Source organism: Centrocercus urophasianus, unplaced genomic scaffold, assembly GCF_019232065.1.
Source record: "Centrocercus urophasianus isolate 14NV4802_14NV808 unplaced genomic scaffold, USGS_Curo_1.0 seq_11, whole genome shotgun sequence".
NCBI classification, from domain to species: Eukaryota; Metazoa; Chordata; class Aves; order Galliformes; family Phasianidae; genus Centrocercus; species Centrocercus urophasianus.
In genome coordinates, this window is record NW_024884253.1 from 16,069,640 (window position 1) to 16,213,818 (window position 144,179).

The following is a 144,179-nucleotide window of genomic DNA, read 5'->3' on the forward strand; positions in this document are numbered from 1 at the left end:
TCTCCTATCACTCCTCTCCTTCCAGATCTGCAGCTGAAAGCCCCATGCTGTGCTAGGGAGTCACTGTGCTCAGTTCTGGGGTGTGCAGGGGGCATGGGTTGGTTGACATCAGCTCCATAGCATTAGACAACAGCATGGCTTTCCATGTCTGCTTCTATCAACAGGCCATGAATTCATGATAAATTTATCCCCTCTCTGATCCTATAAATAGGCTCAGGTTCTCTGTGAAATAAGGGGATTCTTTTGATTCTCTCCTTCCCTCTCTTTTCCATTTCGACCTTTCATTCACGATGTAGGAGTATCTGCCACCCTCCAAAGCAGCTGCCGTTTGCTAAGGCTGTGCTGCCTCTCTGGGGCCAGTCAGGAGAGAGTACTAGAGAACAAAGCTGCACCAGCTTCTTGGGGAGTTCTGTTCCTGGAAATGCAGCCCAAACTCCACTAAAGCCATTTAGCCCTTCTGCTGTCCCATTTCTTCACTTCATTCCCTTAAGGTTTCAAGCTCGGTACTGCCCACTCTATTCGGTTCAAATGACACCTCAGAAGCATGGGCTAATAATGCACACACATCTCTTCAAGTCTGGGATTTCATCAAAAAGGATTCATCTGTTATTTGACATGGATTTAACATCCTCTAATTTAAAAAAAAAAAAAAAAATCAAATTATGCAGCTGTCTCATCAATATTCTTGTTTGAAGGTTACATACAAAAGACTGCAAACAGCTTTGAGGATCAGAATAAAAGATACCAATTCAGTTTTCCCACTGTTCTACTGCACTGTGCATAGGGCTTGCAAGAGGCCTCTGACAGACTACAGTGTGTTTGGGGGTCTCTAATTGGGGCATCTCACCTCTGGTGGGTCCTGACTCCAGCATGTGCTAAGAGCAAACTCAAAGGGACCAGGAATTGTGCAGAGGTCTGAGCAGAGAATGGGGAAACTACAGGCCCCCCCCCCCGGGGGGCTTCCTGTTACTGTTCACCAACCAAACGCCAAGGAACAGTTTTAAGGAAATACAGTTGATGTTCTCTTTTCGGATTTCAGTAAAGCTTTCAATACTCATAGCATGTTTCTCACAGTATACTTCTGGACATAACATCCAGCACACAGGTAAACAAAAACATAATGTGATGGGTGAGCAATTGGCTTACAAGTCATGCCCAAAAGGACTGTACTAAATGAAATTACATCAGACTGACAGCCAGTCACTAGTTGGGTTCCTCAGGGCTCCATCTTAGGGCCAGTACTCTTTGATGTTTTCCAAGTGATTTGGATGTAGGACTAGGTGTTTTGAGCAAGTTCACTGATGATATTAAATTAGGAGGAGTTGCTGACTTCATCAAGGGTGAAGAGGCCTTGTAGAGACAAATTAGAGAACTGGACAATCACCAACCACATGATGACAAGAGCAAATGCTGGATTCTGCAGCTGAAAAGGGACAACCCCAACTACACATATAGGCTAGGGGGATGAAACAATGTAGAGCGGCTTCACTTAAAGAGATTCAAAAGTCTTGGTCAATAGCAAGTTGATCGTGAGTTTTCAATGCACCCAGGCACAGAGGAAGGCCAATTGTATCCTAGGGCACATCAAGTACTGAATTGCAAGAAGTCAAGGGAAAAGATTGTCCTGTTCTCTACTGCACTGGTGCAGCCTCACCTTGAGTACTGTGAGCAGTTTTGGGCACTACAGTAGAAAAAAGAGACATAAAGCTATTAAAGAGTGTCCAAAGGAGAGCTATGAAGATGGTGAAGAGTATAGAATGGAAGACTATGAGGAGTGGCTCAGGTCACTTGCTATGTTCAGCCCGGGGAAGATGCTGAAGGGAAGCCTCATGGCAGCCTACAGTTCCTCACAGGAAATAGAGAGGTGTGCTGAGCTCTGCTCTCTGGTGACAGTGACAGAGCCCAAAGGGAAAGGTATGGAGCTGCATCAGGGGAGTATCATCAGGCTGGGTATCAAGGAAGGTTCTTCACCAGAGCAGAACACTGGAACACGTTCCCCAGCACAGTGGTCATGGCACCAAGCTGTGGAGTTCAAGAAGCGTTTAAACAACACTGAAAAATATAACCTGATTTTTGGGTGATCCTGTGTGGAGCCAGGAGTTGGACTCCTTGATCTTTATCGGTCCCTTCTAACTCAGGATATTCTGTGATTTCATGATAACTGTCTTAGCCTGCCATCTGGGATTAGGAAACAGATCTTACAAAATGAGAAGTATTTAGACAAAATAGTGCATAATCTCACCTTTTAAATTAGAGTGTTTCTAATATTTTTAGATGTGAAAGAAAAAAGAAACAGCCACTATCACAGTAGTATAGTTTTGCTGCTTTTATAAATGCTTTTATAAATTCCCTGACTTCAGAAAATGACAAACAGAAATAAGAAAAATTAAACAATAGACATAGGAAAGATGGCATTGCATTCTTGCATATATAAAACATCCAAGTGGAAAACCACATATGACAACAAATGCAGAAGATTTTATGGATTTTAAACAAGCCAGGTTTATGAGATCCCTGCTCCCCTGGTTGTATATCACTGGCAACTTCCACATGTACTGTCACCTCCAGCACCGCTCTTACTAAGAGAAGCACCCCACGTCACCCACCAAAGCTCACCAGGGAGTTCTTTGCCACACTGTAAAAATTTACTTTTTTTCCTGGCACAATTCATTTACTCAATCACATCTGGAGGAACACAGCTCACCCGGCCATCATGCTGTCAGGACAAACTCCTAACAGAAGGCATGGTGCATAACCCACCAGTCCAAGCAATTGAGGACAGTGCAAGAGTCAACAAGGCCAGCCTTTGTAACCCAGTAGGTCTGTGCAACTGAAAAACACAGAGTGAAAAAGCAGAGTAGGTACAGTGCTGCTGCTGATAGAGTTGTTCAGTTTGAGAAGTGCATCACCTGAGAACTGCTGCAAAAGTGCACTGGAATGCTGACTGATTGACCAGAAGAGCATGGAAAAGAATGAAGGAAAATACTGTCAAATCCCAAAAACAAACTTGATTGTGCAGAAGGTGGTGCATTCTGAGAGTACAGAGATGGCTGCAGTACACAACTGGGCAAACCCATACAGCAAAAGTCCACTTGAGATTTTTCATGCTATACACATATGCTTTAAAGTAATACATAAAATGCAACATTAGTCCTGCTACAGAAAGTCCTTGACCTATGAATCACCAGAGGCTGAGAAAATAGCTTGCAAGCATGCCACTGCATACTTGACCCTGTCCTTATATTTTTTTTGTACACCCGCTGTTGGCAAGTAGCAGATGGATGCTGCATCACACAGGCTTTTAGCCCTGGCTCATACAGCCTTTTATTGGCTCAAGTGTCTACGTGATAATGATAATAAATATAAGTTTGAAAATAAAAAAGAAATAAATTATTTAGACCCAACGTTTCAAAAGGGTGTTTGACAGCACAGTATCATTTTTACACTTGTTTCATATTGGAGGCTTTCTGCAGCACGGCATCTTCGTTTGCACCCTTTTCCTATTTTTTTTTTTTTTTTTTTTTTTTTTTTTTTTTTTTAATAAGAAAAGTAAGTTGCTCTGAAGGTAATGCTTGCTATTTATTCTCATGGAAACTATAGAAGACACGAAAAGCAACAACGCTACTCAGTAGAGCAAACTCTTAGCTACAAAGTGCTATTGTTAAGCATAATCATTACAGCTACCCAATTCAAGCAGATGAGTTGATCAAGACACCCTTCATTTGTACAGTCAGTATGCACTCAGCACAGTTAGAATGGTACTTTACAGGTGTGTACTTTACAGGTGTTACAGGCAGAAAAAATATCATGGTAGCAAAGAGATAATGAAGGAAGAAATGCTAACCTGTATCCAAGGATCTAGGCTTGCAGTATAAAACTCCAAAAAAGAGGGATCTCCAGAAAGAGATCCTTCCCCAGTCCAAGTCAGCCCTTAAATGGGGTCTAGGAGAGGTGCAGCCAGGCTTCATCCCTTCTGGTCACACAGGTGAATTGCCTTCACCTGTGCTCCCACAGCTGACTCAGTCCTTGCCTCAGGTGATCAACCAATGGTTCAGGCTGTGACTCAACAGCTACCACACACTATCTCATGGTGTGATGGCCATCTGGAATGTGGTTTGTCTTTCATGTCATGGTTGCCACTGCTGAAATACACCACTCAGAACCTCAGTGCACTCATATCCAGTGTTTGGTCTCCATAAATGATCAGCAAGCACCAATGAATGTCAATGGACGCCACTTTTCCCAAATGGAGAAATTCAACTCCAACTTTGCTTCATATGCGCTTTCACATCAGACTTTATTTTTTCAGACTGCCCCTCTGCTGCCATCTGTCACATGGCAACATCACGTAATGGAGTTGTGGTGGGAATTCCTCTATTGCTGCACTACCTATATCCACCTGACATCATGGACCAATATAATAAAATGCGAGGCGTTAATTTAGGAGCAGCCTGTGTATATGTTGATTTTTTGGTATTTGTACTCATATCTGAGAGTAACAGCTTTTTGAAATAAACATATCAGAGGCTGTTTCAAAATGGAGTGAAATGAACACACGTTATAAGTTGTTATGTGTTTTCATGAATATGAACACCTCTGCCAAGTTTAACAGAACTATCTGATGATAGGTCATAATTACAAGACAAACTTAACTGCTTCATAAAAAAAAAGTGGAAAAAATGAAATGCAAGTAACAGGGGACATCGGAAGAGAAAAAGAAAACCAAGTGACCTTGTACCACTCAATGGCAATGAACAGAAGATGCTGTTAAGTTTCATTCCACTAAAAAGACAGCTTGCCAGTGGAATGGTTGACACAGGGGACAAGTATGGAAGATCTCAGCTTTGAAGAAGGACACAGGAGATGAAGAGGACCAAAGCTGCACTGAAAGAGAAGGTGAGATGTGCCGGGAGGCCATCTCTGGAGCCAAGGCTGATGGGCACAGGAGGAAGAAGCACATCCCTCTCATCAGTATCCTGGGCAGCAACAATACCTGCACAGTCTGAGAGCAGTGAGTGGGAAGAGCCTGAAGAGGGGTATGTTATTCTGCTAACATCCACTGGCATTCAGCTGGGAGCCAGGCACGCTCTGGCAGAATCTCAGCTGCCCCACAGCCCTTACCTAAACAATCTTTTTTTTTTTTTTTTTTTTGTTCAAACTATCTGCAAGCATCTGAAGAAACAACAGATGAGTAACAGCCAAAGTGAATTAGTTAAGAATAAATTACGTCAAGACAATATAAAATCCTTTGTGACAGAGTGACAGGCCTGGTGGGCAATACAGAAACAGCTGAAGTCATATATTTTGATTTTAGTACTTCTTTTGACACTGTACTGACAGCTCATCCTCAAAGCAAACCAGGGACATGACTGAAACAGAAGTACCCTGACTGACTGCAAAACCAGTTACAAAATCATATCAGGAGGACAGTTATCAATGGTTCATTACAAAGCACGGCAGCATACATTTTCCTCAGGGATCTGCCCCAGGTTTGGCAAGCAGATTCATGAGCAGCCTGAATGAAGAAATAAGGAATACCTTATTAACGTGCAGACAGCTGAGCTGAATGGAGCTCTTAACACCTGAGATAATGCTTAGAATTCAAAAGAATTCTAATGGGTTTTATCATCTCAGTATAATAGGATGATTTTCTGAAAAGAATAGATGAAAATTACTGAAGGAATAAGGATGCTTACAGTATGAGGAAGAAATCATTAAGAAGCAGTTCTGCAGTAAAAGATTTGGATTACTGTGAAACACAAGCTAACGCCACTCTCATATGGAGAGGAAAAAATGCCCAGTGGTTTCTGTAGAGACTAAAGTGCAAAGTAATTGCTGAGCTCACAGGGGCTGGGCTGGAGGAGAACATCCAGGTTTGGATGTCACTTAAGAGCTGATTCAATTAAAGCAGTACAGAAAGCGTGAAAGGGTGACTGCAAAACATGGCCTTCAAGAAAAAGTTTGCACAAAATGCAAAATACAAGTGTTAAGCCTGAAGAAGATGATCAAGATGTAGGCTTCTCTGAAAGTAATGCCTCCTGTTTATATCCATGGAAACTACAACAGATACAAAGAGCACAATAACAGTTTGATTGATCAAATTCTCAGCTACGAAAAATTATTCTTAACATAGTTATCACCTCTAGCTATGCATTTTTGCCAGCGATGAACAAAAGCCTGCACACAAACTTGTAAAAATCTGCACCAGTGCAGGTGACCCACTGTTGCCACTGCTGAAACACACTGCTGTCCATGATATGGCATTATTATATGATATATTTGGAAAAGGAGATAATCAAAACACATGTGCATGGCGTTAGGAAGGTAGCTGACATGTTCATTACATTGACAAAACCCCACGCCTCCAGATGTGCTTTGCACAGCCCAGTGGGACACGGCGTACACTGCTGCCCATGGGGTCACTGCTTCCATTCTTATCTAACAGCCATACCAAAAGCAGCAGAATAAGATGCCATCTGCACCACTAGTTCATGCCTTTACCATTACCACAAGCACAATGATTTTCACCAAGAACCACAACCTTAAGGTAGATGTAAAGAAAGATTTAATTGCCTCCTATGCAAACTTCCTTCATTTAGTTTCTTTGCTGTACGGAAGAAAATGAATTCAGGCTTAGTTAATGAATGTAGATATCAAATGATGTCAGACTCTTTAATCTAAAAGCATTTTGTGAATGCGAAAAATTCCAAGTATGACTTCATACTGAAAATATAGACAATTTTTTTTTTTTTTTTAAAGTCCTATTAAGAACTGAATAGTGGCTTCTGACAAAGAGCGGGGAAAGCTTATAAGAGCTTTAATAAAAGTAGAAATAAGTGATCATGAAAAAGAGTCTGAGAAATGTGAAACATACAGAGACTGAGAGCAGCATCAGTGAAGCACTGCAGCATGAATACAGAGAGATAAAATCACTTTTTCTATGTCTACAGAATGTGAGTCTCTAATTATAGAAGCAAGGAATTGCCAGCATCCTTCCTGATGCTATTCATTGCCTGTCACTGAAAGTGGACCATGCCAATGGATATTTCTACCCTACAAAGTGCTAATTGCTTCTCAACCCCCCAGTGTTCTTATCTTAGGTTAAAACCAACTTCATTCCTGAACTAATGTTTCTTAGACTTGGAAGTAGACAGAAGACGAAATTCTACCAAAACTGCAGGATATTGTTCACATTAGAAAAAACGTGAATACCTCACAGGAATTTGGACCACCACATATATCCAGATGAAGAAATGAGGAGTTAAAAAATATTAAGAGTTAAGCTACAGAACTAGAAATGGTCATTTCCATACAAAAGTTTCCATAGTTCTGGTTCTTATAGTTGGTGCACATTTTAACACTCTTCAATCTGAATGAAGTTGAGTCATGAAACACACCTGTCAGTGACTTCTTGTAATTTGTTGAACCTTTTAATAAAATTTATTTATGAGAGATTGCATCAGTTTTAACCTTGAAAACAGCAAAGAAATCCCTGCCCACTTCAAGAACTATGCCATCACTGCACAGTGCCTCCTAAGTTACAGGAAGCTGGCAAATAGAAGCACTATTAAAACTGTACATTTCAGTGAAGTCATTAAAAAACTGACATCATTTTATGGATCATGCAAAAGCACCTGTAAAAAATACTGTGGTTTTCAAGGCCAGCTTAGGCCATGGGAGAAACTATGATTTAGGCTACCTTTAGAAAGCAAACGAACTAAAATAATAATAGTCAGACCATGTAAAGTGCTTTCCAGTTTTTTCTTACAGCTTGATAGTAGGATCAATCGGAAAATAATAAAACACTACTGAAAAGGTAGGACCATAAGCGTGAAGTTTGAACTGGATTTTTTACTAGTAACGGCAATACTTGATCCGCTTTCAGAACTGGAACTTCATCTTGTATCCTTTAGATATATGTTCCTGATTTACTCTGTGCCACAAAATTGAGAAATTCTGCAGTACGTGGGAGAAGATAAAGAAGGGAGGCCTGAAAATGAATGGAATTATTTTGCTATGTGATGCAAAAGGTGACCCAAATCCTGTAACTTTTGGTGGGATTAGACTGTGTAGCTAGTGCTGTGTGGATAATTTTGACTGATGACAAACTACGAAACAATTTTAATGCGATACAATGAAAAGACGCATTCCAATATACAATATTTGGGACTAAAAATAAACCAATATACAAACTTTTGGAGAATATCAATATAAAACTCTTGAGATTTTGTACTGTTGTTGAAGCACTGCTAAAATTGAATATTCACGGAGATTCCCAGTTGGCAAAAATGAAGGGTTGTTTTAAAAAAAAAAAAGTTTAACTCAGCTCTGAAACCAAAACTGTTGGTAGAGTTTTCTGACAGCGTATAAAGATAAAACCCCCCATGTTATCAGGCTCCAGCTACAGCCAGTTTCATCCGCTGCAGTGGAGAAAGGAGTTTCTCGCAGGAGGTGGAGCTCAGGTTACGGAAAATGAATGTTTGAAAAAGCCCTGGAATATCTGATGAGAAATTGCACCAGGGGCCCTAAGCCAAGAATATGTGATCCCAGATCAGATGTCAGCCTTGTTTTTCTTAGACAAGCATCCAAAACTTAGTTCCTTTTGGCAAGAGAACATCAGAAGCTGCTGTATTTGACACATGTACCCCACCGCTGATGTTTCCAGTACATACAACCTCATCAGTTCAGAGGTGTCAACAGAAATCCATTTACAGAGTTATAAAAGTTATAAGGTACTAGGTGTGCAGTAAACACTAATCCCATGTTTGCTGCTTTGCTGCAAATAGCAGACATATTACACCATAGCTTTTCTAAGTAAAATGTAAAAAAATGAGTCAGCATCTTATACCAGTTCAGAGGAGCCAAATGGAATTTAAATCACCATGAAAACTAAATTCTGAAATAAGAGCATGGTTTCTAAACATTATAAAATAGGATTAGGAAGCAGATCTGATATTCAGATCCATTTTCCTTATAAAATAAGTTCCTAAAACTTCTCTAGTTGTCAAGTATTTGTACAAACTGAGTATTGGATAATGATTATTGTAGCTAGATGACTGTGAGCCTTCTTCATGGGTGTACCATTTAAAAACAATGATGATAGGAAGATGTAAGTCATCTCTTCCTGGTGTTACTTTTACAGTGAAACTAGTATAATGGTTTGGCACAGCTTGTGGTATTTGCTTACAGTAGGCTTGAGCAGGCTATATTTCATTCTGTCCCAAGTTCCCTTTTGAGTCAAGGCTCAAAGTCTGTTTCTTTTAACTCTACTGATACCATAAAAAATAACACTGGGTGTTACTTGAGTATTGTTTATGCAGATTTTTTTTAAAGTCATGTACCAACAGTGATATAATTTCAATACAGGACTGAGGCCAGATCCTTCAAACCACCAGTGCATAACTGTTGGTACAGTTGATGGCAATCCTTCTTGCAACAGGCTCATATATTTATAGGCTGTTGTGCTGACGCGGATTAAAACTGTTTCCTCGAAGAGACAAGACTAATGCATCCAGTGAGCTGAATAGGTGTTTTTTGCTGCTATAAGCTCTCAATGCAAGCATTAGGCAATAAGGACACTCTCTCATTTATTTATAAAATAGCTATATTAAATACATCCAAGAGAATGACAAAGATTGAGAGGCATGAGGAGTAAGAAAAAAAGAATCCATACATTACTATATTTGCAAAGGAAAAATGAACAGTTTTGAAACTAACAAGTTGATTCTGCACTGAGTCTGCCTCAAAGCAGTAAGAAGACTCAGTGGTCACTCGAGGCCCAGAGGGACACTGCAAAGTACAAGAAAATCAGGAAACTAAATAGGCAATTTTTAATAATGTTTTTACTAAGAAGAATTTTGAATTTCTGATATTGATATCACCAGTGGGTGCACAAGGGTTGTACTTATGTGAGTTACTGTCATTATCTAGAAGAACTCCTCCTTAAATGATGTTCAAAGTTAAGCCTGGTAGGAAGTGAAGGGCAGAATCTAACTTTGCAGCTCTTCTGGTCTTTATGGATACAGGAGGACCACAGGACTGAATCATATTTGACAATCACATAGCCTGCTCCGTTAGTCTTCCCCAAAATGAAGTTGGCCATGTGCCTGCCCTGCTGCTGGAGATGCTGGAAGCCAGCTGTGCCAGATGTGCCCAGGGGCACTGCACCCTGGCAGGGACTCGCCCCTGTTCTCCTGCAGGGAACAGGACATTAAATCAGCTCAAACAGGCCTCCACTCCCATCCCTTCTACAGACCCTTTCTGTGCCAGCTTATTACAGCTTTACAGTTCAGCTCATTTTTCCAGATAGTGGAAGCAAAGAGGACCAGGACTTGGTTTCTTCTGGTTTATCTTGTCTGTGTTTAGAGAAAATGCAAATACAATCACAAGCGTATATCATAAAGTGAGCAGATAAAATGCAAAATCTCTTGATGTTTTCAAGCTACAGTAAGAATCACAGCTCTACAAACACACATCTTTCCTTGGAAGTGGAGCACTGTATTTCTGCCCTTCAGATATTTACTCAGATTCTCAGAAACTTTCTAAGCCTTGTATCAAAGCAGTGTCATCGCTGTTTACTGACAGTTGTGGAAAGTATATTACCATTGTACGAAAGCAGATGCCTCAATTAAAAAGTGGCATTTGACTTTGAAGTGTCACAGATAGAACAATAATCTCACTGAAGGGAAATGTGAGAATGGTAACAATCCAATGCATACACATTGGGGATATTGTTGAGCAGAAATGAATCCCTCAGGAGCCACGCACCTGAGCCACAAACACACTTCTCCAATATCTCTATTCCACTAATGTAAAAGCTGCCAAGGGCTACCGCAATCTGTTTGATTGTGTAAAGAATTTACTCACAAACTGGTATCACAGCAATCTTTATGACATAGTGGGCATTAAGCTTTATCATTTACTATTATTAATACCACAGTTGTTTATACTGGACAAGCATTTCATGTCCCTGGTTCAAGACCACATTGCAATAGATAGAGGGGAAAAAAAAAAAGATCCAAAGGCCTTGTCCCTGCTCACAGGCAGCAGCTCAAACTCTAAATCTGCCTTGGAAATGCCTTTGAGGAGGCCACTGTTGGGTAAGAGCATCAGTAACAACAGAAAGGAAAAAGACAGATCAATTATAGTATGATCTTTGGATTTACACATCATATAATGGGCTTGACAGAACATCAAGATACAAAAAGATATAAAATATATATTCATTGGATAAATAAATAAAAAAGAGCTCATCACATTTCTGTTTCTTCTCTGGTGCTAGCGATGCTTTCATGAATTAATATATATATGAATATCCATACATACATTTTTACTTGTTTTAACAGGACCTCAGTACTGAACAAACTCTTGCATATCTCTAATTTTATTCTTAAAGCAATCCCCAGAAGGGCTAATCTACTACATAATGTGATAATTAAGATATAAGTTTTCATAAGGTTCTTACTTTTTAAATTTCATTTAGAGTATTGTTTATGTTTTTGCCATATAGAAGTACACTATCAAGACAGAAAGCCTCAGTTTTGACCATTCTTCAGCACTGTTACCTGTGAAATGTGGTTAAAATCCAATTCAGCTACTCCAAGCTCAAATTATAAGGCTCTGCTGACACAGTTTCAGCTATTCCCTTAAGTTGAACAGACACTGACATTGATAACACAACACCATTTTTGTTGTATTTCCTTATTTAAGAGGCACTTCAGATGGATTTGTGCTTCACACAGAGGGCATGAGAAATGACATTATTTTGGCCAGCAGCGCCTTGGATCACATCTGTGCCCCCGACAGCCTTTTCCCCATTACCTTACTGGCTGCCCTGCAGGGACTAGCACTGATAATTCCTCCTACACCATGTCTCTTGGCTACAGCACATGCAGCGCTTTTAGGCTCACACACAGGAGCCTATGGGGAACTTCCAGACATCACCTCTTTCTGTCATGACACTCTCTCATTTTGCCTTTTGATACTATGTAAGCATTCTGACGAATTGATTAAATTTGTCCTAGCTCCAATCATTACATTTTGCCAGAAGCATGTACCAATTGGTTTGATTCAAAGCAGAGAGCTCATAATAACCACGTTAGATTCCAGGTCAGTGAGAGTTTATTCTCTTAAATGTATTGAATGCCATCAACCAATTTCATGCTCATTTACAGACTTTTCTCTGCAAAAGTGTACTTCACTTCCTGGGAACATTTCTGATACGCAAGTATTGCTGCATCCTTTGTCTTTCCCACACTGAAGAGCATTTGAAATCAGAATCCCCTCTATTCACAGGATAAGAATAGAATAAAGTAGCTCAGAAATAAATCTCCTCATAAGAATAGAGAGACACAAATAGGTGTGGAAGGTGAATAAGCAAACACTTTTCAGAGCCCCTATTTTGGGGTAAAAAAACAAGTGCTGTATTCATCAAGAGATACTAGTCTAAAAATAAAACTAAATACATCAACTGTTCCTCTCCAAGTGATGATTCAGTCCAAATTTCCAAACAAATGTTTTTTTCTGTCCACTCCACCCTACAAATGCAATACAGTCTGTAAACGTGCATCAGGTATTGAGGTTGCCCTGAGAGGTTGTGGAGTCTCTTTCTCTGGAGATATTCAAAACCTGTCTGGATGTGATCCTGGGCAATGTGCTCTAGGTGATTATGCCTGAAGCTGGGGAGGTGGGAGGACTAGATGATCCCAAGTCGTCCCTTCCAACCTCAACCATTCCATAATTCTACTATTCTTGAAAATGGAATTTCTCCATTGATTTCTCTATTGATTTTCTCAATAACTCTAGGAGATGCAGCATTCAGAAATAGTTAATACTGCTTATTTTCTCACTTATTCTGAGTTCATATTAAAAATATCTCTGTCTGATCCACCATATTTGTATCCTTCAGTTAAAGTGATGGCTGGCTGATATCCACTGAGCCAAGACAGCGCAGTGCAGAACACTTGTTGCAAAGCAAAATAGCTTTTGAAATTAAACACAAAGGAATCACAATGTACATGGCCATCTCAGAACAATCAATCTTTCTTGAGAACTTGTATTTTAGCAGCATTGCACCAAGCTCACAAACAGTTGGGGCTGTTGCTTATACCAGGGCTCATCCAACTGAAATAGCCTCACGCCATCACCTCTTTCAGGACCTCGCTACTGCCTTATCACAAGCTCCACTGCAATTCTTTAGAGAGTTTAAATCATATGAAAAAGCCATATGATATAGGAAGTACAGAGACTCAGCTGTTACAACATGGCTGCTCCTAGACGATGACACTGGATCGAGCCACATCTTAACAGAGGTTGTCAAAAGGCATGTTCTGCTACACAAATTAGATAATATCCTGAAACACTGGTTTCAAGGTTTTTTGTTTTGTTTTGTTTTTATGATGTTTATACTATATTTCAAGAGCAGATCCAAATTGCATCTTAGCCCATATTTCCCAAGCTGTTTGGATGCAGAGCTGAGTAGTGAATTTGGCAGAGCTCTGAGAGCCCCTGGGGAAAGCAGTTCAGCCCAGCCAGCCCTTGAGCTTGGCTCCTTCTCACACATGGTCCTCCTCTCACCTTGCTCCTCAGTGCAACACACAGACCTGCTGCTGGCCATGACTCTGCCCCTGAATAATGCATACAATTTCACACAGTAACTTCAGATGCCTGAAGTCATACAAGTCAACTCAAGTCACTGCCAGGTACATGGGCTGCTACACAAACATCTGAGGGCGTGCAGTTGCTTCCTGGCTTGTGTAACACAGAGTAATACTGACACTGATCTGCATGGTGCAAACAGATCATCCAGTTCTTATCAGAAGTCAGATTAAATAAATGTCTTGCAGAAAATCACATCTCCCTTGAACTTTTCCCGACTGGAAACAAACACCCTGTTCCAGCAGAGTGTTCACTGAGTGTTCACTGGCACCATGTGCACAGGCAAGATCACTCCCCTCCTTCAGCTCAGCATTCCATTCTCAGGCATTCCTGCCTTTAACCACAGCCAGGGTTGAAGAATTCACATTGAGACATTTAAGTATTTGGCTCCAATGTTGGTTGTTTTTTTTTTTTTTTTTGTAATTGCTTTCCAAAACATTTTCCTATCCTGCTGGCAGAGCTTTTAACTTCGTCACAGATGATTTTTTTAAATCGTTACTATTCACTCTATGTAATGATGCTTTTGACAAGATGTACTTCCCACAAAGATATTCTGATAGCTTCTAGTCATATTCCTAACCTCTGACCTGTGTTGCCACAGTCTCAAATGAATTATTCTCCTATTTTGCCTGACTGACGTGAACTTACAGCTCCCTTTTGCACTTTTCTATATATTATAATGCTACTCCGTTCTCTCATCTTTCTCTCATCTCCAGTATTTCTTACAGATAATGAAAGAATTTTTCAGGTAATTCTCAGAAGACCCTGAAGTGTAAATTAAGACACTGTTTAGCTCCATTTGGTGTTCTTTTTAGCATCTGGGAAATGTTTGAGGTCCACATGAATGGAAAATCAGGATCAACGTACCTAATAAGCAAAGCCAGAGGCTGTTACTAAGACTGGAGAATTTGGTCTTATTCAAATAAGGTTAGACAGAATATAGACATATTTATTTCTGAAACAGAAAAAGCATCCATTTTGCACCATCCAACAAAACTAAAAAATTGTAAAAAACAGATTCATAAATATTAAATACAAATAGATTAAATGAGCATTCATTTGCTTATATTTTGTTTTCTTCTCTTTTTATACTTACCTTGTTGTTTTACAATGATTTTCCATCTACAAGCTGTGCAAAAGCATTTTGATTCTGATGTTTTAAATGTAATTTATTTGTAATCTTCTAATACTTCCACTTCTGATTTCCTCACTGTTTCTGTTTATCCTAACCTCTACTGACATACTGATACACATTACATCAAATGAACAATCTTGTATGCTTAGCAACACTTTCATTGTGTTTCTCACCGATAAACTAAACACTTGGTTAGAAAGCAAACATTTAAATAAGATCACCAAGTCAATTACATTTACTATTCACAATGCGCTGGCTCTGTGTGCTTTCACAATCTTCCCCACATTTGCCCATTTCCAAACTTGGAAAACCTAATTTCAGCATCATTCTCATCTTTCAGGTGGGGAAAAAAGGTCAAAGCACCACAGGCCTCAGCTAGTAAACTAAAGATGCTCTGTATGTCACAGACAGAGCACGGTCAGCTCTCTGACTGCATTAATGGAATAGTTCAGGATCTGCCCTCTGCCCTGCTCACTGTTTCCCTTGACCTCAGAGGGGATGTGATTCAAGAACAAAATCTGGACTTGGTCCTGAAGCAGTATGAGCTACTGCCTTCATATTTTTGACCAAAAGGCCAGAGCAAACTCAGAGGAAAAATGCAGCCCACTGGAATGTGTTTAAATAAATGTAGGTGTCATGGAGTTACCCCTAAGATCTATCTGTGTCCGTGACAGGGGGACAGCAGGCCCACAGGCCACTAGGCATGAAAACTTTGAGATTCTGTGATGCAAAGTAACTTGGCAACAAAACAAGACGGACTAGAAGATTTCAGAGGTCTTTTTCAGCCTTAATGATTCTAGGATTCTATGAAAAACACCTAAGATTGCAACAAATTTGTTTCTGCATCCTGAATGTCAGTGCTGTCAGTTGTATAAAAACATGAAGCTGCCCTGGTCTGAGCAACAAGCAGACCTGGTCTGGAACCAGCTTCCAATAGACAATAATTTGATGGCCGGAGCATAACATTTCCCATAAAGCCAAATTGTACAAGAACTCAACACTCCCAAATAACCACAGCCCATAACCAAAATGGCCCATTCCTTCAGCCACCTGAGGAGAAAGCAGCCTCTGTTTCCCTACAAGGCCTGCCTTCTCCCTCTCCAAAATTAAAATAAATGAAGAGTGGAAACCTTCCTGCTGAAGCTGAGCTTCTGCACAGAGAAGAAGGGAAATTCATGGGTTTGAAGCGGCGAAGTGTAAGGCTGTGCCACAGGGATGGTCTCTGATGAGTCCTGGTCTCTGCAGGCAGCACAGATAAACTCCTTGTGTTGGTGGATGGGAAGTACACACTGCTGAGCTCCACATAATTCCCAGAATGTCTCGGGCTTGATCTTCTGCAGTGCCCAATTCTGAGCAGAGGAGACCTTTTGTGTACTGACTTTCTCTGCTGCTGTTATTCTGAAATGCCAAAAGCAAAAACATCACACTACAAGAAATCAGACTGGAAGCCAGCATCTGCAGATGTCCAGAGTCCAGGCATCACCAGGTGGGACAAATAATCCCACAAAAACAAATCATAGAATCATAGAATCGTGAATGTTAGAAAGACCACTAAGATCTTCTAGTCTAACCACCAATCCATCACACCATGCCAACTAAACACATCCCCCAGTGCCACAACTACTACTCTTTTATTGAACAGCTCCATGGATAGTGATCTTGGGCAGCCTGTTCCCATACCTAGCCAAATGTCACTGAAAGATTTGTAAAAACTTCAGGTGAAGTTTTTATCTTCATATGTGTGGAAGCATCAATGCCCCAAAGTTCCTTTATGTGTGCTATGGAAAAGAATAACTGCTGCCTGATAACAGCTGGAAGGACATTATTCTCTACCGGGACAACTCCTGGCACGCAGCTGGATCACAAAGAGGCCTCAGGGGGTGGCACACTGTATTTTCCCTTGAGATGTCTTCCTGCAGAGCACTCATGTGAGTGCAGATGCGAGCAGCAAGGCCTGGAAAAGGACTGCCCAGGTCTTGATCCCCTAGTAGGAAAGCAAAAGGCCTGACCAAGAGCTCTGGCTCAGTGCCCAGCCTTCCCTGGCAGCTCCTACAGCGTGGGTACTTTGCTGAGTTTGCAGCCAGACACAGCCTCCTCTGGGGATGGTGCTGCTCAGGAGGATTACACTGACACTGTGTTCTGTGGGTTTTCTGAGGCCTGTAGGAATTTATAACATTTTCCCTTTCAACAGCAAACACAGTTTGAGTCAGAGTTGCAAATAAATCAGAAAAATCAGCTAATAACCTGAGCGAATCAGCTCAGGTAATATTGCAGGACTGGAAGTACATCAAAGAGGAGACTAAGAGTGATGCCCTACAGTCTTTTCTGGTATGTGTTCCTCCCAGTTCTAATAATTAACTACTGCACAGAAATAGTATTTTAATAAGCTGAACACTGAACGAATTCCTCAGTATTTATTATATGTACACAGACTGTTAAGGAAAAAAAAAAAGTGCTCGAACGTTAATGATCGTTCTGTGATTTATGATAGGGCCAGAAATCTGTATGCAAAAAGGAGAGGAGATCAAAGGGAATCGCATCCCATTTTGCCTCCTGAGGCAGCTCGGGGACTTCACTTCTCACATCCCTCTCAGTAAGGAAAAAATTTGAGCTGCAAATAGAAGAAAATAAAGCAGGCTTAAGCAATCGAACCGTCAACTGTAGAGGAGTTACTATGGCAATGCTGCACAGCCTCTCAGCTCCTCCACCGCAGGCCCAGCAGCGCTCTTCCACGTGCCACGTGCAGTGGCAGGAGCCACGTGCCCAGGTGCCCTGCTTTCTGCTGAACAGAACAGCAAATGTGGGGGATTAAAAGATGTGATTTGCAATTTTCCATTCTCCATGGAAACAGTCTTGGAGTATTAGGGGAACGTCTGGAGTACAGCTCCTGTTCTGCGCCTCTGGAAAGTATACCCCACTGCTTAGAAGACATTTTATAGGCACACAACATTGCTGCTACAGGGATTTAAGCACTTCTGAAAATAGAACCATCTCACTTTGAATTACAGATGCCCTGACACTGCCCAGAGACGATGGTATCACTTTTTTGGCAGAGCATAGCTTCAAACTCTCCGTAAGTAATGGATCTAATCCTAGCACCAGGTTAATCAATTAGCAATTTTAACTCTGTACATCAAACAATTGGTGTGACAACCTTCGCTGGTGTCAACCTTCCTCTCTGAGGACTAGAGGAACACACATCACCTTTCCTATTGGCAACAGTACGCGTGCTTGGTGCTGCACAGAAAGCACACTTTTGCTCCTAGTTCTTTTTGAGGCAGCATTTAACATTTGTTCGAACAGCAACCACAAGATCACAAAAGATACTGGAGTCCTTTGCACACAGCAGACAGACATATGAAGGACATCTCTGCCCCAAAATACCTCTGCTGACAGCAGATCTCCTGCAGTTCACCAGGCGCTGTAAGGAGACATCAGAGTGGAGCCCCACAATAACTCCGTGTTGAGTTTACCTCTGTTTTTGTGGACAAGGCGTCCTCTACGCCAGCAGTCCTGCTAACACGCCCATGGCTTTTAGCCAGTGCTTTCGCCAGACGGGGTTAGCACACGTGTGTTGGCTGGTGTAGGGTCAGCCCCAGTTGTCCCGGTGAGACAATACAGTCGTTAAATATACTACGCAACGTACTGTCTGAGGATAAAGTGAGTTTTCGCATCGCTACACGTTCCGTAAAAAAGCTGTCACCGAATAACAAGCGGCAGAAAACCTCTGCCACGCTGCGCTATTTATACAGCCGAGCATTCATCACGCCCGCCCTAACAACATCTGCCTCCGTTACGTCTCAGCTCCGGCGCCTCAGCGTGAAATCCATAAAACTGCAAATAAAGTCAACGCGCTACAATCCCCGCAGGCTTCAGCGGGCGGCGGCGGCTGCTCGAGGCGGCCGTGTCGCGCACCTGAAGCACGGGGCAGCGCCGGAGCCGTCCAGAGCCGCTGCCGATCCCCGCGCTCAGCGCCCCAGGGCGGGCGGGCGGCGGCACCACGTGTCGGGGCGGGGAGCGGCGGGGCCGGGCCGGGCTCTGCCACCCGCAGCGCAGCGGCCGCCGCAGCAGCAGCCGCTGAACGCGTCCCTCTCGCCCATGCCAGGTGCCCGTGCCGGACTGCGCCGTGACTGAGCACCATGGGGCCCATGCGGGAAAGCGGCAAGGTGAGAGCCGGGCGGGAGAAGGCTGCGGCGGAGCACGGGCGGCGGGAGGCGGCGAGACCGGTGGGCTGCGGGGGAAAGGCGGGCTGCGGGACTGGGGGCTGCGAGGTCGGGGAAATTCGGGCTGAGGGAGGAGCGGGACTGCGGGACCGGGTTTGGAGCGAGGCTGCGGAACCGAGGTTAGAGCGGGGCTGCGAGGCGGTGGCCCAGGGGGTGAGGCGGGATCCGGAGTGCCGCAGGGGGCGGGCGGGGGCTCGGGCTGGGCCCGCGGGATCCACCGCCGCCGCCTTGGGGCGCCCCACGCTGCAGCCGCCGCTTCCTCTCCCTTCTCCCGCTGCGCGGCGGCCGCGGGCGGCAGAGCCGAGCCGGGCCAAGCCCGCGCCCCCCCGGGGGGCGGAGGCCGCCTCCTGCCCGCCTCCGCGGGCGGCGGAGGGCGCGTCCGAGGGGCGGCGGGCGGGAACGGGCGCTGACGGTCGGGGGGCTTCCTTCCTTCCTTCCTTTTTTCCCGAGGAGGAGCAGAAGGCGCACCCGGAGAAGGAGGTGTCCCGCAGCCGCATCCCCCGCCTCGTCCTCCGGCCGCAGCCGCCGCAGCAGCGCAAGGTGTCGCCCGCCTCCGAGTCGCCCTTTTCGGAGGAGGAGAGCCGGGAGTTCAACCCGCTCAGCTCCTCCGGGGGCTCCGCCAGGACCATCAGCAGCAACAGCTTCTGCTCAGGTACCTGCCGGCCCTACGTTAGCGCAGCCCCCGATTCCCCTTGCAGTTAGATCTGCTCTTCTTCGTGTCCATAAGTGACACCAGATGTTTCCATTTCGAGTTCTAAGGGCTTAGCTCTCCGCTGCTAAGAAGCTGGCGGTTTGATTGCTATGGAACAGTTTCTTAAATAGAAAGATTTTCCTTAAAACCCACAGCATCTGCGTGAGGAACTGTGGAAAGCCCATGAGCCAGAGCCTGCAAGGTGGGGCGGTGGCTGTTGAAGCTGTGGGTTAGATATCTCAACTCATTTGTCTTTGTGACATTGACCTCCACGCTTGAGTCGAAGCACAGCGTGCAGGTGGTGTGTTCCTGTTCCGTGGAAGTTACCTTTGGGTGTTTGAAGGCTCACCCTGTCCCCAGACACCGTGCAGTCTGCCCTGAGCTGGGCATTGGGTCGTGGAGTGGGGAGAATCACTGCAGACCACAATGTCTACTTTCCAGACCCAGTGTGTGTCAGGGACTGCTCAGTGTTGAACTTCTGGCATTTGTGGAGTTCAGCACTAAGTCCCCATCCAGCAGTGAGTCACTCGGATGCTCAGTAGCTGTGAGTAATCCCCCAGCTCAGCAGAATGCTTCATCCCATAGGAAATTATGCACATGGGCTGTGAGGGTCAGATCACAGAGCCCTTGGCACTGTATGCATGTGGTGGTTTTAAAGATAATTTGGTGACTCAAAGTTTGTTTTTATTAGCTGGTATTTTGGAAACATTCTCTATCTCACTAAAACTCCGACTTGCAATGAGTGTTTTGTAATATTCCATTTCAGAGCAAGTTCCTCAACTTTCCTTTTCTTTCTTCATTAAGTATTTAAGTTACTGAGCTCAGTCAGAAATAGTCATGTTTATAATTTTCTTCACTAATTTGCTGTTTCTCTCAAGAATCAGTACTTTAGCAGTGTATACAAGCAGTGAATTTCCCTAGATGAGGAACACAGCATCTGTGCCCGATTCCAGTCTTTCCCTCTCAGCCTGGATAGATTTTGCAATCCAAGCTCAGCAGTGATCTGTTGGTTATTGTTTGCGAAACAATGCAGGTCGTTAAACAAACAACTGCTTCGATCTGAGGAGCATGAAGCATTTTTCCCACACCATGTGCGTCCCTCCCTCTTACCTGTTGGGGTTTGCCTGCTTCCTCATAAGGATCCAAGAAGTAAAATCATTTGAAGCTTTTTACAGATGCATTAATTTTTTATGATCTCTCATAAATGGTTGGGTTTTTTCTTTTTTTCTTCCACCTCCCCTCCCCCCCTCCCCAATCATTTGGTTTTGCGTCCTGCTCTTCAGTCCTACTCAGCATGGTGCTGCCAAAGCTGTCCCACCATGCTGTATTGGCTATTTCTTGACTGCCCATAGCAGCTCTGTGCTTGCTGTGGAAGTCAGACTGTTCACATAGGCATTGAGTAGTGTGATGCTGCTGCCTTAATCTTCCTCTCAAGCTCAACTGAAAATACTTTTATTTCTTCTATTCATCTTTCCTTCTTTAAATGCTGCCTTGATTTAGCTTGGCTTACCTGATTTCCTCATTCTCTGAGGCCCCTTTGCTACCTTTCACTGAGAGACCTTCTGTATTGCCACACACCCATTGTAGGCTGAGCATCTCCAGCAGCAGCGGGCTCTCCAGCCAGCCCTCTCTATCTTCACTGGAGGGTGGCGTGCAGAAAGTGGATTTAAAATTAGTGGCAATCCACTTGGAGCAGAAAAGGAGAGCAGATGGAAAGTGTGATGAATGACAGTGTGATGGCAGTGTGTAAAGCTCCTGAGCATTTGGATAAATGTATTTTCTGTAAGTTCTGTAGTGATCATTAAACTCAAAAGTTTCTTGGTAAGCAGTGGGGATTGTACAATTTCTTTCCTTTTGAACCTTCTGAAAAGTTGGTATCTACCTTTCTTATTATTGATACCCAACCGATTATGATGGGTAGATTTCTTTTTCCCACCAGAAGATCCAATTTTTTTTTTTTTCCTCAGCCCAAGTAAATATGTGTTTCCTGTCCGATTCCCTAGAGAGAATCCCCTAGAGGATTTGATTCCTTTCTGGCATTGTCCATTTCCTTGTGTGCTTATATTGGTCTCTATGCATAAGTGAATGCTTGGATTTCTGTCTCTAACTCAGAGCAGCAGTATCTTCTGGATATCATTAAAGATGCTTTAGGAAGGCAAAGGACAGGAAGATAAGTTTCTTTGGGTACTGTCATGGTGTGAGTATGGTGGCAACAGCGAAAAGTACTACTCAGCGATCAGCAAAAGATGCTTCATTCTCTTCCATGTAGTTACTTATGAAGAAGTTGTTAGTTCTGGCTAAGGTAAGCTTTAAATCTGCATGATCAGCTCCTCCTTGTCCTGTAGGACTGCATCAGATGCTCAGTTGTTTGTATTGGTCGAGTTTCTACAGTTGACTTTGTGTCCGTTTCGCTTTGTTAGACTGCATGAACCACAGTGGGGCTGTCAACCCGTTTTTCCTGCAGTATTCCTGATAAAATATCTTTTTAGCATACCTTGTTTGTATGAAAACTGAAGTGGATGCTCTGAACGTGGTCTGGGAAGCTGAGTCTTTGTGTCAGTACTCACCACATACAATCCCTCTGTAACATCTTAGCACATCTGGGGTCGTCTTTGTCATCTGATATGAGAGCACTGCTCTACCCTCAACCTCTGCTCTCCTTCGGCTTGGATGTCAGCCACAGAACTCATATGTCAAGTGATGAAAAAACACTCTCCCAGCAGCATCGTCTGGCTGGCCTGCTGCTGAGCATTCACAATCTCATGAGTGTTTCCCTCATGAGTATCTCCTGGTATTGAACCTGCTACGCACCCTCATTTTGTTACAGAGGAGTGCATTTTAGCACCACAAACGTGATTCATTTGTCTTTGGCTAAGGAGCTGCACTGAGGAGGAAGGAGGCTCCCTCCAGCAATTGCAGATGCAATGTTTGCCTTATGAGAAATAGGATACGGGGGGTGGGGTGTTACGCTTTTATTGTGTGTACACATCTTTTTGATACCAGCTAATTGCGTGTTGGATTGAAGGCTGCCTGGAATTGCCCAGATCAATAGTGGTCTGTTTAGCTTTGAATTGTAAAAGAAAGTTCATTAGAACACTGCTTTTTTTTTTTCTTTTTTTTTTTTTTTTCTTTCCCTATTTTCCGCCTATGAATAGCTTAGATTTTGAATTTCTTACTGCGAGGAGGAATGCTACCTTTTTATAGGCTCTCAGCCTTCTCCTCAGCCTGTGTCCAGAAGCCAGCTGGCCGAGTTTCTGCAGGTAGGGGAGCTTTGCAAGAAGCACTTGTGCATTTAACCATCAGTTCAGCAGCAGACTTAATGAGACAGACAAGCTGTTTTATTCCAGTAGCAAAATGTTCCACTTTTTGTAGTCTTGTCTACAGATCTCCTTTTTAACTAGAGTGTGCAGTACTACAGGCTGTTGAAAGACAGCAGTATCTCTGTACATGAGTGATTGTGATTCTCTCCCCCAGAGTGTTCAAAAAATATGGGTTTGTTTGTTTTTTTCCTTTCAAGTTTCCAGTCTTTATTTCTTAACTTTTTTTTTTCGTGGTATGTAGATCTTCTTTTAAAAACATGTTCCTTAAGTCCGTAGCGCAATAAATGTGGTGATATGGCTGCACTGTAGTTTCTGGGGTGTAACATGGCAGCAGCAGGAAGTTCAGTCCCACGGTTGCCTGCTCAGTGTCTGCCATGCATGGTCCACTGAAGCTTTGAGACTGTGTGCCAATTGGACAAGCTGCTGAGGGATGGAAGGGCTGAGTTCATAGTGCATATACCAAAAAAAGAGTGCGAGCTCCCAACAGCCATATTAAAATAGTGTGGATGCACTACCCCTCACCACAGTTTGCAGGAGAGGGGAGTTTGTAAAGGTCTGTTAATCTGTGTTACTGGACAAAATGCTGCACCTTCTGTCACCTTCATAAATCATATCTTTGCTACACAGCTTTGGAGTGGGCTGTGCCACAAATCAGCCAGCTCTGGAGGCTCCAACACTGAAGTGTATGTACTTAAATTCCTATTTCTGAATAGGAAAAGATTAGATGAAAATGAGTTTGCAGTGTTTTAACAAGTCAACAAGATTAAGCCTAGGGCAGTAGTATAAACTACTAAAATAATTACCCTACTATTGATGTGTGTGTATATATATATGTATACAATTACTCTTTGTGTATGTAAGTTTATGTATACAGATATTATTGTGGAAACAGTGAGCTGTTCCGTTCTTCTGTGTTGTTTTAAGAAGAAATACTCTGTTTCAATAGTTCCTTCTTGGCTCTTTTTTTTTTTTTTTCTCACAGTTACTGAATTGTACACTTAAAAGTTCTCAAAAGCCTGATTCTGAAAGCTCACCCCTCTTTCCAGCCCTCCTGCTGGAAGCTGCACTTTTGCTCAGTGCTTTTGCCATTTTTTCAAATTTCTGAAGTAGAGCTGTTCCCCTGGGAATGTGATTGCAGCACTCAGTAAGGCAGTTTAGCAATCACTCTGATATTAATTTTCCAAAAACATTGAAACAAAGTCTACTTCTAAAAGCACACTCATGGCCTTTGCATAAAGGCGATGCTGGTGACATGCTTCCTTTTTTCCCTGCTGTTTCCCTGGAGAATTTCCTGCTGGGCCAACGTGCATGCAATAATTTATTATTGCTTCATGCTGTTATCCACCATTTCTGTTTCTGTGCAGCAGAAATGTGTTCCAAACATGGAAGTGAGGAAAGTGCCTAGGTACTAAGAAGCACAGCCTGCCTTTTCCTCTGTGCTTGGCCTTTCTGCATCCCTTTCAACTTCAGTCTCTGCTGCTTCTTACTACATAACTATTCCTTTGTGTCTATACCACACAACAACATCTGGAAGCCAAAATATTTGACCTTTTGAATGTTTGTTGTTACCTTTTTATGTATCTGTCAGCACTTTGCAACCTGACCCAGATCCTACTGAAGTCAGCAGAAGCATTCCCATTGTCTCTGGGACTTTTTGGACTGTGTCCTGAGAACACTTAGTGCTGGTCCCTTTCTAGTAGCATTTGTTACAGTCTGCTGTGTCCTGTGATGACTGTAAAGGCTAAAATCTAGGCTTGTACTGTATGTTTTTTTCACTACCAATATGTAGTCTAGTACTCTTGCTTTAAAGTATTTTTTCCTGCAATTTTGTATTGAGTTGAAAAGTGTCATGCCTATTGAAGAACATCACAGCTTGCAGAGGAAATTAAACGTTTATTTAATCATAAGTTTTTGATTATAACAAATAATAATGATAATTGATAGTAATAAATAATGGAATCACAATGCTTTAAAGGAAATTCTCACATGATAATTGTACATTTAAGAGGTTGATATCTGTCCTTAACATCTTGGATCAGTGTTTTGATGTATAGATCAGCAAATACAATCAGTAGGTTCTATGGTGATGCTAAATGCCAGTCTGAGATAGAACAATTAAAAGAAAAGAAAAAAAAAAAAAAAGTACACATACTACAGCAACAGATAGACTCTGTGTTGTGTGACTCTTGTGGTTTCCAAGCAGCATTAGAAGGTGAACCTTAGGAGGTGATATTCAAGCTACAAGGCTCACAGCTGTCAGCCATGGAGATAGAGCAGTATGGGAAACAAGGAATATAACACTTACACCATTTGATGAACAGTTAGAATTTTAGTTGTGGTCTGTTTTATATGTTTTCTATACAAAAGTGGTACTTTCAAAACTGGGTAGAATATTTACCGCTTCTTCCCTTGCTGCACAATGGAATTAAACACACTCAGAAAATTATCTGTATGCATGTACATTTCACATTATGTGGATATGACATCCATAGCATTAGTTGCATTTGATGTAATCAAATAGCAGCAGTGGTTCCACTGCCAACAGTTGGCATCAGAACAGGTCAGAGAGTTCTGGAAAAGTTCCTTAAAAACGAATGAATTTTTTTTTTTCCCTCTCTCTTTTAAGACTCTGTGCTTTTCTCTACTTCAGTTAAAACTTTTCTTTAAAAATTTCAGGTAGATTTTCAGTCCTTTAGTGCATTAAACACATTGCCCAAATGTTTTCTGTGGTATGATATCAAAACTCAGAGGCTGTGCTATTCCCGATCACAGCATTCTCCTAGTAACAGCAGTCTTTTTATTGATATTTTGCTAGCAGGCCTTTATGCTTTTGTTGTCTAATAGCAGTACCATTAGCTGTGCTATAAATTTAATTACAAAGCTAGTAAACTGCAATTATATAGCCCTTTTTCAGATGGTTTCCCAGAATTCACATCAGTCCTACTTATTAATGAAGTGTTCAAAAATAATGAAGACTAGCAAAGGCATCGTTCGCTGCCAAAGTTGATTAAAATTTGTTGCCTTAGAGTAACAGCTATTGTCAGTCAGATGTCATTAGCTGATATCTGTAGAGACATGTTTATGGGAAATACTGCCTGGTGAAAGATTCCTAGGCTTTAGGAAGGGATAAACCTGTCTTCTTTGACCGTCCTCTCCCCTCTTCTGCAGAGAGTAAGCCTGTCACACTTTCACCATGCTGTGAGTGAGCAGAGGCACTTCTTGCTGAATGCAGTGAGCAGTCTGCATGCTGAACTTTAAGCAGTGCCTGGTCAGACTCTTGGCATGACAAATGCAAGCTGGTAAAGAACGGGTTTGGGGGAGTTTGTACACTCATGGTAGGAACAGAGAAAAGGAATTGGAGATGTGTATTCTTTGATATTACCTATGGGATTAGTTTTTGCAGGTATAACATTAAAATAGCTTGGAAGATGGATTGGGGGGGGGGGGGGGGAAGATGGTCCCCAGCTGTGGAATCAAGAAGTAAACTCCTGAGTATGTAGTTTGTCCAACTTCTTTTTTGAGGAAGGACCATTGCCAGTACTACATCACATCAGCCATGGCTTTGTCTGCCCGAACCTTGAGACATTTCAAGGACAAGAGTCTGTGTAACCTTCCTGCGTGCCCTAAGGGAGTGGTGAGCTGCTAGCCTGCCTCACTGCAGCCAAAATGGAGCAGAGTTAATTCAAGTTCTGCCTGCAGAGACATGGGGATTAAATGTGGAATTAATTTGCTTAGCAGGATTTCATATAAGTAGGCCTTGTCAGATAAACCTCTTCTCTTTTTTGGACAGGGCTGTAGTTTTGGTTGCTCTTCTACTGTCCTTTAGAGCAGGGTAGAAATTAAACACCACCCCAGTAGGTTGTAAAAATCTAGAATGAATTTGGCGTTGATCAGATGGGCCAAAACTAGTAGCATGAATTTTAGCATTTAGCATTTAATTATTTTAGTAAAGTAATTGAATGTTTTTGTCTGCAGTCTGTAATTTTGTAAAATTGTTCTGGTTTGCAGGTGACAAATTGTTAGTAGCAAATGTCTAATCATCCAGAGTGTGTGAAGGAGCCTGTTAGAATGGCTGTGGTAAGAATGAAAAGCTATAGCACAGACAGGAACCTAGGAGAATACGTTTGCTTTAAGCTGTGCTCCTTGAATTATGCAGAAGTGGGAGCTGGTTTCCTTCCTTTTAAAGCCTCGTATTGTGGGTGTGAGTATACTCCACCTCTGTCTTTATAGGTACACTTTCATTTATACTGTTACAATTCATCCCTTTCCTTTGGTTCTCAGTGTTATCTAGTTTTTCCAGAATGATATTGTCAGTTTCCTGTTGATAATGTTTCCTAGTGGAGGAGTGAGCCCTTACACCCACTGGTGTAACTGCCCAAGTCAGCATGGTGGTTGATGTAGTCAATGGAGAAGGCAGGTCCTCTAGGCAATGATATGGCTTGTATTCTCTGGAGAAGTCTAAATACAGCTGACTTAGCCTCTAGAGAAGCCTATTTCTCTCTGTTTACTATAGAAAGAGCATTAGCAAATGGATCTTAGGTGATGCATTCTTTGGTGTCTGCCAGCAACTTTTATTAATTCATAAAGACTCACACATTCCAAGATCAGAAGAACACCAAAGCAACTCTTAGGGATTTAAAACTGTGGGCAGACCAGCAGAATGAGAGACTATCCTGAAAAATTGTGAGATGGTCTTGATGGTTCACTGCCAATAACCAACTCATGGTGCATCATCCTTACAGGGATGTACGGAAAGGGAGAAGTCAGGATGTAGTCTCAGTATGCTAAGTGAGTTAAAGTTCATTAGAATCCTGTGTTTAGTTCTGGAATCCACATCTCTTTGGAGAAGAACAGAGTGCAAAGTTTGAGCACTGATCAGAGGAATCTTGAGAGAAGATGAAAATGTGACAGTAGAAAAGAGGTCAGATAGGGGACAGGCAGTGTAGACTTGTAAAAACGCAGAACTAAATCTGACAGCTAGGAATGAAAGTAGAAATAAGTGAGTGTTTCTACAGGAAGAGCATAATTAATTATCTAGATGGATTAAATAAGGGGGTTGGATATGTAGTATTTCTTGAAGACTTGAGGGAATGACAATATTTTTCTTAAGAAGGTTCTAAAACAAATTGCAGTGGAAACTGTAAAGCTTCTGAGCTCAGAGGATCAGAGAATGATATCATGTGTGGTCTTAAAGTCTGTGAGAGCACTTTTTTTGTCAGTTGTTAAGAGTATTATCACCTTAACACATTTGTCTTTAGTATTTGAAAGTTTGTCAGTGCATGCAAACATCAGAGTATACCAAGCAATTTCTGAGAATGTTTGAGAAAACGTCATCCCATGCTTGGCTTTGGAACTTGGCCAGCGTATCTGAGCTGGGAGAGGGGTTAGGCACAGCATTTTAGTGATGAAATCCAGCTGAAGCTTGAAGGGAAGAGCTGCTTCCAGAACACTCTTGAGAGACCACTCTGAAAAAAAGACACCATGGGTGTAGCAAGGAAAGCAATGAAAGTCACGTGTTACTTAAGTGCTTTCCCTCTGTTTGCTTGTAAATAATACAGGCAAGATAAATAGACTTTCACAGCAGTTTTTGCCAGCTTTCTCTCTGCTATCCTGGTACTCTTGCCTGCAAACATAAATCAAGTGTGTTCCTTAGAAGTTGTACCTGAAATCCTTTTTGGGTAAAACTTAAGAAGTTATAAGGTGCTCCATAGACCTTGCTGAAAACTGTATTCTCACTGTGTCTTCAGCAGAAGGTAAATTCCATTCTGGCTCACTCACTCCTACTTCCCCATAGCCAGCTTTGAAAACAGATTCCTTACCTTGGTCAAATACTGGACAGTCTGGCATTTTTCACCTTCTCTGTCAGAGCTGCAGCAGAGTTTTGGACAGATATTGGGAAGATCTCAGTCCCACACTGCCTCCTTTGTATTGCTGAAGGCTTCTCTAGCGAGAAGAAATGAAGGTAAGTGCAGGGGATCTGCCTTGCACTGGGCATGTGGATGGCACCTTGGGGTTCTCCAGGATTCTCCTTGTAGCAAAGCAGCGAGGTGCAGATTGGTGCACAGCACAACCTCACTTGCCCACGATGATGATCTCCTGTGTCTCACTTGCAGCTGTTCTTTTTGTGATAGCAAACATTTTGATTCCTTAAAAGGCATCGTAAAAAGCTGACACAGAAGTCTGTCACAGTATTGAAAATTTTGGGAAATTTATGATTTTGTGTTCATTCTTCTAGCTGGTATCTTATAGAAGGATAAAAGTTATTCATGCGGTAAAAACAAGCTGTCAGAAGAATGGAAGTTCAATAAAATAATTCATTTACATCAGCTGGAGTTGGAGTGCTCACCTGGTTATCAGTGGGTCTAAAGGTCATGAGTGGTGTGCACAGAGATCTATTGTTCCTTATGCCAGGCTCATTTGTTCATTTAATAAATGCCCTGTTGGAGCAAGCACAGTAGTCCTTAAGCATAAGTTAAGGTTATGTAGATTATGTGGGGTAATCTGATCGTACAATGTGATGTGTTACAAGAGGCAGTGGTAGGAGGGCTTGAAATTAAAATGCTTATTCTCGCATGCTTTCTTTAGCTACTGTTTCCCTATCTCAGAAATGTGTTTACTTGTTTGTTTTTTAATGCCCTAATTCTTAATGCTGCAGCTTAGCTATTTCATCATTACAAGGTTCTGTCGGTTCTTGAGGTTCTCCAGATGGAATCCCCATAGCTCAATGAAGTCTCCCATGTAAAACACTTCAGTAAGGTTTGCAAAATTACATTGGTTTTGTTGATGGAGATATGGAGTAACTAGTTTATTTTTCAGTTGTCTTCTTTAGTCTTTTTTTTTTTTTTTTTTTTTAAACACAGAGTTCTGAAAATAATGCTACATAAAGAAACATAAAGAAAGAGCAAAGGTTGTGAAAAAAATTAAACTGCATGAATATACACTTCTTCATAAGAGTATTTGATTATAAATGTTGGTGAGCTTCTAAAGAGAAGATTGCTTATATACAATTCCAGAGCTTTCTCAGCCATGCTGATTCACACCGCTGTCAGTAAGATTCGTTCAGCATGAAGAAGAGACTCTGAACCCTTGAGAAAAGGAAATAGGCACTGATCTGGCAGAAAGCTGCCTCCTCTCTTCTCTGTGTCGTTATATTGTGATGTTGATATGATTGGAAAGGATAAAAGGAAAAGAATGGTAGAGTAACCATACACAGGGAAAGCTTTTGCACATGGAAGGATGCAGGTATTACGCTGTACTGAGGATTAATGGTTAACAATTGCAAGGCTTCTCTTTGCTAGGGAGGGAGCCATGGGAAGATTAGCCAGTTCAGGGTGTCCTTCTCATAAACATACAGTTGTGTACTGACTGAACAGTCTGCCCATGCAGAATTGGGCTTGGCCTCTGTTATGAACAGGATGGAAGTGGTGGGTACAATATGGTCATGCAGATTACTTGGTTCAGCTGCAGGTACTTGAGTTTCGTATTAGGTAAAGGTAATGCACTGGGAACAGAGAGCAATTGCATAAGTAAGATGGCAGTTTTCATTCTGTCCAGGGAAAGAACAAACAATTACATTTCTCCTGGAGAGAATATTGAAGGGTTCCCAGAGTCAGGATAGTGTGTTTGGTTTTGTTGCCTTTCTATAAAGCCACTGTGACTTTTACAAGAGAAATGATTATTCAAGAGGGGTTTAGATGAAGGAGGTGAGAGGAGTGGTATGTGGGTTTTGTCTCAACTCTGACTTTCTACTTTGCATGTAATTGTTAAGAGCTGGAGTGTTTATATTCCTGGAGATCAGAAATGCTGCTCTCTTCCAAGCAGTGGTTACCGGTGTTTGCAGTACAAGTGTTCCCTCAGTAGAATTCTGCTTTAACAAAAGCAGTCCATATGTAATGTGTATGTAATGTGCCCTTTTTCAGAAAGAGGTAACACACATCCACTTGTTAAAAATGGAAAAGCTCTGCAATCAGTCACTTTAAAAGAAAAAATAATCCTGGGAAACCTTTAGAAATTGCAGATAAATGAAAATCTTGGCTTTGTGTTTGTAGATTATGTTTAAATCTAGATAGTTCTGTCGGTAGATAGTTCTCTTGTTCACATAGGCACATGAGACATGTATCCCTTGCTCATTTCTATCCACTACAGATAAAGTGACATGATCCAATCTCGTGCCTTGTGCACATTTGTCAATGCCATAGCATCCGCTAACATCGCTAATTCAAAAGAGCTTTTATTCAGTACGAATTGTTGTTGTGTAGCCCCCAATTTTACCTTTGTTAGACATACGAAACAAGCACTCATCATTTCAGCCCACCATAAGGTGTTGGAAACTTAATCACAAATGGGAGAAAATAGTAGGTACTTGCCAGGTTTCAGAGCCAAATCGAGATGTGTCCTGTAAGACTGTAAATAGTTGTAGCCTATATATATATGTATGTATAGGCTACATATAATATATGTATATTCTGCTAACTTCTGTACTTACTAGTTAGTTTGATGTTTTCCCTTTTCAGATGACACTGGCTGTCCTAGTAGCCAGTCAGTATCTCCAGTTAAGACTCCTTCTGATGCTGGACACAGCCCAATCAGTTTTTGCACCGGTAGTGATGGAGACTTCTCCAGGAAGAAATTCAGTGCAGGAAAAATGAATGAAGGAAACTCACAGCTGGCTCGGTATAAGAAGGATACAAAGACAAGCCTTGTAAAGCCCGGTGAGTATAACATAGTTCCTTTCGTTTAAGTAATTACACTCTCTAATTGACAATTACATCTACAGGTGTCCAGATGCTTTGTATTGTGCTGCCTGTGATACAGCTAATGTTGATAGTAAATAAAAAAGATAATTAGGGTCTTTCTATGGAACCACCTGCAAGGTTTGAAAACACTGCAAGTATTAGCTTGGAAATGTAATTAATTGATGTCTTCACTTTCTTTTATGAGGCTGGGTGGTGATGTCAAATAACAACTGAAATGTATTTTATCCTATTTCATGGTAATTGTGCACATAGTTCACTGGCCAAAGATAAATTAATCTTGCTATCAGAACAACAAATTGTAGTCCTCTAGTGTTAGATTGATGGTTAGACCCTGCCTAAAGTTTATGCCATCAGGCTGCAGTAGCTCTTGGGATACAGCATGTCACATCAAGGCAGGATAATGGGTAGAGTGCATACACGAGTTATGCAGATGTAACTGCATGGTGCATTGTCTGAATGAAGAGCTTGTCTCCCATTGCCTCAAGCTAATGGGCCACCTTGGACCACCAATTAAATCAGCACCTGCTTGTCATGCATCCAAGACTAAATGTCCTGGTGTGTCATGGGCTGCTGTAGTTTTAATGAGTAGACATAACATGTATCTGTGAATCACATACAGATAGCTCTTGATTGCAGATTGTCGGGATATTTCTGCCTTTAGCTCTTGATTACAAATGGCCAGGATATTTTCACAGTTATTTAATTAATCTGGGAGACAGGGTGTTTTGACTCTGTGCAGAGCCAGCTGCAGAACTGACATGGTTTATGAGCTCAGATACTTCATGGCTATATTGTTTCCAGAGTTACTTTACCTCTAGAAGCATTTTAGACATTTTCATGAGGAGTCATCTCAGATTTTCCAGAGCTATATTTCTGAGGTCAGAAATAGCAGAGAATCAGTTACAAAAACTCTTCACTGGCTTGAAAGATCTGATTAAGTCTGACTTACCGCTATCCTTGCAAAGTTTTTCGAATCATTTCATAGCTTCTGTATTACTTGTGTGTTCTCAGTCTCTCATTAGTTTGCATAATGATGCTAGATTATATATATATATATATATATATATTTTTTTTAAGATTTGTTTCTTATTTCATTAAAATCAAGGAACTTGATGCAGGTAGAATGTGGAGAATATTGTAAACATCAGTCAAATCTGCAAACATGGCTCTCAAAACCATTTTGTAGATGCTTGCAGACATAGCTTAAGAAAATGCATATAAAGAAGTTTTGAAGTTTATTCTATGAAGAGTCCTCTGCACATGGACAAATTATGCATGAGTTTCAGTAAATGACTTCACTGTTTTCAATTGTTAAATGGCAATGGTAATTTAATACACTTTTCCATTAGTTGTCAGTAGTAGCCTTCATTTTGCTTGATGGACAGAGGAAAAGGATCTGGGGGAGTTAGTGGACAGTCAGCTGAACATGAGCCTGCACTGTGCCCAGGTGTCTGAGAATGCTGGCTTGTATCAGAAATAGTGTAGCCAACAGGAGCAGGGAAGTGATCATCCCTCTATACTTGGCATTTGTGGGGCTGCACCTCATGTGCTGTGCTCAGTTTTAGGCTCCTTACTACAAGAAAGAGGTTGAGGCACTGGAGCATTTCCAGAGAAGGGCAACAGTGCTGATGAGGGGACTGGAGCACGAGTCTTGTGAAGAGTGGATGAAGGAACTGGGATTGTTTAGTCTGGAGGTGAGGAAGCTCAGGGGAGACTGTATTGCTCTCTACAACTCCCAGAAGGGAAGTTGTAGTGAGATGGGGATCAGCCTCTTCTCCTAGGTGGCTAGCAATAGGACAAGAGATGATGGCCTTAAGTTGCATCAGTGGAGGCTCTGGTTGGATTTTAGGAAATGTCTCTTCTATGTAGTGAGTGGTGAGGCATTGGAACAGGCTGCCCTGGGTGGTGGTGGAGTCAACGTTCTGGAGGTTTTCAAGAAAACAATAGGTGTTTGTGAATATGAGTGATATGAACTACAGTGATCACAGGCATAGGTTGGTGGTTGAACTAGATGATCTTAGAGGTCTTTCCAACGTTAATGATTTTGCGGTTCTGTGATTTCAGATCTTTCAACTGATTTAGTCTAGGTATTTAACAATATTTACTTTTCAGACAGTTCCGTTCCAATATTAGGCTTATCATAGAAACATAGAATCATCTAGGTTGGAGAAGACCAAGATCGTGAAGTCCAACCATCGGTGTGACCTGCTAAGCACTATCACTAAACTGTATCCCCTAGTGCTGCTTCACACGTCACTTAGATACCTCCTGGGATGGGGAGTACATCACTTGCCTGAGCAGTGTGTTTCAATGCTTGACCACTCTCCCCACGAATAAATTCTGCCAAATGTCCAGTCTAAACCCACCCAGGGCAGCTTGAGACCGTTTGCTTGCATCTTGTCACCTGAGAAAAGAGACCAGCACTCTCCTTGCTAGTCTTCTTTCAGGCACTTGTAGAGAGCAAGGAGGTCTCTCCTTTCAGCCTTCTTTTTTACAGACCAACCACAATTCCCTCAGTCACTCCTTGTAAGTCACATTTTCCTCTGCTTTCTCCTACTTTATTGCTCTTCTCTGCACACACATTCATGTTTGTCTGTACCTCTACTCTCACTACATTTTTTGAGTTACCTGAGCAGTTTCAGTTAAATTTTTGTAATAGTAGAAACATCAGTAACGTTGTACAAATGTCAGTTGAAAGGCTAAAAGGGCAAAAGCAACCTGAGTAGAGTTTTAATTCACTTAGGGTGAAAAAATAAAAAGGATTCAAAATCAACTTGTTTCATTAGTGTACTGCTTATTTGACTGCTTTTAATGTTATTTTGGGGTAAGACAGACATACAATGATCCTCATCCATTCATTTGTGGCTTTAACTTGTTGTCTTTGTAGCTTTCTCTTAAAATGTGGTTTGTTCATACAGGTAGAGTAGGCATCAGTGCTTCTGTGCTCATTAACCTGTAAGTTTGGAAACTGGTCTCTAGAGCTCCAGATTGTTGCTCCTGGGATCCATCAAAACTCTTCAGGCAGGAAATGGTTCCCATTGCTGTCTCTTGGTTTCAAGTGGATCTAGTCCATTCCCTTGACATTTTTGTGCATGAATTTCTGGTGACGTGGAAGATATGGCCCTTGTACATTGACAAGAAGGCATTGTCTTATAGCAAAACTTGCAGGGAGCAACAGGGGAATAGTAGAAAGGAAATGGATGTGGGAGGAGAGTAGCAGCAGTATATCCTTGTTGTACATACAGTTCTATACACAGCTGGATCCCTTGGATTTCAGTGCAAAAAGAGTTGTGCATAATATCTTTATCTCTACCATGAGTCCTTTCTGATTTATGAAAATAATCTCTATGCAGTTATTTATCTAGAAAGCCTTGTGATAATGACTGCGTAGCAGTAATGACTGCACAGCAGGAGCCAGATGTAAGATACAAAAATCCAGTCTACCTATAACTTTTATGGACTGTGTCCTGTGCTACATTTTTTGTGTGAGCACTTCAGTGTACACCTTCAAAATGCATATTGTTTTGCAGAAAATTTATTGTTTTCCAGGGTTGTCTTCTTGGAACATGCTGAATTTCAGAAGTAACACTCACACAAATATTTAGATAATTCAGGAAATGTCAGAGTGGGATAGCACTGCGAATGAACCCTTGGGACTTTTTTAGGCTGTTCCCAAACTCCAGTGCTTTTCTTTTATGCTAGCAGTATCACTTAATCTCTCTTTTCTACGTTTCAAATTATGAAATATGACATCGGTTTCTTTTCTCTAACAGCCTAAGAATCTCAGTCATACTCTCTTCTTGAAGTATTATCAAACAAGATTTGGATGTTCGTCATAATTTATGTTGTTTGCATAATGAACCATACTTAATCCTGGATTACATTATCGCTACATCTTGCTAACCTTTGGAAGATTTATAAGCATACAAATGTTATGCATCTGTTGATAATAGTTGATAATGTTTTTACTGTGCATTAGATGTAAACCACAGCAGTATTATAGGTAAATTTAGCTTAAAATCTGTGGCTGTTTCCCAGGAAGGAATGGAGAAGACAGTTACATTAGGGAAGATACTTACAGTCCTTTCCAGGATTGTGTTAGAAGCCTTTTAATTTCAAAATTTCAGAACTTATTCCCTCTTTGGGGGTGTGATTTGTTTTTGCAGTAGTAAAAGCAACAGAAAATGCACTACAGGAAACTGCTCTGCAGTAAGACTCAGTAAGTCTAATTAACACTAGTCCTAATTCTGCGTCACGATATTGTGCTGTATCCTGCAGCTTCTGTAAGTAAATAAACAGCAGCATGGACATTTCTAAGTATTCGCCCTCCTGTGCTGCTGCTTCTTTGGAGGATCCATCCTGAATTCCTGCACCTCATGTCTAGATCAAGATGACAGTCTTTCTCATCTCATTTTTTTGCCTTCTGTAAAAATACTTAGTGCAAGGATTCAAAATCCGGTCCTGTAAGTTGGAAAGTCATGATAAACTAACAGAAATATATGGATAAGGAAAGGAATCTTGAGCAAGGATTGTCAATAACTTTTTCAAGTCTTATATGTTTAAAATAACACAAAGCTGTACTTGAATTTCAATGTCCATGAGCATGATAACTTAAGAATGTGTTCAGCTTTTTTGACAAAAGTCTGATCATTGCCTTCTTACCTCTGATGCCATGGGCAGCCTGGGTCCAGCTTACTGAATGAGCTGTGGTTGGAGTTGTCTCTGAGAACCGATTGAGTTACTGAAGTTTAAATTATTAGGACTTATAAAACATGGAGATGTTCCCACCCTTGTCCCTTTTTCACCTTTATAGGTCCCTTCCAACCCAAGCCATTCTGTGATGTATGCATAACTGCATGAAACAGGTCCTAGGTGAGCAGCAGTTAAGGTCAGTGCCCAAGCCTTGTAAAGGCTGACTGTTCATCACTCACAGCTCATTTCAGTAAAACCACACCAGGTAGCAAAAAGCTACAAAAAATTATTCTCTTTCGCTGTTGGTAAAATATTTGTCCACCTATTGCTGGCTCTGGCTAAACTGGTAGCACTTTGGGTTAGAATTAGGTAAGTATTGAAACTTCGTTCTGTTTAAATTAATGGGAGCGACGCAGAGGCTGCTACCACTCAGAACACCTACCTTTGTAGAACAGTGGACATTGAGCACAAATCAAAAAATGTGGAATTCAATCTGAACACAAGGAAACACTTTTTTTCCTGTGACGCTGCTCAAATGCAGTACAGGTTGCCCCAAGATGCTGCGTAGTGACTATCCATGAAGATGTTCAAAACTCAGCAGGACACAGTTCTGGGCAGCCTGTTCCAGCTAAACATGAGTGGGAATCACGAGGTAGATCTTGAGAGCTGGATCTCCAGAGGTCTCTCCAAATCCCAGTGATTCTGTGAGTCTGCGTTATCCAGGGACTTTTTTGTTTTTTTTTTTTTTTTTTTTTTTTTTTTTAAACAGTTCATCACACAGATCTGTTGCTAAGTAGTTGCAAGGCACAGCTTGTGCTTTTTCTGTCCTATATTTAATTTCTGTGTACTGCCATTTTGCTTACAGTGAGGTCATAGACATAAAAGATACATAAAGTAATTCTAGCAATCATTGTTTGATTCAGAATGTTATTTAACTTTTAGCCATTAGAAGTAGCATTTGAAGTAACATTGCATTCAGCATTTCCATTATGATCTTTTCTGCTTCTTCCTGGTAGATTTGTCAGGTCATAAAGAGAGGAGCCTTTGGGCAGGATGTCTCAATCTGAATGGATTAATCTCAGAGGGTGCTAGAACTGTTAGGATTTGTAGAAGGGCAGGTGGAGAAGGCTCTATTGGCCCTAAGTTTGTCGTGAGTGCTGAGTAGGTGCAGATGCTTCTTTATTTGACATTAGGGCTGATCACAGTTAACATAAAGGAGACTAGGGATAATAGGGCTTGTAGCATTTGGAAGCATAACGGTTAGATCTAAATAACTTAAACAGATGAAACAGGAAGTGCAGGTCTAACTGCTAAAGCATCATGCTCTTCCTGCTGATCTTTTTGTGATCTTTGGTGCGTGAGCATTAGATTCGCAGCACACTAAATGTCCAGGAACTTACTCTTGAGGTCATTCTGTGCAAGCATAGGCTAGTGAGAGGTTGTATACTATAATTAGGTTTATCCATATTGGTACTCTACTTCCATATCTGTATGTATTCTAAAAGCAGAGTCACTTCTGTTGTTTTAAAAACAGAACAGAAAAGGTCTGATTTAGATTATATTGCTGAGATCTGGCTGAACAATTTTACAGATCTTTTGTCAGCCTTCTTGCTCATTTCAGTGTAATAAGATAGGATAATAGTAATAATCCAATACATTATATGTGCTTCATCTTTAAAACAGATTAGTTGGTGTATGAGTTCACTGAGAGGTTTTTCTTAGAGGCAGTTCTGGAAATAAGCTTCATCCTAAAGAGCTCCACCTTTCTGATTGCAGAAGGGTATAATGATAGGACTTTTCGTATGTTTCATCTTGGGAAGAATAAAAAAAATACTAGAAAAGCATGTTTCACTGATGCATTCGTCCAACAACATCTTATTTTGTATATGCATGGGTTTTGTTCATTTTCAGTACTGAACTTCTGTAAGCAGTGGGAAAGTAATAGAACCGTTGTCCCTGTTGTTCAGAAACAAAGGTACAGAATACAAAAACAGATTGACAGTGCTAACTGGAATAGATCCTGTGTCATGCAGAGAGATTCATTGTTCTGAGTTGTGCTTTCACTTCCATGTTGAGAGTGGCCTCACTGTAATTTCTCTCTCTCTGGTAATAAATTGGTGGAGCATCTTGCCTATGGCCATAAGTTGTCCATATACTAGTTTCTTCTTCTTTCTTCATAAAGTGTTTGATTTAATAACAATCACTTGATGTGGCTGTGCTTATAAGTATAAATCATAAATTCTTTAGAGTGTGCAGAAGCGAGAAGAAGAAGAGCAAAAGCTTGGTTTCCCTGAGTAAATTAAACCTGATGAGGATGACTTTAACTTGAGCATTAGATTTTTAAGTGGCTCAGTATTTAGCAAAGAAATGATACACAGTGGTCAATTACTTGTGCTTCTGGAGGGCTTTTTATCTACTTTGTGAAACATCACCTTGGCAATAAAGTGGAGGAAGCTTACGTCATCTTTCTCAGAACTGTGTGTGTGCTTTGACTGCATTGCTTTTGTTCGTGTCTGAGAGTAGACTGTGTAACCATCCTCACATTCAGATCTGATGGTGCACAACATTTATTTGCTATAGAACTTTAATTTCACCCTTCTCAGTTTTTTCTATATGTATTTCATAGTGTTATTTGGGACAATAAAGTTTTTAAAATCTTTTGTGACATAGAATCTAACAGAAGCAGTTGTGGTAGACTCTGGCCTTATTCCTTTTTCTCATTTACTTCTGCTTTCCTTTAGACTTCTAGCATCTCATGTTGAGCTTACACAAGGTAGCTACTGCTGATTTTTAAAATAAAAGCATTTCCAGATAATCATTCTTTATGCACAGAGCCCTTCTGCATATTTTACTGATGGGATCCACTTTAATTTCTCGTCTGTTGCTATGGAGCTGTGTAGATTTGCTTACTTGACCTGCTAGCACAGGGAGTTATTAAAGACTCTGTCTCCATGGATACAACAGGACCTAAGCAGACTTCACAGGAAGATTAAAATACACATCTCTGCTTTCAAAAGCCAAATGCCATGTTCTGGTTCAAGCCTGCACTACCCTGATGTCTCATATCCTAGAGCTAAGCAAGGAGAGGTGAGTGCCTGCCAAGATTTTTGTGTGTGGTAGCTGTGGGTGCAGTAGGGTCTTCATCGCCTGTCCCTGCTTGTTTCAAAACTCTCACCACTACATTTTTGGAATGGTCTTTCAGTTGAACCAGCAGGTCATCCCATGGGGGTGACAGTTCCTGTTGGAGCTCCTCTGTCTTGCATAAATCTCTGAACATCTGTGATTCAGAAAAGGGGAGATTTCAGTTCATGCATCTCCTTTGGTTACTTTTAGAAGCTCTGGGCTGTAGATGAGGACTGAATCTCTGATCCAGTGCCGGGGCCAGTTGAATATAGGAAATGGAACAGCTTTAAGAGCTGAATCTGTCATTTGCTCTTTTTCTGGTGGTTATAGAAGTGGTTTGGTGAGGTGAGGGGGATGAATTCATGATCTTGAGCCACAGTGGTTAGAATGATGGACTGTAATTTGTCTGACCTCAGTTCTATATCTGTAACATAGTTGTCATCATCTTTGCATGCCCAGGTTGACTAAGGTCCTCTTTAGTGATAAAAAAGAAATAATCAAAAAGAAAGATCAGTGGATCTAGTGTGCTGTCTTTGTGAACAAACACAAGTACTTACTTTAGGATAAGATAAGTAGTGCTTTAAAATCACTGATTGTACTAACTCCTCATTGACTAAAAATGGGACCTAGGTTGGCTCAGACAAAGGTGAATACGTTAGAGGTATTTTCGTCAGATTAATCCCACCCATGTCTCCTCTGTTCTAATTGAGATCTCTGACAACTCTGCCATTAGCTCTTATTGGAACCAAGTACAATCTTTCCTCTCTCTCTCTTTTTTTTTTTTATTATTTTTTCTTTTTTTCTTTTTTTTTTTTCTAACAGTAGGGAAAGACAGTCATAGGCATTTGGCTGCAGAAGAATTTAGTGACTGAGATCACACTTGGAAGCTCATGGCTATTCAGTGTAGGTCGCTAAGACCAATTAGATGCATCTGCTCTTCTGATCATCTCTGCAGAGCTTAGGCACTCCCTGTCCTATTTCTGACGACCACTGCCTCAGGTCTCTAGCATTATTCAGGAAGATTCTGTATCTCATTTTGCACTGTGAATTTCATTTGTCAGTAGAAATGAAGCATTTTTAGGATATGGGCTAACTAAATTACACTGAAGTGAAAAAAGTGCCCTATAACATCTGATAGATAATACTGGAATATAATCAAAGTATTCTCTTTTGAGCAAAAAGGACAACTGTTATCATATCACTGTCATTTTTAGTTTGCAACTGTATGTAGATTAGATTTATAGTTTTGATTTAAACAAATGTACTTGTACTGGCATGATAAACATGTTCAAAAAGTATTTCTTTCAAATGAGAATAAGCAAAGTAGTAGATGGATAAAGTGTTTTGACTTCAAAATATTTCATATTTTTCAATTTAAATCTACATGTTCCAATTTAAGTGACCTAGAGAAACAATTTTTTAGTTCTGCATTAGAAATTTTACGATCTTCCTCTTCTAAAAACATCATTTAGATGTTACTTAGGAGAGATGAGTAGTTGTGTCATGAACTCTCAAGATGTGTATTTCTCGTTGTTCAGAAGATACTCAGGTTCTACCAAGAGCCCCAATGCAGTGGTGAAAATGGAGTATCTAAAAAAGAAGAAATATCCCATCAGAAGAAGAAATAGCAAGTAAAGACTAACTGTGGGCTGATGTCACAGACCAGCAGCAACTAAGGGTACTGGGCACAAATCTTTTACAGTTAGATAGTTTACAGAATTGCTCAGTTTGGAAGGGACCTCTGGAAATCCATGTAGTCCAGCCCTCCTGCTAAAGCAAGTTCCCTGCAACAAGTCACACAGGAAAGCATGCAGGCAGGTTTTGAGTATCTCCAGAGAAAGAGACTCCACAACCTTCTGGGCAGCCAGTTCCAGTGCCCTGCCAACTTCAAAGTAAAGAAGTTTTTCTTCATGTACATAAGGAACTTCTTGTGTTCGTTTTGTGCCCATTGCCCCTTATCCTGGCTCTGGGCACAACTTAAAAGATCCCCATCCTCTTGACATCCCCCTTTAAATATTGCTGAGATCCCCTCTAGTTCTTCTCCAGGCTAAACAGACTCGACTTTATCTAAAAGTTCCCTTGTCTTTTTTGAACTGAGGAGTTCAGAAGTGGGCACAACTCCAAAAGTAGCCAAAAGGACAGAAGAGAGGAGGAGGATCACCTCCCTTTGACTTGTTGGCTGTGCTATTTTTATGGACCCCAGGACACCATTGGCCTTCTTGGCCCCACAGGCACACTGATAGCCAACCTGTTGTCCACCAGGAAACCTGGATCCTTCTCTGCAGAACTCCTCTTCAGCAAGTCTGCTCCTAATCTGTACTGGTGTGTCAGCTCTCTCAGATCTGTATCATCAGCAAACTTGCTGAGGGTGCCCTCTATCCCTTCATCCAGGACATTGATGAAGATGTTAAACAAGACTGGACCTCATACCAGTCCCTAGGGAATGCCACTAGCTACAGGCCTCCAACCGGACTGACCTGCTAAGTTCTTTCTACCAAAAGGAAAAAAAAGACTGGAAAACCCTTTACTTGGTTGAGTGAAGGGAGAAGAAACTTTAGATCTGTTTGTGCGTCTTTGGAAGAATGGACTTGAGTACATAAAAGAAGAGGGCTGTAACACCAGCCTGCAAGGAAAGGTGAAGAGATGTACAGGCTTTTCCCAGGAAAGCTGTTCTACTTTGGATAATTTAGTAACTATTTTATTGGGAATTTGAAGCTGAGTTCCCAGCAGGCAAGCCATAACTCCTTTCTCTTTCTCTGGCCCATTAATTATCCCAGTATCACTCTAGATTTAGGTAAAGTGGGGCATCCTCCTTCAAAGGGAGATTCTCATTGTAGCATACGCTACAGCTGGCTCTTGAATTTTCTGTCTGTCTGTGGAAGGTCTGAGCTGCTGGATATATGAAGACCTGTGCCAGCCAATCCATCTTTTAGCTCCAGATGCCTTTTGATAGAGTTACAGGTCTTGGGACATGCTTCTGTGTCTGGAAACAGTTCTTAGAATAAGAAATTTGTGGAAGATGGCTATAGCCTTTAATCAGGCAGGTTTTTTCACTCTTTTGATAATCCAGAACTGAAAAAAAGATATACTGATGCTACATACACTACATACTCTAAAGTATTTCTTTTAAAATATGTTTGAGGTCAAGCTTGAACACAGTTTGCAATTAGCATATTTACTGCAGCAAATTTTCTACTCCTTCTGGCTGTTTATTGTGGCTTTCAGCCTGCTTCACCTCCACAGAATGTAATACCATGCATAAGAAAGAAGTCATTATAAATTCTTCCCTTAGGAGATTTTTTTTTCATGCTCTGCTTTTAAATTTCAATCAATAGTATTGATGTCAATGTTTAGAATAGCTTTCTAGTTCCTCTGTTATACTAAGTATTCTGACTATATTCCAGCTAAACTTTGATATGCACAGCTCCCACAATATTTATTTGAAGTCACTATTTGTGAAGTAACATGCATCACAGACTGAATCCTATGTTGCTGCTACCTTGTTTTCTTTACAGTTTTGCAGCTGTATTTGTCCTCCCTTCATAAACACTGTTGCCAGTATTTCATTTTATCTTTGAATATACAAATTGCATTTCCTTAATCTGCCTTCATAAACAGTGCCCTATAATCCTATTATCACTATTGTTGACCTTCTTTGGAATTCCTCCAGGTTATTAATGCCTTTATAATGAGAATCCTGGGATTTAAACTGTTTTCTGAGCAATGTTTATTCAAAAATTGATGGATTGTTTCCCTTTTTATTTTCCTGTACCTCCACTATTTCTTTTCAGTCTGACATCTTATTATGTTCAAAGTGGAGCTATGCAAATAAATTTCATCATTGAAACCTTGTGGGATGATTCCCACAACCAGAATGTGGCTATTGATGGCTGCAAGCTGTTCAGAGGGGACAGGCGAGGGGGAAAGGGAGGAGGCATTGCCCTTTACATCAAGGGAGGAATGGATTGTGAAGAGCCGTCCCTGAAGAATGGCCATGAGCAGATCAAAAGCCTATGGGTGAGAGTTAGAGACTGAGGCAACAAAGGGAGCCTTGTGATTTGTCTCTACTACAGGCCATCTGATCAAGCAGAGCCTGTGGATAAAGCTTTCTTCCTTCGACTATAGGAAATGTCATGTCTGCTGGCTCTCATCCTTTTGGGGAACTTCCACCACCTTGACATCTGCTGGAGAAGTACCATGGCAAGCTGTAGGCAATCCAGGAGAGTCCTGGAATGTATGGATAAATAAATAAATAAATTCCGGAGCCATGTAATAGACAGTCCCACCAGGAGAGATGCAGTGCTGGACCTATTGCTCGCAATTCAGAGGAAATTGGTTGGTGACATCAGGACTAGAGGCTGCCTGGGCTGTAGTGACAGTGGAGTTCATGCTCTTGAGGAGTATCAGACAGGCAGAGAGTAAAATCAGTAAGCTTAATTTTAGGAAAGAGAACTTCTAACTCTACAGGGAGTTAATCAACGAAACTCCTTGGGAGTCTGTCTCCAAGGACAAGGGAGCGGAGCAGAGATGGCCAGTAATTAAGGAAGCTTTCCTTAGGGCACAAGAGCTCTCCATGTAGGAAGTCAGGAAATGAAAGCAAGAGATTGGCACGGCTGAACCAGGACCTGCTGGTCAAACCAGAGAACAAGAAGAAAATGCACAGGCAGTAGAAGCAGGGACGGGTAGCCTGGGAGGAGTGCCGAGATGCTGCGCAGTTGTGTAGGGATGGGGTCGGTAAGGCCAAGGCCCAGTCGGAACTGGACTTGACAAGAGGTGCAAAGGAGGATAAGAAGGGCTTCTACAGGTTCATAACTCAGAAGAGCAAAATCCAGGAGGGTGTACCCCTGTAGGCTAGTAACAAGGACAAGGCTAAGGTACTCAGTAACTTTTTTGCCTCAGTCTTCACTAGCAACTGCTCTACACACAGCCCTCAAGCGGACGGTTCAGAAGGTGGGAATGGAGGGAGTGATGCTCCTCCTACTGTAAGCGAAGATCAGGTTTACAACCACCTGAGGATCCTGAACATATATTAGACTATAGGTCCCAAAGAGATGCATCCCAGAGACCTGAGGGAATTGGCTGACGTAGTTGCCAAGCCACTCTTGATATTTGAAAAGTCATGGCAGTCAGGTGAAGTTCCTAATTACTGGAAAAAGGCAATATAGCTCCAATTTTTAAGAAGGGTAGAAAGGAAGGAACTACTGACCTGTCTGCCTCACCTCTGTGCCAGGGAGATCATGGAGCAGATCATCATGGAAACTATGCTAAGATCTATGGAAGAGAGGGATGCTATATGGGATAATCAGCATGGTTTCAGCAAGGACACTGCCCAACCAACCTTGTTGCTTTTTATGATAATGTAGCTGTATCAGTGGACAGGGGATGAGCCGCTGATGTAATCTGTCCTGACTTCAGTAAGGGTTTTGACATTATACCTCATAATATCCTTCTCTCCAAATGTTCATTGCAGGGAGTTCAACTAGGTGATCTTTAAGAATCCCTTCCAACTCTAAGGTTTCTGTCTTTCTGGGGTTTGCTGCCCTGTCAGAACATTAAACAAAACCTTTGCTTCTGAATGAACAAAGATGATATTCAATCCGAATGTCTAGAATGTTTGGGAAATATTTTAATGATTTTAACTTGCTTTAAAAGAAGAAAGAAATGTGACCATTTTCAAATTTAAAGCATCATTTCTAACAAAAAATGGGAAATTCTGATTTGCCTCATTTGGCCATGTTTGAAATCAAATCGTAAGTAGTTTCAGTGTTCTCTGAACTTTGTGTTTTGGTAATTGCATTACTCCCTTAAACATTTCTGTTTGCATCCTGGTGACTGCTTTTAATACTTTCTGAGTGGTGTTGAGTGAACATGTCTATATATTCCTTATGTTTATATATCTGTATTTATAAGTAGGCATGGAGAGTTAAGGGAACGTCTTTGTTTTAGTCCTGCAAATCTCACTTGCATGGTTTCACTTTGGTATAAAGACATCAGATTAGCTGGTGGTTACAGGGCTCAGAGGTGGAAACTCATCCAGAAGCAGGTAAACAAGTCTTTGCAGATAGCAGTGGTGTTTGCTTAAACTTGGCCTGTTTAAGCAAATCCTGGTGAAGTCGTGTTTCAGATGTCTTCATTGTGTTTTTGTTCTCGTTCAAGTTATTATACTGAGCTGAAGAAGAGCCTAGGAGAAAGAAGAAATGTATATCCGGTCCCTATTCAAAAAGAATTTACCAGAACAAAAAGAAAAATAAAAACCAGCATAGCTGGGAGAGTGAATAGAGGTTACCCATCCTTCCCCAAAACTTTAGGTTGTAGAATTTAATTTTCTCACATCTGTTCCAGGTGTGTAACATATCTGTGATGTCCTGCGGAAGGCTTTGATGGAAATGGTGCACATTCATGCATGAATTGAGTTGGTTCTCCTTCTGGAGACTGAACCGGGGAGGTGAAGACCCATTTGAATTTGCTGATGTAGCAAGGGGTATTGAAGACAGATGTCATAAATAGGGCTGGACATTACATCTCCATCCAGGTCTGCTGGATGCTGTGTGTGCCTCTAGTGATGGAGTGGGGAAAGGTACAACCAAGTTCAAAGCTGAGTCTGGCTCTGCAGATCCCAGTTGAGTCCTTTGCCCACTGAAGTAAACAGCAGAAGTGAGCTTTCCTAGGATCACTTTCACAGGAACCCTGGTGTGTTTGGTGTACTGTGAAACACTCATCCCAGACACAGGGAACCATGGTATTCCTAAGCCAGGTATTGAGCTGTTGAGTGCTTTTGCAGCTGACCCACTTCTAGGCATACCTGGAAAGCAGATCTAAGAGGCTTTGATGGCTGGAACAGATTCACTGGCAGGAGATATTTCCAGGGTAGGTGGCAGATAGAAACAAGGCCGTTCTGAAAAATCCCCTGCTGGAGCTGGGAATCTGGTGCCCTTTCATCAGTCTGGTCTCCACTTGCTGCAAGATTGCTTTCCCGAGGACTTTGAAATGTGTCAACCTTAATGGAACCTAAAAAAAAAAAAATTACTTTATGGTTCCATTGTGTAACAAGTATTTAATGGAAATGAAAATTCTGCAGATATTGCTTCTTTTTTTTTTTTTTTTTTTTTTACTTTTATGAGCCTTATCTTTCTTACACATTGAAGCATTTCATTTTAAGTTTCCTGTTCCTCACTTCCAATATTCTTCAAGTAATTCTAAGCTGTTAGCTTTCTGAATCTGGGAACTCATCAGGCTGTAACTCTTTGGTGGAACTAGAAGAGTACAGTGTGGAGACAAACACTGAAGGACTAATAAGCTCAAAAGCACCTGCTTCATGTCTGTAATTAGTACTACTCAGTGGTGAGCGCTGCTGGGGAAAAAAATGCCACAACAGCAGTCATGATTGGAGATGTATTGCCTGCAGAACTAACTCAGCTTTATTAGTATAAAAATGATTGTTTAGGCAACCAATCAATACATGGGGTAGGGTTTTACTGCTCTTTGCAGTGAATGACATTTGAACTCAATTTATTTTTGCAATCATTTCAATGTGCATGTTTTGGTAAACATTTGATTATTGTTTGATGAATTTTGCTTTGTATCTTTGGGACTGCAGAGTTGTTTAGGTTTGTTACCTCCCAAGATATGTTTCTCATTCCAGCGTTTGTCTCTTCCCTGCTGAAAACATGTCAAACTGGTTTAAAATGTTTTGTTTACATTAGAACGAAAACCATATGCCTGACACTGAGGGTGACTGTGCAAAAGCTTTCAGCTGAATCGGGTGTAGCACATGAGCCCATGTATTTGCATGTTTCCTGTGGACACGTGCCTGTACAGTTAATTGCTGTAGACCCAGCAGCTTCTCTCTTCCTTGCCTGTTGGAACCAGATTTAGAAGATGTGTGGAAAGGCCCTCTGAAAGCCCTTTCTTATACTTCTGCCACAGCGTGACAGGAGGGCTGGGATGTTTTCCCAGTCTGTGATGGAGTTCACTCCCTTTCTGTGTACTGCTAAGTCATCCCTGCCAAAGATGACATTTTCCAGCTCCTAAAAATACATCTGACCAGTCTGTCTACTTCCTTTGAAACAGAGCAAATAGCACTGCCAGGTATAAAACAAAAGATTTCCTGAGATGACAGTACAGGCTTGTAAAAGATACTTGTATATAGGTGCCTTCACACACACATCTATAAAACTGTCAAATGCAAGCTGAGTACCACATTACATTGCTATCAGTATATTTTTCAAACACCCAGTCTCAGTGTAGCTAGTGAAAGCAGTGTGAAAGCTACTGAAAGTGGCATCCCTGAGGCTCTGATCTCAAGGGCCTGTTTGTGTGAGAGGAAGGTAGGCTCCACAAACCATTCCCTTCTGCTCCGTGAACATGTTCCCCTGACAGGGGACATTTCAGGCTGAGAAAAAATGTATGGGAGCCATTTTTAAGGTACTGTCAGAACAGCTCAAAGTGCATATAGCAGCACAGAAAGTAATTAGGTCAGGCAGATTTCTGTACGGAAGGTCTGCTTAAGCAGAAAAAAAAAGCAGAAAAAAAACTACTTGAAGTGCTTTTTATCAGTTCCAGCATTCTGTTGTAGCTGCTCTACAAATCTGTGAGTTAAAACCAACCATTAAGGAATACACAAGCTTTGATTGCAGTGATACACAAAATACACATGATGGCTCTCTGCCAGTATCAGTAATTAGTTTGTAGTGACTGTGTTCTTGGAGAAGAGCTTGATTGATGATGGTTTCACAGCATCTGCAAGTCACATTCTGTATTCATTTTGAGATCTGCAGTGCTTATAATTTGCATTAATATAGTTCAGATTATTATCAAAACTACTGTATTTAGATGAGATCAGAAAACTACATAATGAGATAAATTTTGATTATATTATTTGATAACAAATCTTCCTCTGAAGTCAAAAGATTAAGTCAGCAGGATGAGCAAAAATCAAGATGAATAATTAGTTTAGATCACGCAAGCAGCAGTCTGAGTGGAAGGGGTCATTTATAAAATCAAGTTTAGATCCAAACAGAGATCTGTGTTTCCCTGAAGTCTTCTAGCTGGAGCTGAGCTGGACTCTCCTCACCCAGGAGGTCTGAATGATTTACAGCTCACAGTGAGCATTCTGCTGCACATCTCTTCGGGCTGCAGGGGGACAGGGGAGAGGAGACCTGCTTTTTCCTTAGGATTGATGATGCCACGCGTTGCTGTGCCCGTCTGGTTCTGAGCATGCAGCTCACAGCTCTGAGCTTGATGACTGGAGTGCACACAGAGGGGTTAGGGAGGCACTAAAATCCAGGGCTCACAGCAGTGAGCGGGCAAGGAACACCTCCTGCAGGCCATAGGAAATGCCAGAGGAGGGCCTGTCCTCCGTATAGAGCCCTCTGGTCCTGATTTCACTCATGTGCTGCTTGCTGGACTACCTCATATCTGTTCAGACATTTCATTCCTTTAAAACATGACCAGCCCTGGTGTTACAGCCATATTTAGTACCATAACTCAGAGGTTACCCAAAAGCATTTTCCTTGAGCAGCTGAAGCTCAAGGGAAAGGTTGGAATACAGCACCTTCCATAGGTTAGAGGAGTTCAGAGTCTCACTTCTCCTCAGAGATTCTGACACTGCAGACTTCTGGCAGTCTTCATTTACTTCAGCCTAAGTGCTAGGGAAGGGTGTAAGACATGGGCAGAAGGAGAGGAAGCTGGACAGCTTGTGTCTGCCCAGAAGCAGTCAGCATGGACGGAGTCCCTTGTTTCTGTTCCTAGCTCACAGCATTGTATCTGCTCTTACCTCATCGCACTGTGATGTAAAATAGAATCGTGTGCCTGAGATAAAAGTCTCTTCTGAAGTAAATGTCAGATAGGCAGTGAGACAAAGATCAAGGGCTGGAAACAAAACCCACAGTCGATTATTGGCCTAATGCTGCAGATCAAGCCTGATGCCCACTGCATTGTCCCTGAGACAAGTCTTGTTTAAGGATGCTACTGAAGAAAAGCCTGAAACACTAAAGTGAGACTTCATAACTTCTTTCAAGCTTTTTTTGCTTCCTCTTCTCAGTGAATACTGGAGTGTTCTTCCCCAGATTACCTGTGGTGTGTGAGGACAGCCTTACAGGAACTCCCCCATGTTAAACAGAAAGGACACAGCATCACCATTTCCTGGGGAGATATTGTTTATGTTGTTAGAGGTTAGAAATAGAGATGTAGCTTTGCTAAAGGTTTCAAGATAAAGGAAACCAAATGTCCTAGAACTTTTAAAAGAAGCATTATGACAGAAGGCCATCTGCTTTTCCAGCTGCTACCAATGGCTCTGCAGGAGTTCTTGCACTCAGGCTCTATCTCTCCCCTGGAGTCTGCAAACCAAGTTGTTTGCAGAGACAGCATTCCATCTATTTATTTGCTGCTGGTGAATTTGTACACATATTTTGGTCCTATTGCCATTTAACAGGATATTCTTAAGGACAGGGAGGCTCAGCAAATTTAAGTTCTTTATGTTTTGAGGACACACTGTCTTTCAGGACTGTTTACAGTTCTACTTCACTGTGTGACGATGTGCAAGCACAGGGACTGGTCCGTATGAAGAGACCATGTTAGTGGAGTCACAAATAAATAAATTCTGTATTTTCTGTATATTGACTGTGAAACAATAGTGAATTTCTAAATCAAAGACACACACACAAAAAGCATAGTTATCCTGAGTTTTGAGAAGCTATTTCTACTCATCAGGTATCAATGTTCCTGTCACAAATATTATTTCAGCATTTTCCTTTCTTCTGCTTTTTAATCTCACTGAACTTTAAAATGCACACAGTAAAGTTTCAGCTGTACTTCTAAGGGAAGATAAAGATTAATCCTGAAGCACAAGTAAAATGTTAATACAGAGGCCAGAGGACTGTACAGCAAGGTCTTTGACCATCTGCAGTGATGTGAAGTAGCAGGCTAGAATGCCATAGTCCAGGCATGCATGTGGGCCTGCTGTGTTTCTGTGTAAGAAATGTACATGGTGAACCTGATGAACTGAACATGCACATGCTTGTATTTAAGTGGAATTGCCTATCCAATGATTCCTTTAATATTCAACTTTTGCATTTCAATTTGGGTTTTCTTATCACAGCCAGACAGTCCAGCTCAACATGTCCATGTTTCTTTGTCAAAATTCAGATCCTCTGGTAATGAAAGAAAGTGGTACCTCTCAATCTTGATAGTGACAGGACAAGGGGGAATGATTTTAAACCGAAACAGGGGAGATTTCAGTTAGATATTAGGAGGAAATTTTGTACACAGAGGGTTGTGACACACTGGAACAGGTTGCCCAAGGAGGTTGTGGATGCCCCATCCCTGGAGGCATTCAAGGCCAGGCTGGATGTGGCTCTGGGCAGCCTGGTCTGGTGGTTGGTGGCCCTGCACATGGAAGGAGGTTAAACTCAATGATCACTGTGGTCTTTTTCAACCCAGGCCATTCTATGATTCTGTGGTTCTATGATTCTGTGGTTTTATGATACACATGTACACATGCATGATGTGATATTTCAGTACAGCGTACTGTCCTGCTGGAGCCTATATACAAAATAACCTGCCCAATATAATGTATCTGTACAGTATAATATATAATCCATTATATATATAATATATATAATCAGAGCCTGTAAGTACTCTGAATGATCACTTTGCTGTATGGTTGTCCTGGCTGAGGCAGTAAATAGAGCAGGGTTAATGGTGTGAATTTCTACATGCCAAAATGTAGATGTGATGGCTGCAGTGCACATATAGGAAAAACTGGAGGCAGCACACAGTTGGGTCAGAGCCACTGCCCGTGGAGCGGTGCTGTGCTGGGTGCTGCACCATTTCATTCCTGCTCCTCACATACCTATCCTGGGTAGCCAGTTAGGACAAAAGACTGGTTTTGAGAAATGTCAGCTGCTTTCATGGTTAATGCTGTTTCTGGGGGTTGGTTGTTCTCTGCTTACATTCGTGAGCTTTTGCAGTGACATCGTCACAGTCACAGAGCAGCCAGCAGGCTTCCCGAGGTCCTGTTGCTGTGGTAGATGGTAGATGGCTGTAGGAGGGACGAGAGGCTGTGCTCTGGCCCTGCCTGCGTTGCTGGTAGAGGGGGAGCTTCTCTTTGTTATGAACATTTGTAAAATGGAAGTAATGCTTTACTTAACCCAGAATAATATATTGCAATTTATGGGCAAATGCTTGTTATTTTATGTAGCAGTGTCTACCAAGTAGAAGAAAATATTTTTAGGTCTCCTAGTAACATTACTGTCAATCTCTGTTACATGCAAAGCTGGCTTGAACATAACTAACACACTTGGAAACATTACTGACAGTGACCACTTTAGTTTATAAAAATGTTCTGGAAAATCTCGTGAATATACATATGCCCAATTTTGAGCACAATTAGTCTCAGCCCTAAGAGCTGTTATCAGAACCAGGGCCACAGAGGTTAATTCTTGCTTTGCAGAACAGTTCCTGGTTTCAAATTCATTTCAATCTTTCAGAAACCTCAGCGGCTGCATTTCCAGGCTCTGCTAAATCCTATCTGCAGTACCTGGCTTGGCAGCCCTCCCCAGCACTGCGCTGCCAGCCAAGCGGGTCAGGGAGAGACTATTATTAAACCTTGCTTCCTTGAGATGCTTTCAATAGCAAGATCTGATTATGGTGCTTGTTGCTTAATCATAGATGAGCCCTGCAGGGCTCACACTGTCTGTGCTGGGCTTTGGGAGCTGCTGGAGTCGGCGGGGGCACCAATGTCTGGGAGGCCAGACAGCAGAGGTATGGAATCCATGCAAGGGGTTTACCTGTTTGGGTCTGGTTGGCAAAAGCAGATTTGTGTGGTAGCAAGACAGTGCTGTATGTGCTGTAATCTCTTAGATGGGAGTGCTTTGTCTATCAGGAAAGCTGCTGCAGCTTTGGCCATTATGTCCAGTACTCATTTTACATCCCTAAGGAGAGGGTTACTGCCACCTGTGTTTGTAGACACGATATAAATACTCTGTGGAACAAAGCAGGGTTGTGCTCTGCCTCCCCGCCCTTCCCTGTCTTTGCATATGGTTTCAATTTGCTCCAGGCCATAGCAACTTGGGGCAGCCCAGGTCTGCTTATCAGGGATGCTGAGCTGGGCATGGGTTTGTTAGAGGCTATAAAGCTGGGTCCCTGTGATGGCATTCTGGGCTGTGCTTTTCTGTGCTTTGAAGTTTCTCTGGAATGGGCTGGGCTGATCAAGCAGCACAGAGAAACAAAGGGAAGTTTGCAGCCATCTGTAAGATTTACAGGTCCACCAGTTTTAGGAGTACAGAGGGACAGTCACCTCCTCTGTCCAGGCCCCCTGAGCCTCCCTGCCTGCTGCTTCCAACCTGCCTGCTCCCAGGCATGGTGCTTGCTGGGCCACAGTGCAGCTGCCCCAATGCAGGCTGCTCTCTGCTGAGTGCTGTCCCTGCACGTGACCTTTATGGTGTTATGCTGCAGAGCATTAAACAGCAAAAACAGTACATGTGCCTTGAATGCCTCTGTAATTAGAGGTCTTCCATATGAAAGCAGCCAGGACACTGAAATGTTTGTCCCTCTGGTGATTGCTCTGAAGTGGTCTTCTGCCCTGTCATGGAATCACAGAATCATCACGATTGAAAAAGACCTCTAAGATGAACAAGTCCAGTCATCAGCCCGTCACACCATGCCCACGAAAGCACATCCCTGCATACCACATCTACACACTTCTTGAACGTCTCCAGGGATGGTGACTCCACCACCTGTGCCAATATTCTTTCAGAGAAATTATTCCATGTATCCAACCTGAACCTCCCTGGTACAACTTAAGGCCATTACCTCTCATTGGAGAAAAGGCTGAGTCCTACCTCACCACAACCTCTTTTCAGACAATTGTAGAGAGCAGTGAGGTCCCTCCTGATGTCCTCTTCTCCCAGCTGAACAATCCTGGTTTCCTCCTTCTCTCCCCATAAGGCTTGTGCTCCAGACCCCTCACAGCTTCATTGCCCTTCTCAGCACACGCTCCAGAGCCCCAGAGTCTTTCTTGTAGCAAAGGGCCTAAAACTGAACACAGCACTCAGGGTCCTCGCATGAGTCCCCAGTAAATACTGAAGACTGGACAGAGGGTTGTACCCAAGTTTCTGACACTCTTTTGCTTCTGTGTGGGTACCAGATACATAAACTCGATCTATAGCTTGGATGAAGAACAATAAAACCAGCTCAATCCTGCTGCATCCAAGTGTGTGGCAAAGACACATCACAGGAAGGGCAGCGCTTTCCTTGCTGGCCAGCTGATGTTTGAGATTGGGTGTGCAGGTTGGAGCCGCAAGTCATGTGAATCCTGCCAGTCAGACTGTGTAACTGGGAAATTAAATCTATTTAAATTAAATTGAAAACGGGGTCCTAAGGCCATTAGGAACGGTTGTAGAATGTTTCATCCTGTTTCTGTGAGAAGATGCTCTGCCAGTGCCCTTCTAAGTGTACTCAGGAGCATAGGGTGTGCCTATGAGCTTTGTTAAGGATCTGAGGACTTTATTTACCAACATGGGGATTGTAGCAACTGTAGCTGCATCTCCCCCTCGTGGAAACATACTTCAATGGCCATCTGAGTAACAAACTGAAATAAATCCTAACTTTAGGGCTTTCTTCCCCATAAGAATACTTTGTTGATACTTTTAAGTACTGCTGACCTTAGAAAAATGAGGGCACTTTTCTGGTATATAAAAGGGCTTGGGAAATACAAGCTGTAATCCATAGAAAGTCAGTAATCAGATAGATTAACACCCAAGAAGCAGCTGAGAGCCATGCAATATTATTGGATTATTTTAAAGCCATTAGAACTGCCCTACTGTGCTTCTGTACCACATGAAAACCTGCATATGTTTATACATATACATACATACATACTCTGTAAGGCTATATGTATTTATACCTATATACATATACATGTGTATCAGTCAGCTCAGAATCTAAAATAGAAGCTGCTTTCCTCACAGCAAATGGTATTTTCATATGGTCTAAAGTAATAGAAATCCGGTTACAATTGTATGCTTTTAATCACTGTGTTCTTGAAGAAGCCATGTAAGCAGCCTCATCATATCCTGATAGCTGTGAGGAAACAAGTTGCCATAACAGCCTAATTCTACAATGGCTTCTGTAGAATGAAACAGTGTCCAAAGTTTTTTGTTGACTTGCCAGTTCTGAAGAAATACTGAAAGTCTGGAGCGTATCCAGTGCTTGTCCTTGGGGATATTTGAAAATTTATGCAACTTCTAAAATTCACACAGATAGACAAAGGAAGGATGCTTGTGATTCATTGTTAGTTGAAAACAGTCTTTGAGTTACAATTTCCACCGTGTCTTTACTCTTCCCTTTTCCTTTCCAGGGAGTGAAGCTGATTTTAGCTCTTCAAGCAGCACAGGCAGTATTTCAGCTCCTGAAGTCCATATGTCTGCTGCTGGAAGTAAAAGATCTTCTTTTTCTCGCAAGTAAGCAAATTTTCCTGTATGTTTCAAATGTAGCTAGTACAGAGATGGACTACTGTGTAGGGTCTCACAGTTCATGCATCCAGTATCGCTATGGTGAGTTTTAAAACAGTCTGGGTAGTACTGTGCTCTTGGGCAGCACTAACACTGATAAGAACTGAAGAAAGTTCAGATAGAAGAAAGACAAATTATTGTATTGGTTAGAACAAAAATTGTCAAAATGTCAGATCAGCTGACTGATACTAATTTTTATCCGTAACAAACACTGGAGATACATGTAGGAAAGTCAGAAGAAACAGTGGCTGGAGTAGAGGAGGAAGTAACTGGGTGCACATCAGTTAACCGTTGTATTTTTAGCTCTTAACCTCAATCTTTCTGGTCAAGCTCTTTGTTTTTTTGCTATGGTTTGCTATAAATTGTCAGCTCAGCGTGTAACTTTCTAGGTCTTGACCTTGTTTTGGAGGAAGAAATCAACAATATTGTCTTTAATGCTCTTTTCCAAAGCACTCTCATCCAGCCTTTATGAAAAGAAAGCAATATGCAAATTGAAAAAATATATGTAGTCATCCATCTGAATGAACCTTTAGTTGAAAGATTGCTGTAAGTTTTCTCTGTATCCTCTGTGAATGGCAAATGAGACAGCTTGTGAGTACTGGGGTGTTGGATGGAGCAGTCAGTGCGCATTGTGCTCTGCCCACGCCGTCCCTGCTGCTGCACTTTTTTGAGTAGGTGGAAAGAGTTCAAATTGACAGGACTTGTTTCCTGCCCTTTGTGGAGTCGCGGGAGTGGAGCTGGCAGGCAGGCCGGGGCCAGCAGCAGGATACCCATATGCTGAAGTCATGTGGACTTCTCTGAGGTTGCAGTGTGCCCCAGCATACAGGGATCAACAGAGTGATGCTTAAAGAATAGTTTCATATCTGTACCATGAGGTGGTTAGAAAAAGAAACAGTAGTTAAGTTCTCTGTAGGTTAAGTCTAACAAGTTACTGGCTGAGGAAAAGAACCCTGCTGGGTGTAATACGAAGCTCTGAAGTGACCTCAGTTTCAGTAAGAACATGTAGAATTTCATGTATCATTGTGTATTTAAATATAACTTTAAATTAGACCATACTGGCATATTTAAACAGATAGAAGTCCTCTGTAATAGTGCTCCTTCAAATGCACTGCTGTGTTATTACACAGAAGTTGATGCTGTGCTGTACAAAGTGGAAAGAGATGTTTGCTCTCTAACATGTTCTTTTTTAACTGTTTGAATAAACTCACTGTGAAACATTTCAGTGTTGTCACAAACCACGGTCCTTCACGTTATTGTAAAATAATTATAAATTCACCCAAACCACAGCGCTGTGATGAAGGCCTGCAGCAAAGCCAGTCAGCCATCTGTTCCTTATAAACTGTTCCATTTTCAGAGAAAGGAGGAAACCAATTCAGACAATTTTAGGAGATTTTGCTTCATAATTCTGTGGTATTTTAATTTTTATGTTCAAACTTTCTTTTTTGCTGGCTTGGTTTGCCTTTTTCCATATTTTTGAAACCTGCCTTTCACTGCAGTTTAGAAGAACAACTTCCAGTAGAGGGTGAAGGTGAAGGTAGCAGTGTAGGAAACTAAATCAACTAAACAAATGAGAAATGCACCTCTAAAAGCTGGCTCCAGTGCCTCAGTTCTTTGGCAATTACCGGAAAGTGCAGATATAAATTTTATTAAAGCACACATGAGTAGCAGTTTTTTTAGTAAAGATGGGGAAAAGAAAGGTAAATACGTATGACAGAAACTGAAAGAAAGAAGAAACTGTGCTTTCTTTGTCTAGTTTTAATACTATTTCAGCCTGCTCTCAGTAGGGTCCAAACTATATCTGAGCAAATGAATAGCTGATAGTGGCAGCTGAAACATCCAGTTTGCCAAAGGCACAGAAGAACAGTGGCTCAAAAAAAATCTGCCTTCACACTGTGATCCCTTAAGCTGCTTGCTGAGAATCATGAGAGTAGTCTTACAACTCTCCACCAGCCTCCAAGACCGGGCATCTCCTCAGGCCTGGTAGAGGAAAGCTGAAAAGTGGTCCTTTTTGAACTAGTCAAGTTTGCAGTCTTCTAATTACTTAATGGAGTCAAAGGTTCAGGGAACACTGATGTGATGGAGTCGCTGGAAACTACTGCAAACTGAGAAATGTGAAAATGCCAGAGATTTCCCACATCACATAGTTCAAGCAAGATTCTCACAGTCATCAAAAGAACCTGCAGTGGCTGATGAGATGAGCTCTTCCTTTTTTCCGAGCCACTCATAGTCATTTATATGTTTTAGTGGTATTTCATAGACAGCTTTGTAAAGTAAGACACGCAATGCGTTGTGTGACAAGGACAATCCAATATGATGTAACCATTTTGGTTCCTTTCCAGTCGCGGCCCTTATGGTCGGAATAGTGGATCCTCATCCTACAAGTCTGGAGCCAGCCCACCTGCTTCCCGTGAAAAGGACCATTTGTCAGCACTCTGCAGAAGTCAGCAGAATCCTGGTAACATCCATCAGAATTATGGGGTTTCTTCTCCCAGTAGCAGTAACTCAGGCTCCTACAAAGGAAGTGACACCAGCCCAATAATGAGGCAAGTGTTTATCTAATCGCCCCAGCGTTCAGTGCTCTGACTTACCTTCTCTGCACTGGAACACGCTGTCCAGATTGCTGAGCAAGTCATCTTGCTTCTCAGTGTAGGTGTGACTCTTCATCTGGATGGTTTGACAGTCAGCAGGATGCTCCAGCCTGTATTTTCCTACCACTGTAAAAGCTTTATTATTTCAGCACAGTGGAACTAGAGGTTACTCTCAGTCAGAGGCCTCTTGTGGTTGGTTTTCACTCCAAGACAATCTCTTTAATGTGGTTTCATGCCACCAGTTCTAACGTGGATTTACTTGTTCTTTCACTGAAGGGTCCTTTTAATTTGGTGAGAGTTGGGTGTGGTAGAATAGAAAATGTTATACACTCAGGCAGAAATTCATCCTGTTTAACTTTAGGCACCTGCCCAAGGAGTGCAGTTTCCTGAGCAGGAAAGAAAACAGATACCTGCCAGAAGATGCAGCAGTATTGCAGAGACTGAATTGCTGCCATTCTACTGCTCTCTCTTTCTCTGTCAGACTACTGAACAGTTCTAGCACAGTAAATACACACTTAAACCTGGATACGGTGAATCGAGGTTTCAGTTTGTTCAATTTCATAGCTCACATTTGGATCTAAACTCAGTTTTTCCAGTAGCTTACTTGGCCATGTCTTTAGCTGAGTGCTATTGCCAGTGGTGTGGCTGTCTGCTCTTCAATGCTCCACCCAGTTTAGATGAGGTGATGCCTGGACATTTCAAAGTTAAATAACTCTCGATATCATTGTGCTGCAGCCAATCACAATACATAGTAAATGCTTTGTGATGCCCACATATCAGCAGTTTCTTCAAGTACTTGACTTGGCAGAATGAGTCACTTGTGCTGACACTGAGAAGCCCCAGATGAATCAAGTGTAAACTCAGCTTTGTGTCGGTCAGTGTTGTGTTTTTTTTTTTTTTTAGCTAAGAGTGAAGAACCATAGGGGTGATGTTATGTGATGGCTTTTCTTTTTTTCTTTCCAGGCGATCGGGGAGATATTTGACTTGTGTTGATCACCACAGTGTTAAGTCACAAAATCCAGAGCAGTATTTGACTCCTCTGCAGCAGAAGGAAGTCACAGTACGGCATTTGAAAACAAAGCTGAAGGAATCTCAGAGCAAGCTCAAGGAAAGGTACATTTCATTTCAGAAAGAGGAGTTACAAAGATTTATTCAGGAGCTTTTGGGGATGAGAATCCTGAATGTTTTACAGATTTCTTGACCTTGTAAAGTTTCAACTAATAAATTTAGAATGTGATCAGTTTGGTTGTTTTAAGGTATTTCATGTTTCATAGTTTGCTCGGTAAACATGCACCATGCAGCGTATATATAAGCATGGCTCTTCTCCCTTCTTTGAAATTGCCTAATGAAATGTTTTCAAGGGATTTTTTTATCAGCCTGATTTAGAATCAAGACCTTTTATATATAAAAGTTTTGTCCCTGCAAATTCATATTACTTTAGTCTTCTATACTACCTCTGTCAGTGAAGTACGACTTCAAAATGTGCTCCTTCTTCTGTAATGAAAGAAAAGCTCTTGTACAAACCAGTGTGCCCACTTGTGTTTTTCTTGCTTATATTGAATTTTTCTGAAGAGCTCTTTGTATTGATGCTGAGAAGTGACAATGCATTATACAATGTGAACAAGTGACAGTGCATTTGAATGGCCTCGCAGGCTGAGTCCTGTGGAACCCACAGTCCTGAGGGGTACAGCCCGACCTCTGCATCTTTGAGGAGTGCAGCTTTCCTGCCGCGTCACATCAGCGTCAGCTCTGGCTGTACACACAGAGCTGCTCGCAGGCGCAGGCACTGCATGGCACGTGCTTCCCAGGAGGCCATTTCTCAGTTCCTGTGGGGCAAGGCAGTAGGAGAGGTGCAGGTTCTGTGCTGATGGAATCTAACCTACAGACCATCGCTTGCTCCTCAAGATGTCAGGGGTTGTAGCACGACCCCCAAGCTTGCCACAGGTCTGCTGACTGTGTGCGGAGGTCAGTGTCCTCAGTCAGCAACCAGTGAGTCTTGGCAGGCCACCTACAGCTCTCGGGAGTGGCAGCAGGTGGTGTCTGGAGGAATGTGCCTCCTCCCTGGAGCATCTCTGCAGCCATCCCAGTGCTGTGGAGCCTCTCCACTAGCTGGCACTAACTGACCAGTCAGAGAAGTATTACATTTTTCTCTTTCTCCAGGGAGACTGAAATAGAAGAGCTCAAAACTCAGCTAGGACGCATGAGGGAAGACTGGATTGAAGAAGAGTGTCATCGTGTGGAGGCACAGCTGGCCCTCAAGGAAGCGAAAAAGGAAATTAAACAACTCAAGCAGGTTATTGAAACCATGAAAAACAACTTGGCGGAGAAAGACAAAGGCATTCAGAAATATTTCATAGACATAAACATTCAAAACAAGAAACTGGAATCTCTGCTGCACAGCATGGAGATGGCTCAGAACGGCTCTCTGCGGGATGAGGATGTGTCTGACGCACCAGGGAAGCCACTGGCACTGTATGCCAAGCTGCCAGACACCCTCATCGCGGAGGAGCAAGCTTTGGAGGTTGATAGTGGGGTGCTTCTAAATGAGGATGTAGCTAATGGGAACGATTTGTTTCAAGAGACTTTCACCACTGCAGGTGCTGAGTTGGCTGATCCAGCTTTCTTCATCTCTGCTGTGGATCAAGAGATGCTTGAAAGCGTTCCTGATGAAGAACTGAGGTCTTCTAGGAAGGAAGAGAGGAGCGACATCGTGATGGTGGAACAGTCCGTCCAGACCGACGTGGTGCCATACAGCCTAAATGTGGAGCGGCTCATTCAGAACATCTTCGGATCTCAAGACGTCTCTCCTCTGAGCCCGCCTTCCTCACTGAAGGAATTGGGTGATTTTTCTTCTGGAAGCTTTAGTGATTCTGCTATAGTAGTGGACTTAACTCCAAGTGATCCAAACTCTGCTATCCTTTTGTCTCCTATGGAGTCTCCATGCAGAAAGGTGGATTATGGAGTTGATGAAAATCATGGCATGAAAGAACTTGATTTTACGGAAATGCGTGATGAAGTGTTTGGGTATGTAAATACTGCCTCTGAGACAGGAATAATGCAGAGGCACTGGAGTGGCAGTCTCCTTGTAGATCTCCTGGCTGTAGCAGCCCCCATTGTACCCACTGTCATGTGGGTATTTAGTACTCAGAGAGGAGGAGTAGATCCCATTTACAATATTGGAGCGTTGCTCCGTGGGTGCTGCCTGGTGGCCCTGCACTCATTGCGTCGTACACCCTTCAATATTAGAACCTAAATTCCGCTGTCACTGGGCAGCAATGGGCTGAGGTAGAGAGTGGGGGATGAGAGATACAAAAAGATATTGTATATTCTGGCAGAGTCCATTGTTTTGCTCTTGAATACTTGATTTGCACTATAAATTGGTTCAAAAACACATTCTTGTTTCCAAATGAAGAAAATTGAACCCTGTAGTTCCACAGGATGTTTTCAACTGACACAGCCCAGTACTGCTGCCTATAGTAGTCCTCCTGCTCCCAGTCACCAGGTCCCTGCCTCTGCTGGTGCTTTTCTCAGACCAGCACATCCACACAGTAACGAGGATAGGGGACAGCAGAGAGCTAGCACAGCTTTGTGGCTGTTTGCTGAGTGAGCCTTCATCTCCCTTTCCCTGTCCAGTTCACTGAGCAAATGCACAAACTCTGTGCTCTGCCTCACAGGCAGCATGAGGTGCATATGGGAACAAAAGGCCAGGGAAAGGTGGGATATTTCTGTAGGCAACAGTAACAAAACATTTGTGAAACTACAGTGTTAAGTAACATGGAGACTCGTTTCCACTAAGTGTATCACACATGTACTCTAAAAAGCATGCTAGCGCTTGCCATTTGTTGTCTGAAGCATCAATCCAATTTAAAGAAAAAAACTGTATTTCCCGACAGCTTCCAGCACATCCTTCATGCCTGTCTTGTGTAGTGCTCTTCTAAATCCTGCAATTGCTTGAGCATTCCACCAGTCTCGTGCGTATAAGGACTGTAACCACAATGTTCAGTTGTTGGGAGTCTTGAAACTGTTAGGACGATAAATATAGGCGTGGATACACTTTGAATTTTAATGTCGTTTTGGAGTCTTAATGTATTGGAACCTGATAGTCATTTGAACCCTGTGAAATACCATCTATGAATGTGTTGTGTTTTAACTTATTGTTTATTTAATTGCTTTATTGTAAATTACCTTTATAATCACAAATTCAGTAAAGCATGTTAGAAATGTTAAGAATCTGTGAGTGCTTCATTGTAGCGAAGCTGCTAAAAAATACTCCATTTCAGCTGAGACATCGCACATTCAGAGCAGGAGAGGCACCGCATCAGGGCGTAAGGAAGCCGTAGCATCCTGGAGAGAGCTTGATTGAAAAAAACCTGCTTCCAGCTCCAAGAGGAAGCACTGCACAGAGGGCTGTGCTAGGTCAGCAATGCAGCTGCTGCCCCCTCAGCCGCACCCACACCACACTGACAGAAGCAAGGGGCCTAATTATTAACTCAGTGCGATCCCAACTTGTAACTTCTCATCTCAGCCCTTCAAGAAGTGTATCAGGCTTCCTGGCATTTCACAGAAATCTAGAAGGCTTTGTGCAACATGGCCGAGAGCTGCGAAGTCCCAAGTACACACTGAGATGCACTGTGGCCCTCAAGCCATAAACTCTCCGTGCCCAAAACTTGAGATCTGTTCCTAAGAAGAGGTGACATCAGGTGGACATGGTGGAATTGGCTCCGTGCAAACTTCCAGCAATATCTCTAGCCACCGAAACCTTGCTGCCCCCTTGCTCTCACCTACAGCCAAGCAAGATTCCTCTGCAGTCCGGGCCAGAAGAGATCTCATGAGGCCTGATGGTACTGTGCATTGCTTTGCAGCTTTTGAGAGCTGGGCTGTTACCAGTAAGCCACAAAGAGAAGGAATGATGGGGCAGCACATAGCAAGTACTCAATGGCAGCAATCGCTTTTCTCTTTAATTAGGTATGACAAAAGGGCCAAAATTAATATTAATAGGCTTCCTTTTTCCATGAATTTCATACAAACGTGGCTTTCCATTATTCCTAAATGTCTCCTGTTGTGACTGAAAAAAACAATATGGAAAATGCTTTGGTCCTATTTCAAAATGTGAGGAAATGGAGCATCATATATTAGAGAAAGTGATCTTCATGTCCAGGAGAAACATTCACTGTGACTGCCCAGGTTCCTTTTGTAGCAAGAAGGTAACAGAGCAGCACAAACCTCTCTAATGTTTAAAATTCCAACAGCTTGAACTGATTTTCAACCACACTATGGCAGGCTCCATTTAGCAGCAGTGTTTTTTAGATGTGCTGTTTAAAAAACAGAGCTAACACTATAATAACATCAAAGTTGCTTCCAGCTTTTAAAAACACCTTGTGCAGTTCTGAGAAAGCATTCAGTTGCATTCAGGGAGAGGCTGCACAGCTCCCAACACACAGCAGGTAAAAACCTTGCTCTGATCTTTACCCAACATTCAGTTCTCTGCCATGGCGGAAGGAATCTGAGAAACACTGTTAACAGAACTACGAACTTCCACACTAGCTTTATTAATATGAAGACTTTTTTCCCCAATTACACTACCTATGCCATGAGTATGAAGTCTACATCTTTACTAGCTGTAGGAAGTAAAGCAGTGTGCTAGAAATGCAAAATTACCAACACAAATGAAATGAATTACTCCCCTATGCTCGCATCAGCCTTTGTAACAGATGAACAGAATGCACCACTGTCATACAGCAATGCCACTGCCTGCAGCCACTGCAGTGTTGTCAGTAGGCATGGCAGCACAGGAAGCTGCAAGAGACAAAAAGATGGGAAATCCAATTAAGAGCTCATCTATAACCCTTCCTCCACCAAAGCACACACTGCCAGGAGTACACTTAAGGTCATCCACAACAAGGTCTTCTCATCTGTCCAGGTCAGTATGATCTCTAATGGATAATTCTAAATGTATAAATACTTTTATTAAAAAAAAAAGAAAAAGCAGACACTCATATCAGGTAGGAAGCAAAAGATTATTTAAAACTGTTTAATTACATGTTTCAGGTAAGCACAGACAATACAGTAGATTCCCCACCACAGAATATTTACATTCTTTTCCCTCAGCTGGAGCTGTTCATTAAGAGTGTCTCTCAATCACTTTTGCTCAATCATGTTTGCTGCAAAGAAGGGTACTGGAATAGAATTATTGTAGGAAATTTCATTCCATCAAGGCATGATTTTGTATGGTTTTGGGTTTGTTTTTTTCCCTTGAAGAACTACCTATTAGTAGTTCAAGATATTTGGGGAGAATTCTGGCTTCCAAGATGACTTGAAGAATGCACTGAAACGAAGCAGCGACTTGAAGTCCTGGAAATACTTAAATTAATACCAGTATGCATGTTGTAGAAGTGGAATCCTTCCACCGATGCCTGGTTACTGTTAGGAGAGTTTTACACCAATTTTGTTCTGTTCCTTTTTCATTAACCTCTGGGCCTCTTTCTCCATTTTCTTTCGTTGTTGTTCTGCTGCTCTTTTTTCCCTTTCTGCTAACTTCTGTTGTCTGTAATTAGAGAAAAAATGAACTGCTGAAGGAGTCCTATTTTCAGCATAGTTAACAAATACATTATTATAACTAATAAAGAACAGAGCCTTAGTCAACTGTAGTTAGTCTCAGAAGAGTTAGTATTTCATCACACTGAAGTCCTTTTCTCAGGATAATCTACTCTTAGACAATAACATTTCTTCAAAATATTTTACAATCTAAAAGCAACTAAATTCTCAAAGATTAAGCAAATTAGTGCAAGTATCAGACTAGAACTAATTAGGAAGATCTGTCTAATAATGAAATTACCCATTTCTTTTCAAATTCAGATCAACATGATTCAACTCAGAACATGAAGTTTGTGCCTCGCCTTTTCGCCAGCAGAAGCACCTGCAGCCATCCTTTTTATACACAACTGCTATAGACGTCTTCCTTGTGATCAGATGAGGTTACTTAACATTCCCTTTCACATGCTCAGGATTTGTGTTGTGCTCTATTGTTCAATACAAATACAGCCTTTAAGGAAGTAGAAAATAATAAGAAAGTCTTCAGTTGTGTGTCTTTTTCAAGCAGTGATAAGAAATAATGCTAAACAGCAAATGTTACTAGCTGCCAGATCAGAGAATCTGAAGAAACGAGTTTCCAGTTTCTACTTCCCTTTCAAGAGGGAACACATTACTGAGTAGCACGGAGTCAACATTCTCCTTATTAGAGAAAAAAAAAAAATGGCCAAGCTGCTTGCAGAGTGACTTTACAATTAAAAAAAAAAAAAAAAAGAAGAATGAAAGCGTCATTCATTGGGAAAGAGTAAACTTCATAAAGATTTGATAAGAATAAAGAGCAACTAATTAAAAGAGAATGAAGAAATCTAATAGAATCATACAATAGAATTGCTCAGGATGGAAAACACCTTAAAGATCATTGAGTCCAACCATACTATCCTAATTCTAACAACCCTCTGCTAAATCATGTCCCTGAGCACCACATTCAAACAGTCTTTAAACACATTCAGGGATGGTGACTCAACCACCTATTCCAACCTTTCAGTAAAGAAGTTTCTCTTGATATCCAACCTAAACTTACCCTGGTGCAACTTGAGGCCATTTCCCCTTATCCTGTCACCTGTCATCAGTGAGAAGAGACCAACCCCACATCACAGGAAGCACCTTTCAGATATTGGAAAGCAGTAAGGTTTCCCCTCAGCCCCCTCTCCCCCAGACTGAACAGCCCCCGTTCCTTAGACAGATACAGCAGCAAGGAGTTTACTTTCAAATCTGCTAGCTGCACACATGCATTCAACCGTGTAAAACAGAAAAGTTAAAGCTGGCTGCACTGAGATAACCTGCTTCAGTAGATTTTCAGTTACAGACAAACTGAGCACACAACTTCAAACAAAGACTACATATTATTTTTGTGTTTGACAGTGGTAGGAGGAGAGGGACTGCTATTAAATTAACTGACAGAAGTTCTCCTATTCTCTAATAAACTGCTCTGCTGCCATGGAAGAAGCTTGTAATTTACAGCAAGATCTACACCTCCCAGTCAGAAGGGAAGAGTCACATAGATATAGTGAAGTTCCATAGAGCCACATGAAATGCTAAGCAATTCTTCTATGCAATTGCTGTTGCAAAGTAAAGAGAGTCAAGCAGGCAGTGTCTTCTTCCCCACCACATGATCTGCACAAGGCAGAACACTACACAGATTCCTGTGTGAGGTTTCCATGCCCTCTGCTGGCTGAGTAATTTTACTAGACTTTAATAAAGTCCAGATGAGTAGAGAGCTTCTGCTGGAGGTGATACAGAGTCACCAAAAATAAATACATGCAGCATACCACACAGTGATCACCTTTCCTCTGCTCTGCCACTTGGCCATTATTCTCTGAACTCTATTCCAAACTTTCAACATGAAGTTACCACCTCTCAGGATCATCTCAATAGAAAGCCTATGACAAACTACAGATCATTTTGTAGATCAAGACTCAGTCTCTTAGCATTAAGAATAGACTCCAGATCGCTTCTTTACTACAGTCTGTTGAAAAATAGAGCCAGGGCTGTCATGTTCTAAAGTTATGTGTTAAAACTCTGGATGTTAATTACACCACAGATGTCTACTGCAAGACAGACTGTAAATCCAGAAGGTATTTCCTACCAATCTTGCTAAAAATCAGCCAGCATTTTCCTCAATTAAAGAAAAACACTAACTCAGCGTGTTGTGAATAGAACAACAGTTTTCTTCACACAGCTGGGATGAACTCACACAGTCATCAGCTGTATTGAGGCAGCCATTCATCGCAGGCCAAGAGATATGCAAAACACACAGTTCTAAGCATACTCTATTTACCTGAAATATTTGACACCTATACTTCCCTGCTAAAGCAAGTAAAGCTCAATACTGTTCAGTGGGGCAGAGTAGGAAGTCTGGAAGTTCACAACTTGAGCCGAAGCCTTTCAGTTGTAAAAATATGTCAGGCTCAAATCTTTACAACAGTTTCTATCAAGTAAGATGAGAAATTTGAAAAACAGAGTCAGGGGAAAATGCCACTGCTATTCCCACATAAGTGGTCCCTCTCACTCTGTATTCTAGAGCATGAACATGACCATAGCAAACAATACGCCTTTGGCCATCCCATGAAAATCGACTACGCAGACCATTATCACTCCAGAAATACACTGACACATGCACATACTAGATTATTAGCAGCAGGTAAATTCTCTAGGACAAGTCTGTGCCTGGGAAAGCTTAATCACTTGTTTCTAATAGTCTTAAAAACAGATCTTAATGGAACGCGGCAAGATTTCACTAAAATACAATGCAGCCTCTGCAGACAGCAGAAGTTATTTCATTTCCCAGTCCCACTGTCTTTCATTGGCTATGTCTGGTGCACCACTGCCTCAGTGGACTGTGCTTTTGATACTAAAGATCTTACTGAGCCTGCCACTTTTCCTGACAAGAAAGGCAGTCCTTGGAAGACAAACAACCCAACAAAATCCATCATCACATAACTTCCACTATTACATCACTATATATTAAAGCTTGAAATAAAACAGAGAAACAGAAGTCACTGCCAATTCAAAACATTGTGTGCAATTAGCTTAAATTCAGTCTGTATCTTGTTACCATTCGTACTCTTTCAACTTCTTAAAAGGGAAAAGCAAACAGAAGAAAACAGATAAGGTATTCACACTAGTTTTGTAAGACACAGAGAACTAGAAAAGCACTATCACAAACAAACCTGCACTTGATTCTTCAACATTAAAAAAGTTTATGTGGTGCTACACAATTTTCAGTTACCTAAGAACTTCTTCCGCCTGCCAGGCAGCATCTTCCTCTTCTTCCCAGGCATTAGTATTTTCTTGCCAAGTATCCAAATCTCCCAATTCAGGCTGAAACAAAACAAGAAAAGCTCTAACAACATGGACAAAAAGGTAGAAAAAGCACTTATTTTTAACCTTGATGCTTCAGACTTCCAGAAATATATGAGATACCTTCGGTTATCACGAATTTGTTATTCCCTGTTCTAAAACTGATGTTTTTTTTGCCTTTATATTGTTAGCAGAAATCTTTAGATTCTATTGCTGGTGAACAAAGGAAAGAAGGAAGCACTACAGTGCATTTTTAGGAAGGAGAAGACAAGTTAAGCAGATGGCATTAAGGACTTCTGGGAGTTGCATAGACAAACCAACACGTATATCCACATTTGTCCATTATCCTCAGAACGATGTTTTTCTTCAACAAAGTCCTGTCCTGAATTATTTTCATTATGACAATCCAAGAAAGCAGTATGACCATTCTGTACTGCTTTCTGCCTGGATCTTTCATCCAGTGTGTTAAACAGAACACTGTTAAAGAAGGCAGAAGAAAGCAAGCATTTCCCTCTAGATGTTGTTTGTTAAGGAGTAAAATTAGAAGACTTTCCAAAGACAAACTCTACAGAAGGAGAAGGGAGAAGGAGAAGGTTAAAAATCGGTACAAGATTATAAAGCTAAGATAACCCAGAGGCTTTCTAGAAAAAAAAAAACTCTACTCTTTCACTAGGAACTTACTGTGTGAAGTCCAAAAAATGCATAGTCCATTGGTTTAGAGGATTTGCTAGTAAACAGGCACTTTAAAACTTCCTACTTTTTAACCATTGGTCTGTTAAGCTTCACAACAGAGAAAGTTAGTTAAAATTAGATCAACCACTTCATTAGTTTGAATCAAATACTCAATGTAAAAAGCATTTATTTTATTCCACAACTATTCCTTTTGCTCCCCACAACACAGAATATTCTTAGACAGTCATTTACCTGTCAAATAACAGATAAATATTTTGAGTGCACTTACAGACTGGTGAATAAAAGGAATATCTTGTGTAGCTGCTAATCTGCTAGAGAATCCTGCGTTTCCTTCCGGAACTCCAAAAGTTAAAGGCTCTCGTTTTTTAATAACTATCTGGAGAACAACAACAAAAAAGAAAAAAAAAAAGAGATAGGTCAAAGATTCCCTGGAGACCATACAGGTCTGTGCCTATGAAAGCAGTGCCATACAACACTGCACTGCCTCAAATCTGCTCAGGTTCTGGAAGCTGTACAGCTGAATCAACTTGCAAGCAGGAGAAGCAAAATGCACAAGACACAAGAATTCCCTCCTCCACCCAATAGCTGTTACTTAAGTCACATGAAAACAGATTGTATTAAAACACAGAAGGGGCACAAAACAAGATCCAATTAGCACATCTCATCAGTATTCATGAGCTAGTAATTACATTAGACACTCCTTGGAAAAATCCCATTTTCATGATTGGTCAAAGTGAGATAGTACACTTGGGGGTAGCACTGAACAACTAAACTGATTTAGAACACAAGCTATCTCAGGTTCATCAACAGCACTGCTGTGCAGACAACCTAAGCTTCAACAGTCAAAATGCAACTTGCTATCCTATCAACTGGTAAAGCTCTGTACTAATTTGGCAGAAAAATGAGCACTAATGCTCCTCTTGAAAGGTATGCTAACAAGTTTAACATGGCTGCTAAGTTCACATTTCCCTTATCTGTTTTGACCTCAAGACATGCACTTACCCACAGGTATGAGTGTGTGCACAGTAAAAGAAATTGAGATCTATGTCTTCTGGAAGCAGTGCAGAGGTAAAGTAGGCCAAATGAAACAAGTGGGTAAGTGTCATCTCCAGTTCATAGAAGCTCAGGAGAATCAAAGTCAGAAGGGACCTAGGAGGTCTCTAGTCCAACATCCTGCTCAAAGCGTCATTAGCTCTGGTTTATGCAGTTGAGTTATGAAAACCTACACAGAAAGAGGCTGTACATCCTCTCTGGGCAGCTTGATCTGGTGCAAAAGTTTTTCAGTCAACTCAAAGACCTGTATGTACCTAACTAGATTTCAATACAGAAACAAAACAGAAAAGTTCATAGTGTGGATGCTATTGTGGAGACACTCTTCAGACTTGCTTCCATAACAAAATCTGATCTTTGAAGAGCAAACTATTTTGAAATATCAGCTCCCTAATACCATTTGCTTCAATAACTGACAAAACAACCACTAGTTTCTGAAACAGCAGTTACCATGCCAAACATCAGTATGAGCAGGACACAGAATGTCTCTTTTGAAATAACTTTAAGGTATGGAAGGTAGCTTAGTGCAGGGGTTCTGGCTTCAGAACTAGAAGTGATTTGAGGGTTTTCACCTTTATACTTCCTGTAACACTCACACTATGAAGTTCATAATAAATTTCCAAGAACATTATAACAGAAGATGTAAACACAAACTAGAATCTCATCTGAGTCAGAATCAGCATTTTAAGTGGATGGGTTAAATTACTATCCTCATTTCAACAAGGCAACACAATTTTGCCTGCAGTACTGTATGTAGGCTGCCAATTTACTGATAGCCTATCTTAAAGCCCTCAGTAAGTACAGTTGAAAGCTCTATACCTACTTTTTGAGTTTTTCTTATAGTTGGTGCCATATCTTTAAAATAATCGGGTTCCATTTGTTCCACAGCATTTTGCTGAGCTGCCACGTTACCATTGCCACCTTCAATCTTCACACTGGTAGGTGCATCTTCATCCCATGAAGACCAGTCTTCTACTTCTGGCTGGAGAAGTGAACAGTAAAAGTTAATGTTATTTGCAAGTAAAAACTTGTCTTGTTGTATCTTGCTAAGACAGTAGAACTGGCATAACAGACAATCACTTAAAGTGATAAGTCACCTACCACTGAAGCAATTACCTGTTTGGGAACAGATGAATAATCCACTGTTGTTGGCAAAGTTATTTGGTCTCCACTTAACTTTCGCCCTCTTCCAGACCTGAAAGAAAAATGTAGGATTCCTCCAAGCTCTGAAAACATGAGCACTAAGTTTAAAAAAAAAAAAAAAAAAAAAAAGGGGAGTCTGAGAACAGCACTACTGCAGTCATGGCTAAAACATTAAGTGCTTAAACTATCCTAGTATTAACTGCTAGTCAGAGACTGCTAAACAAAGGAATTTCATTCCTAAAGTTGTGTTCACATGAATATCAAAGTGCAATATACTGTTCATATTTCTTTAAGAATTGCTTCTCCTTTGTTTCCATGACTGTTTGAAAAGGGACATATTTAATCAGTTATTTGCATATAGTTGGTTATAATTTTTAGATTGTCAGTGCTTAAGAAGCAAATACTACAGCTCTAGATTACCATTTCCACTGGAAGCTGAGAAATATTTCTACTGATCTGTGTTTAACAAACTGCTTGCTGAGTTGCTTTATTTAAAGCCCCTCTCAAGCCCTTTTTCCTTCAGAATCCAAATAAAGATAGCAAAATATTATACAAGTCAACAGCTTCTGTTCAATACATTTATTTCAAGAACATTCTTTCAGCAATAGTTTTTTAGCAATTGTATTAGGTAATTTTAATTGAAAATTAACACTAATGCATTGCTAATAAATGCAGATATTTACTTAATGGCAACACTCAAAGATCACAGTAACACCCAAAATATTCTTAGCTGACATTTGCTACATTTTAAAACCTTATAACACAAGAGAATGAAATTCAGACCCTGAAAGTGCAAACTCCTGTAACAAGATGGTCATGGAAGAGTGAAGATGTGATTACTGCTACTATTGCAGCGAAGCTAACATTTGGAGATCAAAACCATAGTTTTTACTATTATAGAACATTCCACCATCATGTCAGAAGAGCTGAATTGCATGTAATTGCTCTACTGTATACTGGTGAGTTATAAGACTATCATTTTTCCTACTTTAGGCCCAACAGAATCTTCCATAGGAAAGATCAGATGCTATTACCAAATCTTCACTTGATATAATTAACTCTAGCCCATTTAGAAACTGTTATTTTAAGCTGACATAGGTTAGGAGTAAAGACAGGCTGAAACATAAAGGTTTCCTCAAGAGGACACCAGCATAATTTCATCTACCAAAGTTCCTGAAAATCTTTACAGTAATACAACAGAAACAAAGAGCACAATAACACTATCCAATAGAGCAAGTTCTCAGCTACAGAATACTAATTTTCAGCACAGTCACCATCATTAGCTGTGCTTTTTCATCAACAATGAACAACACCGTGCATGCCACACTTATAAAAACCTGTACCAGTGGAGGTGACCCACTCTCACTGCTGAAATGCATCATCCACCACCTCACTGTGCTCACAACCTCTCTTTGGCCCCCATAAGTGTTCAGGATGTGCTAAAGAATGTCAATGGGTGCCTCTTCTATGCCTGGGAGAATTCAGTGTCACACCTTTGCTCTAAATGCACTTGCACGTCAGACACCACTTTGTCAGTGCCCCTCTGCTGCCATTTGTCACAGAGCAACAACATGTAGTGGCATATTGGTGGCAAGGTTCAGACTCTACTGCTGTACTACCAACATCCACCCCTGACATCGTGGGTCAAGATAATGAAGTAAGAGGCATTACTTTCAGAGCAGCCCCCATAACCACTTTAAGTCTTCAGTCTTTGAGACGGAAGCTCACAGACATCTAGCAGACTTAAAGTCTCCCCTATGTTAAGAAATCAAAACAAATACAGAACAGAAAAGCAGTGACCAACTGTACAACAACCAAGACAGAGTACAATCTAATTTTGTGCTATGTAGTTTGCACACAGATTCAATCCCTGAGCAGGTTCCTAACAAAAATATTACTTTGGCAACTAAATTTCAACACATCATTTCCAGATGATGCCCTTGGAAAAAATGATGTCTTCATACAAATGGTAATACACTACTGCAGTGTAAACAGCAATGCATTTTTCTGTTTAATTTTTCCTTTGGCCTCTTTGCCTTTATATATGCAAATACATAAGATCTGTTTTAATCTTCTCCAATAGATACATGACCAAAGGAAAAACAAAACCCCCTCAAACACACCAGGAACATCTGATTCTTAGGCTGAGTTGATTCTGTTGTGTCTATAGGAAACACAAGTCTGGAAACATCCTCCTTTAAACTTGTACAACATGCCTTTCTTTAATAGTCTTCTAAGCCAGCACTTCAGCTGATGCAACTCCTTACTGAAATGATCCAGAAGTCAAGCTAATAACTCCAACTAGTGGTTCATAACACCAATCTAGCAAAAGTTATAACACTGACAAGGATGAAGAGGGAAGAAGCAACTTCTGTTGTGCAACACAGGAAACAGTATGCCACACACAGCAGCACCGAAGGAGGCTACATATCCCCAGTCCTTCTCGGAAGGGCACACCATGCTTATAGGAACATAATTTTTCATTCCCAATCACTTCCTCACCTGCTCGTTTCAATTTTTACAATCATTCAGAAGTTGGAAAAGAAAAAAGTAACTGTCATTGCCTCCCAAGCAACATTAGACAGATCCTGATTAGTGCTCTGAAGGTCAAATGTCTCAACATTTCTTGGTTTTGTTTACCCTTACTACCCAGCAGCATCGATGTTTGTCCACAGCATGAAATAACTTGAGATCTTAAACAGAATAAAATTTCATCTTATATTTTATTTATACCTATTATTTGCTAGGAACAAAGGTTTAAAGCATTTCATTAAAAAGAAAAATCTAAAAAGTTGCCAAGCACAATGCGTAGGTTTGATGACTAGAAAGATGAAGAATCTCTGAAAGCACTTGCTAAAATTAAGAACTAATTTAAAACTATGCAATTCAAATAGGTACAAGCTCATATCCATCTAATTAAAATGCACATTTCATTCAATCACATTTACTGGTTATCAGGTATATCCATAAGCAGGGATGCATTATAAGAAAACAGGATTTATTGAACTATGCTCCAGAGCTGACATTAAAATGGAAAATTATCTGTGGTTAATGGACTGAAACAACTTGATCCACTTACATGCATATGTGAACATTTCAAATTTTTCATTCTTTCAACTAATTGTTACTAAGAGTTCTGCTGTCTTTCATTCCCAATCACTTCCTCACCTGCTCATTTCAATTATTACAATCATCCAGAAGTTGGGAAAGAAAAAAGTACTGTCATTACATCTGCTAAACAATTATTTGCTGCTACTGTGTTCAGTAAAGGTCCATATACTGTAGCAGCTCAGTTGGCTGCTATTTTTGAGTGTTTGAAAACTTGAAAGGCCAGTGTTCTTGATTCACTTTAGAGTTCAAATTACAAAGCTAACTTCTCTGAAGTCATATGCAGCATTAAAATCTATCTTCCTAGAACTTCAAGAGGGTTCCTATTGAACCCTTCATAACTATTAATCTTGATTATTGTTTTAATGCTTCTAGACACTACACTTCTGCATTCATGAGTTTACAACTCAGAAGAATACTACGTGGTTTTGCTTACTGTTGTAAGGCATAAAGCATTTTCACAAAGAAAACGGAGGGAATAAAAAAATTCTTTTGAACTTTAAACACTGCCCTCTGAACATCTGAATGAATCTTTAACAGGCAGAAGAACCCAGAAATCTCAATAAAATGTTTCTTGTCAAAGCAGGAAAAGAATCAGCTACATTTCATTATAATGAAAGCCCACTGACTGATGACCAGGTGGATGCTGCCATTAACTGAACTATTATAAAACAAAATACCACTCACTGAATACTTTTTAAAAGCTGGAGGACAATTTTCATTCATTTGACACAGGACAGCATTAATAAGCAATTTTTAAACCCTGTCACTCCTATTCAGAAAACGTTAATCATTAGAGCTAACATAACACAAAACACACTGACTCATAACTGCACTACACAGACTCTTAAGTTCCAAAGGAATATGCAGATTAAAGAATGAATTTGACTTATTTTCTATGTCTGAATTAGTAGCAAAATCAGAATTAGGAAAAGAGGTGTGTGTGCTCTAGGGAGAAGGAAAGAAGAGAAAGAATCTGTAATTAAAACAGAAAAGGTAACCAAATTAAGCCACCAAATTAAGTTTACCTGCATATTAACTTTTTAATAAAAGAAAGCAGAGCTGCCAGGCAAGTACAGATTTTAAAGAGCCGAAACTGTGTTATGGCCATGGTGAGAAACCCTTCCTGCAAAAGAAAAAAAAAAAAAAAGTTAGATGTAGCACATCATACACCCTTACACAGTCCTTCAAGCCATTTCCTTAGTTGCTCATAAACGGGGCATTCTGTGAAGTTACATTACTGCCAAATAAGGGAAAAGGTTTCTGGAACAGATTCTGTCTCCTATCTGGACGTGTCAATTATATAGATAACACAAGCACATAATGAACACAGTCTTTAAACAAATTGCAGGCAATGATAGGTAAAGATACAATTACAGATATTTTTGAAGGAGAAGCACTTGCTGTCAATGGCAGTGATTGTACAGCTGATGTACTTTAGACACTAACAATGCAAGAAGAATTATGACCAGTAAAAAGCTCACACTTCCTTAACCAAGTCTTGCCTACATAAATAAAAGATGAATAGGAAATCAACATTGAGTGAAAACCCAGAGCTGATGGCTTAAATTTTACAGTTATTTTAATTGGAGATGTGTGACGAGACCAAACACTATTTTAGCTACCAGTGTCATTGAAAAACTCATCAGAAGTGACAGATTCTGTTCATCCCACATGCACTACAGCACAAGTTAATCTCCCAGATTCATCAGTGACCCTATGCCGAACCAGATCATGCTAGGAAACTCAGATAAGCAAAAACTGACCTTTGGCTGGAACCACTTATTCTGGCTGCTATTTTTAAGTGTCAAATTGACAATCTAGATAATTTAAACTCATCATACTGCATTTATTTCAATAGATCCCCTCAAGCACAAGCACAATGCAAACAAGTTAGAATAATATGCAAGGATCCCTTAAATAATATTCAAGGATTCTCTTTCTCTCTTTTAAAAGTGAACATTTCAGAGCAAGAAAGAAGAGATTAGGCTTCACAAACAGTTTTTAATTATATACAGCTACAGTTGTAACAACATTTTCTCTTGCAAATTTAACATACCTCCTGGTGAGTAGAGAAGGCAGCCTGTGACATTTTCCTCAGGCCATGAGTATTCCATGGAAGAACAGCTTGATTTCAAATATGCTATGGCATTTAAATCACTTTTATTATTCCAGGCTTTATGTTAGGAAGAGTCAGGAAGGTGGATCATTAGGTAGGCTGCTCCAATATTGCCCTGAGGATTTTATTAAAAAGTACATAATGGTTTTGTGAGCTACACAGAGCTTAGATTTACTTTATTGGTGCTCATTTGCTAGGTGTCTTAACTAGTACTAAACACTGTAGTAATATGGTACATACAGCACAGAGAAGGAATTATTGCTGCTGAAAAATTATACAGGGTTGCTACCAAATAAATGGGCCCTTTTACTGTAGAACAGAAGGCTGAAGCATCTGAGTAACCACTAAATTACAGGCCATACTACCAAGCCGTAGCTCAGAAAAAAGTTGACTGCTGACAAGAATTAGTCATCATAAATCAATGCATTTTTCCCAGAGCATTTCTACTCATGAATGAACAGGCTTCCAATATCACCCACATGTCTGTTCAGCAGGATACCACAGCGATCATCAGCTGTGCTGAATGAGCAGGAGACACAACCATGTGCTGCCTTCATGTCTGAGCTGCATTTCACTTCAACTATGGCAGCACCAAGCCCTTCAAGACAGAAAGTACCATTTGCCTTCCTCTTCTCTAAACTTTAATTGCAGCTGCCCCAGTTAAATCCCGCAACACTGGAAGTTATCAGACTCCCAGTTTTGGCAACAAGAAGGAAGAACTAGACACAGCGATTTCATTCAACTTTAAAAAGTACTTTCATCAATGTGTGTAGACTTTATATGGCTAATTAAGATATGAAGTGGTATATATGAATTAATTACAGCTATATGTCAAAAGCTATGTAAAATGATTCTTAAACCAACCACTTGGTTACAGATTAGGACAAGTAGAGCATTACACCCAGGCATCTAAAATAGCACTTAGGGCATCTGCATTATTGTTCTAAGCACTGCCTAAAATTAAAAGAGCAATCATTTCATATTCAGACACAACCGAACAAACACAAAGGTACAAAGAATCTTTGTATTTTCTGAGCTTGGTGCAAACTGAATACATCTGATACAATGACATTAGACTCATAAGTAAAACAAAAGTGTTCATTCTTTCTGCTGTCAGTCTTACTCCAGTACTGGAAAGATAGAAAGCCACGTACAGCACAAAGAAAGAACACAGACTGGCAGCACTCCAGCAAGAATCCTGGAACATTTCTTAATAGACGGAGGCAGAGGTAAAACACTGAACTAAAATTCAGAAGATCTGGTTGAGTTGTCAGCCTGACACAGCTTTGTGCATTTCACACCTCACGCTTCAGCTTCCCATTGGTAAAATGGGATAGAGCTTTCCTCCTCCCATTATCAAGATTGCTTCTGATGTGTAACATTTAGAAGGCTTACTGGTAACTGAACTTCTGAGCTCCAATAAAAAAAGATATTAATTAAACCATGAATCCTAATTAATATTAGCAGCCAGTGCAACAGTTTTGTAGAAGTTCCCCAATTTAGCAGGAGTTTGACTCATATAGCTCATGCTGCCTTCTACTGGTAAAAAGTTACAGCAACTGTTCACATGGAAGGCGTGCACTGAAAAGATTTAACCATGGTAGCAAGACGTTAAACACATTAGAGGCAAGTCAGAAGCACAGGGCAACTAATCCCTGAAAACAGTTTATGGATCCATAAAACTAATACAGTGAAGGGAGAGAAAGCCCAGAAATTTACTCAACTGAAACATTTCTACATCACCTATTGCTTTCAGCACAGGCAGCACTGACAGCAGCCAGGAGGCTGCCTGCAGCATGGCACACACAGCCCAGCCATTAGGCAACCAAAGCACAGTAAACAAGTTTCTCATCGGCCATCACTATAAAACAAGCACCTTGTTGCTTGCAGTAGCATTTCCTCTTTTATACCTACTTACACACACGAATACTACTTAAACCAGGCACGTCCAAGCTGTGGGCTATGGGCTGCCTGCAGCCCAGCACCACTCACACTGCAGCAGCCCCCTGCTCACATTATCATGGCGGCAGCTCTTCCCACCAGAGCCAGGCCCTCAGCACCAATGGAACACTGGTGAGCCAGGAACACACCTGGGCTGGAACTGGGACACAGGGCACAGCACTAACTCAAGTGATGGCAAATAAATTTATGGCTTTTGACACACTGGCTAAGCACAGTACTGTGAACAGCAAAAAAACATGCAGCTGTGCCTTCTGTTTTGGTAGAGGAGTTCGAGAACAGGTTTCAAGATGGCCAGAATGGGAGTTATCATTGCTTTGTGAGTAGATTGCGCTTTCTTTCATATCAGCTCATCTGTGACTCTGGAATGAAGACAGCTTGGAAACAGCAGCATTTACTTGCACTAAATACAGATAATTAGCCAAGGGAAAGAGTCTAAACTAAATTAAAAATAACTTCACTGAAACCGAACGTTTCCTCCACCAACTGCATAACCTCATGAATAACCACAAAAAAAACTTCACCCTCCTTAAGCAAAACACAACCATTTCCTCATACAAAAGACTAACATGCCCTTGAGTGCTCACAGGTGTCAGTATCAAAACAAGGGCATCACAGAACCAGAATGCTTTCAGTAAAACAACCAACCAGTAGAAATCAAATAAGCACCACATGATTTGTGCAGCTTCAGTGGCAAGGATAGTACCTCTAAAAGCCCATGTTGTATAAAATCTTAAACAGTATCACCACACCAGTCCAAAGATGATCAAGTAGGTTTACAGGGAGAAGGAATCTCAAGATTTGTAGACAGAACTTAAAAAAACAAAGTTTATTTTCAAGCACAAAGGCCTCCTCCAAACTGTGTAAAGTACGAGATGCACAGTGTATTTTTTAAAAAAGGCATTCAGTCAGGTACTGAAAGTCACTACCAGGATCTGCATTTCAGAGAGTAACCATGACCCTGTAACCTATTGAAGAGGTTCCACTCCTCTCTTCCAGGCCAATTTTTTTTTTTTTTAATTGCTTTATACAGAAACATAATATTAGGAACACCAACGCAGAAGGGAAAACAATGACTTTACCTTTTCAGATAAATTGATTGATTATATGGCAACATGACTCAATCTTGTAGCCATGCTACTATGGCAATAGAGAGAGAAGCAGAAACCAAAGAAAAAAAAACAAACAGGAAGTATCTCCTCTATCTGCCTACATACAGTTAGAGGGCTGTCCCCAAGAAACTGCAGTTTTAACACTGATATTCTATCTTCCAGTGCAAGCACACCAAACATGAAATTACAGGGAATCTAGGAGAGATTAATATGCCTATGATTAATAGAAGTGAGACAATCATCCAAGGTATTCAAACCCAAGAAGATATTTCAAGACTACCAGGAGCTGCAGAGGATACTAAAGCTAAATTTTATCTCTCTAATTTGAGACAGAAAACCAGAATGTGTTAGCCATTCCTAAACTATTCCTAGACAATGTTAAAAGAGCAGAGCTTATACTTTTCTCTTTTTAGACCTACAACTCCTAGAGCAATAGAGCCTCTATAGTAATACCACCTCATTTCAACTCTTCCTCTCCAAGAATCCGAGTATAGTTTCTATCATGTTAATATCAACTCCTGAAGATTTCAGCTCCTGTTTTTAAGGCAAGATTAACTAAACTAGAAATATGCATCTGCTAACTAGTCAGTCAAATTCATTATCTGTATATGCTACTGTCCTCTGAAAAAACAGCACACAGAACACAAAGATGGAAGCTGTACAATCCCATGATACTACACCATAACTGCTCAGACTTGAAGTCTTAGACACAATGCACTACTTCACGTAAACCCCTTCACAGCACTACAGTTCTCAGACCACAGTTCAAGAGACCCCAGTTCTACTCCAGTTTTCATTGGTCACCCTGGACGTCAGTTACCCACATCTACACTGAACGCCAGAAATCATTGATTAACACACTCTTCTTGTTAGTGCCACAATGCCATCTTGTAACACCTGTTGCCTCAGCAAGCACCAAATATTTACAATCAAGATACACTACAGGACAAGATCAGGCTTGAAGAAACCTTCACACAGCTCACTGCTATTTCCAGCATATCCACAAGTATAAAGCACCAGCCATGTTGTTTCTCATCAGACACCCAACTGAGGCATCACAAACTCACGTCCAGAAGTGACCACCTATCCCACAGATCAAACCAGGGCCAAGCTTTTCCCGGAGCCAGCAGAGAAACCAGATGGGAGCAATTAACTTCTGTGTGTCTTTCAAAGATGTGCTGCCCTTTGAAGCCATACTACACTACAACTTTTACATTCATTTTTACATGAGTTGTCAGCCAGCAGAAATAAAAGAAAACTTCAGCCTAGGCATCTCCACGCACTGGAGTTGCAATGAAAAAAGATGTGAACCGCACAGATGTGCCAGGACGCTTCCCTTCCTGCTAACGTCTGCCAATTCCCACAGCCCTCACGTCGCTCCCGGCCCGCGGCACACCCCGCGCAGCGCCGTCCCGACTCCAGCAGGCAGGCGCACGGGCGGCCGCGGGGCCCGCGTTCCCCAGGCCCAGCCGGGCAGACCGTCGCCGGACAAGGCCCGGAGCCAGGACGTCGGGGCGCTGAAAGGCGTTATTTAGGAAGGACCGAGAGAGCCGGCCCCGCGGCGGGAAGGCCCCCAGGCCGGGCCCTCCGGCACCGAGGCGGAAGCGGGCACCCGGCGGTGAAGGAAGCTCCCCGCTCACCTGCCCCGGCGGGGAGGGCTCTCCGGGAGGCGCGGAGCGCCAGGGGCCGAGGCGGCCGCTCCCGCAGCCTCCGGCCGCCCTTCATTCAAAGCTCGGCACGCAGCGCTGCGCCGCCGCCTCCCGCGCCGCCATGTCGGCCTCCTGTCACCCGGGCGACGAAGCCGCCCCTTCCGGCCGCGCCGCTTCCCCTCGCCCCGCCAACCAGCGCCGTCGGGCTCGCTCTGCTAAGGGGGGCCGGGTTGACGTGGCCGCTCAGCGGCGGCCCGGAGGAAAAGAGTTGAACTGCCCCGTGCCGCAGTCTCGCCGGCGGCCTGTCTGCCTTGATCCTAGTGCCGCAGCGGCTGCGCGGCCCCTGGGGAATTTGAGCTTTTATCGCTTCGGGGAACTGCGATAAATAAATGCGGCGTTTTCTTTATTTAGTTCACTTAGAGGTGGAATGAGAGGAGAACACATCAAAACTGTCCCCCCTCCGTTCTTGCGATTTTTTAATTTGGCTACTTGCAAAAGCGTTCTTTGGGATGGGAAAGATTCAAAGTTAAGAAGTAATGTTATGAATCACTGAAGCAAGGTTTGCATGGCAGAAACACCATTCAATCAAAAAGAAAAAAATAGGGGCTTTGATGTCGAATGTGGTGATATTTAGTTGGCATCTAATCGGATCACAGCTACTGTACCACTCTAGTGAAAACTCAGATAATAAATAACAGCATCTTTAAAAGCCAGCAAAACAAGGGGATCTACCAGGAAACGATGAAGCAAAGCACGCTTGTTAGAGGAAGCACTGCACCTCTTCCAGTCTTCGGGTCATTGGTTAAAACATCTCAGTTCCTCATTCTGTTGAGTGTCTTTCCTACTTTCCTGCTTGCTAATACCTGTAAGGTTTCAAAACAGAATCATAGAATCATTAAAGTTGAAAAAGACCTCTAAGGTCATCTTGTCTAAGCATCAACCCATCACTACCATGCCCACTAACCCATGCCCCTCAGTGTCTCCTTGTTTCTTAAACATCCCCAGAGACAGTGTCTCCACCACCTCCTCACCAGCCTGCTCCTCACCACTTTTTCTGAGACAAAATGTTTCCAAACACTCAATCTGAACCTCCCCTGGTACAACTTAAGGCCATTCCCTCTCATCCTATCGCTGTTACCCGGGAAGAGAAGCTGACCTCCACCTCACTGCATTCTCCATTCTGGTCATTAGAGAGATTGATAAGGTCTTCCCTGAGCCTCCTCTTCTCCAAAGCAAACAATCTCAGTTCCTTCAGACACTCTTAAGACTTGTTCTCCAGACCCTTCACCAGCTTTGTTCAGACTCCTCTGCAGGTTTTACTTTGCATGGAGTAAATCAAGACTAGGCCAAAGAAGAAATATCACAGGGGACTGGGAGGGTGCGTGCTGCAATCTATTTTAAACCACTCGGTAAAATGATGAAGTTATTTTCAAACACATCCTTCACCAATAAATGTTAAGTTTTCATACTCAGCGAGGAACAGCTTCTAAAGAAGAACTTGACAATAGGTAGGAGGCTGGTAGAGGCCCTAGTGAGGATGGGCAGGCCCATTAGTGCCCTCCAGGGCCTGTCACCCTTAATGCCTGCAGTACCTGCATTCAGTAAAAGATACTCAATACATGCAATACTGTCTTTATACTAAGCACTTTTTCAAAACAATCTATTCAGCAAGGACTTGCGTCTTTCAGAATAGCTTTCAGTATGAAGAAGTAGAAATTGCAAAGCAATCATGACTTGCATTTACACATAAAAGCAAAATCACAAGCATGGCATGCTGTGAGAGGTCAGATTAGGAGGACAGCCAGCCTTTGTTTAGAGAACATATTCAGTTTTTGAGCATTACAGTCTACATACTCAGTAGGGAATAAGCTACACTTGAGAATGAAGCATTTTAAAATATGCAGATTAACACCCACACTTAATATCAGACTGCCAGAATGTCTCACCCACACAATCTTCCTGAATGCACAACGAACCCATTGCTCTAATGGGAAAAATTCCATAAATTGCCATTAATTTTTGTTGACTGGTCCATTAATGAAGAATAATTGTCTTTGTAAAAATATAATTATACAACTTCAAATTCAAGAAAAATATAAACATAACTTCATTTCTAGAATAAATATTTTCAGAAATTAATACTTCTCTTTTAAAGATGTCATTAACCTTAGCTCTACGTTTTTAACTAAGAGAATTCCTTTGGTTCCTTTAGTTTTCCCAAAGAGATCTTGACTGTCACGTATTTCATTGCCACAGCAAATGTAGTACTTCTGCAGTAAACATAAAGTTTGAAAATAAATTTATTGAAATTAATGTTTTTCTTTAATTTTATAGATATTAGAGATAAGCCTTCCTGACACTCACATACGTATTTACATTTTGTAGTTTCATTCTGTCTATAAAAGGGATAGTTTCTTTTTCAATATTAATTCTCTTTCATATGATATATATGCTTAATTTACTTGTGTGCCCTCTCTCACTCTTCTTTCATTTATTAAAGTAATGAATCACTAGTTTTTATATCTGTGTGTACCTTTCCTCAGTTACACACCTGCTGAATTGTGCAGTAGCTCAAGTTTTACATTCTTGGAAGAGATTTTACCCTCAACAAGTCTTGATTCTAGTGAAGTACAGTTTTTACAATTTCAAACAGAAAATTGAAGATTTTTTACTACCAAATTTGGGAGCAAATTTCTATATTGCTGTTATAAATTCTCATGTTACTCTTTGAAAATTCATTAACTGTCTTGGAACTCTAAATGACAGGAGGCAGTTCCATCATTACATATATTTTCCACTCTTTTGTGCTATTCTTGAGCACATATTTTTCATAAAATCTATGGAGTTCAAAGAGTTTGCCTAGGTTAATGCAAACATGTATTCTAGTGTGTATAAAAATGTGTCCCTTTTCCAAAGTACATAGGCAAGTAATTGAAAGCCTCTTTTCTTTCAGAGGTCTTTCAGGCCATGCTCTTCACTGCTTGTGCCAACATACCTTAAATTCTTTCCCTCATGTCTATTAATGCTGGATAGAAAAAATTACTATTTTGGCAAGAGTCTGTGTTGGGAAAATTCAACAAACTTTTAACAAGCATGTGTTATATATAAAATCATAGTCGAAACTATGAAAAGGCAAAATTTTGTTTGGAAACAGTGTCCAAGAGAGGACAAGGAGTTGCAATGGCTGCCCAAATCTTCCTGAGCTCAGAGTGCTCAGAGCAGGCAGAAGTTTGGTTTTCTGCTGAATGGACACTTTTAGTTGCTCCCCTGAGAATGATCTCAGGTTTTGATTCCTTTTGGTATCTCTCTTCTAGGCACCAATCTTCAAACTGGAGCCTGGCCAGCCAACAGGACCTCTGCAGGCAGAAGCCCAGTCTCTAAGGAATATGTTCCTCAGGCTGAAAAAGGTGGGTTGATTTATTCAGCACTGTAAAGAATGCAAAGAATAAAGAATGTGCACCTTTATCCTGATGCTTAAAAATTTTCCTCCCCTCCCTTCCTTCCTTCCTTCCTTCCTTCCTTCCTTCCTTCCTTCCTTCCTTCCTTCCTTCCTTCCTTTGTTTACTGATGATGGTTCAGCATACAAAATCAGTGCTGGAGGTATACCAGAACTCAGTTTTCTCTGTCCCTGCCATGTAAGTGAGCTAATCACTGGGCTGCACAGACAGGCAGACTTGCTCTGACAGACTCCTCTTGCTCTCTCAATTAGGTTTTTTTTTTTTGTTTGTTTGTTTGTTTGTTTTAATAGTAGCAAAAATGTATGTAAGTACTGCAATTTTACTTTTCCCATGAGACTCAACAGAAAAGACTATGGCCTGTCAGTAAGATCGTTCTCCCATGAGGCAGATTAAAAGTGAGAGAATACTTGTGTTTTGTAGGATTGGGAAGGAGGTAAACAACCCATCTCTTTCACAAATAAAGAATCTATATGATATTTAGATCTTGACTGTGTGATATAACTATTAGGCTCTAAGTTATCCCAGAGAAAAGTTTAGCCTTGATTCAGCCACATCCTAAAGGAAGCAGTAGCTGCTGCTGCTCTTTTGGCAGGAAGCAAATCCCATCAATAAGTGCTAGGTGTAACTGGGATTCAGATCTCATGGGGATTTAAGCTTTCTGTTCTGTTGTCTAAATACTGGCTTCCTCTAGCTACCAGTTGAGTGCCTCAGCATGCTTTTAGCTGCAGTGGGGTAACTCCAGCATGTACAGAGAACTGTGAATAGATATAACTGCAGCATCCATAATTGTATCTACAGTTATAACACTTAAGAGCTTCTGTAGCTGCCACTTCGTTGAAGTTGAGTAGTTTTTAATAGCAGATGTGAATATTGCCTTTTAAATTCAATTTAAAATGTATTGTAGATGATGATGTTCCATGTTGGCTCTAGTCTTTAATACTGATTTTAATAGAGAAAACGTATGCATAAAATAAACAAACAACAGTTCCACAACTGCAAAATAGAGATAGGTTAATAGGACCTTTATACAACCAATTTATCACTTCACTGCTAAAATGAAAAGCTCTCTTTCCATCCTGTATGATTTAGTTATTAAGTAACCTTGCCTGACTTACATTCACAGCCTTTTTTATGCTTCTCGTTAAGGTAAAAATTCTATACACTATATTCAAGTTCTTTGAAGGTGGATCCTAGGAATGCTGTTGACTTCAAATCCTCTAAATACTTAAGTACATAGCACGTTGCTTTATAAAAATATGTGTGTGGATACACACGTGCAAGCCTGCAAATAGATGTATGTTTCACAGATTTGAATTTAGGGAAATGAAAAAGATAGTTCACAGCATGGAAAAATTAGGTACAAAGTCTTGTTAGGGAGACAAGATTTTAAAGACAGAAGATTTTAATTCTAATGTTTTGTGGATTTTTTTGGTGGGTGTGGATCATGATGCTGTTCATACATCAATATTTGGTATTAGAATTTTCACCTATTGGTAAGATCATTGAATTATAGGATCACAGAATGGCCTGGGTTGGAAGAGACCTTAAAGATCATCTAGTTCTAATTGCCTCCCCCACCGTGGGCTTGCTTCTCATGAGATCAGGATGCCCAGGGTTCCATTTATCTGGTCTGGAATGCCTCCAGGGATGCAGCACGCTCAGCTCCTCTGGAAAGCCTGCTGCAGGTTGCTCTCTTCTGCTTACAAAAAATGAAACAAAATGTACTTTACTTTGATAGTATGGAAGAGAGAAATTTAAACTTTGTATACACTGGAATAGATCCACTGTAATGCAGGATAACTACAGCCTGTGATGATGGGGATTTTTCTTAATGAAAATGCTGTTTGTATCTTCTGCCAGATTAAATTGACTCTTTTCAAGAATAATTATTCTAGACCTGAGGAAAGAGTTTAGCAGGAAAAAGAGCAAACAAACTAACTAACTAACTAACTAAAAAGGCTTAATCATGAATCCTCCCTTTTCTCATTTAAAAATAAATCAGTGCAGCGTAAAATACCTATGCTCATAGATCAGAAACTTCAAAACTCAGGTTCTTAACTGAGCAACTGTGTGTTAAGACTGTATGGATGTTGACAGTGTTGAGTTCCCAAAATCTGACTAAATTAAATATTAGCTTAAGAAAAACTTTACTGTCTTGATTAAATTTGTGTAGGGACATCTAAATCTAAGTTTTGATGGTGGTAGTGAAACAGCAGCTGGTTAACTAACAGGTATAGGCTAGAGGAGGCAGCAATTAAAAAAGGAAATTAGGAAATGAAGTAAATACAGTTTTCATCAATTTTTCTTTATTTCATGGCAGTGAGGAAGCATTTAAGCCACATCATGTCAACAGGTAAAAACTAGACAAAGATAATATTCTTTCTGATCTTTTTCTCAGAGGGAGAACAGGCCGCTTTCCACCCACTGGCTATTTGCTGAAATACCCTCTTGCGAAAAAATGTCAACAGGTATTTTGAAATCTAATCTGAAATACTCAAATATTAGAAGTCTGATCCAGGATTTGGGCAGAAACTTATCTCAGAATAAAATGCATGTGAAGAAATTACGAAACCAGTTAACTAGATGTGAGGATATTTTGAACTAAATTAACAAAGAAATATTACAGTTGGTAACTGCTACTGACATTTCTACTGTAGATTCCTAGGGTTTGATATTCTACCAAATCATACCTGTAATGGGACTAATAAATTCTGCTTGTATTTAACCAAAGCAGCATTTCTCTTTGTGGAAACTGCATCATTAGGATTCATTAAAAGGCTGATCCTCAAAAGTGGTAGAAAATCACATTTGAAGTGCTTCTCAGCTTTTCCAGACCAAAGGAGTAAAAAGTGGAATACGTTTACACAGGTCAGTGAACTGCTCTGAACTTAAAACTTTTGGGGATACCTCAGTATATTTTGCAATGGTGAATAAGTGCAAAGACAGAGTGTACATATAATCTGGTTTTTGTTCTTCAGCTGGAAGAAACTGAGCTGCTGTTGGCTGCTCCAGGGATCACTCCTGAACTTCCAGTACTGAACTTCCAGAAAGTTTGAGTAACTCTGAACAAAGCCAGCTCTTCCAGAAAGAGAGAGCTGAATTTGTACGCAGAGGCTTGAACAGAGCCAGCTGACAGAACACAGAACAGGACAGGGTGCTCTGCCCTTGTCAGTGCTCACCGGCTGGCATGCCAACAGCAGATTTTATCAGCAGCAGCTTGATACTTGACTGATCAATGATTGAAAGAATGGATAACCTCTCTGCTAGAACTCTAACAAACAGAAATCATCAGGAATTTCTTAGAGGGTTTTGTTTGTTGGGTTTTTATTTGTTTTTTTTTTTTTTTTTTGATGACCTGTTAGTAAACCATTTGTTTAGTTTTCAGGTAAATGTAAAGAACATTTTGAGAATAATACCGTTCAAATGGAAAGCATCACAGGAAACGAGAAATACCCTCAAGTGAGACCAGATCCTCTCTCACTCCAAGCAGACTGCTGATTAACCTATTCGTTACACTAAAGTAATGAAGCATAAATTATTTATGAGGAAACGAATGAAGTTTTCCTCATTTTGAGCTCATCATTACAAATTTGGCTCTGCAGCCACAGCTGTTTTTTCAGAAACCGAACAGCTGAGAAAAAGAGGCCAAGTAGAACACAATTCTGATTTCAATTGCAAAGAAAGCCAGCAGGTAAGAGCGTTGGATATTCTTCATTGCTCTAGTGAAAACTCAATCACTAAGTAAGGCAGAGCCCAAGCTGCAAGATATCGCAATCACTACAATTGAACATATTTTATCACCAAAATTAAACACACTCAATTATGTGAAAGAAAAGATGAGGACACAGGCTTAGTAGTGCAGAGCTATCAGTCCAAAGGGCCATCTAGGTTGGGCAACTGAGAAGCAAAAATAATAGCACTTAAGCATTTTCACATGCTTGTTTTCGAAGCAATAAAATTTTGTATGTTAATTTTATGGCAATAAACAAGAAGGAAGAAGAGGAAAAAATTTAATAGATATTGGGAAAAAAATTGGAAAAACTCATGGTGACAAAATGATAAGGCTTTAAGGCATGTGAGTGTAAGTTTGATATCTCAGCATAATTTTCAGGTGATATTGCTGATTAATAGCTTCTTTAAACAGACCATGTCAACACAGAGAAGTTTTCTTGGAAAACTAATTACCAAACAGATTAAAATGAAAGAACGTTTCAGTTCACTGTGTGCATCACTTTTTTTCAGACTGTGTTTCAGTCCCCTCAGGGACTGACTAAAGGAGAGGATGAACTAACTTTTCTCTATTGGTCTTCCATTGACATCGGGAGGACTACTCAAATAGTCACATAGAGTATGGTGTTCAGTGAGCAGCCAGAGATATACTCATTTACTCTGGTTGTTATCTGACCCATTATTTCAATGCCAATATACAAACTGATTTTATTTCTTACAGGCTTGTCTGCAAGAAGACTAAGCTGATTCTGCTGCTAGTTATCTATATGGCTGTCAGCTAAAAGTAGTGTAAACCCACAGCTGAGATAATTTCCATCAATCTTAAACTGACACATTCTTAGCTGTCTATTTCTGGGTGCTGTCTACACAAACATTCCTAAGGAACAGATACACTTCATGACATTAGGCATACTGAAATTTTGGGGGAAAAAAGTTTCTAGAATCATAGAATATCCTGAGTTGGAAGGGACCCGTAAGGATCATTGAGTCCAGATCCTGACCTCACACAGGGCCACCCAAAAATCAGACCAAAAGTTAACACATCTGTCTGTAAATGTTGTAGGTATGGGACTTTTAGCAGCACAGGTCATCTTATTTTTCGGTGTGCAAAAAAAACTACCCCCAAAACAGCAAGAAAAATAAAAGGACAATGTTTTTCTGGCCACATCTTGAATATTACCAACTGTTTTCAATCCTCAACCAAATGAGTAGAAACAGATTCTGCAGACAACAGTTTGCAAAACAAAGCCATCCCTGTGCATCTGCTAATGAAACCAACAGTTAAAAATATTACGTCCCTAAAGGGGACCTCTGGCCAATAGCAATGCAAACCTAACCTCATTCTTAGATACTTATCAAGATATCTGAGCAGTATTCTTTGGATCTGTATAGGTAGTTAATTATGCTTTTTACTCAGAGTACAGAGGCTGCACTGATCTGATGAACAGACCTCACTATAGAATGTGCTGCTCTGTTTTGATGTCAGAAACAGCACATGCCATGCAGACAAGCTGCTGACGTGTGACTGGTCAGCTGGAATTCTCTCTTTCTCTGAATGCTCTTACATTCCAGGTCAGCTTGGGCAAAACATTAAAACTTATTTTTGGAAGTATGTGAAATAATTATTTGTTCAACCTTCAAGTTCAGATTGGTTTTGTGAATTTGTGAAAATTCATGTGTTGTCTTTACTGTGTACCAAGAATGAACGCCTATAAAAGAGAACGACAAAGCACTTACAGCAAGTTAATGATGTATGTAGAGAACTGTCATGTTCTAGATGAAATCTCCAGTGTTTATTAATTGGACAACAAGCCTTACACAGTATGATTTATCAACACCTAAAGTCTGGTTCTCTCATACTGCTGGAGATGTAAAATAAAGGAAATTAGTGGTTGCTTTGGATCAAGTTCTAGGTACACTGCGGCCATTCATCAAGAAGAGACTTCTAAAGGCCTGTGGAAAATATTGAAGCATGTCAGGAAAAACCTCTAAGAACAATAGAGGAAGGATGTGGAAGATATTTTACAGCCTTGTCCTGCATTTAAACAGATACTCAAACAGCACATATTATGCTGGATTACGTGAAGAAACATTCTGTCTTCTATCAGTTACCGCTGAGTAAATTAAACCTACAATGAAGAGCTTAGAATAAACACTCAGATTTTGAAATCAAACAGAACATACTCATTGCAAATAATCATTTTACAAAATAAGTGTATGGGCCTTTAAGTGGAAGAAAGAATTTTCTTCTTTCTAGTGTCCACCATTATTCAGCAGCTTAGAGACAAAAACTTAAGCATGCTCTAACTGGCATGGTTCATAGCAGTACCAGCCAGAGCCTAAAAAGCTGCAGCTGTGTTACATGGCAGACCCCAGCCTTGGCTTGTGCCGAGTTCCAGTCTCAGCAAGAACTCGGCCTTGTATGGTGTACTATTACAGGCAGATCCATCACACCCTGCTGCTCACTAATTCCAGCCGGAGCAGGTAATTTCATACACTTGCACTCCAACATCGATCATCACACCTCTGCCATTCCATCACAGCTATTTACCACCAACTGGACTGGTTCAGCTGCTGCCCCAGCTGTCTGGCTTCAAACACTCAGCATGTGAAACAAAAACCCAGCTCTGTCACAGAGCATATTATTTTCTCTGAAGAAGTGGCTGAACAAGGATGCAGCAGAGCCCACGGCAATCCCCAGGCTGCGGCTGCCACCTCCTGGACTCCTTGTGTAACCACTCCAGCCAGCCATCGTGCCGAGTAAGCAAAATTGCCTGAACAACTCTGATACCTTTTGGAGTTCTTCCAGTTTGGAGTAATTAGATTTACATTCAGTCATTAATTTTTCCTAGTAGCCAGGTTAGTAGCTTGTTGAGATTCTCCTTATGCTCATTTACACTTCCTTATCAATTGAAATTTATCTCAAATGGAAATTCCCTAAAACTGAACATTCTTCCTACAAAGCCACTTTCCCGACTTCCTCTTCATCAACTCTTATTTTTTCCATCATTCATAGTCTTGGCTGATGTTGCAGTTCCAAATATAATAATTAAAAAATTATAATCTTGAGGCTTATGTTGCATTATTACTGTATCATATGGATTTCAAAACACACACATAATTAAAAGTTACCAATAATACTGGCTAAGCTAGAAAACAATATCAGGATAAATGACTTTTTTTGATTGAAAAGAAAAAGGAGTAGAGAATTACTTACAAGAGACACAATTGCCTTTGTTTGAATCATTAAATTGAATCATAAACACTCAGTGTTTACACACAAGTCAGAGACTTTGAACCACCCTCCAACAATGAAGTACTACAGAAGACAGTCTTGAATTTCTTCATGCTATCACAATACTTAGGAAAAATAAGCAAGAAAATGCTCAACAGCATGTCATAGCTGATTTTTCGGATTTCTTTTCTCTTCTGCATTACCTCGAGTACTGTGTCCAGTTTTGGGCCCCTCACTGCAAGAAAGATATTGAAGCCCTGGAACGTGTTCAAAGGAGGGCAACAAAGCTGGTGAGGGGTCTGGAACACAGGCCATATGAGGAGAGGCTGAAGGAGCTGGGAATGTTCAGCCTGGAGAAGAGGAGGCTCAGGGGAGACCTCATTGCTCTCTATAACTTCCTGAAGGGAGGTTGTAGTGAGCTGGGGGTCGGCCTCTTCTCTCGTGTCATTAGTGATAGGACCAGGGGGAATGGCTTCAAGCTACGGCAGGGGAGATTCAGGCTGGACATGAGGAAGTATTACTTTTCAGAAAGGGTGGTCAGGCACTGGAATGGACTGCCCAGGGAGGTGGTGGAGTCACCGACCCTGGGGGTGTTCAAGGAAAGACTGGATGTTGTGTTGAGGGACATGGTTTAGTAGGAGCTATTGGGAATAGGTGAACGGTTGGACTGGGTGATCTTTTAGGTCTTTTCCAACCTTGGCGATTCTATGATTCTACCTAATAACATACTTGTTAAAAAAAACTCTAACTTTACACAACTGTACAAAACTGGACTACTAAAAGCTGAAAACTGAAACAGGTGTCACCCTATTACAGTGCACTGATGAAGAGCCATAGAAGCACAAGTCCACAGAATTTTTTATTAAAATAACAGCAAGAAATTGATGCAGTGCAACAAAATTTCAACTCATCTTAAAAAACAAACAAACAAACAAACAAACAAACAAAAAAAAAAACCCAAAAAACAACTTTAATCCTTAAGCATGGAAACTGCATTCCAATCCTGACACGATTGACATAATGCAGAAACAGAAATGCTGTATCCAAGACAACGAAGTTAAAGATTGGCATGTTGGGCGAGGAACGTTCTTATTCTTTGTAAGAGTTCTTTCTTCACACTGTCTGGTACTAAGGCTGAAAAATACAAGAAAGCAAGAAGTAAAAAACAAACAAACAAACAAACAAAGGAAAAACACACTAATATTAACCAGGTTTCTTCTGGCCACAGTCAAGAAAATTGAAAAAGTCTTAGGGAAACAATTATTCAACAGTAAACAGGATATAGTGACCAGAAACTGGTTTGCTAATCCTGGGTATTTCTTCCTTTCACAAAATTAAAAGCAACAATCTCAGCCATGATGTAAGACTAAGGATCTTCAGTAAGTCATTTTGAAGGCCTATTTTTTAAGACTGAACAAAGTTTCTCCCACTAACACCAAAGCTTATTAGAGAGTTCATGAACTACATAAAGAAGACCACAGTATCTTAAGATTCCATATGTCCTGCATTCATATGCACTGTCCTTTGTTCTTTCATTCCAGTACCATTAATCCAGAAATTCCATTTAAAAGAGAACTGGAATTTTGAAACAACTCTGCCTCATACCCAATGTTTTCTTGGGAGCATTAAATCAATCATAAAGACAGATACAGACTCATGACTAAATAACAATCTGTAGTAGTTTACACACACACAGTTCATTACAAATGCTGAATAGCTGTTACTTAAATTACACTTACATGTTTTATTCAGAGCTAACATTCAGATATTAACATTTTTCCTTGTATCCAACATAGGCAGTTTCATAGTACTGCTTTCAAAATATTCTTGCAATACAGGTAGTTATGTTTATTAATGTATTATGATGTCTGTTTTTGTGCTTTCTTACCTCTACCTTTGGGAGTGATTTCTGCCACCAAATCATCAACAGTAACATGCTCTAATCCTTTTTCTTTAATGACATCTGGGGAAGACAAAATACATATTTGAAACCTTAACTCATTAATTAGAAGACAAACCTTGTGTGATTAAGACAAAAAGCACGCACTCACAGGTCATTAGGGAAGCCTTTAGCTCTTGACCTAGATTAGGTTATTAATTCACTTTTTCTACTGCATTGAACCGTGGATTAGATCTCCAATTCATAACACAGGTATAAGGATGGAAACCTACCACTACTGATATATCTGTCACCTCATAGCTTAAAATAAATTTTAGAAAGCTTAAGCTTAATCTGAACGTTATTAATTGTGCATATTACTAGAAAGTTTAGTAGTTTACAAGCTGATCTGCTCATCTCATTGCTATGTAAACAATGTCTCTAAAGAGAAAGAAACGGAATTTGAAAAAGATTTTTCCTTCACAAAGGCAGTAATTATTTACAATTACTTTAAGCATGTTAATCAATATATTTCTATATATTCCAGCAAAGTTAAAAAGCAATTCTGAAAGAAAGATAGAAATATAATAAATAAAAGCTATGCTTATGATATCCTGTATCTTTAACACACACTGGTATTTAAATAAACTGTTTACTTATACTGTATAGAATGCTACTGAAAAAAATGCAAAAGTTCATGCTGAAAATATGTCTCAATTCAAAAGCATAAACCTAAAATAAATACTGTTTAAAGCAAGTTTTAACTGCGTATCAGTATGCAGAACTGGAGTTTGATGTGGAGTTTGGACTGCTCCAGCACTTCAATGTCCTTTCTGTACTGTGATGCCCAAAACTGAACATAGTACTTGATGTGAGGCCTTGAGTGCTGAGTACAGGGGCAGGATGACTTCCCTAGTCCTGCTCACCACTCCATTCCTGATACAAGCCAGGATGCCATTGGCCTTCTTGGTCACCTGGGCACTCTGCTGGCTCATATTCAGCCGACTGTCCATCAGTAAACCAAGGTTGCTTTCCATCAGGCAGCTTTCCAGCCACTCCTCCCCACTCCTGTATGTTGCCTGGGGCTGCTGTGACCAACATGCAGGACTTTCTAGACTGATCAGCAGTAAAAACAACGAAAGGAAAAAAAAACAAAACAAAAAAACAACCAACACTCTGACCTTTCTACTGGAGGTTATTATGCTCTTTGTAGGAATAACTGAATTTTATTTGCCGTCTCAGCAGATGCTGTTACAGTTCTAAGTACTAATGTAAGCCCAACTACTTCAACTAACTTTACAACAGCAGATTATAAAGTGTACAGTTGAGAAGGCAGACAAACATTCCTTTCATTATCTGTACTATATAAATGGGTAATCTCTGGCAGTGGTCATCAGGCAGAAAACTGCAAGCGTTCATCATTTCAGCCTTCTTTGCAAATCCGTCTATGAAAGCAATTTAGCAAACACAGTCCTATAAGTGTTTGGTTGATAGACCAAATCAGAATTAAAGCAAAAGCTAAATGGACACATTATTTGCATAAGTTATTTTAGTAATACTCTTGGAGGTTTAAGTACTATTCTTAAAACAACAGTTTACAAGTAACTAAATTGCAGTAATGAAAAGCAGTTTTCTGAAAACTGAAGATTTAGGTGCCTAATGGTTCATCAGCTTGTTTTTCCTCATTTAGGTAGATTATTTTATTTTCATAATTGTTAAAAACTATTACAAATATACTCTTTTCTTTCCTGTATACAGATGACACAGTTCTCATACTTTTCTAAGCTGTGTACTACTCTCTGTTCTCCCTTTTCCTTTCTCCTTTTTTTATTCACCCGTAGCACAGAACTCATCTCCCTCTAAATAAAAAGCTGTATGGTCATGAATGTTTAGTGTACCAACTCCAATACTTTTATAAGGAGCTTAATAAGTTTCAAACTAGAAGAAAGTTTCAAGACTTTTTTTTTCCCTAAATACGGCAAGATGTTTTCTTGCATGTGAAACCAACTAACAGGGATAGTTTCCTCTTCCCTGAACATCATTTAAATTTACTGTTAGGCAGTAAAGCCTAAATGTAGAACCTTTACTTGGTCACAGCCACAGTTGCCCACAAAGGATGCTAGTTATTTGAGCATCATTACCTTTGCAATGTGCCTTCAACTGATCCTTCCAGCCGCATTCAATTAACTTGGCTCTCAGCAAATCTTTAAGGCTGTTAAGGCAATGAACAAACTCGTTAGGAACAGCAAACATCCCTAACAAGCTCAAATATGTTTCCATTGCTACTCATAGCAGAATTTCCAAGACAGCAGCACAAATGGCTGAACTGCATTCAAAGTTTATCCTGAATTACTACGAATTTCAGTTTACCATGTATGGTAAACTGTGGAAAGGAGTTGATTTAGAAGCTAAGCCTGTGAATCACTGGAGGTTTTCAAGGAACACATGGCAATTGGTGACACTATTCAGTGGGCAGGATGGTGAGTTGGTGGTTAGGCTAGATGATCTTAGTGGCCTTTTCCAACCTTAATGATTGTATGAACTAAGTCAATTTAGTTGCAAACACCAACTTTCAAAGTCAAAATATTTTATTTGAAACCAGAGCTTCAAAATAAATAAATCTTCCCTCCTCTCCTCTCTGAAAGAAGAATTTGGTGCCATTTATGTTGTCCACTGTCTCTCCAATAGGGTTTTAATTTGTGTTGGGTAAGAAGGGATAGGGATCTTGCATCTTGGGGCAGCAAAGAAAAACAGTAGCACTTCTTCTTTTTATTTAAAAAAAGTGTTTTGATATTTCAATCTCAAATTGGAAATGAGAAATCTGACTGATTTCACAACAGAAATCTAGATGTTAAAACAACAAAAGGAATCTTTTCTACTAAATTGTATCAATTAAACTAAAAAAAAAAAAAGCTGTAGTGCTTCCTAAAATTTTTAAGCATAAGAAATAAGAATTTAAACTATAAATGGACAAGATGTACAACCACCTACTGCAGTGATACGTGCACACCATACATTGAAAGGGAGTACTGAAAGCAAACTAGAAAAGAAGCAGTACTGAAGAACAGAAGAAACAAGATGAAAGTAACATATCCACCCTTTTTCCTATGAGCTAGTATGCCAGCTTATCTTGTACCATCCTGAATTACCGTAGCAAAATTCTGCTTTTCAGAAGAGATGAAGTGTAAGAAGATGCTGCACCAGGTACTTATATACATATAAATACACTGTCTATGAAATGCATAGAAGACAAACTGCTGCGAGAAAGCAGAGTAATTACACAGGTAAATTTCACTGCTTTCAGGTATTTCTCAACTCAAGAAATCAGAGTGCTTAGTTTCTGATCAAGCTGGTTTGTAGTACAGCTTTTAACATCCTGTCAAAACTCTACAGTTAAACAGGCCCCAGCACCATCTCAAGCAATGGCGTGCTTTGTTGAAGCTCTGTGAAGTCACCAAGGCAGCGGTTGCAGTGAGCAGGCAGCACAGAAACAAGTCAGTCTCCAAAAGGTTCCAGGTACAGGGCTGTGTCGCGGCCTAGGAAAAAGTCTCCAACTTACACAGGTATAGAACAGCGAAGGAAATGCAGCTTTTGGGACACAGTGTTATAACTACACTTAAAGAAGAAAACTGGAAAGTCAAAAGCAGGCTAATGATATCTGAATGCAGTGCGGGTAGACTGAGGAGACAACAAAAGGCTGAAAACTAGCTGCTGTGCCACACCGCGCCATTCGCTCCTTTGTCTTTGCTGGGGCCACACAGTGATTTGCACAACTGCCTTTTTATGCAATTCCCTGCATATTTCATTCCTTAACAAAAGAAGGCACACAAAAAAACTTTAAAAGAAATGAATGGGTTGTCTCACTCTTTATCAGAACACAGCACAATGTAACTGAAGAAAAAAAAAAAGGGGGAGGAAAAGGAGGGAAGGGAGGGAGAGCAATTTGTGTACAAGGCAACAGTTCTCCAACACAACATACTGCATGGAAAAAGCTTTAGAGTTTCAGGCCAACCTCTCCCTGTCCATCATTTTAATCAGACCTTCTCCCTTAAATGGTAACAGTAGACTAAAACTCTTCAGAAGGTAACGCTGTCATAAAGTTTTATATAACACAGAGTATCTTGGCATTCAGACATTTGAGGACTTTGGAGCTGAACTGACCCACGCACCCTACACGTTTCCGACGCTGAGGGCCTGTTTCGGCACGGACTTACCGCTCTCGCTCTCCTGTTTCTATCAGCTTCTGGTTAATGGTGGCTCTCATCTGGGCATCTTTGTTCATTTTGCAAATCTCAGTTTTCCACCACCCTGCACGGAAGTCAGGCTGACCGAGACGAGCGGCGCCAAGAGCACTAAAATAAATCGCAAGGCGCAGACCTACACACGCGGGCAACGCCGTCGGAAAGGAGCGCCGCGCTCAGCCCGCACACCGCCGCCAGTCCCGGCAGCAGGAGGCGGTGCCGACCCACGGCGCACAGCCCGCTCCGTCCTCTCGAACGCGGGCGCCGCCGGGAAATGCAGTCTCCGCCCGGCTCGGCCCGCGGCTCCCGGCTCGCGGCGGCGCTCAGCTCCGAACTACCGCTCCCGGCGTGCGCGCGGCTCTTCCCGCGGTGCTGCGCGGCGGTGTCGCGCGCTGCCCGCGTCCGGCATGGAGGGCGCCGCGCACTGCTCGCTGGAGACCAAGCGCCTGCTCCTGGACCCCAAGTTCGAGGGCTACAAGCTGTCCCTGGAGCCGCTGGCCTGCTACCAGCTGGAGCTGGACGCGGGTGAGGAGCGGGGCCGGTGATTTGGGGCGCTTCCGTGGCTCGACCCGATTTCTCGTTGCGGTTGAGCAGCGGCGCCTTCCTGCCGCACGAAGAGCCGAGCGGCGGCACGACGCCACGCTGCAGCGGGCTGCCCGCCGAGCCGGGATCAGTGCGTGTGTGCAGCCGGCCTTCGGGTCGGGCATGCGCGGTTGGACCGCGGCGGCGGCCGGGGCGGTTCGGTGCGTGCTGTGTGGAGTTAGACGTGTGTTAGAATTAGAGGCATACGCATGAAATTAATGCCTCACACGATCCTCTGCATAAAAGCCCTTTGTCTTCCTTTGCTCGTAGTTCAGACGTGGATGCTCAGACTGTTCATGGCCTTGCTTTCTCTGCTGTGCGTTATCAGCATGTGAGTTGCTGAGCTGTTAGCGCGATGATTCACTCAGTTCTCATTTCACCCAGAACACTGACAGAATCACATGGGGTGCGCGCCTAACTCCGTGCCCCATAAGCTCTCTCAGCGTTGTGGCTTTGTTGGTGTGTGATGCGCAGTTCAGATGTAAGGTGCATGAAGTAGCCTTTTTTATAAGAGCACAGTGTAGTATGCAGCTTGGGCAGGCTGGTCTCTGTATTCACTGGACGATACACCCGACTTCTGGGCTACCTGCTATGTGTTGCTGCAGATTTGTTTTCAGTACATTATTTTAATAGCAGGGCAGAAAGGTACACTGTGTGTGAGTTGTGTCTTAAAAGATGAGTGAGTGAAGATGAGGTGATACCATTGTATGCTGGGAAGTGTAATGAGAGTAACATTTTGTTATGTAGTGTAACACTGCCCTTTGTCACGATGTTGTTCTTACTGTGATGTTTTGTGTGTAAGGTGATCAAGGATGCTTTGTGGTTCTCAGATATGTGTACTGCATACCTATTTTACATTGAGGACTCAATATTTTTGTTGAAGAGTTTGAATTATGGAGCTTCTAATGCCTCTAGTCCATTCAGGTATTTGGCATAACAGTTACAGTAACCCTTGTGGTATAAATTTGGTGTATATCTGTGCTCTTTTCTTGGTCTTCTTACTATAACACGGAGATCCAGTCTTGTCTTCAGTCCTTACTTGCCAGTCCGACTAAAAATAAATACCAAATTGCTTATTCTGTTCTCTGCTTTTGTGTATATGCACTTATTTTTCTTTTTTGTTTTTCTTTTGATTACTAATGTGAAATATAAACCAAACTAAGCCCTCACTCAGTCTTCTAGATGACTTTTTTGCTGTTTCAACCTGTCTTTGGACCATACTGATGGTCACTCTCTCTGCTGTTTTTCTGCTTACTTCAGGGCACTTTCCTTTTAGTGCAGAGATGGTCTGTACCTGAACTTTGTGTTTTCTGCTATCAATGGTCTGCATTTATGTTAGATTGATGGCTTGCTTCCATACTTTGACTTGCATCTTGGGCAGAAGTTATGGGTTGAGCTACCTGTAAAACCAAATGAGATAAAAATTGACGCATGAAATTGATGCAGATCTACATTATTGGAAAAGGAAAATGTGCAGCTGCTGGACACCTTATGCTGGCTGTCACACTCATGTGGACTACAGCAGCCTTCATTTTCTGACTGCTATGCAAAGCTTAGTATTCAGTGCTAATTTGTCTGCAACTGTCAAACTGTGGTTGCCGTGAATTTGCTAGTCAAATGTGCAACTGAAGCAGAAAGAAATTTCTAATAGCTTTCTATTTATTTATTGGATATGATAGTGGAGAACAAGTTCATAGTGAATATCTTAAATTATAATGGTGGAAAAGAGTGGTGAAATTCTGTTATTATACACTCCCTTTTAGGTGCTGTAATTAGCTTGTTCTTTGCCCATTTGTTGCTTGGTTGCTCCCCATTCTGTCCCAATTCTCCTGAACTTCCACAAACATTTTTCTGATCTCTCATCCTGGTACTTGAACTAGTGATGAGTCCCACGGTATTACTGCTTTAATACCCAGCTCTTCACCCTAAATGTTGTATGTATTTCTCCTTTTCTTTAGTTTTTCTCCTTATTTTCCTTAGTTCCTGATATTTAGGTTTAGGTCTTAGGCCTTATATAGCTGTTCTTGTGTTGTACTTTAATTTCTCGAGAAGGAAAAAAATGATGTATAGGTATATAACTACATTAATGAAGATGGTTCCTACAGCAGGCACAAGTCAGCTTACAAGCTGTTTTGACAGTGATGTTCTCACAAATGCCTCACCAGTTTTTGGGTATTGTTTGATTTTTAGGTTCACTTGAGTGTGCAATAGATGCCATGTATGTTCATATCTGTGTTAGTAATTTGATCCAGCGAAAATACTTCATGAAATGGTATCTGAAAGGAAAGCATGCTTGTTTTCAGCAAGCTGTGTGCTTATTAGAAGTAAACTTCTGCATTCAGTCTATTAACACCTGCTACAGTATGCTAAGAAAGTCTTGTACTTTTGGTTAGCAACAAAATGATGCAGCCATTAAGAGTGAAAACATGCTTGCTCGGAGAAAACTGATTCTGAGATAGAAGGATCTGTGTGTGCTGACCGCTGGTACTAGAGAATAAATTCATGGACTGTCTTTCGCTAGTAAAGAGTGTACATGAAATACTAAATTCCTTCCACTGGGTGGCATTGCAAAACAAAATATGATATAAAGGTCCCAAAATAAAGTGTTGATAAAATTAGTTTACATATTTTACAGTATTTTGAAGTCACTGTGATGTGTTCAGTAGAATATATGAAAATACAGAGTTATTATTTCACGCATTTTCCACTCTTTTTTTTCAAGTTCTAGTGATTATAGAATCATAGAACTGCTCAGGTTGGAAAAGACCTTAAAGATCAACAAGTCCAACCACAGCCTAACCATGCTACCCAAACTCTAACAACCCTCTGCTAAATCATGTCCCTGAGCACCACATCCAAGTGTTTTTAAACACATCCAGGGATGGTGACTCAACCCCTCCTTGGGGAGCCTATTCCAGTGCTTAGCAACTTTTCTAGTAGAGAAGTTTTTCCTGATATCCAACCTAAACTTACCCTGGTGCAACTTGAGGCCATTTCCCCTTATCCTGTCACCTGTCAGCAGTGAGAAGAGACCAACCCCGCTCTCGCTGTAAGCACCTTTCAGATATTAGAAGAGAGCAACGCGGTCTCCTCTCGGCCTTCTTTTCCCCAGGCTAAACAGCCCAGTTCCTTCAGTCTCTCCTCATGGAGCATATTCTCCAAGCCCTTCACAAGCCCTGTTGCCCTTCTTTGGATTGCTCCAGCACCTCAATGTCTTTCTGTACTGAGATGCCCAAAACTGAACATAGTACTTGATGCGAGGCCTTGAGTGCTGAGTACAGGGGCAGGATGACTTCCCTAGTCCTGCTCACCACTCCATTCCTGATACAAGCCAGGGCTTCACTATTCGTTTAAAGTATGAGTCTAACTTTTTAGAGCTTTTTATGCAGAGATTTTTTTTTTCAGGGCAGGATAATAATAAGATCAGATTATGCTAGGGATATTTTGTTCCTTTCATTGATTTGCTTTGTACATTTTCCTTTTGTTTTTAAGTAGATTTGGTATTAGTGAAAATCTTGGCTTAATTAGCTGGGAAATATTTTGAGCCAAATTAATTATTTTTTCAGTCATGGAGCTGGTGACCTACAATTCTAGACAAGTGACATAATTTTGCTAGTCTGAAATACCACACCTCACTGCAGTTGTTGGGTAATAATACTGAAAGCTGAGATTTAATTTATATATACATTCCTTCTCTTTGCTGGTATGGCAGAGTATGAATTAATGTTCTTTGGTTTCTGTAGTGCAGATTTGTTTATGAGAAACTGAAATAAGACTGTGTATTATTCTGTAGGAGAAGCTGTCATAAATTGCTGCTTGTTAGTTGAACTCAAAAAGTTGGAGCTATTGAATTAGTCTGTCCTAGATTCAGTTCCTTTTTTAAAAACAAGCAAAAAAACTCTTATGTGAATAAGGTGATTTTCTCATTAAGTATTTCTCTTTTTTTCTTCTCATTTTATTAGCTTCTATTTTGCCAAATAGAACCCTTAAGTAATTTTTCACATTTTTTCCAAGGACCATCAAGAAAACTTGAACTGAGAAGGCTGCAGAAAGGAAGGAATGTAACTCCATCATAGTGTAAAATCTTCTATAACTGTCTGAGCGCAAGATATGTGAAGCAGATGGCATTTGTGCACACATTTTACTTGATCACAGAATGAGCCTCAATTAATCTAATGATTTATTGGCAGAAATATGTATATACAGGATACATTCTGTAAGCTGTTGATAACCATATTTGAAGTGTTACGTGGAAATCCAGTACACATTTGTTTGCTTTCCAGGTTTAAAATCACATATGGTATAGTTTCTGACTTCTACTTATGAATTATGCAATTAACTCTTCCTCTTAAGAGATTTGGATCTCTTTTTACCAGCTCCTATTATGCAGGGCTTGTCAGAATAACCAGCTGGAAAACTCAAGGACAGGGACTTTGTTCATGCTTTTTCATTCTTTATAGAGTTTATAATCCTACAGCTAAGCCATGGTGTATTGTTCCAAAAAATTTTCTTGGAAAGTTCTGAATTGCTTTAGGAAGCAGCCAGTTTTAACTGTTTTCAATATTTGTATATATTTTAGTTAAAATTCTACTAGCAGCAATGTGCCTGGGGGGAGGGAAGGGTAGAAAACAAAATAAGACAACCTTAGCTTTTCTGTGTTGAAAACACTTGCATGTTTCAGCATGTGAATTATAGTTCCTGACTATAAGTATACCTGCCTATGCAGAAAGGAAATGAGATGTACTTGATTTCACTGGAAATCTTGGATTATATTTGTTTTTGTCTTTAATTGTTTGCAGAACATTTACATTGCCTTTCATCTTGTTAGGAAAATATCTGTGGTAAAGACTGTTTGTCCAAACAGTTTTAAAACACATTTTCATAACACAACTTTTTAATTTCTTTTACAATGTAATTTACTGTAAAATATTCTAATTAGTTAAAGTAGAAACTGGAGTGGGTAGCATCTTTCACATTATGGCAGGTATATTTTCTTAACTTTTTTTTTTTTTTTTAACATTGTAGCTTTTTTCTTCTAGCCTTGTCTTAGGAAAGAGTAATTATTAATTGCAGAGATGCTGAAATCTCTCCACTATGGTGAATATGAATAATGAGTTGAGTTGAGTGGAATTAATGCTCTTGGTTTGCAAACATCAACAGTGATTAGGAGACTAATTGCTAATTATGCCATCATTTTACAAACATTTTATACAGTATGACTGGAATATTTACTCTTAATTAATCAGACAGTTGTCTTGCATAGTTTTCTACGACCCCTGTTAATAGCCAGTGTCTCTAATGGGATCAGTTTTGAGCCCATAGTGATTATCCGATTGGTGATATGTGTTGTGATAGCTATTCAGTGGCACTCATTGTTTTGGAAAATGAACTACAGTTTGAAGTAATCGTTGCAATAAGCAGAATGAAATACTGCTTCTTGAGTAGGTTTTAAATATATGTTAAAGAAAGGTATAAGGAGTCCAAGGTGAGGACTTCTGGATAGAGTTGTGAATGGTTCCAGTGAACACGGTGTGAAGATTACTTTGCTGTGTTTCTGAGCAGAAAAAGAAAAATTTGGAAGTTGTAAAAGTGGTAATTAAAATAACTAATATGGCCTTAAAATCACAGAATTGTTTCAGTTGGAAGGGAGGCTTAAAGTCATCTAGTTCAACTCTCGTGCAATGAACAGGGGCACCTATAGCTCACAGCCACATCCAGCCAATGTCTCCTAGGTCAGGGCATCCACCGTCTCTCTGGGCAACCTCTTTCAGTGCTCATCAGCCTTACTGTAAAAGATTTCTCTCTTATATCCAAAAACCTTCTTCCTTATATCCTTCTCATTGCTTTGTTAATCTCCCTTTACTGTGGGTCTGAAGCTTACTCATCATGGGCAGACAGTTTACTTGTAAGTTTCTGAAGGATTTTTCTTGTTATGTCAAGTTTGAAATAAACTTCTTACAGAGAAACTATGGGTCCTGGGATGTCTGTAGTGGAGACTGAGTAGTGCCAGTCTGTTGGAGACCATTTTAGAAGGGATACGCTAGATCTTTGCCACTGTCTTCACTTGAACTTGGAGATTTTCTGTATTTTGAGATGTTGAAACTACTCAGTCTCTGAATAGATGTGGAGAAGGAAGAAGGAATTGCAGCTAATTTAAATAACTTGCTTAGTTTTATGCAGATAATTCCAGCTAAGATTACTGCTAGCTGTGGAGAAGTTTTCAGTTTGCTCAAGTGGGTGGCTGTAAGTAGCACGCTGCCTATCCTGAAGAAGGTACTATTATTAGTGAACAGCCGTTCTTTGCAGACTCCTTCAGATAGAGAAAACTTGCATTGAAATTTTGATGGTATCTTGGAGATTGCTGTAGATTTCTTCAGCATCATTGTAGGTGCTAGGAACATACTTTTTCAGTGATGACCATGCACTAATTACGTTTAATAGTGTCTTAATTGTTTGCTTTGCAGTTGCTGATAGCATGATTCAGAGTTCAAGATTATGAAATTCGCATAGTTAGAAGGTATTTCTTTTGTCCATTGTTTGCTTAGACTTATGGTTGAGCAGAATTATTTTGTTTTCTTTAGTACAGTATATGTATCAGGAATGTTTTGTAGTCTTTACAAGTAGGCTTAAAAGTAGATTTTACAAGGTTCTTGCTTTGTGCTTTCATTTTTGTGAGGGCATTTAATAGAGAGACCTCAACAGATGTTGGGAAGAGTCAGTGTAGGTGACTGTAAATGGTAATGGTTATTACGTTACTGTGGTGAGTGATTGTGGTGCCCTTCAGTGTGCAGGACCTGCCTTCCAAGTTCATAGTGATACTGTTTGTTGTTTGACTACATATGCATAATATGTTTTCCTTCAAATAAACTAGGCCTACGGGCTATAGATGGATGAATTATTTTAAAATTATTAATTTAAGTGTTAACTTATTAAATTATATTCAGAAATATTGTTCAAGTAATTTCTCTCTCTTTTCATCTTCCAGCTGTAGCAGAAGTGAAACTTCGTGATGATCAATATACCCTTGACCACATGCGTGCTTTTGGCATGTATAATTATCTTCACCTTGACTCCTGGTACCAGGATAATGTTTACTACATTGACCAATTTGGAAGGGTTATGAACTTGTCAGTGACTCTGGTAAGCAGAAACTTATTTTTAGAATAACTGAATTTGAATAGGTGTGGATTGATAAAGTAGAAAACAGATCAAGGAGATTCCAGATGCAAAACTGGAAGGGAAGCTACTGCCAGGAGGAGAGGTAGATTGACAAAAATGGGGTTTGCTAGGGGGATGAAAAGATTTTAAATGAAAGTTTCTGAAATTTTTCATTAATAGAAGTTTACTAGTATTGCACTGTATTAATACTACATGTTATTCCTCCATGGGGAGGATAAACATATGGTCTCAAGCTGAAGAAAAGAGCAGGTACTTCTTATGCAATTGCCAGAGTTTTCTCAGCTATTTTGTTTGATGTTTGCTAATTTGAAAATCCAATAATTGTAGATAGAGAAAAGCTATGTGATTTAGAGTTGTAAATGAAAGCACATGTAGACCAATAGTGTAATCTGTGTATGGCTGGATGGAGGCAAAAAGAACTTGTGTCCCTGGGCAAATTTGAAATAGAGAATAAGCTAGACCAAGTCAGAAAAACATGGCAGTTCTCTGCTTTTATACTGATAACATTGACTGTCTTACACAGTCAGTTTTCTTGAGGCACTTGAATGCCTAAGCGCCCTGATTCCACTGCAGAGCCTTTCTTTCTTTTCGAGCTGAGAAAACATGGCTGCATGGATACTGTCTTTCTGATATATGCAGTTGTAGTCCTTGCTTGTTAAGGAACAGAAGACTTATCCGTGGCAATTTTACAGCTATCACAATGTCTTCTTAGCTGAATTTGTAATTTAGAATAAGATTAATTCACTGATGATTTTGACTTGTACCCTATTGAGTAATAAAGGTGTACTCACAGTTTTTTACCAATAAGTATGTTTTTTTTGTTGTTGTTTTCATGATGATTTGACTCAATCCTTCTGAATCAAATACATCTTCATCTATCAAGAATGGAAAGTAATCCAGAATTGTATATTAGCTAATTTGAATAACAGTACTTCATTTATAACCAGTTACTAGTCTCCCTGAAGACTTTCAAGGCAAGGCTGGATCAAGCCCTGGGCTACCTGATGTAGCTGTGTTTTCCCTGATCATTGCAGGGGAATCAATTTAGATGGCCCTCAAAGGTCCCTTCTAGCTCTAAATATTCCATGATTCTATGATTCTATTAGAATTCTATGTTGAGAAAGGTAATAACATGTAGATGCTTCCCAAGATAGTTCTATCACTAACTGATTCAAGGCAGCTGTTAGATTTTTATTTTCAAGAGAAAAATTTTCAAGAAAGTTAAATTTTGTTGATGTACTATCGTGCTGCCAGAATGTCAAGTAAATGGCTGCCATGTTGTGTCCTAATCTGCAGTACGGTGCTGTTTTGCAGAATAAATGTCTTTGCACACATATAAAAAGGAATTTCTGTTCAGAAACATTAACAAAGCTTCTCTTCTCAAAAGTGCCTGTGCATATATTAGTGAAATCTATGTTATAAATAATGTTGTTTTAATTAAGTACAGTTTACAAGTTAACAGAAGGCACTATTGTACTGAACTCTCTTTAGCTGATGATGAAGCAGGTTAATATGCTTATCCCAAATCCAAACTGAAAGATGTTTGGTTTTTTTTTTAACAAGTAACTTCAAATAGTTCTGATACCTATTTTTCCTGCAAGTTTGATTTTTGTTTGGAGATATGTTGCAGTTATACTTAAATGACAAATTCACCTTGCAACTTTGGTGTTTAAGAAGATATCATCTGTTAATGTTATGTTGTGATGCCCAAAACTACACTCAGTGGTTGAGGTGAGGTCGCATCATCACAGAGCAGAATGGAACAATCCCTTCTCTTGCCTGGCTGGCAGTGCTGGGCACGATGCACCCCAGGGTATGGTTGGTCCTTTTGGCTGCCAGGGCACACTGCTGACTTGTATTCAACTTCAGTCAACCAGAACTCTCAAATCCCTTGCCATTGGGCTGCTCTATTGCTTCTCATTCCCCAGCCTTTACAAAGTCAGGTTTGCTCTCTTCCAGGCACAGAATCTGGCACTTGCCCTTGTTCAGCTTCATTCAGTTGATGATTGCCCAGCTTTCTAATTTGTCAGTAGCTCTCTGCAAGGCCTGTTTACTCTCAAGTGTCAACAGTTCCTCCCATTTTATCTGCAGACTCAATACTAGTGAGCATCAAAAGGAAGGTTATTGTAAGGGCATTTTCTTTCTTTCCTTTTAGGTGGGAGGCTTTGTGATATGAAGATTTTTTTTAATTAAAGTTTCCAGAATTGTTGACTCCTGTCACGCCTCTTTAGTGTTGATAAATCTAATGTGGGCTTTAGAAGATTAAGTGATTGACAGTTGATAGTTTTTTAAAACAAAATTACATCCATAACTAATTGAAGCTTACTGTTATGATTCACTTGAAGGCTGTCAGAAGTGTGGTCTTCTGCAGTGTTGCATAGCATATCCCTGTAATTCATAGTTCCTGGCCTAAAGCTTTTTCTTTCCACAATTTGCATTCTTCGTTCCTGTTCACAGTAGTCATACAACTTGTTACAGTGGAATGCTTTTATTTCAGAAGGTACTGCCTTTCAGTAAAACCTTAAGAAATTCTAGTAGAAGATGAGGATGTCGAAAGTGCTTGAGTGTGGAGTGTGTTTTTTCTTTCTTTGTTTATAATTCTTTCGTTCTCCCTTCCTGAATGTGTTCTAAATTAGGTGAATAATTGAAGGGTTACAGCGTTGCAACTGAATCTACAGAGTGATCCTGAATGCTACTAGTAATTATAAATCTAATTTTCATCTTTTCTATTGCAGATTTCTGAATTGCCCTTGTGCCTTTTCGTAGGGAACAGTAATCTCTAATACAAATTCAAGTAGGCCCAAAAGACAATCAGGCTGTTTGTCATCTGATCTTTTTTACTGATGCTTATTAACATGGTACTTACCCAAATCCAATTTATCTTGCCTAACTTTGAACATGTTCTAGCTGCATATCTGATTTTAATAACATTTGGAAAATATGATAGATTTGAAATTGTCTCTAATATGATAGTCTCAAAAAAAAAAAAGGGTATGTCATGCTTGCATGCACAAACATGCTCTTTCTGTGTTACATATATGTGAACAAGTTGAATAAGAAAGAGGGCTGAAGTTTGTTTTAATTTAGAAGCCCTTGTAAATGCACTTTTTGAGTACAATTCTATGGCTTTTATTTCACTTAAGGTCTCCAGGTTCTTATTGGGAGTAAAATTGTGTGAGGTGAATGATAAATTATACAGGAATATTAGCAGAAAAGAAGTAAAAGTTTTTTAAATGCAAAATGTAAATTAGTACTGTGAATTTAAAGGAAAAAAAAAAAAAAGGTGTTGAAATACCAATTATAAAATACTTATGTTTTCAGTAAACAGATTGAATACTAAAATTCTACCACCTTTTCCTCATATGTGGAAGTGATGCTTGCCTACCTATGTTTTTCCCAATAGGCTCAATTACATGAACTGGTGAATTGCTGTTGAGGTTTGTTGTTCATTTTACTGCAGTGGTGAATTTGATTAGAACTTCATGGTAATGGTAGTGGGAGCACGGTTGGACTAGATGATCTTGTAGGTCCGTTCCAACCTTGTGATTCTATGATTCATAAAGTGACTCTGCTTATAGGACACTGCTCTGCAAAAGCCAAGAGAAGTTTTCAGGCTACCTACAGATTTGACAGCTTACGATGATCGCCTTTGTGCCTCAATATACTTCTCGTCTTCCACATGGGTTACCATTTCTGATGGAACAGGAAGACTATATTTAATTAAGTCAGGCAAACGTGGAAGCAGTGCATCAGAAAAGTGGGAGGTAAGTCTTAAAATAACACGCTAAAGAATTGTACATTTACCAAATAATTATTTCTCCTGCATTTAATATGAGAATTGCCCATATAATGTTATTAAAAAAAATTAAGCTTTCAATCTTAACTCTGTGGCATTGATAAAGTATTGTGTCCAGGCATAAAGATCATGTGAATTATTTATGTGAAAAAAAAATCTGTAAAATTCAAATGGAATGGAAACAGCCTTTTGACTGAAAAAGAATCTGTCTAAACAGATTTGCTAAGCAGATTGAGTGTTTCTAAATAGGTGACTCCACACCTGTCAAACTGAACTTCTTATGAGAGCCATTTTCTCTTTCCCGTCTCTATTTTTATGGGTCAGCCTAGGTTTTCCACTATCACTTATTGTTGATTATTTCCTCTGACCTGTGGAGTAATAAATATTTTTTAAAATGCCTGAAATTATTGTCTATCAAGCTAAAGCTAATTTTCGTTTTAAGTTAGGGAGCTTCTAGATTGCTTGTGCTGATGTAATTGCACTTGAAATGTTCAACGTTTAATTTATCCTGTCTTAAAAGTGTGTCCACAGTGACTAGAATAAAATTTAAAGAAAACTGATGATTAAAAAGCTTTTATAATTAACCCCAAAGGCTTTATGCAGAGTAGGTATAATCTAAATTGTAATATTTCCGCATCTCCGGGAGAGAAAATTTTCATGCTGTACACTTAGCTCTGGAAAATTATTTGTGTTTGGTATTTTTTATTTAACTTGGTGGTTGTAACATTTCTCATTATTAAATAGTTTACAAAATCATTTATTTTAAACCATCTTGAGCTTCAGCTACTATAAGTTTTGGTCTATTATTTCTCTTCATTTCTGAAAGATGAATTTGATATTAAATTACCACGTTTTTCATGCAACTTTTTAATTAGAGGACAGTTTTCTACACAGTCAAGGAGTTTTTAATATTGGCAGGAAGTCAAGTGTATACCTGAAGTGGAGGATTTCAGCATGGTGGAGTAGCTCCTTCCCCTGTACAGTTTGAGAGTTCAGTCAAAAGGAAGCTGGTTATCCTGTGCTTCAATGCAGACATTTTTGTAGAGTTTTGTGCTTTATCTAATGGAGCATTTCAATCATTCTATAATATAGACAATAATAAAAATACTTCAGAACACTTTCTTGATAGCCAGGGGAGGAAGTACCAGAAATACATAGAATAGTTCTGTTAGAAGAGAGCTTCAGGGAACATCTAGTCTAACTCCATTAGCACTTCAGAGCTAACCAAAAGTTGATGTGATTTGTGGCGAGCAAATTTTGATTGTTTAATGTTCATTGAAGCCTTTCACTAATTTTTGAGTCTTTTAACTTTAACTGACTAACCTTTTACCACCATTTTGTCTTCCAGATTGTGTTTAATGAAGAACTAGGCAGTCCATTTATTATAGTACACAGTGTTTCATATGTAAAATCTGATAAACATTCAGTAGCTGTGCTGCTGCTTAGGGTAGAAAAAGATGAGTTGGACACAAAAGGAAGTGGATTTCATATTACTTTGGAATGGGTAACATTTGTGGAGATGAACAAAGCGGGTAAGTGTTCTAAATTTGTGTTATTGGCGGGTAAAGGAAAAAAAAAACTTAAACCTAACAAAACCAAAAAAACACTGCAAAAGAAAAACAACTATTATGTTTTCATTCATTGTTTTAAATGTTGATTGTTCCTCAATTTCTGATGTTTGTATCCCAACAAAACTGTCATCAGATTTTAAATTCATTTTGAGTTCAAGTTCTCACTTGTAGACCTACAGTGTGACAAACATTTGGAAGACAGGAAGGGATAAACTTCTGCATGTGTGTAGTTAAGGTAATTAGAAAACAAGCTAAGAACACTACTTTGTGACATTATGAGATGAAATTCCCATTTAGCTCTGTCTAGTAAAATCTAAGTTCAAAACTATTTCTAATTAATATCTGTACTTTTCAAAATGTTGTATGAGTGGTTAATTGTACAATGTAGACTTACTTGATTTGGTCATCTGTCTAATCTGAGGTCATCTGTTGATGCAGGTTCCCCAGCTGCCTGTAGTCCAGTAACCATATAGATGAAATCTTGCTCTGCCTTGGATTAGAATGGCTATATCTATTCTACTAATAGCTCCTTGCTTACACTTTCTAGAACAGAGGAGGGGACTTTAACTGAACCAGAACTGAACAAGGACCAGAATTACACTGTAGACTGGTTCTTGTTCCTTACTCTATTTCAAAACTAACTTTTAGCATGTAAGATAACTTTTTAAGGGCACTACATCGGTATTCATATGTTTGGGAGCGCACTCCTTGATGCCAATAGCTGACAACTAGAATCTCCTCAGCTTTTATAAAACACAGGCCTTCAAAAGTGAAGGCAGGCATTTTCTGTTAAGGGTGAAGTGTTATCCAGAAGCTGTGTTGTTGGTTCTCAAGCTCTTATATCAGCTCTAAAAATATTTGGAAGGCCTGTTTCTACAGAGGCTGCAAGTACTTTTGTTAATTGCTGAGCTAGCTGTAATTAAAGAAGACATCATAAGAAAAAAGGACAATGTTAAATTAATTTTAGGAACTACATATATCCTAAAGTCACTGAAAAAGAGATTTCCTTTTAAAGTACTGTTATCTAACTTGTAGGATTGCTTAGCGTTTTTAAGTGTAATGAGGTTCTTGTACAAGAATTTCATCCCCTAGAAAAATATACTGCTCAATTTTTTTTTCTTCATGGTATAGATGAACACAGGTATGAAATCTACAAAAGGAGAATTCTACAGGGAAAATCGGTCCCTCATTATGCATCAATAGAGCCAGGTGGAGACGGTCTAATGATTATATCCTACAAACCATTCAAATTTGTACAAGAAAAGGAAGAAATTTTAGAAGAAAATGACGATAAGAAAACAACAAATGAAAAGAAAGGTAATCCTTATTTGACAGTTTATGATAGATTGCTCTCTGTTTTGGCTAAGAAAAGAGCTTGTTTGGAAATCCTAGTAAATGTTAGTCTTAATATGTGCCTGAAATGTTTTTTTTTCTTGATCCATTTATTTATTTATTTATTTATTTTATGGACAGATGGACTTTAATGCGTTTGTCTTCTTCCTGGAAAGTTATATTGTGCATAAGCCTAGGTGGGAAACAGTTGACAAAGGAGGCACATAAAGAATTTCTTTGACCCAAGGATAAAGGCATTTTGCCAAGACACTGTACTGATTATTTGCTAATAGTTGAGTTGCTTAGACAAAAGTTAGGCTGCCTAAATTCAAGGATCTAGCTGAAGTACTCAAATGAAGAAATCAGTTTTCGTAGATAAAACAAGGGGATGACACCCAAACAGTTGAGAGTGAAGCTCCCGCAAGGAGTTGTTCAGCAGTTTAGAAAAAAATAACTGACATCAACAAAAGACTACTTTTCTTCTGTTAAACCAGAGCAAAATGAATAAACTTAAATTTTAATCCTAAATGTCACTCAGCTCTGTAATATGGATATCTGTGTTGCTGCACTATTTCCAATTTGATTTTTGTTTCTGATTATGAGAGGTTGGTTACTGGACCTATTTTAACTGAATAATACTAGCACAATACCAGCTCCAAACAGAGTTCACTTAATGCGTATGGGTGCACATATGTTGTTTCCCAACTCAGGAAGGCCATCTGTGATGCGTGGAGCTGTGATATCTTAAGAGATCTTATGATGGCACAGAAATGTAATGTCAGAGAAAGTAGTGAAACCTGAACTTCGATTTCAGGAGGAAGTCTAATTCCTCTTTAAGAAAGAGTTTGTCTTTTCAGAAACCTAGTGTAGGCTATCGTTTCAGTTGCACGGTTCTATAGAACTGCAAGCAAAACAGATACCAAATAATGAAACGAAATGCACTGGCAGTAGAACTCTGATTTTTAGAAGAGCTTACAACAGTATATGAACTGTTAAGGTGGTTATGTTACTCACTGTCATTTTGGCTTTTCCTTTTGTTCTTTTGTGTTCTGCCCTGTACGTGCTTTATTGCTGATCAGGTAATCTGGAAGGTAGTGCAAAGGAAAAAAAAAAAGTCGAGGACATTTGGTTTGGTCTCATTCTTTTTTCTTATTAATTAAGACCAGATACAGTCTGCATCAAATGTAAGAATTTTAAGGACTGTCACATCTCATCTTAACAGTTTCTGTGAATTGTATTTGTATCATTTGTGACTATTCTACTTCAGACAGGAAACTCATGGTGACAGGTGTAAGAGCACTTCCAGAGCTTCAGCTGCTGACATGATCAACCAAATATTGAACTGTGACAATGTGGAGAACTTCTAAAGCATTTCAGAAAATGAGTCCATCCAAACTTTATTTCTCCTCTAAATCTCAGGGAAATTTTAAAAGAAAATGAATACACTTGTAGTTATGTTTTCTGTGGGTATATTTTCACTACTCAATCATGCTGTCACAGCCTTCTTTATGGAACAGAATAATTTCAGTTGGAAAGCACCTACAAAAATCTCCAAGTCCAACTGTCATGAGTACTTTGGGGCCAGTCCAAAGTTAAAAAGTATTAGGAGCATTACTGAAATGCTACCTAAATATGGGCAGCCACAGGGCAGCAGCCACCTCTCTAGGAAGCCTGTTCCCATGTCTTACTACCCTCTCAGTAAAAACTTTTTCCTTATTCTTAGTGCAGCTTTGAGGCACTCCCATCTGTCCTGTCCCGACACGAGATGAGCACCTCTCCACTTGTCATTCTCAGGAAGTTGTAGAGAGCAGTGAGGTGACCCCTCAACCTTCTTTTTTCTCCAGGCTTAACAAACTCGGCGTCCTCATCCACTCCTGATTGAACACGTCCTCTACCCTTTAACCACTTTTTTTGCTCTCCTGTTTAAGTATTTCTCATAGAAAGGCAGTTTTTCTAGAAGTTTAATAAGATAGACATCGGGCAGATTGTAGACCCAGAAGCAAAATTCAGTTATTACCTCTTGGCAGGCAATTCTATTTCATCTTTGTCAAGTGAGGCAAATGGAGACTGGTCTTTTAAAACCATTTCTGTTTAATAGTCAGTGTGACTTCTGGCAAAATAGATGAGGGAAAAATGTTCATGTTTCTGAATAGCTTATATCCCTGAGCATGGAGTAGCTTGTCATAACTATCATAGTACTGGTGTCTCTTTGAGTTATTGATCACTAATGCTTCAGTGTACTGAAATACACTTTAGATATCAATTTTATAAGGCCGCAATAACTGTAGAGTAATATCTAATGTCCATTTGATAACTCCATCAACATATTTGAGTACAGACGTTAACAGAAGTTGTTTTCTAGATAAGTGACACAAATTAACTTGGTTGTTTAAAAAGAAGTTTCTGTCTAATAATCAGGATGTATTTTAAGAAAATTGTTTGCAATAGAAGTTAATCTCCATTCTTTCCCAAGTCTCAGTTCTGTCTCATCCAGCGTTACATGCTGTAGAATCTAGGACAGTTTTAATGTAGATGGTATTTTGCTGTGTGTTTTCAATTGTAGATCCTCTCTATTACTGGCAACAGACTGAAGATGATCTGACAATAACAGTTCACATTCCTCAGGATGTCACTAAGGATGACATAAAAGTACACTTTTCCCCTGACAACATATGTGTTACATTGAAAGACCAGCCTGCTTTGATGGAAGGAAAATTATATTCATCTGTGGACCATGAAAGCTGCACTTGGATAATTAAAGAAAACAAAAGGTGTTGTATATGATTTTAAGGTTTACTATTGCTAGGAATTGATTTCAAAGTGTATATCATATCTGGCTTCTGGGCCTCCTGGGAATTGAGTTATTTATTGCTAGACACTGAGCTTGTCCTTTCAGGCATTTACCTCCTCTGCTCAAAATGCTCGCTGGCTTCTGCAGTTCTGTCTCAGTTCTGGTCCTTTAGCTCGTTATGAAAGTAATTCCTTCTTATAGTTACTTATTTACGAAGTTACATGACAAGCTGTTTTATACAGTGACATAGAACAGCCTTTTCAAACTAAAAAAATCTATTAAAAAAAAGTTGTATGTATAACTGTCTTCCATATTGTCCTGGTATCAAAGCAGGAAATTCAAGGCTTTCCACAAGCATGAGTGTGTTTTATTTGTTTTATTTGGCTTTGAGAAATCACTTGTCCTTCTTCTGGGTTTGTCTGCATTTTTGTTTTTAATGAATATTTTCAGTTAATATAGTTTATTTTTTATAAGGTGAATTCTAATTGTTTCTGTTGTACGGTTTTCTGTAACAATTCAGTTCTCAAATCTACATTCAGAGCTTTTTTTTGACTGCCATCTGAAAAAGATTCATGTATTACTTGTTGGCTTCTGTTTGCATTTTAGCTTGGAAATTTTTCTAATTAAGAAAAATGAGGGACCACAATGGCCAGAGCTAATAGTTGGTGACACAAAAGGGGAATTTGTTATGGATTCTTCCCAGTGCGCTGAAATAAGTGAGTCTCTGATGCATCTGACTTCTGAAGTAATGGTAAGAAGTTGAAAATAAAACTTGTAACATATTTGCATATTTGTGTATTATTTTCTTCTCGATATCCAAGTGACGTAGCTCTTCAGTTCATTAACTGTTCAGAATCCTAAACTACATTCAATTTTGTCTGAGATTGTTAACAAACTAATGGCACTGGAGTTACGACTGTGTTCTGAGCTGTAATATGGTCACAGGGGACTGAATTTAGCATACATAATAGTGTCTCTGCACCAAAATATAGAAGTCTGATTAAATTGAAAAACAGATTTTGTTCCCACCACTTGTTATGGGCCAATTTAAAAGCAGTTAATTGAAGTAATTTTTAAGGATGTCTGTTTATTGTTTGTCAGTAGATTAGCAGCAATTTTGTGCTGTCTTTCTAGAGATGTTGTGCTTGCCTTGCATTGACTGAGTGTAAATGACATGCTTTGCTAAGTTTTTGCTTTTTGTAAAGGCATGACTCATGAACTTTCTGGCATGTGGTTATAGAGCAAGTCTTTACTTAAAATATATTTTTTAACTGCTGTTTGTTTAATACTTAACATTTTGGTTTAATTAAGAATTGGCACTTCATCTAAAACTTGTGAACTGTGACTCTCAGGATCTTGATTTAATACTTTTGGATTACTACTTTTTTGAAGAAGGCTGGAAAATTAAAGTAAATGCTGTTTAGTGTTTAAATTGATTTCACTCCTTTCTCACATGCTATTTGTGGGCAAAATACTGTAGTGTATCTTCTGAACTTCAAATTTTTGCTTTTGCAACCTGTTTTAAGATGATTTTTGTTGCAACTTCTCAGCTTGTGTGCAGTAATTATCACATTAGAAAGCAAAAATAATAAAACCGTGCAAAGTTTTTGTTTAAAGTAAATGTTCAGTATTTAGTTTCAGTGAAATTTGTGGTTTGTTTTATATATATATATACTAAAAGCATGGATTCTTTTCAGTCATCTGAAGTGTTTATGACAATGCTGTTTACCTGAAAGCTTCTTTTCTAAAGCTTCCTGGTAAGAACAATAAATCATAATGTTTGGCAGAGGAGAGTTGAACCCCAACATTTATCCTGCTCTGTTTTATGTCTTGCACATATATGATGCCTTTCATGTTTTCTGTCATTTAAGGAATTTTCTTTGTCATTTCTTCCTGTCAATTTTCTTTAAACTTAGGTTGTCAAAGCATTCAAATGCAAGGAAACAAACACACAAAAATAACCCCTGTGCTGAGCTCCTTTTACTTTGTGTACTGATTCAAAATGAAAGTTCTTACTAATCAACTGAATGGATGCAGAAATGACCACATGAATTCAAGAGCTCTATGTCAGATGAACTGAGCATTAGTGCCCTGTCTAATCTTTCTTTGTACATTGTTTGGCCTCAACTTCCAGACTATACTAGCTGCCAAAATGGTGTCATTTTTCTTGTTCGAGAAGCAACATTAATTCATAATTAATAAGAAAGTGTATATTTGTGTCCTCTGTTAAATATATATATATACAGAGAGAGAGACTCAGATACTAAGTATACTTACATGAACTTTTCTTTCAGAATCCAGATCCTGAAAAGGAAAATCCACCTTGTAATGCACAAGAATTAGAAGAATGTGATGCTTTTCTTGAAGATGGCGCAAGTTTGTGCAGATTTGATGGCAATACCTTGAAGGTTACTCATGTAGTAAGTGCTGCAAATTATTACTGAAATACTTTAAAAAATTCATTTTCTGATATGAAAGGTGAATTCTTTTATCAGAACAAATCCTTGCAATCACATATATGATGGCTGAAACACGCCACCCACTGTCTCACTGTGCTCACATCCACTGTTTGGTCTCCGTAAACGCTCAGCTAGCTTTGATTAATGCCACTGGGTTCCATTTTTCCTGCATGGAGGAATTCAGAGATACACCTTTGCTTAATTCCCATTCCCATGTTAATTAATACCCATTTCCATGTCAGACACCATTTTGTCAGACTGCCCCTCTGCTTCCATCTGTCACACAGCAACAGCATGTAAGGGGATACTGGGGGGAAGGTTCAGCCTCTACTGCCATACCACCAGCATTTGCTTATAACATCGTGCACTGACGCTGTAAAGTAGGAAGCATTACTTTCAATTTTGATATATGAAGGAAGCTGCTATTACTGTGATTTTAGATATGTATATATACTTTCACAAACAAGCTGATTGAAAAAGCAAAGTTATGCCAAAATAATGATAAAACAGAGTCCTTTTCAGGAGCATAGAATTCTTGCTCGTTCCATGCCTCGTACTTTTCTCAGTAACTTTTCATATAGCCTACTAGAAAGTTGCATTTTTTTGCTAAGTTACTACCTTACTGTAGTTCAGTTAGAACTTGATCTGGTCTGTTGCTGAAAGGAAGAAACAAAATAGTCATCTGAGAACACTGCAAGTTAAGTTGAGTTTTTTTCCATTCGTTTTTTCAAGATGCCTCTACTAAGCTTTTTCTAAGATGTCTCAAAGTACTGGTGTTGCTCATCACTACCTTGTGTCATTTAAAGTATGTTTAGAACAATATCCTCTGTTGTACAGAAAATGTCGTGGGTACAGAATAAGATTCTGAATCTAATTTCACTTTTCTTCATAAAACTCTAGAAAAATTGTTGAGGATACATCTTACAGACTGTGGTTTTAAGTAACCTTCCTCAATTTCTACATCTGAAAAGATGTGTGCTCGCTACTTTATGAGATAGTAGAAAGTTTGACACACCAGTACTATGCAGACTTTTTATTTTCACATGCAAAATTAGTTATTGCAGCAAGCTCAATATCCTTAAAAACTATTATTACTCTTTCATACTCTTCTATATGTTTCATTTGTTAATTAATAAAATTAGTAATGTTGAATGCAAAGTATGTCTTTATTGATAATCTGTTTCTGTACATGTAAAAGAATATTTTGGAATTTAGGCTGGGAAGTCAGAGTATTGTAGTATTCAACCTGTAAATCAGTTTTCCAAATCTGCTTTTAGATAAGCAGGTGTCCTTAAGGGTTATTTGTGTCACAGAGAAGGAATTTTTGCTTCCTCACTTGTCCACTAATTGTAGTATTTAGTTAGAAGGTAATTGGGATAGGTAGCTATGCTTGTCTTGCCTTTCTTACGATCATTCCTTGTGAATATAAGTGCTTATGGAATGTTTTTGTCAATCTAGATATGTTTGATGAATGAGGTGCTGATCTGAAATTTAGTAACTGTTTGATTGTGAGCAAATGGAAAACTGTCGACATTTCTTAATTTTAGTATTCTAATTCTTTTTCCAGTGCTATCAACTTCTTTTTTCTTTTTTTTTCTTTTTTCTTTCTGTTTTTTGCATAGAGACACTATTTCCTTCTCTCTTGGCAATGCAGAAAAACAGTGATTAAAGAGAGAATTGAAAGTTATAGGTTAGGGTCCTCCTTCCTAGAAAAGCATTTCTACACAAAACATTCCTGTTTGCTTGCATAATGGACATGTTTCCTTAATTGTTATCCCAAGCAATAACTACATGTGTTTGAAGTGTGTTTGCCACCTGTAGTGTATTGGACTGTTGATCAGCATAATGTGTTCAAACATTTTATCAGCTAGCAAGCATTAAGCTGTTGAATAAGTAACTCTGGCAACGCATGTGACAGAATCTGCTATTCATGCTTTGAATCAATATTTTGTTTTTCTTTGTTTTCAGATTAATCTTGGAAGCAATCAGTATCTTTTCTCAGTTGTTGCAGATCCCAAAGAAATGCCTTGTTTCTGCCTGAGGCATGATGTTGATGCTCTTCTCTGGCAGCCCCACTCTGATCAGCCACAAAACATGTGGGAACACATTGCAACTTTTAATGCTTTAGGTAGGAAGTTGTCATATGGGTCATACTCTTCTGAGACATTCTGTTTGAATATTCGGTATGGCTTGTGTTGATATTTCACTTAATTAAATTTGAAGTGAAAGTTACTGCAATTCTGTCATGTAATAGAATGATAGCTTAATTTTAGAAAGAGCAGAACATCAGAGGTGTTTGGGGAAAACAAGAGTATTCAGACTGTGCAAGCACTGTGCTACACAGTAATAAAGGAGAGCTCCTTGGATAAATGATGTAGATTTAAGGATTTGTGAAAGCACAGTCAGCACCTTAAACACAGAAATAATCTGGGAAACATCTTCAGTTCATTGATGACAAGTCTAGTTTTGTATGTGCTTATGGTAAGTGGTCATTAGAATTTTCCCATGTTGTTGTCTTGTGTGATAAGCCTGAACAATTTGAAATGATTGTTTAGTGTTTATTCATATACAAGAGTTAGGAACATCCAATTATGTTGGTGCTCAGCAGGTTCAAAAGAAACTAAAAGAACTATTTCGCATAGGCATCTTTATGCTATGAAACCTTCTGCCATAAAAATTTGTGGATGGGGAAATCATAAATTAAAAAAAAAAGTAAAATCAATCATGATAGGAAGGATCAATTGAGAGCATAACAGTGCCAGCTCTGGTTCAAGAAGCCCCTGAACTTTGAGGTTACAGTGTGCCAGAGATACAGAAAAATGTGACTATGAAGAACCCTCAGTTATTGCTGTATCCTTGCACTCACACTTAGTAATTTTGTTTTAGCCATTGTTGGAAGAAGAAATAATAAGCTTAAAAGCAGAACATATTGAATATGTATAGATAGAAAAGTAATAATTACTGTATCAGAGAAAGCAAAATAATCTGCCTGGCCCTGTGCTGCACCTATTAAGTAATGGAGATAATCAAATTTCGTTTAAATTAATCCAGTGCAGAATTTGTCTGCTGTGACAATTACAGTCTTCATCTTCTCTAGGTGTGGTCTTGAGCTATTCTTTTAATAATGTCATGAGTGTGCCAATTAGTTCTCTCCATCCCCTAAATGAGGTTTTTTTGACCTCATCACTGTTAGATTGCATCTAAAACTAAAGGGAAGATAAGCTGTTTAATTGGATAGTTGGATTTGTTCTGGGTTTTTGCAGTGTATTTTTGCAATGTATATATGAATGATTTTTTAAAGTAGCATGTTATTTTCACTTAAGGCCACATTAAGCTCTAAATATTTTACTTTTATAACGAGAGTTTAATTTCACAGTTTACTTGTTTTGAATTGCATTATACTGGAAAAAATAGATGATAAGGACTAAGGCTTTTTCATAGTATTGCTTGTTTCAAGTTTCTATCTAATTTTAAGTAATTTTCTCATGGTGTTTTTCTGTTGTTTTGAAAATAATTATATATTTGAGCTTTTTGTACCCATGGTATTTTTTTTTATCTTTATGCCTATTTACAGTCATTTTTCTGTATTATATTGAAGTTTACTAACTAGATTACTTTGTACTAACCTAGTTTGCCTCTTATATGCCAAAGATGATGTAAACTATCAGCTTGTTTATCTGCAACCAAGTTTTGCAAGAGCTTATACTGAAAATGAATATTTTCTATGTTAAAATTCCTAAACTTACATTATTAATTGTAGTGGCCAAAACAATAGTTATGCTCTTTTCTGTTTTAGTTTTTCAATTTTCAGAATTCATTTTTTAATTAGCAATGCAAAGAAGATGAATGATTTTATTTTTTTTTTAATTTATTTTCTCAGTCCAAGTTTTGGACAGAAACTTAAGAAGGAACCAAAGGGAAACCTAAAGGATCAAGTATTTCTTGCTCCAGATATCTGTTCTGTCAACTTTCTCTTGAAAAGGGAGTAAGGTTTGAATAGGCATTTGGCTGATTACAAATAAATTCTAATCATCTAGTACAGTTTGAAGGAGCAGTGATTGATCTTGCCCCTTGTTACTGCATTTTGTTGAAGGAGCCTCTATGGATCATTTTGAGACAGCTGACCCATCTCAAGTTCTTGTGCGCCCTAAACCGACTAGATATGTGGGGCAAAGAGTTGAAAAAAGATTACAGTGCAAGCACTGCTTGTCTGTAGACAAACCAGTTGTGTATTACTAAACCTATTTTAGTCAGAAATTCAAAATTTTCTTCGTAATTGCCTGTTATTTTTGAAGCTAAGCTTGATTTTGACAGATATTTAAAGTGTTAATAAGGCCACTGTATCACATTTCTCCTTCTGTCTTTCCGATCTGAGCAGGTTATGTTCAAGCATCAAAACAAGACAAGAAGTTCATGGCTTGTGCCCCAGACTACTCCTATGCTGCTCTGTGCGAGTGCTTGCGGCGAATTTTCATCTATCGCCAGCCAACGCCTCTGTCCACAGTTCTCTACAACAGGAAGGAAGGAAGACAAGTAGGACAGGTTGCTAAGCAGCTAGTAACAACTCTGGAAGCCAACGATCCAATCTTAGGCTTTCAGGCTACAAATGAAAGATTATTTGTTCTCACAACAAAAACCTTGTTTTTGATAAAAGTGAATGCTGGAAATTAATTAGTATATTTTGCTGTAGTCCATGTTTATTTGTTAAAGAAATGGCCAGGTAAATAATCTGAGGAGTTCAGTACATTTTGCTGAAGTTTAAAATAGAGATGCTTTGCAGGGGAAACAGAATTTTTTCATTAGAACTTACAGGTAAGTCGGTGAGAGTTTTTCAGCTTCACTGTTGCTAAACTAAGCTTTTTTGGAGATGAATAAAAATGCCTTGCCTGCTAGCAGCTTTCTAGAGACTGCTGCTTGCATAAGAGAATAGATTTATGCATTTCTTTTTCCAGTGACCACTTGCTAGACTTCTGAAATTTGAGAACTTACTTCTGATTTTAACTAATAGTTTTACCTCTGAAAAAAGTCATCAGATAAAGAAAATACAGACTTGTGTTACAAGAATATAGTGTGCAATGTAAGGAATTGTGTTTGATTAAAAAAAAAAAAAAAATCCAGATTCACATACTGGCCAAGAAATAGTTTAACTCAAGTGGAATAATTTTATTGTATATCCAAATCAATAGTGTAAAATTCTATGACTTACACATGTTCGTAATAGAATCTCTTCACATTTTAAGAGATGCTGAAATAATTACCAGTAAAATTTTCTTGAAACTGAATAGGAGTGAATGCATTCAGTTGCTGGTGTTGATATGATTAAGAATACAGTAAGACTTTGATTCATACCAATCAATGTGTTATTTTCATTTCAAGATGTACTTAAATGACTAATTTACAATTAGAAAACAGCGAACAGAAAATGCACCTGAATTGTAACCTGAGATGGGAAAGTCAAAGGTTCAGCTGCTGCCTTAAATACCACTACAAATAATGTCACTTCTTAACTGTTCTGTACCCAGTGCATAAGTCCAGATGTGGTATGTGTCCAATGCTATTGTGCACAGACCATAAGGATGCTTTAAAGTTGCTTTTTACCAAACAGGAGTGGATAATTTTGTTGAAAAACTGTTCTTGAATTTTTTTTTCTTATTTTAAAGTGATTGTGTCAATAGAATTAAACCAAAAAGGGCCAGTTTTGACAATTCCACCTCCTCTCCATTTTTTATTCTCATAGTTTACTTACAGCTCTATAGCAAAGGATGTCTAATGAGTAGATTTTGTGCTGTCAAAAAAGCTGCTTTGTTGTGTGGTACCAGAGTACTGACAAACACAGTGAGTGTCCTGGGAGTTTGCATCTGTTAATATTATTTCCGACCTCTGCGAGAATATATTGAGAAGAAAATGTCTTCTTTTTTATTACAGACTACCAAGTTCTTGATTTTAATTGTTTTCACTTGCCCATAAACTCTGCAGATTTGTATCAGTGAAATGATTAAATGGTATGGTGGGAAGTTGAGAGGGAGATGAGCAGTTGTCGTGCAGAAGAAAAATAAAAGAAAAACCCACCAAATTCAGATTTCTGGGGAGCCTGATTTTTCTCCATTTTATGTCATTGTTATTTTGTATATTCATTTGTGAAATTTTTTTTGTTATCTGGGTGTGTTAAAATGGATTCCAACTGCAGACCTTCACTTCTCATGCATTTTTGTTTAAACTGTCTTGGAAATACTTGTTAAAAAGCCTCAGTGAATGTATGACTTTTATAACTTTAGCAACTCAATTTCATGTTGAGTAATAATGCCAAACAGACATGGTAGAAATCATGTTGCAGTCCATGCAGCTGATTATTTTCCAGCATAAAATAAGTGCATTGAGATTTATATGAACATTACTTAGTAACCTGAGTATAGATGAGAATTTCAGGTCTTTATGAAATTCCTTCTTGATGTGGCATACATTTCTGGAAACATACTTCTGTTGTCTTCTGGAACACCTGAAGCAAAGTCAAGTAAAATAATCAGCTCTTCACAGACTGTTATAATCTGTAATGACTATAAATATGCTTCCCCAGTGTGTCCATGTCAGGGGATTTCTCATGGAACAACTGAACGTGGGGAAAGGTTCATCCCATGTTCCATGTTGCTTGTGTGTTCATGATTATGATGTTCTCAGAAAGGATTTATCAGTCTCTTTCATTTTGCTTTCTCTGTGAGTTAAGGACATAGTAAAAGATTTTCTGCCTTGAGGAACCATGCATACTATTGCAGAGCAAGCTGCTATAATTAAATGGCTGCAAGCCACAGGGAGATGCTTACTATCAGCATTTCCATTTCTGTGTTCAGTTAATTTTAAGGCTTATTTGTTTAGCGTATTATTGTGGGCATATACAAAGTAGAGAATTGGGATATTTAAGACACAGTTTTCTGAGAACCATTCTTTTTTTTTTTTTGTAAAACTTCAAGAAGTAAAATCCTACATTTTAAGATGGTGCTTTCTGAGATGTCCCAATCACAATTTGTTTACAAAATTTCTGAGAAACTATTGGACTATTAAAAACTTGCGTTATTTATTTCAGTGTACTTTTGCAGTGTTTCACTTGGCTGTGTATTTGGAATGTATCGTGTATACTTCTACAAGTTTAAACGAAAAAATACCAAATTTAATAATAAAAGTTTTTTAATTGTTTTGAAGAATTTCTATTTCTTTCAAATGCTCATCCTTCCTCTGTTATTGAAACAAAATAGAGAAATAGAAATAAGCAGTCCCTTAAAATAATACTGATTATGTTCAGGAGTTTTCTATTGAGACAAAGTTCCGTGGATTGTCAGCGCTGCAGGGTCATGCATGTTGCCAATACATGCACTGCTTCAATCTAGGTTCTTTGAAAACTCCTGTACTGTTTTTTAATATATTTTTTTTTAATTATTATGTTGTTGTTTTTCTTCTTCCATGCATGTCCCATATCTGCTAATGTACAAATTTATGGAGATAATTGCTGGAGGGTGATGATTTGTATTCTTGTCTTAAAATGCGCATTGCATTCTCTAATCCTTTGTCTTTGGTGTGTATGTCTGTATACCAAATATCTAGATAAATGTTTCTAACTGAATTGATTTGCACATCATACCTCAACCCAAGGGCAGAGAGTGAAGAGTAGGCAGGGTTTGGTCTGTACATGTCTTATGTGAGAAAGTGGCTCTTCATTAATAAAACAACAGATGCTGAGGGAGTAGCAGATAAAATTGAAGCTTATATATATATTTTCTTCAGTTTGCTGTGCTTTGTTTCAATGATGGCCATTATTACCACTATAACTTCTGAATTTCCTTCCTGTCTGTCAATTTACATTTTCCACTATCGTTATGCTGGCCAGAGCTTGAGCTGTGAGTGATGCTGATTGTGCCTTTATGAGAGCAGATTTAAGAATGAGAAATATGCTCTGCAACAGCAGCTAGGAGAGAGGATTGAGAAATGTGGGAGAAGCAGCCCTGCCAGCCCCCAGCATCAGTGCAGGAGGAGAGCAGGAGGTGCTCCAGGCACAAAGTAGAATGTTCCTGCAGCCCAGGAGAGGCCCGTGGTGGAGCAGGCTGTCTCCCTGCACCGCACAGGCATCACACAGCTGATTCCTATGCGCAACCATGCAGGAGTTGGTGGTGCAGCAATGCACGTGGCCTGGGGGAGAGAGTGGTGGTGAATGGAGCCAAATCCAGCTGGTGACCAGTAGTGTTCCCCAGGGGTCGGTGCTGAGGCCTGTCCTCTCCAGTATCTTCATTGATGACCTGGATGAGGGCATTGAGTGCACCCTCAGTAAGTTTGCAGATGACACCAAGTTGGCTGGAAGTGTGGATCTGCCTGGGGGTAGCGAGGCCCCACACAGGGATCTGGACAGGCTGGAGAGCTGGGCTGAAGCCAATGGGATGAGGTTCAATAAGACCAAATGCAGGGTCCTGCACTTCGGCCACAACAACCCCAGGCAACAACACAGGCTTGGGACGGAGTGGTTGGAAGACTGCGTAGAGGAAATGGACCTGGGGGTATTGACTGATGCTCAACTGAACACAAGCCGACAGTGTGCCCAGGTGGCCAAGAAAGTGAATGGCATCCTGGCTTGCATCAGGAATGGTGTTGCCAGCAGGAGCAGGGAAGTGACTGTCCCCCTGTACTCAGCTCTGGTGAGGCCGCACCTTGAGTACTGTGTCCAGTTTTGGGCCCCTCACTGCAAGAAAGACATTGAGGCCCTGGAGCTGGTTCAAAGAAGGGCAACAAAGCTGGTGAGGGGTCTGGAACACAGGCCATATGAGGAGAGGCTGAAGGAGCTGGGAATGTTCAGCCTGGAGAAGAGGAGGCTCAGGGGAGACCTCATTGCTCTCTATAACTACCTGAAGGGAGGTTGTAGTGAGCTGGGGGTGGGCCTCTTCTCTTGTGTAACTGGTGATAGGACCAGAGGGAATGGCTTCAAGCTGCGCCAGGGGAGATTCAGGCTGGACGTTAGGAAATACTGCTTCACTGAAAGAGTGGCCAGGAGCTGGAATGGGCTGCCCAGGGAGGTGGTGGAGTCACTGACCCTGGATGTTCAAGGAACATTTGGACATTGTGTTGAGGGACATGGTTTAGTGGGTACTACTGGTGGTGGGTGGACGGTTGGACTGGGTGATCTTGAAGGTCTTTGGTGATTCTATGATTCTGTGACATCCTGCGGGAGGGACCTCATACTAGGCAGACTAAGCGGCTGTGGAAGAAGAGACAGAGATGAAATGTTACAGCCTGACTGCAATCCCTGATCCCTTGTGCTGCTCAGGAGGGGGGAGAAGAGAGTAGTACTGTATTACAATCTCTTATGGTTATATTCCTTGAAGTTTGAACCCTAATGCCATGGGGATGCCAGTGCGTTGGTTGTTTGCTCTGTTCGTGTCTCCTTGATATTCAATCAATCAGAAAGTTTAAAAAAAAAAATAAATAAAAAATAAAAAGAAAAGAAAAGAAAAGAAAAAAAGTGAATTCAGCACATTTGAATGGGGTCACCATGTCTGTTTTTATGGCAGCAGCCTCTGAGCTCCATATTTAAAACACTGGAAGGTCTCCAGTGCTGAAGCTACGGGAGCAACTTACCACAAAATTTCATGCCTACGTAGCTTTGAGTGCTCCAGCTCAGTTATCTAATGTTAATACATCTTGATTTTCTATGGTAAGGAAAATAAATGAACTTGCTAACTGACTTTTATGTCCTTCTCGTATTGTGGTGCACACAGTGCCCAAGGTGAAGCTGCACAGTGCAGAACAGAGTGGGACAGCCCCCTCCAAAGCTCTGTCTGTCTCAAGTGGCATTGCAGAATTCCTGTAGTTAAGAACAGATGGGCAGCAGTGCTTGTGTGTCCCCCATGTGTGTCCCCCATGTCTAATGCTCTTACCTGTGGGCAGCCATGACACTGGTGGGAGGCAGCACTGCTTTCCTTCCTGGCCACCATCTTGTTGTAGGGCCCCACTGTTTTTTTTTGTTTGTGGTGTTTTTTTTTCCCCGTTAAAATACTTGAGAGAAAACAGGATGTATGAATGCTGACAACATTCACAGAAAGAGGGTATATTTTAAATAAATTGAGTATCATATGTGTTTATATGTATGAAAGTGTGCACAGAAGTTGAGGAGAGAAACAAGCCATATGGCTCTGGGTTACAAGTGGCTGCACTGCTTAGGGAAATTAGTAACTCCAACCATTGATATACATTTGCCTACCAGAATTCAGATGTTCATATGCTGGTGCTTCAAGAAGCCAGGCAGAGAAATAAATAACCATTCGAAAGACAAAAAACTAACCAGTATCCAGATGAAATATATATATATATGTGTCAGAGAATAAACCTTTAAAAATGACTTAAAAAAAAAAAAAGTCTGAACTTCTACTAAGAGTCTGAAATATGTTGCCTTTAGCTGCTTCAAAAGCATCTGTCTTCTGATGCTTACAGATTTTTTCACACTCTAAAAACATTCCATTAATATCAATATAGCTTCTGTTATTACTGAAGCAGAGTTGAAGATTCTTAGGAGCCATCACTCTTAACTGTTGACTTCAAAATACTTGCTTTCTCTCTTCATAAAAGGGAGAAACACATTTATAGTACAAAATGCCTTCCTTCCTCTTCCTTCCCATGTGTCTTTTCTTTGGCAGAAACACATTCTTCTTTCAGAAAAGAAATGTAGTGGAAGCCTTGCATGCAGGGATATTAGAAGCAAAGGTTTGTGTAGCTTTCTCTTCAGGACACCTACTCCAGGAGCAGGGGGGTGGTCAAAAGATTACTGGGTCTGGATTTAGCAATATTTTTTTCACTTTGGAGCAGAAGTAGATTGAAAGCTTATTCTCTCTTTGTCAGTAAGGATTCTGTGGTGGCTGGTTTCCCTGGAACCCTGTAAAATTAGTCTCAGCAGGCACCTGCTGAGGAGTCCAGCCAACTCTGCTATTGGAGCTTATGTTCTCTCCATGGTTAATGCTGGAACTGCTTGTTACAGCCCTGAGGTGGGAGCTGGATGGGGAATATTACAACAGCACATAAATGGCCTGGCCTGGCAAAGCTGTGTGACGGTATGCTGGTTTTCACTTCAACCAAGGGCTGTTTGCCATGGCCTGCATGAGTTGGATTTTTTAATATTGTTTTTTACTAGGAAAAGAAAAGAAAAAAAAAAATCATACATAGTAAGTAGTAACTATATGTCAAATTGTTTATTTAGATTTATTCTGAAAGAATATTAAAAATCCCATTGTATTAATGTCAGAGCAGTATCACTTGATTTGTATGAAAATATGGTCAGATTCTAGATAAACAAAATTAACTTACTACCAGCGGCATTCAGTGTCTCCAGGAACCCAAACAAGCAGTTTCAGTGAGCGCATCAGTGAGTTATCAGAGAAATTAAAATTACTTCCCCTATGTAGCATTAGCCAAAGGTAGGGACTGACATGGGAGGCCCTTGCTGGCCCCTTGCAGCCTGAAAGGCAACCTAGAAGTGCTCCAGCCAGCTTCTGTTGTACCTCTGAAAGCAAAAGCCCATGATTTATAAACTCTTGTCTCCACCTTTCAACATCCTTCATCAACAAGGTAAATGAAAGTAAGGCCAATGAAGACTGAGTGTCCTATATTTTCGTCCACGTGTTTCTCTTCTGGCAAAGAAATAACCCTGGCTTCTCTAAATCCGTGGTAATACATTTCAGAGAAAACTCTGTTATTCAACACTGCAATATGCTAAGAGATTTATGGTTTTAGTTGCTTTATTTTTATATAAGCTTGTATTTTGTAATTCATAGTTCTTTTAACTTTTAGTTATAGGAGGATTTTAAGAAAGATGCTACTGTTATATTCCTGGAGTGCACTAAAAAGAATGTTGCCAGCAGGTTGAAGGAGGTTCTCCACTCCTACTCTGCTCTGGTGAGGCTGCATCTGGAACATTGTGCCCAGTTCTGGGCTCCCCAGTTCAAGAAGGACATGGAACTTCTAGAGAGAGTCCAGTAGAAGATCAGAGAGACGATGAGAGACCTGCAGTATCTTCTTTATGAGGAAATGCTGAGAGACCTGGGGCTGTTCAGCCTGGAAAAGTCTGAGAGGGAATCTCATCTCTGTTTATAAATATCCTGTGATTCAGGATTTATGTTATGTTTTGTTCATGTGTTCTTTTTTTTTTTTTTTTTTTTAGCCCCCGTTTTGCATTTTCTGATTTTCTGTGAAGTTCCGTGTTTGAATTTTGGAATTGTTCTTTGCCTTTTGCTACTGTTGAACTGTTTTCTGGGTAACAGAACATGACATTTTTACAATTTTACACTGGTTTCATGAGAGAATGCGTTGCTACGACTTTCGTTTTTACCTTTTAGCAGGAAATATTTTCACTTTACAAACTGTGGCTAAAATCTTGCTCCCAGTGAGCAGAGCTATAGGTGTGACTGTACTCCTGAAGTCACTGTATCACAGAACCATTGAGTTGGAAGGGACCTCTGGAGATCACTGTCCAACCTGCTAAAGCAGGTTCCCTAGACCCTGACTGTATCCACTAATATATATTATTTTCCTCCCCTTCTACTTCATGCTGGGAAAGAATAGCTTACTTTAGTGGATGAAATCTGTGTACTATCGTCCTTCAATTTCCTAATTGTCTACTGCTTCCTATAATTGTGAAACACCTTTCAGTCACATTCATTGTGGAAATTGTCCCTAAGTTTCTCTAGATATTCAAGATGAGCACTTGTTTCAAGAATAGTTCTGTGTTCACTGAGACAAATCATGTTGGTTTGAGGTTCCCTCTGATACCCCGCAAACCTGAGAAATGAGAAGATACCCATGTGAACCCTTGGGCAGAGTGAAATGCATTTCTGCTAGTACAAACCCAGCACTCCAAGAAATAACCAATGTGATTGTCACTTGCTCATCTCACATTTCTCCTTTGACTGCCAAGAAATCTGTTATTCTGTACTTGCTGCGCATCCCACAACCCTTCACCGTCAGCTGGACAGTTGGCTCAGCTCAGCTGCCTGTTTGTAACTGTAAACCAGCTTCTTTCTTTCTGATGCACTCTTGTTCTTCCCTACTACCACTGTGACCTCTGAAGCACAATTCTGGGCCTCATAATCCTCACTCCACTCCCTCAGTCCTTGTGTAGCAAGCAAGATGTGTGATTGCTGAAGCTTGCTCACTAAGTCAACACTGGGGCTAGGTTTACATTAGAGTAACTTGTGTTCACCGGTGCTTTTTTACACATGCAAATCATCTGTCATTTTATTTTTTCTGTTTCCCTCTTGGGGAGGGCATATGCATTGCATTTATCTGCAGATAAAATAGCTATGCATATCCATCATGACTCTACTTGTACTCTTTTGTATTGACTTAGTTGTCCATCAACAATCATATTCAATATATTCAATAGTCACTCTGTACAGATGTAATCTCCTCTGGCCCAGGAGAGAACTGCTATTTTGCTTTATTGTTATACTGTTATTCCAGCTGCTTTGTACTGCGTGTTGTCAGTTGAGGAGTTTCTAGTCAGTCTTTGTCTCGGCATTGGGCTGTACAGAGTTTTGAATTTTGTTGTACTTGTGAGAGTGGGATGTGTCTGGATCCGTCTCAACGGAAGCCACTTGTAAATCATCAAGCAGTTAATGCAGACACCATTAAAATGTGATGCCTTTAGAATCTAAGGATCTCTGACTAAATTAAATTAAAATTAAATAGGAATAAGGATGTTAAAAAGGAGTTTAGTTTTTCTGCCCATGACATGAGTGTCCATCTTCATCTTTTGGAAATGCTTCATTATCCTTGACGCCTGGGGTATTCGTAACCCAGTTATCTCTCTTGCAAACTGTAACTGCTCAAAATCCATCAAAAATCTGTCAGATTAGCCCTGTAAAAGTTCACTATGGATTGAGAGTTTTTTGCCAATGGGGTCTTTAAAATATAAGATTTATTGATTCCTATTTCTGCACATCTGCTATTGTTCTTGCTGATAAATAAGAAATAGGTGTATTACATGACAAAGTGTTTTTTTTTCATTTTTCTTTTTTTTTTTTTTTTTTTTTTCTTCAAGGTTTTAAACACAAGTCTGTGGAGCTGTGACACATTTTCTCTGCTGACTAGGGTGGAGAGAAGGGCAAAAAGGAATCATGTACCTGTTAGACCATATCTCTCATGGGCTGGATTTTCCCTTGGGTCAAATACTATTGACACGGGATTAAAAAAAGGGAATGTTAAAGCTTGTTCTCTTTCAGGCTGCTGTGATATTGACTTAAGTGAGCAGTGCCAAGGTGCTAGCATGTCAGCTGGTGAAACAGAGGTAGGAGTTGCTTTTTCCCTGCTGCCTCAAGCAACACAGGTTTTATGCCAGATTATGGCACTTTGTAGCTAAGATATCTCCCTTTTGGAAAGGATTCAGGCTCGCTTATTAACAGTCAGATTTAGTCTTTCTAGGATGAAGCAAAAGGAGTGCTGAGGAACTGGTTATAAGCCAGCATTGGTAACAGATGAGATCTGGAGCTCAGCACTGCAGGCACCTAGGAAAGAAAGAGGAAGGACTGTTTGACAAATGCCATGAGAAGTAAATTAGTACTTTGCACTCACAGTAAATTACATTTAAAAAGGCATTTGATCAACAGTGTGAAACATTCCTTAGTGAAGTGGTAGTTATTGTGGAGAATACCCAATTCCAGCATTGCAGAAGTTATACTAAATTTAGGCCATAAATGGGGACTGGAGACACTGTCTCCTCTGGCTCTCCTCTTTGTTTTTAGAGTTAGGTGTTTTCGATGGCAGAAATGGTGGTGTTCTAAAGACCTGGAGCTGAAAATGCAGCTTTTCTGGAAAGGCCTCTCAGCAGGTCTCCACCAACGCCTCCACACAAATCTAGCCTGTGCCTGTTGCTGTTTGCTGGGAAGCCATGGATGTCCCAGCCTGCTTCATCCACCTTCACCTTTGGGACCAGAGGTGGATTCACTCAGAGGGAAATTCTCAGATGGGAGACTCTTTCCCTTTCCTGCTGTCAGAGCAAAACAAAATATTAAAAGCAGTGGAAACTGGGACGTAATTTTCATGTGTCTTTATTGGCACAAAGCAGTCACTGGAGCTCACTGGGCTACTAAAAAGACCTGAGAGGAGAAAGAAAAAAAAGATCAATCCAAGCCTGAGAAGATACACAAAAGAGAAGATCTTTCATGTCTTAGAATTATTACAACTGTAGAGATTAAACACATTAGCCCTGTTTTTGTGACTTGTGGAAAGTTCAGTTTTTCTTTTATTGCATCAAGAAAGATGGATCTCAGAAAGCTGATTTATTCTCTCTCTCTCCTTTATTTTCAACTCTTTTTTTCCCCGGATAAAATTGGTTTATTTTCTGTGGTATGCTTAGTGATAAAAAAGAGTACACCTAGGACAGTGCATAGTACCTATTCATTTTCCATGAGAGAAATCTTTGATCCTGTGACACGAAATGGCTTTTGAGTACCATTTGCAATTGTTGATCATTGAATTGTGGGCAGATGAATGTTTTTCAAGAAGAGCAGAGGATGCTCTCAGCAGAATTTTAAAACATGCATTCTTAGTTTCCTTTTTGCCTGGTTTTCTGTTGTGACTGATTTCTACCCAGTTCAGCAGCGACAATAAGACTGCCACAAAACAGGACTTAAAATAAGCTCCTGGGAAGAGGAAAGAAACCCTAAATATGTCACAGCTCAGATAAAGATATCCATCAGAGCTGCTTTTCTTTCATGCCAGTATTAGGAAGTCTCTGAAATAGTTCTGTAGGAAACAAAACTGATTTCTTTGTTCTAAATACCTGTGGAGCAACTTGTTTCCAAGTGTGTGCATATCATTGGTTAAATAATTGAAAGCAGAGAGGCATAATTTGAGTCCAGTGTTTAGCATTACTGACTTGCATGAGGACAGTCAGGATTGAACAATATGGATTTATACTGGAGGCAAGTTTTTAAAAAGGATGATGATGCAGATTAGCTTTAGCTGGCCTTGAAAATCAGCCGCTATTGTGGAAATCTCAGAAACTCAACATTTCATAAAATGGTCTGAGGAATTCCCTGTCCTGGGAATCTGATCTCACTGCATGAAATGTACAACTTCCATGTCCTTGTGTTGCAGCCAGGAGGGATGTGCGCACATTCCATTAACACTGAGTGAGAGAAGGGGACGTGAGCTGAAGCACCACTACATAGATGAACTCTGCCTCCCCATTCTGTATACACTGGCACATATGAAGTGCAAGAGGATTTTCAGACTAGGTGTAGACTAAAGAATAGGAGTGCCTCTGCTCTGGTTAATGGCTTGGCTACACCTAATGAAGTGTAATGAAGCACCCAATACTCTTTGTTTAGAGAGATAGTCTTTATTTACTGACTGACAAGAGTGCTTTTTCAGGCTCTCTTGCAGCAGTGATGAGGGGAAAACAACACAAATTACATTCTACATTATCAAAACAAAATAACCAGCCAATTATCTAGGTCTGAAATTAATTAAACCTCAGCCTTTCCAGATCCTGACCCAGTTTCCTGTTAATTTTTTGTTTTCCTTCTCTGCTGCTCATATCTGTTTCCTATCATTCAGTTCTGGATATTATCTGTTCTGCCTTGCAGGTCTTTGATGTTAGGCTTGTGTCCTGCTACTTAACCCTGATCTTTCTTGGAGAATCCCTTCCCCAGGCATCTCCTCTCTGCCTGGCAAATGTTTGGAGTCTGAACAGTGCAAGAGTCTCAGGCCAACTGCAAATCACAAAGCTGTCTTAACAGATGATGATGGCAGGATGGTAGAGATGGTAGGAAATCTTTCAGGAGTATCTCCCTCGTGGCCAGTGCATTGTTAGCCACCATGTCCCAAGCAGTGTGACTTTTATTGTGTCTTCTCTCATTTCACTCCTCTGCTTTCATTCTGCCTCTGGAAGGAACGCAGCAATGAAATCAGTATAGATATTGTGCTTTACATTCTTTATTAGTGTTCTCTGGGACAGATCTCACTCTTCTTGTGGTGTGCTGCTCATTGTAAAGGAGTGTTCTGCCCCTCTGCTCCCAAGCCAGCCACCCAGGGGACTGGCACCCAGTTATGGCCACCAGGGCTGCAGTTTCTGATGGCACTCAAAATGTAATGATTCAGCTGCTATACTTAACATACATGTTTGTAGGGCACCTGAGAGGCAGTTCAGCATGAGGAGATTTAAGTTTTATGAACAGTTGTGCATCATTTTTATAAAGAGAAGAAAGGCAATTCTTACTCATTTTATTTTTTTTCTGGCTGATGTTGTGTATGTGAAGGAAAGGAAGAGAAATTCCTTTGAGGAGAGAAAAGAGACATTTGATAACAAAAAGTCCAGATTGAAAGCAAGCCAACAGGGAAGCAATTTTCCCAAATTATAGCACCAGATAGCAGAATTTATTTTGAACTCAACGTTGTTAAAATTGTGTGTCTTTCTCTTCCAAAGTTTACATGTGATGCTACCCATCTCAGAAAATACAAGATTGCTAGATGGTAACTGAGTGTTTTATAAGGAGATTTATCAGTAGAGGCACTGCTGCACAGTGAAAGCACAGTTAATGCCTTTCATTGCTGAGAGATAGGGAAGCATGCCAATACCCGACTGTCAAACACAGATTTAACTGTAAGGTAAACAGACAGGAAAATCCACCTTCTGAGAGGTAAATAGCTTCCAGAGAACTATCACAAATCTGTTTAGAAATGGTTTTGCTGTTTTCAGTTGGAAGTGTTTCAGGGAGGAAGTATTATAATTTTCTGAAGCAGGTGCACCCATTCTTATGGATTTATTTTTAATCTTTCCAGGCTGAAACAGATGGAATCTCGAAGGAGCACTGTCAGTGTTTAAGTGACATCTTTCCCCAACTTTGATTAATTTGAAAAACTAAACTTCTAATAGGGAAAAACAAACCTAATTCAAAGCCTACATACTTATGAGGCTCTTTCTTTCTATCTTGACAGAGTCTTCAAGCTGCTGATATGTAAATATTTTGCAAATTAGGCCCTGAGTGTCTTGTTTTCCGCAGGAAAACATTGAATTCTAAATATTCAGTAAAGTAAACATAAATGCAACCAGACAGTCTGCAACTCTGATTAGTCATCCAAGCATAAGCATTTTGCAGCTTTCGTTACTCATTCAGTTGATTTTCCAATTCTAATACAAAATGATAATATTTATAGTAAAATTAAGGCAAAACTTTGATTAGAAAACATTGCAGATGGAGGTTTGTTTCTTCTTCTCAGGAGACCCGATGTGCTCTGGTACATTTGGTGCTACACCGTAGAAAATTAAATATATTGACTCTACCACGAAGAAAACTACAATAGTTTTTCGCGTAGAAAATTCATCTGTTTAGATTAAATTTATTGTAGACAACACATCACCATAGTTCTAAAAGCTCTAGAAATAGCATCAGAAATTTTAGTTGGCATTCAGTGCAGCTGAGGCCTGCCTCCAGTAAAAGGCCTCCCATAAAACCACTGTTAATATACACAGGCTTCAGTGGTTAGCCTGATAAGATATACATTATAAATTTGCATTTGGCTTCACTCTTGATGGTAGCTCTCTTACATACTTAGCCTGTTCCTGTGGCATATTTAAACATGTCACTTTGAAGAATTATCTTTTGAGTACTACCATAGAAGGAATTAAAATAATTTATTTCCCATCTGAATTTTTTTCCATGCAATGTTTTATTTCCCACTGTGTGCCCAATACATTCATGTAGCCTGGTTGCTCCTGGCACAATCTTAGAGTAATAGGTTTCTGAAATATTGACAGAGATCCAGTTTTTTGGGCCAAAACCAGAATCAGAAGAATCTGATTTTTTACAGCTGTCATTAAGTGGAAAGAGAGAGTTTAATTTTGTTATGATTATGAGAGGAATGGAGAGTTAATACCTTTGAAAAAGAGGATTCTATTGATAAAAGAAAGGTAGTAAATTCATTTACTTTCTGTGAAAAGAGAGGTGTGTGCCTCTCTCACAAACTAGATGAGAAGATGATTTCTAGCTTTGGACCCAAGGGCTGCCAAATGGCCTATGTCCATGCCGTATAAATTCTCTGACCCCCACAGAGAGTGTGGCAACAGTGCTTGTGGGACTGTGACTTCCCATGGCATCAGATATGCTCCAGAGACTCTACTACAACAACCTTACCAGTGCTGATGGGGCAGAAGAGTGCCCTTTCCTGTGCTGTGCTGCTGCTCAATTCACTGCTATCCACTGTGTGCAAGTATCACCTGCAGAACAGCTTTTTGGAGTAGAACAGGCCTCTATTATCCCAAATTGCTGACTGTATTTTCTGCAGGCTCTGGGATCTACCTCCTGTTACTATTTATTTGCTTTCATATAGTCACTGTCCAGAATTTGAAAAAGCTCTTTGTGGACAGGATAGTTGCATTTCATTGCCACAGGACTTCTTTCTTCTGTAGAGCTGTCAGGGGAACTGCATTGTTGTGTTCTAAAATTGATATAAACTCAGCATATGCCCATCACAGACAGGAACTGTCATGCCTCACAAATCATCCTTGTTGGATACATGGCATTTATTTCTAGATGCTGCTTGCTTCCTGGGCTTGTTTTCTTGTGTGTATTTTTTGTTTTTTTTGTTTTTTTGTTTCACTCGAAACTATAAAACAAGTGAAGTATTCATGTAAGAATCTCTTATTGTAATCTTATTTTCATTATTTCCTATTTAGATATATCCAACTTATTGAATATAAATAGTGGCTAGCAATGAGAAGGAGCATTTATGTACCACTCACTTCATAGAAATTTATTGTGTGAGATTGCTATTATTTTTGTTATTCCTTGTGTTCTATCTTGCCCCACACTTTGATCTTTCAAGCTTTTGTCCTCTGCACGTCTGAATTAGAAATGTGTACACAGTAGAAATATCTCACCATCTGATGGAATACAATTCACTCAGGATACAGAATTGCCAACACAGAAGCAGCTTTCTTTTCCCTTAATACTTTTCCTGGTTGAAATTCAAATACTAAATTTCACAGTAAGCCCAAGAGTTCTCTGGGTTAATGTGACAGAGTTCAGTGCATCACTTCATGATAGAAAGGAAAAAGCTTCATCAGACAGGTCCAATCTGTGTAAGTCAGCATCTTTGCATGATTGTATGTCTGTAGAGTGTTTTGTGATATACCACAATATCACTTTTGGAAACGATATCAAATAGTGTGTGAAAGTGCATTTATTTCAGGATGGGAACTCAGCAAGGTACAGGGGGCTGCTTGTGTCTGAAGGATGCTGAGGCCCTCGGGAACCTTTCTGCAGCTGATGCTTGGTGCTCTGCAACTGCTGAGCACTTGCTCCCTGGATTCAGTGTAGGACCCTTAATCTAAGATGTGATCACCACTCTGTGCCGTCTTCAAGCTAACGCAGAGTTTCAGTATTCTGTAGCTCTGCCTGTATCTTAATTCCAAATATCTAATGATTCACCGTTTTCATATAAGTGGTAAAAAAGTGTATACCTTTCAGTGTCTGTAGGTGCTTGAAGTAGGTAAATGAGCTTGAAGTTCTGGCTCTCTGTCCCATGAATGATTTAAAAATAATAATCACTTTACAAATCACATTAAGGAAAAATTGTAAGAACAAACTACAATTCATGTCACAAGTAGAAATGAAGTCAAAGAGAGGCAAGCTGTACTCTTGCAGTATTTGGCATTTATAATTTATCTCCTCTTCTGAAGTACTACCCATGTTTTAATATAAGTGCTTCCCATCATATGTACATTCTTTTGTTTTCATAATAGATTTAGTGACTGCATTCACCCCTCTGCGCTGTCGTCAGTGACTGCAGCTGAAACTAAGTGCTGCTAATAATTTTTACTTGCCTTTATTGATGTCTTCCCAGATGTTCCATTCAGCAACATTTTTCTAACATTGACCACTTCCAACAGAGCAGGAAGACTGTACTAGGAACAAAGAAATCAAAAAACAAATTAAAAAGAAGAAATTGCATTATTTCTATTTCACAGACTGTGAGTCTTCTGTGGACCCAGTACATGACCCATTTGTACCAAAAAAAAAAAAAAAAAAAGAAAGAAAAAAAGGAGAAAATCTATAGAAAAGCCTGATTCACTGAATGTTCTACCGTGTTTTTCAGATGTGTCCCACAAACCATGCAAGCTGACTATGGAGACTAGTTTTCCAGGTGATTTGAGACAGGGTTTAAGAGGTTTCCCAAGTCAAGGTAACAAATCTATGGCAGTACTCATTGTGAGAGGGGGAGCAGATGTGTTTTTTTCACCAAGTTTGTTTCTGAACTACTGCATTTGCCTATCAGAATGACTACAAGAAACAGTATCACTGCTTTCATGTCTGCAAAATGTCACCCTGTAGTTAAAATCAGGTTCCCAAAGTTTCTTGTAGCCCAGCCACATTTGCTACTGAAGTTCACTCAGGGGTGGTTTGGGATGGTACTAGCCTTTTGTTGTAGTTAGGATTTTCTCAGATTAATCAGACTTACCCTTGAGAGCCAGAGGCAACCTGGGACATAGCTCTGAGAGGTGAGAAATGCTTCACTCAGCTTCAGCAGTGTTCTCATCCCATATTTATTCCACTTCCACATGAGAAGAAATGGCATCATTTAACTCTACACGTGGGGTGTAAATCATGAGTTGCTCACAGCCTCCAGAGCTGTATCCTGTCTTTCTTCTGCTCTCTAAAGCTAATGTCCTCACCACAGTATTGGCAAAAGGTACTTGTTTCATAGAATGACAGAATATCCCAAGTTGGGTGGGACGCAGAGACACCATTTTGTCCAACTCTTGGCTTCACACAGGGCCACCCAAAATTCAAACCTTATGTCCAAGAATGTTGTCCAAACACTTGTACTCCACCAGCTTGGGGCCATGACCACCGCCCTGGGGAACCTGTTCCAGTTCCCAAACACACTGGTGAACATCCTTTTCCTGATACCCAGCTTGTCCCTCACCTGTAGCAGTGCCATTCCCTCAGGTCCTATCAGTGGTCATGAGACAGAGGACGGACAAGTTCCTCCTCCTCCTCCTCTTTAAAATATTGCCCAGATGACATGTCTACCTGTAAGTCCTCTCTGATCTCTCTATAGGAGACAAATCCACCATTCGTCAGAACTCAGTGCTCACTCTTACAGTAAAATCAGAAAGTGGCATATATCTTAACCAATTTGTGACCTTTACTTGCCCTTCTTCCTAAACCTATACTGTTGTGCTTCCCTTTGTCTTCTCCCATGACTAAACCTTTAACTCACGTGAAGTTCATCCCTCTTTGTATAAACTTTTTGTGCTTTTCCTTCATTCACTTTCCTCCACCTTTAGCATACCACACTAGCAAATATGCATATGTTCTTTGTTAAAAAGCTCTTGAGTGCTAGCCAGATTTTATGCTGCTGATATGACAGTTTTGCCAAACAAGCAAACACTAATTATGTAACAAATTGTGGTGCAAATTCTTCTTTCCCTCATCTTGTGTCAAGTATCATTCATAAACAAATCTGTGCTGCATGTAGTCCAGTTTTCCTGATAACTGTATTCCCTTGAGCAGTTCAGTTGATCTGAAAACAAGCTGGCCAGAAATTCCTTCAGCTTGGCAAGCTGTTGATGTGCATTGCAACCCAGTTTGTTTTATGAGGAGTAGAAATACACTCTGATTTTTACACCCTGCTCCAAGCTTTCCCTCTCCAGAGGGACAGTGAGGGCCAGCAGTGAGAAAAGGAGCACTGTCACAATCTGTCAGACTTTAAAAGAAACAATTCTAAAATCCCCAGAGAGTCTGTCTGCATTTCAGGATGTACTACCTTGAGTGGTTTGAGAAATAATACCTGGCCATGGACCATAACAACATCCAACGTCCACACTAGGTGGGAAGAATATAAGTTAGAAAAGTAGTTAGAATTATCTAGAACAAAGCTGTTACAAAGTTATAACAATGTGTAATAAATAGGCTTGATTGCGTTGTTATTTCATTTCATGTCATACTTAATTTCATTTAACTCATTTTTTCCTTAGAAGTTGTAGTATTTTTGACACCTTGATTAGGTAGCAAAGACTTTTACTTACTTTTAAAGCTATTTATGATTTTAGACAACAGTGAAGAAGCTATAGAGGAGCTGTCCTGTGTGCCCAAAGACACAAAGCTAATTCTAAGTTTAAAGAATGTTAAATATGAGTGATGGATGGAAAGAGGAGAAGATAGCCAGCAATAAGGACACAACTGGATAAGACTGGGTGCAGTAGTTGAGAAGTTTCTGTACATGATGAGGAAGCATATTTTCCTTGAGTTTGGCTGTGATCAAGTTTACTTTCTTTATGGTAGCCCATATGGTGCTGTGTTTTGGATCTGTCATTGCAACTGCATTGATGGCACATGAGTGCTTGACTATTGTTTTCTCTTTTTATCTTCTCTTTTGCTACAGGATGTAGACTAAATGGGAAAAAGGTTGGGAGGGAACGGTTGAGACAGCTGACCTGAATTGGCCAAAGGGACATCTTATACCTCGTAACAGAAAAGGAGAGTGTTGCATTCTTGGCATCCGAGGTGTCTGCCTCTCATCAGTCTGCTTGTGGGATGTGGAGAGTGATTGTCTGTGCATTGCATGTCTTTCCACCTTCCTCCTCCTTCACCTATTTCACTACCTTTACCTCAACCCACAAGTTTTCTAATTTTTGCTCTTCCTATACTCTCCTCAATCCCCTGGGGCTGTGGGGTAGAGTGAGCAACAGACTTGATGGGGGCATAAATACTGGCTGGGGTGAAGCCACTTGTCTTATGAATAATATAAGATAGGTGGCTGGTGGGTAGTTTCTGGAAGCACACTCCATTTCTTAAATCTGGAATGCTTTTTTCTATGTTGGTTGATTTGCGTGTTTTGTTGTTCTTTCTGTTCTTTATTTTTGTTCTGTTCTGGTTTTGTTTCATTCTTTTTGACAGTTTTCCTACTTCATACGCTTTTATTAAGCCTTGAAGAAGTCCATCTGGCTAGCTGGCCTGCCATCACCTTTTTAGGATCTTTCTGATTATCCTTTGGGAGATTTACACAGATGTTATAAAACACCAAGGTTTCCCATTTGAACCCATTGTGTAGTCAGTGCAATCCACCTGCTCCACATAGCATCAATAGCATGATGTGTAGAGGGAACTTTTCCTTTAAACAACTTAGCACTGTTAGTCGAAGTGCTAAAACAAGCTGCACTTCAGTACCAATTCAAAGTTTCTGAAGCAGCCCAAATCCCTTCGTATGATGCTAATACCTCTTTCTTCAGTTGGAATATAGCATTCTTTGGATCCCCTGTATCCTCAGTTCCAAAATCCTAGAGATCTACTTTGGATCTCACCTGATGTTCTTTGCCAGAGACTCTAGTGGTGCCCTTTTCCCCAGCTGCAGTGGAAAGCATGTTTTTTACATCTTGTCTTGTTCGAACTGGTCCCAGAGCAACAGCACAGATTACCTCCTGTTTAATTTGTTCAAAGGCTTGCTGTTGCTCAGGGCTTCACAAGAAATCATTCTTTTGCATTACCTAATGGAAAGATCTTACAACAAGAGTATAATCTGGGATATGCGTTCTCCAGAAACCCATAGCACCAAGGAAACATTGGGTTTCCTTTGTTCTCTTTGATGGAGGTACAGCAGTGGATTTCTGACTGTGCTACTTGCTGCACACCTGGAATTGGAAATCACGTGGGAAGTACTGGAGACTTCTGGGAATTGCAGTCTGTCTCTTCTTAGTATATCTTCTTCTCAGCCATAACCAATGTAGGTATAGTGGAGACTTCCAGGAGCCGGGATCCAGGAAGTGCAGCTCCCTGGCACTGTGCTCCAGTACTAACAGCTGGCTGCATGATGTCGTGGTATGGAATACCAGTCGAACCAGGGCAAAAGTGAACTAAAACTATGTTCTCATGTGCTTGTTAAAAATCAAGTTGCAATATAATAATCTTGCTTGGTATTTTATTACAATAACAACAACAACAAAAATCCACTACGAATTAATCTCCATATCTGCATGCATCAAATAATTACAAAATGCTTATTTTGAACAAAAATTGTTCTTCCTGCTTTGGAGGACTATATTTATCAGCAGTACACTTCACAGACTCTGCACAGAACAATTTCACGATCACATTAGTAATAATTTTATAAGCCGCACATAGTAACGGAATGATTTCAGAGTTACTCTGGGTAGATGAAAAAAAAAATCCTTCAGGATCAACAGATCTTCCATGGTTTCCATACAAATTTTCACAATTCAGTACAACAGTGATGGGATTCTGGTGTCTGAGTCAGAAAGGCTGAAACTCACTACTACTTAGTGTACCACTGCAGCTGAATAACAATGAAGTATCACAAGAAAACAACCCTGTACTGAAAACAACAAAATATCAAATAAAACTCCATCTCAAAAAGCGAAAACTAAGTACTGCAAGATCATTTTGAAATTTCACTGCAGTTTGTAACAGAACAGTTACATACAACAGAATTCATACTCAGTAATATTCAGTAATTGAAAGATAAATAAGTATCTGCAGCACTGTTGAAAGAACAATTTAGCTTTGCACACTCTTGAAATAATAAGCTTCTTTTTTTTTTTCCATGGTGACAACTCTCAAATCTGTTTTTGGTTTGTTCTTTACAACGGCTTTTTAAAAACAATTTAGGAAGGTTTTTCTACTTGCAAAAGCTGAGTGGTTGATCCTGTGTAGTACTAGAGCTAGTCAGCAGCTTCTAAAGAAGCATCAGGCTCTTAGCTGTATTGGCAATACTTCTGTGAAATGAAGTTGGTGAGAACTTTATCAGCTGATTTGCGCCATTCATTTCCACAGCAGTATCATAAATCCCTCCATAATGTTATTGGAGCTGCTTTAATATATACCCTAAACTCTTTCCGCCAGGAGGCTGTGCACTAATTTCAACTACCGCGTTTTAAATGTATCAAACCTTTCTCATCTGCACGTTACCAGCACTGAAGCTGGTAACATCTCACTGTTTCACAGTAGCTCCAAAATAAAATGCTAGAGCAGTTTTCTTATGTCAGTTATTGAGTGAAGTTCCAAATAACAGTGCAGTAAGAACATCATCTCTTATATCAAAGCTGTGAAATGAGGATACACACATGGATTTCAATATTGCTCTATTTCAGACAATTCTTTCAAGCTAAAATGTTACAGAGGAACCTAAATAATAATATTACTTCAGTCTGTAGTTGACATCTAATCACATCTAGCAAAAAAGTTTGCTATACTATTACTAATAAACAAAAACACGAATTTTTAAATGCAGTCTCACATATCTGATGTACAGTGTAGATACAAGAAAAATGGCTGGTTGCTGTTATATACAGAAGAGCAAACATAGTGTTAGATCTAAAGTCACACCAGCAAGATCTCTATCAAAGTTTCATAGTTCAGCTGTATGGGTAAGTGTAAAATTGGAATGTATTTTAGAATAACATCCTTAAATTCACAATAAATTATGAATTAAAACTGCACCTGAACTTACATCTGCAATTCATCTTTATGCACACAATTTTGTATGCATAGTTATTTATTTTTGTACAGCCTGATATTATTCACTTTTTTGCTACTGCAAGTGAAGGTGCAAACGAAATTGCATACATGAATTCTAGACTTGTGTTGAAATCTTACTCAGAATATGGCCTTGAAAAAGAAGTACAGGCTGAGAAAGCAGAGATACTTTTGGAGCAAGAATGCAGATGAAGGATATAATTTAATTCTGGTATTGTCAACCTGTAAGAGTTCCAGTTCAACCTGATCTACTCTGAAAGTGGTCACGACAAATATGTAACTTTGAGTTACACAACTTCTTGGCTGACTTGCCTCTCTTGTACCCCTCCACTGATGCTACTGAGGTTTCTTTTAGCCCATGCTGGATAGATTTTGAGTAGAACAATTTTTTTTTCACAGCTTCTTAAATATTGTGCACAAAAGCTGTGTGAGTTCATAGCAAACAGTAACACACAGGCATTTTCTTGAGTCTGTGTTCTCATAATAGCACAAACACGAACAGGTCTGGAGCAATGAGAAGAGTATGCAGGTAGCTAAGATCGCAACTGGGAAGCGATGGTGGCTTCTCACAGGGAACTGGGATAAGCCATGGAGATCAGCACCCTCTGCTGGTGGGATCAACTGCAGACCGAGCCCAGAAGGTGAGCACAGCATAGAAGCTCATTGCCTGTAATATCAGCTTCTGTTTCTGGATCCAGATAATAAAAAACAGTGCAAAAGGTGATAATGTAGAGGAAACATTACAATGAACTTGGAGCATTGAGAAAAAGTAGCAATACTTTCATTGTGTTTTCTCTTGGATACTGTCTGAAAAGAAAAATGAAAAAAAAACCTGCCTTCTTTACTGTGTTTTCTTCTTTTCCTTAGACATTATCAAAGCTATAAAACCCTACCAGCAGCCTCAGAGACAACTACTGAAGTAGGCCAAAATTAACTAGTAAAATCTTGCCGAATAGCGTTCAATATATATTAAGTTCAGACAAGATTTATT

The 144,179-nt window shown here is 40.0% G+C and overlaps 4 protein-coding genes across 6 annotated transcripts; 2 read left to right on the forward strand and 2 right to left on the reverse strand.

The window, feature by feature from the left end:
• Positions 1–19,475: 19,475 nt before the first annotated feature.
• Positions 19,476–61,881, forward strand: SYBU (syntabulin). The gene is made up of 7 exons (XM_042839707.1): positions 19,476–19,666; positions 31,539–31,736; positions 52,266–52,358; positions 54,955–55,057; positions 57,448–57,651; positions 58,660–58,809; positions 59,857–61,881. Exons 2-7 carry the CDS (start codon positions 31,670–31,672, stop codon positions 60,947–60,949), a joined length of 1,710 nt encoding a protein of 569 aa, XP_042695641.1. The 5' UTR covers positions 19,476–19,666; positions 31,539–31,669; the 3' UTR covers positions 60,950–61,881.
• Positions 61,882–63,713: 1,832 nt separating this feature from the next.
• Positions 63,714–80,508, reverse strand: EBAG9 (estrogen receptor binding site associated antigen 9). Of its 3 annotated transcripts, XM_042839917.1 has the most exons (8): positions 80,409–80,491; positions 75,638–75,812; positions 74,607–74,704; positions 70,444–70,522; positions 70,151–70,309; positions 68,546–68,653; positions 67,514–67,605; positions 63,714–64,240 (listed from the first exon to the last, which is right to left on the reverse strand). In XM_042839917.1, the coding sequence occupies exons 2-8, from the start codon at positions 75,668–75,670 to the stop codon at positions 64,120–64,122; spliced, it is 690 nt and encodes a 229-aa protein (XP_042695851.1). In that variant the 5' UTR covers positions 75,671–75,812; positions 80,409–80,491; the 3' UTR covers positions 63,714–64,119. The 3 variants fall into 3 exon arrangements, with proteins under 3 accessions (XP_042695851.1, XP_042695853.1, XP_042695852.1); XM_042839919.1 differs by lacking the exon at positions 75,638–75,812 and having other exon boundaries at positions 80,409–80,508; XM_042839918.1 differs by lacking the exon at positions 80,409–80,491 and having other exon boundaries at positions 75,638–78,832.
• An 11,177-nt stretch (positions 80,509–91,685) lies between these two features.
• Positions 91,686–97,169, reverse strand: ENY2 (ENY2 transcription and export complex 2 subunit). The gene is made up of 4 exons (XM_042839616.1): positions 96,933–97,169; positions 94,860–94,930; positions 92,728–92,802; positions 91,686–91,973 (listed from the first exon to the last, which is right to left on the reverse strand). Exons 1-4 carry the CDS (start codon positions 96,998–97,000, stop codon positions 91,897–91,899), a joined length of 291 nt encoding a protein of 96 aa, XP_042695550.1. The 5' UTR covers positions 97,001–97,169; the 3' UTR covers positions 91,686–91,896.
• A 177-nt stretch (positions 97,170–97,346) lies between these two features.
• NUDCD1 (NudC domain containing 1) lies at positions 97,347–123,862 on the forward strand. Its single transcript, XM_042808685.1, has 10 exons — positions 97,347–97,484; positions 104,527–104,681; positions 108,299–108,484; positions 109,865–110,048; positions 111,219–111,404; positions 113,983–114,190; positions 114,817–114,961; positions 116,505–116,630; positions 118,638–118,797; positions 121,048–123,862. Exons 1-10 carry the CDS (start codon positions 97,367–97,369, stop codon positions 121,338–121,340), a joined length of 1,761 nt encoding a protein of 586 aa, XP_042664619.1. The 5' UTR covers positions 97,347–97,366; the 3' UTR covers positions 121,341–123,862.
• Positions 123,863–144,179: the final 20,317 nt, after the last annotated feature.

Excerpts from the sequence above, each read along its gene's own strand:
- ENY2 (XM_042839616.1), bottom strand. The coding sequence starts at position 97,000 with ATGAACAAAGATGCCCAGATGAGAGCCACCATTAACCAGAAGCTGATA. Across the intron at positions 94,931-96,932 it reads GAAACAGGAGAGCGAGAGCG|CCTTAAAGATTTGCTGAGAG; the intron begins GTAAGTCCGTGC and ends TTGCCTTAACAG. Across the intron at positions 92,803-94,859 it reads GTTGAAGGCACATTGCAAAG|ATGTCATTAAAGAAAAAGGA; the intron begins GTAATGATGCTC and ends TGTCTTCCCCAG.
- EBAG9 (XM_042839917.1), bottom strand. The coding sequence starts at position 75,670 with ATGTCACAGGCTGCCTTCTCTACTCACCAGGAG. Across the intron at positions 70,523-74,606 it reads ATTAAAAAGTTAATATGCAG|GTCTGGAAGAGGGCGAAAGT; the intron begins GTAAACTTAATT and ends TTTTTCTTTCAG. Across the intron at positions 68,654-70,150 it reads CTATAAGAAAAACTCAAAAA|ATAGTTATTAAAAAACGAGA; the intron begins GTAGGTATAGAG and ends GTTGTTCTCCAG.
- NUDCD1 (XM_042808685.1), top strand. The coding sequence starts at position 97,367 with ATGGAGGGCGCCGCGCACTGCTCGCTGGAGACCAAGCGCCTGCTCCTG. Across the intron at positions 114,962-116,504 it reads ATCTGACTTCTGAAGTAATG|AATCCAGATCCTGAAAAGGA; the intron begins GTAAGAAGTTGA and ends CTTTTCTTTCAG. Across the intron at positions 118,798-121,047 it reads TGCAACTTTTAATGCTTTAG|GTTATGTTCAAGCATCAAAA; the intron begins GTAGGAAGTTGT and ends CGATCTGAGCAG.
- SYBU (XM_042839707.1), top strand. The coding sequence starts at position 31,670 with ATGAATGAAGGAAACTCACAGCTGGCTCGGTATAAGAAGGATACAAAG. Across the intron at positions 57,652-58,659 it reads GACACCAGCCCAATAATGAG|GCGATCGGGGAGATATTTGA; the intron begins GCAAGTGTTTAT and ends TTTTCTTTCCAG. Across the intron at positions 58,810-59,856 it reads CAGAGCAAGCTCAAGGAAAG|GGAGACTGAAATAGAAGAGC; the intron begins GTACATTTCATT and ends CTCTTTCTCCAG.